Source organism: Sapajus apella, unplaced genomic scaffold (assembly GCF_009761245.1).
Source record: "Sapajus apella isolate SASKATOON/1434 unplaced genomic scaffold, GSC_monkey_1.0 scaffold10, whole genome shotgun sequence".
Classification (NCBI taxonomy): domain Eukaryota; kingdom Metazoa; phylum Chordata; class Mammalia; order Primates; family Cebidae; genus Sapajus; species Sapajus apella.
This window is the reverse complement of record NW_022436950.1, coordinates 42,639,958-42,784,136: the sequence shown is the minus strand read 5'-3', so window position 1 is coordinate 42,784,136 and position 144,179 is coordinate 42,639,958. Positions and strand designations below refer to the sequence as shown.

Below are 144,179 nucleotides of genomic sequence, written 5' to 3'. Positions count from 1 at the left end.
TTGTGCAGGATTGTTACATAGGTATACACATGCCATGGTGGTTTGCTGCATCCATTCCCCCCATCACCTACATCAGGTATTTCTCCTAATGTTATCCCTCACCAGTCCCCCAACCCCCTGCTATCCCTCCCTTAAGCCCTCCACCCCACAACAGGCCCCGGTCGGTGATGTTCCCCTCCCTGTGTCCGTGTGTTCTCATTGTTCAACACCCACTTACGAGTGAGAACATGCAGTGTTGGGTTTTCTGTTCTTGTGTCAGTTTGCTGAGAATGATGGTTTCCAGCTTCATCCACATCCCTGCAGAGGACACGAACTCATCCTTTTTTATGGCTTCATAGCATTCCATGGTGTATATGTGCCACATTTTCTTTATCCAGTCTATCATTGATGGGCATTTGGGTTGGTTCCAAATCTTTGCTATTGTAAACAGTGCCACGGTGAACATACATGGGCATATGTCTTTATAGGACGATTTATAATCCTTTGGGTGTATATCCAGTAATGGGATTGCTGGGTCAAATGGTATTTCTATTTCAAGATCCTCTTAAAGAATTGCGGCACTGTCTTCTACAGTGGTTGAACTAATTTACACTTCCACCAACAGTGTAAAAGTGTTCCTATTTCTCCACATCCTCTCCAGCATCTGTTGTCTCCAGATTTTTTAATGATCACCATTCTAACTGGCATGAGATGGTATCTCAATGTGGTTTTGATTTTCATTTCTCTAATGACCAGTGATGATGAGCATTTTTTCATACGTTTATTGGCTGCATAAATGTCTTCTGAGAAGTGTCTGTTCATATCTTTTGCCTGCTTTTTGATGGGGTTGTTTTTTTCTTGTACATTTGCTTAAGTTCTTTGTAGATTCTGGATATTAGCTCTTTTGTCAGGTAGGTAGATTGCAAAAATGTTTTCTCATTCTGTTATTCTGTTGGTTGCTGGTTCACTTTGATTGTTGTAGGAAGTTTTGACATCTAAATGTGAATCTCCCAACTCTTTTTTTTTTTTTTTTTGAAGATTGTTTTAGCTATTCTAGGTCCTTGCATTTCTATGTGAATTTTAGGACCAGATTTTCCATTTCTGTAAAAAAGAGTAGCTGGAATTTTGATAAGGCTTGCATTGAGTCTATAGATCAATTTGAGGAGTATTGCAATCTCAGTAATACAATTTGTTTTGTATTTTCTGTATACAGTAAGTCCTGACTTGACAGCATCAATAGGTTCTTAGGTTTAAATTTCAAGTGAAATGATATACAGCAGGTCCTTGAATAACATCATTTCATTCAATGTTGTTGTGTTATGATGTTGATAAGAAAAAATTGATTTTGTCATACATTATCATTTCACTTAAAGTTGCAGTCTCCAAAAACCTATCAATGACAGTGAAGACTAGTGTATAAGATAGTATGATCTACAAATAGAGATTGTTTCACTTCTTCCTTTCCAATTTTGCTGCCTTTTATTTCATTTTCGTATATAATTCCTGGTAGAATCTCCAGTGCAATATTGAATAGAATTGGTGACAGCAGACTTCCCTGTCTTGTTTCCGATCTAAGGGGGAAAGCTTTTAGTATGTCACCATTAAGTGTGATGTCAACTGTGGGTTTTTTCAATGCTCTTCATCAGGATTAGAAAATTCCCTTCTGTTTCCAGTTTGTTGGGAATTTTTGTCTTGAAATTATGTTGAATTTTGCCAAATGCTTTTGCTATGTCAGTTGAGATGATCTTGTGGGTTTTGTCCTTTGTTCCATTACTATGGTGTATTATAGTGATTGACTTCAAATGCACAACTAAGCTTTCATTCCTTGGATAAATTTTACTTGGTCATGTTGTCCTTTTTATATGTTGTTGCATTAGGCTTGCTAGTAATTTGTTAAGATTTTTTTTTGCAGCTCTGTTCATAAGGGATACTGTTCTGTAGTTTTATTTTCTTGTAATGTTTTTGGTTTTGCTATCAAGGTAATATTGGCTTCTTAAAATGATTTGGTAAGTATTCCCTCTATTTCTATTGTTGGGAGGAGTTTGTGAGGGATCGGGGTTAATTCTTCTTTAAACATTTTGTAGCAGTTACCAGTGAAACCATCTGGTTTTGGGCTTTCTTGTGTGTAGAAAGTTTTGTTTCTTTGTTTCATTTATTATTTTTATTCTTATAAGTCTATGCAGATTTTCTATCTTTATTTGAGTCAGTTTCAGTAGTTGGTTATTTCTAGGAATTTGTCCATTTCGTCTAGGCTAGTTTGTTAGCTTACAATTTTCAGAGTAACCCCTTGTCTTTCTTTCTGTAAGGTCAGTAGTAGAGTCTTCTCTTTCATTTCTAATTTTAATAATTTGTGTCTCCTGTATTTTGTTCTTGGTTAGTCCAGCTAAAGGTAAGTCAGTTTTGTTGATCTTTCCAGAGAACCAAATTGTAGAAGGTTTTATATATTTTTCTCTATCTTATTTCTGTTTTAATCCTCACTATTATCTTCTTTATGTTTGCTTGGGGTTTAACTTGCTTTTCTTTTTCTAGTTTCTAAAGATAAGCTTAGATTATTGATTTGAGAAATATTTCTTTTTTTAAATGTAAGTGCCTACTGAAGTACTCTGAACCTATTCTGGTTCAGGGGATTGCTCGTAAAAAACTAAAAAATAAGTGTTTGCAGCTATGAATTTCCCTCTCTGCACTGCTTTAGCTGCATATGAGATGTTTTGTTATGTTTTCATTTTGTTCATCTCAAACTGTTCTTTAATTTCCCTTGAAATTTCTTTTTGACCCATTGGTTGTTTAGAAGTGTCATGTTTATTCACATATGTGTATTCCCCAAATTTTCTTTTATTGATTTCTAATTTTTTTCCATTGTGGTTAGAGAACATACTTTGTGTGCTATCAGTCCTTTCAGATTTATTGAGAGCTGTTTTATGGTATAACAAGGATATACCTTGAAGAATGTTCCATGTGCACCTGAGAAAAATGTGTATTTTGCTATAGTTGGGAGGATTGTTCCATAGGTGTCTGTTAGGTCTAGTTGGTTTATAGTGTGCTCATGTCTTCTGTTTCCTCATCAATCTTCTGTCTAGTTGTTCTATTGGTTATTGAAAATGAGATATTGAAGTCTCCAACTATTACTGTTAAATTATTTATTTGTTCCTTCAATACTGTCATTTTTTTGCTTCATATATTTTTGTCCTCTGTTGTTAGGTGCACATATATTTATAAATGACACATATTCTTGATGGATAAACACTTTTTTCAATATATAATGTTGATCACACCAGTTTTTTCTTACTGTCTATTTTGTCTATTAGTACAGTCACTCTAGCTCTTTTTGGATTACTGTTTAATTTATATGGTATATATTCCTGTCCTTTTGCTTTCAACCCCATTCGTGCCTTTGGAACTAAAGTGTATATTTTATAAAGAGCATATAGTTGGTTTTTTAAAAACTCATTTTGCATGTCTCTGCTTTGTAATTGGAGTGGTTTAACCCATTTATATTTAATATCATTACTATTCAGGTAGGATTTATACCTGCCATTTTGCTATTTTTTGTTTTGTATTTTGCTTTTTATTCCTCTATTTCTCAATTAGTGCCTTTTTTGTGTTAAATATATATTTCAAATGCACCATTTTAACTCCCTTATTTATTCTATATTTGGTTTTCATAACAAAAAGAATTACAAAAATATATACTAACTTTTATATATACCTGTGTTGCTATGTTTACTGTTACCTTTTATTTCTTATGTGGTTTCCAGATATTGTCTAGTGCCTTTTTATTTTAGCTTAAATAACTTCCTTTAGTATTTCTTACAGAGTTATGCTTTCTAGCTTCACAATCCAAACCCCACCAAAGATGAGGACCTGGAGAAATGACTCCACATTTTAGGTGAAGAGTCTGAAGAACCACATTCTCAAGAGTATGTTTAAACCAGAAGAAAAGCTCTTGTATGAATTCTATCAATTTTTATTTATCTGGAATGTCTAAATTTTTTTTTGTTTTTGTTTTTGAAGAATAGGTTTGCTGAATTGAGAATTCATGGTTAAGTGTTTTTCTTTCAGCATTTTGAATGTCATCCCACTGATTTCTAGCCTTAAGTTTCTGATGAGAAATCAGCTGTTAATCTTGTGGAGATTTTCTTGTACATAAATCACTTCTCTTTTGCTACTTTTAAGCTTTTGTGTCTCTTGCTTTCAACAATTTACTTACGTATGTTTTGGGGCATGTCTTTTACATTCATCCACACAATTGGCAACCCTCTTTTAGCTTTCATTTCTAATCTCACATCAACAAACTGCTGCTAGAATTCTCACACCTATTACTGCAAATTCAAAACCCAGGAAAGACTTCTCCTGGGAATTTATTTTATGTTAGGCTTGGGCTGCCTGGTACATGGCTGCACTCACAACTGGACAAGTTCAACAACAGAGGAGACTTTCCACAGACCATGATTATTGTAGCTTTATTATAAATCTTGAAGTTAGGTAGTTTACTCCAACAGTGTTCTTTTCCCAAAGTGATTTAGCTATTTCATTTGCTTTTTTGTGTACGTTTTAGAATGACCTTAATGATTTCTACAAAAATGTCTTGTGGGGATTTCAACTGAAATTAGGGTTAACATCTCAGCAATATTGAATCTTGTAATACAGTCATGTTGTCACTTAATGATGGAAATACATTCTCAGAAATGCATCTCTGAGCAATTTGGTTGTTATGCAATAGAGGATACTTACACAAACCTTGATGGTGTCGCCTACTACACACCTAGGTTATTTTTTTTTTAACTTTTACATTCAGGGGTACATGTGCAGGTTTGTTACATAGGTAAATGTGTATCATGGGGGTTTGTCATGCAGATTATTTCATCACCCAGGTATTATTATTTTTCCTGATCCTCTCCCTCCACCCTCCTTCAGCATTTGATATGCCCCAGTGTGCATTGTTCTCCTCTGTGTGTTCATATAGTCTCATCATTTAGCTTCCACTTATAAGTGAGAACATGTGATACCTGGTTTTCTGTTCCTGTGTTAGTTTGCTAAGGATAATGGCCTCTAGCTTCATCCATGATCATGAGGACATGATCGCATTCTTTTTTATGGCTTTATAGTATTCCATGGTTTGTATGTACCACATTTTATTTATCCAGTCTATCATTGATGAGCATTTAGCTTGATTCCATGTATTTGCTGTTGTGAATAGTGCTGCAATGAATATATACATACATGTGTCTTTATAATGGAATGATTTATATTCCTTTGGGTATATACCCCATAATGGAATTGCTGGATCAAAGGGTATTTCTGTCTTTAGGACTTTGAGGAATTGTCACACTGTATTCCACAGTAGTTGAACTAACTTGTACTCCCACCAGCAGTGTACAGGTGTTCCTTTTTCTCCATAACCTCACCAGCATTTGTTACTTTTCTGACTTTTTAATAATAGTCAGTCTGACTAGTGTGAGATGGCATCTTATTGTGGTATTGATTCACAGTTCTCTAATGATCAGTGATGTTGAGCTTTCTTCATATGATTGTTGGCCACATGTATGTCTTTTAAGAAGTGTCTGTTCATGTCTTTTGCCCATTGTTTAATTAGGTTGTTTGTCTTTTTCTTGTAAATTTGTTTAAGTTCCTTATAGATGCTGGATATTAGAACTTCGTCAGATGTGTAGTCTTCCATTCTGTAGGCTGTCTGTTCACTCTGTTGATAGTTTCTTTTGCTATGCAGAAGTTCTTTAGTTTAATTAGATCCCATTTGTCAACTTTTGCTTTTGTTGTGATTGCTTTTGACATCTTTGTCATGAAATCTTTGCTTGTGCCTATGTTCTGAATAGTATTACCTAGGTTGTCTCCCAGAGTTTTTATAATTTTTGGTTTTATATTTAAGTCCTTAATCTATTTTGAGTTAAGTTTTGTATATGGTGTAGGGAATGGGTCCAGTTTCCATTTTAGGCATATGGCTAGCCAATTATCCCAGTCCTATTTATTGAACAGAGAATCCTTTCCCCATTGCTTGTTTTTGTCAGGTTTGTTGAAGATCAGATAACTGTAGGTATGTGGTCTTATTTCTGGGTTCTCCTTTCTGTTCCATTGGTCTTATGTGTCTGTTCTTGTACCAGTACCATGCTGTTTTGGTTACTATAGCCCTGTAGTATAGTGTGAAGTTGAGTAGCATACCTCCAGCTTTGTTCTTTTTGCTTAGGATTCAGGCTAACTATTAGGCTCTTTTTTGGTTCCATATAAATTTTAAAATAGTTTTTTCTAGCTCTGTGAAGAATGTCAATGGTAGTTTAATAGGAATAACATTGAATCTGTGAATTGCTTTAGGCTGTATGGCCATTTTAATGGCATGATTCTTCCTATCCATGAGCATAGAATGTTTTTTTGTTTGTTAGTGTCGTCTCTTATTTGAGCAGTGTTTTGTAGTTCTCCTTGTAGAGACCTTTCACCTCCATGGTTAGCTGTATTCCTAGGTATTTTATTGCTTTTGTGACAACTGTGAATGAGAGTTCATTCATGATTTGGCTCTCAGATTTACTGTTGTTGGTGTGTAGGATGCTAATGATATTTTCACATTGGTTTTATACCCTGAGACTGAAGTTGCTTATCAGCTGAAGAAGCTTTTGGGCTGAGGTGATAGGGTTTTGAAATATAGGATCACATCATTGCAATCAGCGATAGTTTGATTTCCTCCCTTTCTATTTAAATGCCCTTCATTTCTTTCTCTTTCTTGATTGCCTTGGCCAGAACTTCCAATATTATATTGAATAGGAGTGGTGAGAGAGGGCATCTTGTCTTGTGCCGGCTGTCGAGGGGAATGCTTCCACCTTTTGCCAGTTCAGTATGATGTTGGTTGTGGGTTTGTCATAGATGGTTCTTGTTATTTTGAGGTATGTTCCTTCAATGCCTAGTTTATTGAGAGTTTTTAACGTGAAGGGATGTTGAATTTTATTGATGGCCTTTTCTGCATCTATTGAGATAATCATGTGGTTTTTCTCTTTAGTTCTGTTTATGTGATCCATCACATTTATTGATTTGTATATGTTGAACTAACCTTGCATCCCAGTGATGTAGCCTGCTTGATCATGGCAGATAAGCTTTTTGATGTTCTGCTGGATTCAGTTTGCCAGTATTTCATTGAGAATTTTTGCATCAGTGTTCACCAAGGATATTGTCCTGCAGTTTTTTTTTTGTGGTTGTATCTCTACCAGGTTTTGGTATCAGGATGATGCTGGCCTCATAGAACAAGTTAGAGAGGAGTCCCTCCTTTTCAATTTTTTGAAATTGTTTCAGTAGAAATGATACCAGTTGTTCTTTGTACAAATGGTAGAATTCAGCTGTGAATCTGTCTGAGCCTAGGTGTTTTTTGGTTGGTAGGCTATTTATTACTGCCTCAATTTCTGAAATCGTTATTGGTTTGTTCAGGGATTCAATTTCTTCTTCCTGGTTCAGTCTTGGGAGGGTGTATATATCTAGGAAGTTACCTGTTTCTTCTAGATTTTCTAGTTTATGTGCATCGAGATGTTTATAATATTCTCTGATGGTTGTTTGCATTTCTGCGGGGTCAATGTAATATTCCCCTTATTATTTCTGATTGTTTATTTGAAACTTCTCTCCTTTCTTATTTATTAGTCTAGGTAGAAGTCTATTTTATTAATTTTTTTCTTAAAAAACAGCTCTGGATTTGTTGATGTTTTGAATGGTTTTTGTGTCTCTATTTCCTTCAGATCACCTCTGATTTTGGTTATTTCTTGTCTTCTGCTATCTTTGAGATTTGTTTGCTCTTTATTCTTTAGTTCTTTTAGTTCTGAAGTTAGGTTGTTAACTTGAGATTTAATTTTTTGATGTGGTCATTTAGTGCAACACAGTTTCCTCTTTACAGTGCCTTAGCTGTGTCCTAGAGATTTAGGTACATTATCTCTTTTTTCTCATTAGTTTTAAAGAACATATTGAATTTTGCCTTAATTTCATTATTTACCCAGGAGTAATTCAAGATCAGGTTGTTCAATTTCCATGTAGTTGTGTGGCTTTCAATGAATTTCGTAGTCTTGAATTCTAATTTAATTGTGCTGTGGTCCGAGAGACTGTTTGTTAATTTTGCATTTGCTGAGGAGTGCTTTGCTTCCAATTATGTGATCAATTTTAGAGTAAATGCCATGTAGCGATGAGAAGAATGTACATTGTTGTTTTGGGGTGGAGAGATCTGTACATTTCTGTCAGTTCCTTTTGATCTAGTGCTGAGTTCAGATCCTGAATATCTTTGTTAATTTTCTGTCTCTATGATCTGTTAATGTTGTCAGTGGAGTCCTAAAGTTTCCCACTATTATTGTATGGGCGTCTTAGTCTCTTTGAAGGTCTCTAAGAACTTGCTTTGTGAATCTAGGTGCTCTTGTGTTGGGTACATATATATTTAGGATTTGGTTTTTCTTGTTGAATTGAACCCTCTACCATTATGTAATGCCCTTCTTTTCTTTTTTTAATCTTTATTAGTTGAAAGTCTGCTTTGTCAGAAACTGCATTGCAACCCCTGCTTTGCTCTGTTTTCCACTTGCTTGGTAGATTCTCCTCCATCCCTTTATTTTGAGTCTATGACACGCCTAGGTTATATGGTTTAGCCTATTGCTACAGCCATTGTTGCATATGTGGTCCATTGTTGATTGTTACACAACACATGTCAGTACATGAACATGATATATCTATTTTATTTTAGTTTTTTATTTCTCTCATCAGTATTTTGTAATTTTCAGCACATCCCATCTTAGACATATTTTGTTAGATTTGTACTTAAAGAATTTTATAGTATTAGTACTGTTTTAAATGGCATTTTAATAAAATAGGAATTTTTAATTGTGCATTGTTAATATATAGAAATACAATAGATTTGCCCTTGTATTTGTCAGCCTTGACACACTCACTTATTCTAGTACCTTTTTTGGAGATTCTTTGGTATTTCCTCTTTAGATGATCATATATCTTGAGTAGAGACAGTTTCATTTCTGCTTTTCCAATCTTTATGCCTTTTATTATATTTTCTTGCTTTATTGCACCAGCTATGGCCTCCTGTATGATGTGGAATAGGAGTGGTGAAAGTGGATACCTTTGCCTTTTCCCTAGGGGGAAAGTTTTTTACCATTAATTTTGATATTAGCTGTAGGATTTTTATAGATACATTTTATCAACTAGAGGTGGTTACCTTTCATTTCCGGTTTGCTGAGTTTTTGTAATGAATTGATGTTGAATTTTATGAAATTATTTTACTGTGAGTATTAAGATGATTATTTGGTTTTTATTCTATAGTCTGTTGATGTGGTGTATTATACTGATTGATGTTAAATGTTCAACAAGCTTTGCATTACTGGCATAAGCTTCACTTAGTCGTAATTTGTTATCTTTTTATATATTGCTGGGTTTGTTTTGCTAATATTTTGTGGAAGATTTTTGCATCTGTATTCATGAGCTTGAATTGCTTTTAAGTTAATACCAGAAGGATTTTAACTTATAGTAAAGGAGAACTATATAATTTACAATAACCCTTTTGTTGAGGGCAACTAGAAAAACTCAAAAAATGGAAAAGGGTTATTTAAAAATAAAAAAATTTAGACCCACAAACCATACAGAGAAAAGGGTTCTTAGAAACATCATAGAGCTATCAGACTGACTGGTCAAATCTCCACATTTAGAGGCAAGGGAACATATGGAAGATATTGTCCATTTTATAGTTATAATTGTTATTTTAAAAATAAGATAATATTTTTTTGGATCTGGCATGAATGGTTTATTTTTTGCTTTTGTTTCTCTAAAGGTAGACATAAACACATTAACCCAGAACCTGCAGACTCTTGAAGAAGAGAATAAGCAACTGACAGATCGAATGGCTTCCCTAGAACTTCAGCAAGTCACTTCTGATTACCATGGGGTGGGTATAAAAAGGTCAGTCCAAATACCAATTAGTGACTAATGAGTTCAGAAACAGCAACAACCAGAAGTCAGAAGATGGGTTTTCTTTGTGTTTTCATAATTATTATAAATCTTGAATAATTCAGAACAAATATAGCAGAGATTTTTACAGTAGCCAAACAATAGTTAATTTGAGAAACCGTGAATTCAAGGCATTTATTAAACATTTGCCTTCACAAACCATCTATGTTACTGAAAAATACAGATATATACAACAATTTAAAATAGTTCCTCTTCCATAAATTATGAGGAAAAACTTGTATTTTTTTCCTGATCAGACAATTCCTTCCATTAGGCAATCAGTAATAAGTCTGATTTCTGAAAGCTATTTGACAAGGTCAGTGCATTACAAATAAATGATACAGTTCTTAAAACATCTTCTCCAAGTAAAGGGGATTTAAAGATATGGTCATTCTGTTAAGTAGCTAATAATTTTCTTGCATGCTTTTGAATACATGAAAAAGTATTACTAAATGCTTTTAAGCATGCAAATAATCTTCGAAAATTCTTAGAAGACCCTGAGCTAAAGTCTTTCAAGCCGTCATAAGCTACTCATTACTTCAACTATGAAAAATTATACAGACTAAGTCTAAATCTTCTTATATTGTCATGGGTTTCAAGCCAGATTTCCTACTTTTCAGTTTTGGCCATGACCTTGGGTATGATCCTTAACCTCTCTGAGCCTCAGTTTCTTAATCTGTCAAAATGAGGACAATAATGCTATTACTGTGAGGATGTTTGAGCTTAAGTAAATTCATACATACAGTACATGTAGCAGATAGCTAATGTTTATTGAATTCTTAGTATCTGAACTGTCTCAGAGAAAAATAAGTGACTATTGGAATGACAGGATCCATTAGCTGTAAACCCTGGTACTATTTTAGAACAACCCCCTCTCTCTACAGAATTAAAGATTTAGCCATGTCCTTTGCTTGTTGGCTAGCCTAAGCTGGGTTCCTTTGGAAGACCACATTCTCAGTCTATTTCCTGAATCCATTGCCAGTGAGCAGGCCTAGCCTTACTTTATTAGTGACTTTGACAGATCTTGCCAGTGATTTAGTCAGTGTTGATTTTTGCCTGCCTACCTGTCTTGATTACGGGTTCCCAGTGATAACTCATAGACAACACAATTCTAGCTTGCAGTTCTGTCTCCCCTCAGAGGTATCTCTGACCACGCCTGCCTGGAAATGCTTCAATTGGCTATATGAGTTTGAGGAATGAACTAGAGATTTCAGGATTTGTTTTTGAATCTTAGCAATATCATTAAACCTATTGTCATTCAATGCTGGCAGTTTATTTTTGGTCTTTGACCGTTAAAACTTGAAATTCTTTATAAAGGGTACCTTCTGGTATAACCCCTCATTGATTTTTGGAAATACACATGTGTGTGTTTTCTGTGTAATGCCACAAACTTGAATTCAGATAGACTTGGTTTCAACCTCCATTTACTGTGTGACCTGGGAAGGCTCTTAACCTCTCATGGCCTGCAATGCCAAGAGGATCTCTCCTAGTGTAGGTATCCCACAGTATACTCTGCACACCCATATATCAGAATAATTACTACATTGATTAGAAGTGGACTTATTTATGCATCTGTGTTCACTCTCTTCTAATACAAAACCAGCAGTTACTCATTTTTATCTTCCCTTGCCTAGCAGAATGCCTAATACATAATAGGTGCATTAAAAACATTGACTGACTAGAATACAAAGAGGGTCATGTCTGTTTTGCCAGGCAGTAAGGATTAATGTCATATTGCAATAATATTCTCTCTGCTTTTTCTTTTACATTTCCTAATTTTAGGTTTATTTTTTGCCATTTTAGCCTGTAGTGATAGTGCAGTTAATTCTGTTACTACTGACAGTCAGTCAGGGAACCACAGTGAGAAAAGATCCACATGTAGGAAGGTTTCCATGCCTGAGTTCAATTTGAATGATTATCCTCCCCACTTTTCTTTTGGGGTTTAAACATATATTTTAAAATTGTAGCACCAGAAAGAAATATAATTTCCTGTATAACTGGGACTTTAATGACTTGAAATTAAATAATGAACTGAAATGTATTATTTCTTAAAACCAGGATGACATTGTCATTGTGCACTCATGCAGATGTCAAAGTTGATTTGATTTGCTGGGGCTCATGCCATACTGGTTGTTAAATATTTTGAATAAAAAATTCAAAATAATTAAAAACTTAAAAAAATGTTTATAGTCTGCTTATAAAATAGGTTTACCAAGATGCCAGTATCCCACTGGTTTTGTGTATTCTTATAACAGCTTCAGCTAACTTGTACAGCTCACCTGGGTTTACAAAATGATTTTAGAAATAATTTTGTGGTTTACTTTTGATCTTTGGCAACCTACCTTTCATATCTTAAGATAATTCTCCCTATTTTTACTTCCTGTTTTTCCAAAGAGCGTTATCTGTGTGTTTCTGAGTTAAAATGGATATTCTAATGCTTGGCATTTTTCTCTGTATGATGTTTCTTTTTTTTTTTTTCACATTTATTTATTTTATTGCATTTTAGGTTTTGGGGTACATGTGAAGAACATGCAAAATTGTTGCATAGGAACACACGTGGCAGTGTGATTTGCTGCCTTCCTCCCCATCACCTACATCTGGCATTTCTCCCCTTGCTATCTCTCCCCAGCTTCCCACCCCCGACTGTCCCTCCCCTATTTCCCCCCAACTGACCCCAGTGTGTAGTGCTCCCCTCCCTGTGTCCATGTGTTCTCATTGTTCAACACCCGCCTATGAGTGAGAACATGCGGCGTTTGATCTTCTGCTCTTCTGTCAGTTTGCTGAGAATGATGGTTTCCAGGTTCATCCATGTCCCTACAAAGGACCCTAACTCATCGTTTTTGATGGCTGCATAATATTCCATGGTGTATATGTGCCACATTTTCCCTATCCAGTCTATCGTCGATGGGCATTTGGGTTGGTTCCAGGTCTTTGCTATTGTAAACAGTGCTGCAATGAACATTCGTGTGCACGTGTCCTTATAGTAGAACGATTTGTAATCCTTTGGATATATACCCAGTAATGGGATTGCTGGGTCAAATGGAATTTCTCTTTCTAGGTCCTTGAGGAATCGCCACACTGTCTTCCACAATGGTTGAACTAATTTACACTTCCACCAACAGTGTAAAAGTGTTCCTATTTCTCCACATCCTCTCCAGCATCTGTTGTCTCCAGATTTTTTAATGATCGCCATTCTAACTGGCGTGAGATGGTATCTCAATGTAGTTTTGATTTGCATTTCTCTGATGACCAGTGATGATGAGCATTTTTTCATATGTTTGTTGGCCTCACGTATGTCTTCTTTTATAAAGTGTCTGTTCATATCCTTTTCCCACTTTTGAATGGGCTTGTTAGTTTTTTTCTTGTAAATCTGTTTTAGTTCTTTGTAAATTCTGGATATCAGCCCTTTGTCAGATGGGTAAACTGCAAAAATTTTTTCCCAATCTGTTGGTTGCCGATTCACTCTAATGATTGTTTCTTTTGCTGTGCAGAAGCTGTGGAGTTTGATTAGGTCCCATTTGTCTATTTTGGCTTTTGTTGTCAATGCTTTTGGTGTTTTGGCCATGAAGTCCTTGCCTACACCTACGTCCTGAATGGTTTTGCCTAGATTTTCTTCTAGGGTTTTTATGGTGTTAGGTCTTCTGTTTAAGTCTTTAATCCACCTGGAGTTAATTTTAGTGTAAGGTGTCAGGAAGGGGTCCAGTTTCTGCTTTCTGCACATGGCTAGCCAGTTTTCCCAACACCATTTATTAAACAGGGAATCCTTTCCCCATTGCTTTTGTCAGGCTTGTCAAAGATCAGATGGTTGTAGATATGTTGTGTTGCCTCCAAGGCCTCTGTTCTGTTCCATTGGTTTACATCTCTGTTTTGGTACCAGTACCATGCTATTTTCATTACTGTAGCCTTGTAGTATAGTTTGAAGTCCGGTAGTGTGATGCCTCCCGCTTTCTTCTTTTTGCTTAGAATTGACTTGGCTATGCGGGCTCTCTTTTGGTTCCATATGAAGTTTAAGGTGTTTTTTTCCAGTTCTGTGAAGAAGGTTATTGGTAGCTTGATGCGGATAGTGTTGAATCTGTAAATTACTTTGGGCAGTATGGTCATTTTTACGATATTGATTCTTCCTAACTATGAGAATGGAAGGTTTCTCCATCTGTTTGTGTCCTCTCTTATTTCATTGAGCAGCGATTTGTAGTTCTCCTTGAAGAGGTCCTTTACGTTCCTTGTTAGTTGTATTCCTATGTATCTTATTTTCTTTGTAGCAATTGTGAATGGCAGTTCATTCTTGATTTGGCTGTCTTTAAGTCTGTAATTGGTATATAGGAATGCATGTGATTTTTGCACATTGATTTTGTATCCTGAGACTTTGCTGAAGTTGCTTATCAGTTTCAGGAGATTTTGGGCTGCGACAATGGGGTCTTCTAGATATACAATCATGTCGTCTGCAAATAGAGACAATTTGACTTCCTCCTTTCCTATTTGAATGCCCTTTATTTCTTTTTCTTGCCTGATTGCTCTGGCTAGAACTTCTAATACTATATTGAATAGCAGTGGTGAGAGAGAGCATCCTTGTCTGGTGCCACATTTCAAGGGGAATGCTTCCAGTTTTTGCCCATTCAGTATAATATTGGCTTTTGGTTTGTCATAAATAGCTTTTATTATTTTGAGATACGTTCCATCGATACCTAGCTTATTGAGGGTTTTTAGCATAAAGGGCTGTTGAATTTTGTCAAAGGCCTTCTCTGCATCAATTGAGATAATCATGTGGTATTTGTCTTTGGTTCTGTTTATGTGGTGAATTATGTTTATAGACTTGCGTATGTTGAACCAGCCTTGCATCCCCGGGATGAAGCCTACTTGATCATGGTGGATAAGCTTTTTGATGTGCTGTTGCAATCGGCTTGTCAGTATTTTATTGAAGATTTTTGCATCTATGTTCATCATGGATATTGGCCTGAAGTTTTCTTTTCTTGTTGAGTCTCTGCCGGGTTTTGGTATCAGGATGATGTTGGTCTCATAAAATGATTTGGGAAGAATTCCCTCTTTTTGTATTGTTTGGAATAGTTTCAGAATAAATGGTACCAGCTCCTCTTTGTATGTCTGGTAGAATTCAGCTGTGAACCCATCTGGACCTGGGCTTTTTTTGGGTGGTAAGCTCTTAATTGCTGCCTCAACTTCAGACCTTGTTATGGGTCTGTTCAGGGTTTCAGCTTCTTCCTGGTTTAGGCTTGGCAGGAGGCAAGTGTCCAGGAATTCATCAGTTTCTTCCAGGTTTATTAGTTTGTGTGCATAGAGTTGTTTGTAATAATCTCTGATGATGGTTTGAATTTCTGTGGAATCTGTGGTGATATCCCCTTTATCGTTTTTTATTGCATCGATTTGGTTATTCTCTCTTTTCTTTTTTATTAATCTGGCTAGTGGTCTACTTTGTTGATCTTTTCAAAAAACCAGCTCCTGGATTTATTGATTTTTTGAAGGGTTTTTTGTGTCTCTATCTCCTTCAGTTCTGCTCTGATCTTAGCTATTTCTTGTCTTCTGCTAGACTTTGAGTTTTTTTGATCTTGCTCCTCTAGCTCTTTCAGTTTTGGTGATAGGGTGTCAATTTTTGATCTCTCCTTGCTTCTCATGTGGGCACTTATTGCTATATATTTTTCTCTAGAGACTTCTTTAAATGTGTCCCAGAGATTCTGGTATGTTGTGTCTTCATTCTCGTTGGTTTCGAAGAACATCTTTATTTCTGCCCTCATTTCCTTGTTTATCCAGTCAACATTCAAGAGCAAGTTATTCAGTTTCCATGAAGCTGTGCGGTTCTGGGTTAGTTTTTGAATCCTGAGTTCTAACTTGATTGCACTGTGGTCTGAGGGACTGTTGGTTACGATTTCCGTTCTTTTGCATTTGCTGAGGAGTGATTTACTCCCAATTATGTGGTCAATTTTAGAGTAGGTGTGATGTGGTGCTGAGAAGAATGTATATTCTGTGGATTTGGGGTGGAGAGTTCTGTAAATGTCTATTAGGTTTGCTTGGTCCAGGTCTGAGTTCAAGTCCTGGATATCCTCGTTAATTTTCTGTCTGGTTGATCTGTCTAATGTTGACAATGGGGTGTTAAAGTCTTCCACTATTATTGTGTGGGAGTCTAAGTCTCTTTGTAAGTCATTAAGAACTTGCCTTATGTATCTGGGTGCTCCTGTATTGGGTGCATATATATTTAGGATCGTTAGCTCTTCTTGTTGCATTGATCCTTTTACCATTATGTAATGTCCCTCTTTGTCTCTTATGATCTTTGTTGCTTTAAAGTCTAATTTATCAGAGATGAGAATTGCAACTCCTACTTTTTTTTGCTCTCCATTTGCTTGGTAAATCTTCCTCCATCCCTTTATTTTGAGCCTTTGTGTATCCTTGCACGTGAGATGGGTTTCCTGGATACAGCATACTGATGGGTTTTGTCTTTTTATCCAATTTGCCAGTCTGTGTCTTTTGATTGGGGCATTTAGTCCATTTACATTTAGGGTTAATATTGTTATGTGTGAATTTGATACTGCCATTTTGGTGCTAGCTGTGTGTTTTGCCCTTTAGTTGAACTGGTACTTGTTGTTCCTTTATATGTGTAGAGCCTCTTTCAGGAGCTCTTGTAGAGCTGGCCTGGTGGTGACGAAATCTCTGAGTACTTGCATGTTCCCAAAGGATTTTATTTTTCCTTCACTTATGAAGCTTAGTTTGGCTGGATAGGAGATTCTGGGTTGAAAGTTCTTTTCTTTAAGGATGTTGAATATTGGCCCCCACTCTCTTCTGGCTTGTAGGGTTTCTGCTGAGAGATCTGCTGTGAGTCTGATGGGCTTCCCTTTATGGGTAACCCGACCTTTCTCTCTTGCTGCCCTTAGTATTTTCTCCTTCACTTCGACCCTGGTGAATCTGACGATTATGTGCCTTGGGGTTGCTCTTCTTGACGAATATCTTTGTGGTGTTCTCTGTATTTCCTGGACTTGAATGTTTGCCTGCCTTGCTAGGTTGGGGAAGTTTTCCTGGATTATATCCTGAAGAGTATTTTCCAGCTTGGATTCATTCTCTTCGTCACATTCGGGTACGCTTATCAAACGTAGATTAGGTCTTTTCACATAGTCCCACATTTCTTGGAGACTTTGTTCATTCCTTTTTACCCTTTTTTCTCCAGTCTTGCCTTCCCGTTTTATTTCATTGAGTTGATCTTCGACCTCTGATATCCTTTCTTCTGCTTGGTCAATTCGGCTATTGATACTTGTGCATGCTTCACGAAGTTCTCGTGTTGCGTTTTTCAGCTCCATCAATTCACTTATATTCCTTTCTAAGTTGTCCATTCTTGTTTGCATTTCATCAAATCTTTTTTCAAGGTTCTTAGTTTCTTTGCATTTGGTTAGAACATGTTCTTTAAGTTCACAGAAGTTTCTTACTACCCACCTTCTGAAGTCTGATTCTGTCATTTCATCACACTCGTTCTCCATCCAACCTTGTTCCCTTGCTGGTGAGGAGTTGTGAACCCTTTTAGGAGGAGAGGTGTTCTGGTTTCGGGTGTTTTCATCCTTTTTGCGCTGGTTTCTTCCCATCTTTATGGATTTATCCACCTGTCGACTTTGTAGTTGCTGGCTTTCAGATTGCGTCTCAAATCTTTCAGATTGACGTTCTGTTTGTTGATGATGAGGTTATTTCTGTTTCTTGGTTTTCCTTCTGACAGCCTGGCGCCTCTGCTGTAGGTCTGCTGAGGTTCACTCCAGGCCCTGCTTGCCTGGGGTTCACCTGCAGCAGCTGCTGAACAGCAAGGGTTGTTACCAGTTTTCTTCTTCTTCTATCTTTGTCCCAGAAGGATACCCGCCTAGTGTCAATCTGATCTCTCTTTTATGAGGTATCTTTTTGGATATATAGGGGTCAGGGAGCTGCTTGAGGTCTCTTCTTTATAGGAGTTCAAATGGTGAGCTGTGTGCTCTGTTGTTGTTCATTCAGAGCTGCTGGGCAGGTACTTTTAGGTCTGCTGCAGCAGAACTCATAAGCTGCTTTTTGTTCCCAGGTGCTCTGTCCCAGGGATTTGGGGCTTTATTTATGAGTTTCCGTTACGCTGCTGCCTTCTTTTTTTTTTTTTTTTCTCCTTCAGACCTGCCCAGCCCAGCAAGGAGGCAGCCTAGTCACTGTCGGCCTATAGCAGCTTTGCTGGGCAGCTGTGGGCTCCGCCCCGCTGCCGAGTGTACTTCCCTGCAGTCCTGTTTATATGGGTGTAGTTAGAACTGCTTTGGCGATGGTGGCCCGCCTCTATTGAGGCGGAGTCTCTTTGCTGTGGCGGGTTGCCCTGGCAATGTCGGGCTGCCTCAGCAATGGCGGGTTGCCTTGGCAACGGCGGGCTGCCTCGGTAATGGCGGACGCCCCTCCCCCACAGAGCTGGACCATCCCGGGTTCAGCTGTGCTTGCTGTGAAAGTCTCAATCCAGAGATTCTGGTTGCCGTTCTTTTGTGGGGGTGGGGCCAGCCGAGCCTGATGGCCTGGCTCCCTGCCTCAGAGCCTTTTTTAAGTTGGTGTTCCAGTTGCCTGTTGAAGAGGCGCTGGGGTCTGTTTGTTTTCCCCTGCGGCCACTCACTGTGGCACTGAGGTTTGTGTCGCTTTTTTTTTTTTTGCCCTGGAATCTACTGTCCTGGTTCTCTGCTCAGTCCCCTTTTTGAACCGGCGAATGGGCGACTTCCCGTGGCTCCAGTCGTCAGCCAAAAGGGCACCCGGACCGGTGTATTTTGTACGGAGAACCGCGGCTCCGGGGCGCCGACAAAGCAGCTGCGCGGGGCAAAGCAGCGGCGCTGGCCGGCACAGCCGCGCCGGCGACCGTGGAGCTCCTCTGCCTGGGAATTTCCTAGTCTGTGGGCAATAAAAACGCGGCGTCCACTCACCCTCTGCGCTTTCACTGGGAGCTGCAATCCTGAGCTGTTCCTAAACAGCCATCTTGGATCGTCCTCCTCTGTATGATGTTTCTTAAGTGATTCCCCAGTTTCTGTTTTGCTGTGTATATTAATAATGTTTATAGTATGTTACCAAGAGCATTTAAGCAAAGTTAATATTAGTTGAGTCTTTTATAACTCAGAACCTGAGGTATTCACTCATTTAAGTGGTTTCTAATTTCTGGTCTCCTGTTGACTAAAGTACAGGGCCTATTTAAATCTGTAAACAGTAATTTAAGTAACTGCCTTAACATCCACTTTCCCTTAGCAACTGGGAACAATTTTTGTGTATGTGTCATAATTAAATAAGTAAACCTTTGTCAAATATTACATTCTGATTTTGCTCAGACAATTTTCATTTAGTATATTAGCATTCTCTTTGAGGGCAAAATGAGAAAATTATTATTTTAAAAGTATATTTAAAAGATTAAGAATTTCTTTATGCCTTTGTCTAAAAGAGGGAATTTTATTGATGGGAAAAAGTACCATTATTTTTAAAATTTTTGGTCAACTTTTATAGAAGACACATAATTTATTCCTTAATAAAACCTTCCTACATTTCAAGAAGATAGTTATTTTTTTAGTGTTTACTGTTCATTAGAACTCGCATATTTTAAGTTAACTCTAGTTCTTGGTTTTTCATATGTTCTACCTATGCTTTACAGCACACTGGGACATGTTAATTTGTAGAAGTTTGAATCAAATTTTAAATAATTAAGGTTTTATTGTTGTACCTTTGCTTTTGAGGTATTATTGACCATCCTTGCAAAATTTATTTTGCTGCTGAAGACTTGGTCAACATAATCCTACTCTACTTGTCTAAATGCTTTTTAAAATATATTTTCCTTTGCCTTAGGAGGAGCAGTACAGTTATCATCATTATTTTTTTTTTGAAACAGACCCTTGCTTTGTTGCCAGGGAGTGCAATGGTACAATCTCGGCTCACTGCAACCTTTGTCTCTTGGGTTCAGGTTTTTCTCCTGCCTCAGTCTCCCGAGTAGCTGGGACTACAGGCATGCACCACCACGTCCAGCTAATTTTTGTATTTTTAGTAGAGATGGAATTTCCCCATGTTGGCCAGGATGGTCTTGATCTGTTTTCCAGTATAGTCTCGATCTCTTGACCTTATGATCTGCCCGCCTCAGCCTCCCAAAGTGCTGGGATTACAGGCGTGAGCCACCGTGCCTGGGCCACGGTGATTTTTAAAACTTTTAAAAACTGAATTATGAATATTTTTAATAATGTATGAAATATTAATTCTGACAGGACAAATACTTGGTCATGATAGTTAATAATTCACCAAAGCCTAGTATTGGATATAAGTTTTTATATCAAAGGTGTATCATTTTAGGGTAGGTGGCATATAAGGGCTAATAATTCTTTTTGGCTTTTCCATAGATTTTTTACAAGTGTTGAATGTCAAAAATGCAAATTCTTCTAGCCAAGGCAACTGCTAAGTAGAAAACAGTGCGTCAGCCTACTGTGCCTTCTTTTTTTTTCTTTTTTCTTCTTTAGAGATGGCGGTCTTGCTTGGTCTTCCAGGCTGGAGTGTAATGGCACCATCACAGCTCACTCTAGCCTCGACTTGCTGAGTTCAAGCAATTTTCCCACTTCAGCCTCTCAAGTAACTAGGACTAAAAGTGTGCACCTCTATGCCCAGCTAATTTTTTAAAATTTTTTAGAGACAGGGTCTTGCTATGTTGACCATACTGGTCTTGAATTCCTGCCCTCAAGTGATCCTCCCACCTCAGCCACCTGAAGTGCTGGGATTACAGGTGTGAGCCACCATGCCCAGCTTAGTGTACCTTCTCATAGAAAATATTTTGAACAGAGGAAAATCTGAGTTACATATTATAGTAATCTAATTTGGAATTTTTTTCTTTTATTTAGAAGCAGTTGTGTTGGGTTCACATACTTGAAATAAAGGATATTACAAAGTGGTGACTAAAGAATAGCTGTAATCATGTTGGAAATGATGAGGAATATCTCCTATGTAAATTGATGCATGGGTTTTATCTTTATCAGCTTACCTAAAGTTGAACATAAAACAAAAGTCTAAAATTCTTTGGCTTAAAATGCCTAAAAGACATTCTGTTCTATTATTCACCAAATAAGCAAATATAAACCAGAAATAGTGAATAATGTCAATGTAAGATACTTGCCAACATTAATAAGACTTTGAACTTAATATTTACTGCAAATGATCCACAGTGCAGCTAGTTAGCTTATGAGTGATTAAGAGTTTGTGTCCTTAGTCACATTTGCTTGTGTGTCCTTTATCTCCACATTTGCTTTATGATAATTTTGACCTATGGCTATTTTTCCTGTTATTAAGATATAATACTGGCATTGATTGTGGAGAGTGAAAATCTCCATGTTCAATCAGTTAATGATGCCCCTCATATAAAGAAAGTACCAGTATGGCCCAAAGTTTAATCAAAAGAAAACTATATTTTGTACTTATTTTTTCTGATATAGTCTGAGAACAACAGCATATTAAAAAATAATTGTTGTTATTAAGGGCTGTTTAAATAATGAAAATATGTAATTTTGTGAAATATAGAATGTTTGCCCCAGATAATGCTGTGTTGAGTAGTTGATCAATGAGTTCGAGTCTCCAATAAACATTTATTTTGTTTTTGAGATTTTTCTGAACAGCTTTTTACCATGGTAAGTGAGGTGCCTTCTGCTGTCAGTGGTTGTGGTCATTTGCAGCTGCTATTTTCATCAAGAATTGTGTAATGCTCTACCGACTACTTGCAGTCACTCATATAACCACACCACATCTGGGTTGGATCATAATTACAAAGGAATAACTGACATAACAAAAAAAGAGTTAATATACAAACCAACAAACCCTGGTACTCTTAAGGCTTCATGCTTTTATTAGCAGTCTGTACATGTTGCATATTAGCCATGTGATCAACTATGTTGGGAAAGATTAAAAGGCAGCAGTAGCAAATAAATAGGAATCTTGATCTTATGATGATAGAAATGGTAAGGATATAAATACTTGTATAAAAATGAAAATGGTTATTCCTTTCTATGCTTAGAGATTCTGATGCCTGTGTTTGCCTTATCAGCTTGTCCAACAGAAGGTGGAAAATGTCTTGGGAAAAATTACTGAAAGTAAAAATAAACTGGCCTATGAAAAGGGAAAACTCCAGGTATGAGATTTATTTTCTGATTTTTCTTGTCTGAATTTTAAGAATACCAATTGTCAGAAACAAGCAATGAGGAAAGGATTCCCTATTTAATAAATGGTGTTGGTAAAACTGGCAAGCTGTATACAGAAAACTGAAACAGGACCCCTTTCATATACCTTATACAAAAATTAACTCATGATGGCTTAAAGACTTAAATGTAAGACCTGAAACCATAAAAACCCTAGAAGAAAACCTAGGCAGTATCATTCAGGACATAGGCATGGGCAAAGGCTTTATGACTAAAATACCAAAAGCAATGGCAACAAAAGCCAAAGTTGACAAATGGGATCTAATTAAACTAAGGAGCTTCTGTACAGCAAAATAAAATATCATCAGAGTGAACAGGCAACCTGCAGAATAGGGGAAAATTTGTGCAATCTATCCATCTGACAAAGGGCTAATATCCAGAATCTACATGGAACTTAAACAAATTTACAGGAAAAAAACAACCCCATCGAAAAATTGGTGAAGGGTATGAACAGACACTTCTCAAGATGACATTTATATGGCCAACAAACATATGAAATAAAGCTCATCATCACTGGTCATTAGAGAAATGCAAATCAAAACCACAATGAGATACCATCTCACGTCACTTAGAATGGTGATCATTAAAAAGCCAGGAAATGTTTCACGTGTTCAGTCTTCCTTGACTGACCTACCGCCCTCACTGCTGCACCATGAATACCCTGAGACAGGTGGTCAACTTCAGACCTGGTCCCACCAAACTACCACACTCAGTGTTGTTAGAGATACAAAAGGAATATTAGACTACAGAGTTGGCATTAGTGTTCTTGAAATGAGTCACAGATCGTCAGATTTTGCCAAGATTATTAACAATACAGAGAATCTTTTGCAGGAATTGTTAGCCATTCCAGACAACTATAAGGTGATTTTTGTGCAAGGAGGTGGGTCCAGCCAGTTCAGTGCTGTCCCCTTAAACCTGACTGGCTTGGAAGCAGGAAGGTGTGCGGTCTGTGTGGTGACAGGAGTTTGGTCAGCTAAGGCCACAGAAGAAGCCAAGAAGTTTGGGACTATAAATATTGTTCACTCTAAACAAAAATTCCAGATCCAAGCACCTAGAACCTCACCCCGTATGCCTCCTACGTGTATTACTGTGCAAATGAGACAGTGCATGGTGTGGAGTTTGACTTTATACCTGATGTCGAGCAGTACTGGTTTGCGACATGTCCTCAAACTTACTATCTAAGTCAGTGGATGTTTCCAAATTTGGTGTGATTTTTTTGTAGTGCCCAGAAGAATGTTGGCTCTGCTGGGGTCACCGTGGTGATTGTCCATGATGACCTGCTGGGGTTTGCCCTCTGAGAGTGCCCCTTGGTCCTGGAATACAAAGTGCAGGCTAGAAACAGCTCCTTGTACAACATGCCTCCATATTTCAGCATTTTACTTCATGGGCTTGGTCCTGGAGTGGATTAAAAACAATGGAGGTGCCATGGCCATGGAGAAGCTTAGCTTCATCAAATCCTAAATGATATATGAGATTATTAATAATTCTCACGGATTCTGTGTATGTCCAGTGGAACCCCAAAATAGAAACAAGATGAATATTCCATTCCATATTGGCAATGCCAAAGGAGATGATGCTTTAGAAAAAGGATTTCTCGATAAAGCTCTTGAACTCACTATGTTGTCCTTAAAAGGACATAGGTCTGTGGGAGACATCTGGGCCTCTCTGTATAATGCTGTCACAATTGAATATGTTTAGAAGATGGCCGCCTTCATGAAAAATTTTTTGGGGATGTATCAGCTATAAACACATCCTAACCAGGATATACTCTGTTCTTGAACAACATACAAAGTTTAAAGTAACTTGCGGGTGGCTAGAAAAAGTTGACAAACGCAGTATTTTTCTCAAATGAACATGGTTATTATAGATTCTTCTTTTTTGGAAGCACAACAGCAAAACACCTACAGCTCTGCAAAGATGGTGGAACCTAATGTTCGCCTTAATTCTGACTTGAACTGGAAGCATTTTAAGAAACCTTCTCATTGCTTTTCTAACAAATTCCAGCTTATTTTTCCTTTGCTGCTACTTTTTCTAGTTAGATTTCAAACTTGCCTGTGGACTTAGTAATGCGCATTGCAATTATTTCTGGAGTCATGGGAACACACAGCATAGAGAGTAGGTGGGGTCCTCTAGGTGCTGAATCTAGACATCTGTGGGGTCTCCTGGGTTCAGCGGCTGTTGATTCAAGGTCAGTATTGACCATTGGGGGAGTGGTTTCAGAGTACCAGGCAAAGGGCAAACTGTAGATCCATCTTTATACTATTATTACAAGAGAAGTGACATATTTTATATATGTTTATATTAGCAAGGTCTGTTTTTAATACTATATATTTCTATGCATTTATATTTCTAATAATAGAGTTATCACTGATACGTGTAGAGACTTTTAGAACTTATAAATCCTTGACCTTGTGCATTATAGCATTCCATTAGCAACAGTTGCACCAGCTCCCTAGTCTTCCCCTTCTTCTTTTTAAACTGTTTTATGAAAAAAAAGCGAGAAGTTCTTGATTCATTTTTACTGTTTTTTCCATAGGTAGAAGAGAAAGTTGATTGGTTGGTTGTTTTTTTAATTATGGCATTAAACTAAACATTTCTGTTAAATTACCTTTAAAAAAAAAAAAGTCAGGAAACACAGATGCTGGGGAGGATGTGGAGAAATAGGAACCCTTTTACACTGTTGGTGGGAGGGTAAATTAGTTCAACCATTGTGGAAGACAGTGTGGCGATTCCTCAAGGATTAGAACCAGAAATACCATTTGACCCAGCAATCCCATTACTTGGTATATACCCAAAGGATTGTAAGTCATTCTGCTATAAAGACACATGCACATGTATGTTTATTGCAGCACTATTCACAATAGCAAAGACTTGGAACCAACCCAAATGCCCATCAGTGATAGACTAGATAAAGAAAATGTGGCACATATACACCATGGAATACTATGTAGCCATAAAAAGGATGAGTTTATGTCCTTTACAGGGACATGGATGAAGCTGGAAACCATCATTCTCAGAGTAACACAGGAACAGAAAACCAAACACCACATGTTCTCACTCATAGTGGGAGTTGAACAATGAGAACACACGTACACAGGGAGGGGAACATCACACACCAGTGCCTGTTGGGGGTGGACGGCTAGGGGAGGGATGGCATTAGGAGAAATACCTAATGTAGATGATGGGTTGATGGGTGCACCAAACCACCATGGCATTTGCATACTTGTGCCGTGGTATGTAACAAACCTGCACATTCTGCACATATACCCCAGAACTTAAAGTATAATTTTAAAAATACCAATTTTCAAATATTGCTAGATTTTAAGAATACCTAGCTCTGTCATGTACTAAGTCTATAGTGTCTGAACATCCCTAAGTTTGTGGCCTCATTAATCTCCAGGTGACTTATATTTACAAGCCTATAGTTGCTGAAACCTAAAATTATGAAGCCAAAACCTATTCTGTAATTGTTTCAAGCTTTATTATAATAATTTTGTGCATGGTCATTCATTGAGAATGTAGAAAGCCTATAGCTCTTTTTGCTGAATTTTTATAACACATTTCTAAAAAGAAATAACCCTGGAAACAGAGGCAGTTGAATAGACTTGTTTATCCATGGAGACAGGATTTCTGCCTGAGTTCACAAAAATATTATTCATCCATAAAATAGTTGTCAAAATAAAAATAGTGGACAAATAGCTTCATCTATTAATATTTTCCAGAGGTAGCGATGCATTTAGTATCTACACTTGTGTGACCATGGAAAGGTCTTAATGTTCTTGAGTTTCATCTTAATCATCTGTAAAATGAGGATAAGCACACCTCTCTTACCTACTTCTCATTGGGAAAAATAGGCTACATTACAGGCTGGGTGTATACATTTTTACAAGCATAAAATAACTTTCTCCTTTGTGAAATGAATGATCTCATAAAAGGCTGTGACCCATGACTTTAACCTTTTTTTTTTTAGCTTTCCCAAGAAAAATGAAGTGTATTATTAAATATATAAGACAAATCCCAGGCCCTCACGACAGACTTAAAGCCAAATTTTGACTGAGAATGGAATATATTTTATAATTTATGAATGGGTCTGATGTTATCTGTCTGACCTTTTAAACCTCAACTATGCAATCTTAGAAATTATCTAGATTGTATGTAATCATAAGGAACAATATGTGCCTTTTTGCTGTTCATATTCATATAATAAGAGTTTAAGATTTTTGATAGTCTTTGAAGAAATACTTTTTGAACTATTGTAAACTGTTGATTCATTGGTGCTTTTATGTCAGGTCTTGGGCTGCCACATTCCAAAAGCAGTGACTTCATGAGCTCTAGGAAAAATGCTCTTGGAGCACTTACAAGACAGTTTAAAGGAAGAGCTGTATACTAAACATTGTCAGAACAGTAGTCTGCTGTGTGTTCTCTCTCAACTGGATTAGAATGGATTAAAAATATACATAGGAATCGTATTTGGTAAAAGACTGCATTTTCAGAATCAACTTGTTAATGAGTGATGTAAATACTGGACTTCGTGTGTTAACTTAGACTGTATTGGAAACTGCTGCCTCATGTTCAAACATGGTTTGAACTTCCTTTTCAGTGCTGCACAGTATTCAATTATGTAAATATGCCACAATGTATTTACTCTTCTGTTGATGGATAATCAGCTAGTTTCTAATTGATTGCAAACAATAACAATAATGATCTGATGAATTTTGTACCTGTCTCCTTATACTCACATACAAAAGATGCTCTCAGTTAAATATAATTCTGAGGAGTAGAATTATTGGGTTTTAGGATGTGCATATCCTGAACTTCACTAAATTTTTTCACATTTCCCCTAAAAGTAGTTAGGCTAGTTTTAAAATCAGTATATTTAAGAGGGTATATTAAATAGGTACATTAGAGTTACATGTGTTAACATGGATGAATCTCATAAAACAATACTATATACTGTTTAGGGATACATATAAAGTTACTTTTTAAAGAGTAGGGATGATAAATTCAGCATAATAGTTAACTCTAGGATAGAAAGAGGAGGTTTGGTTGGGGTAGGCTACACAGACGCTTTCAATTGTACCGGTAATGTTTTATTAAGTTCAGTGGTGGATAAATGGGATATATGGTATATATGTCTGAAAGATTTCCAACACTTTTTAAGTTGTTTTTAAACATATGTCAGTTTGAGTTACTTGGCCTCACTCTAATCTACCATTGGCCCCATCACCTAACCAATAGGATTTCAACATTGTGTTAGCTGCCTGGCCCCAGTAAGCAATTGCATTTGTGACCTTAATTTAGAAGTTAGGTAGGGGCTTGGTATACTTTGGTTTTTCAGTTAATTTCTTGTTGAACTATAACATATATCTGAAAAGTACACAGGGCACAGCCTCATGAATTTTTATAAAGTAAATGTAGCTATGTGATCAGCACTCAGATCAAGAAGCAGAACATCCCCAACACCCAGCACCTTCTTCCAGTAACTGTCACCCACAGGGCCTATTAACCATCCTGACTTCTAACACATTCAAATTTTAACAGTTGCTGAAAATGTCCAGTAGCTGCAGTGAAATAGATGTTTTACCTCTACAGATAGGAAACAAGATACTGAGAGATGGAATTAAATAAAAAAAATTTGAATGAAAATTTTCCTGATTTAGGGGTAGGTTCAGTAATGCTAATTGTTGTATGTGAGGGGGTTGGGGATAAAAGGAAGCAAATATGGAAAAACACATAATTTGGAGATTTATGAGTATATATTAAATGATTTTATCCTCCAAAATGATAATTTTCTTTAAAGAGAGACATGTGAGTAGTCATCTTTGTGAATTAGTTTTAAAATATAATTCAACATATAAGAATTCCATTTATTCAACTTTTGTAATTCTGCGTCAGTGAAATACAAGACTCTCTGCCTGTTCCCCCTGCTCCCCCCTCCATTCTTCTGGTCTGATATGTCTGCTGCTTGCATTGACAGTTCTAATTATACATACTCAAAAGGATTTTGAATGCCAGGTACCACGATTCAAATATATTAGCCACAAATTTCTGAATTATGTTAGCCACAAAATCTCAGTTATATTCATGTGTCATGTCCATTTGGAGGTCTGTAAGCACTAGAAACCAAATGAATTACCTCAGTGCAATTAAATGGCTACAGTGTCTAAATCATTTTTTGCATGATTAAACTTAGGATTGTTTTTTGCAAGTTTTAAGGATTCTGGTTTTTTTTTTTTGTTTTTTTTTTTTCAACTCATGACCTTTTTCCCCCTCCTGGAGTATAGAAATATGTGTAAATATATATTTTTAAATGTCTTTATTTTTAAAATTATTTTTCTCTATTTTTGTTTTTCCTCTAGATAAAAGTTAAACAGCTAGAAGAACAAGTACAATCTTTTACTGACACCAGCTTACAGAATGACCAACTACGAAAGTTGAATAAGGTGCTACAGGCCAAATATGTTCAGGTGTGATTAATATCTACAAAAGTGAATTGCTGCTATATTTAGTTTTTTTTTGGTCTATTTTTTTGTTTCTGTTTTTGCTTTTGTTCTCTGGCTGAAGTGATCAAGAAACACTATCATTTTTCCAAGTATCTTTCCGTTGTGCAAAGAAAAGTGCTCTTTATTTATTTTTACTTCTATTTAAAAATTTTATTACGTGTTGGCAAATATATATATGTATGTAGTTCATTGATTTTTTTTAAATTTATTATAATTTAGGTTCTGGGGTATATGTGCAGGTTTATTACATAGGTATAGACGTGCCATGGTGGTTTGCTGCATCCATCACCCCGCCATCTATGTTAGATATTTCTCCTAATTCTATCCCTCCCCAATCCTCCCATTCCCCGCTATCCCTTCCCTAGCTGTCCATCCCCCAACAGGCTGTGGTGTGTGATGTTCCCCTCCTTGTGTCCATGTGTTCTCATTGTTCAACACCCGCGGTGTTTGGTTTTCTGTTCTATTACACATGCTCATGAATGTTTATTGCAGTACTCTTCACAATAGCAATGACTTGGAACCAACCCAAATACCCATCAATCATAGACTGGATAAAGAAAATGTGGCACATATACACCATGGACTACTATGCAGCCATAAAAAGGATGAGTTCATGTCCTTTGCAGGGACATGGATGAAGCTGGAAACCATCATTCTCATCTATGTTTAGTTTTTAAGAAATTGACATCTTTCTCCCTACTTTATCATGCAATCCTAGAAAGATAAATAGCCTGCCCCTTGACTCAATTTAACAAACTTTTTTAAAAGCACCTAGTAGATACAAGGTTTTGCTAAGCCTCAGAAATTTGTAAAGATACCTGACACAGCATTGAGACATTCAACTTGCTTATTATAGTTAGGAAATGTACTCCATAGACTTTATTAGAGAATAGAAAATTATGCTTTTCAGAAAAATAGATTGTAATACTGAACATTGATTGGGAGCATTAATATGAGTAGAAGTAGTGAGAAATGCTTTCATAAAGGCAGTGCTTTTTGAACTTGAGCCTTACAAATTTTGGCAGTTGTGAGGAACAAGTGTCTTTGTTTTTTTTTTTAATTAAAGGCAAACTCAGAACTCAGTGCCAAGAAGGTACACCTGCAACAGGCAGATGCTCGCCTGAAAGAGGTATTGGTAGTGAAGGTGCTTACTTGTCAGCATGGTGGCTCTTGAGGCTAAAAACCTTTCATAGGTCACATAATATTTTAACAAATGAATAGAAAAAGTTAAGCAATATATTGAAAACATTTAGCGAAGAACATACCCCAGGAAGGTGTTACCAGAAGAAAATGATTAATTGCAATTATTTACACATTTAGCACGCATATCATTAGGTTATTTTTAAAATCGTTAACTCTTAATAAAAGCATATGTAACTTCTGTGTCTATGATATTTGTGTATCTTCCCTGGTAACCAAGGAACTAAAATATGTTTTCAAATGGAATACTCATAGGATTCTAACTCCTTGACTCTGCTGATGAGCATTGAGGTCACAGAGTTGTTAGAGGGGGGCCTCATTAGATACACGCTCTGACAGGCTCTTTGACAGGGAAGTTGGCGTAAGGTCTGTTTCTTCACTGGGTCATAAAGTGTGATCTCTTCATTCTGAAAGCAAAGAAACACATTTTCAAATATATTTTTTATTTCGGCTCCTTCTAGAACACTATTTGTGGTGTTCGCCTAGTAAAGTGGCTATTACTTGAAAGGTAACTCTAGGTTTTAGCTGATTTTATTGTTTTTATTAATAATTGACGATGCCTCTAAGAAAAAGGAAATCTCCAGAGAGGCCTGCATCTTCAAAATCCCCTGAAATCTCTAGGTCCCATGTAAACAGTATAAAGGATAGAACGTCATCAGTTGGTTTGCCTAGTGTTGTTCCAAACTCTACACGCCATGTGAGCTTTGCACCTAACCTGCCTTCTATGAAAACATCTCAGGATATTGGAGACTCTAAGATCTCTCTAAAGACTCTTTTGAATGCTATTAAAACCATGGAGGGAAGACTGGAAGGCAAAATAGAGATTCTTGCCTCAAGACCTTTAGTAAATGATGAATCACCACATTTTTTTAAACGGGACTCGGTAAGTGAAGACCACAAATTAAGTCTTAAGAAAAATTTAAATTTATACAAGAATGAAGTATTAACAGTCCAGAAAGATAATGCTTGAAGAAATGAGTAACAAGGGAATAAGGTTTTTAACAAACAGAAAAAAACTAACATAGATTGAATCCACTGTCCTAGCCATCATATAATTGGTTTCAGATATAGAAAATTTAGCGTAACAGTAACTACTGAGTTCATTTTATATAATTTTGATTTTTTTTTTTAAATGGAAACTTTCTACCTAATCTTAACATTTGACCTAAAATGCTTGGATAAAGCCTCATTTTCAAGTAGAAATAACTTAATTCAAGAAACCCTAAGAAATTTAACTTTGGAAAATATTTTCTTGAGAAAATTTGTTAGAGCATTCATCTTTACCTGATATCTAGAAATAGAAAATACTGTAGCTTACCTTCTAGAGAGGGCTACTGTTCCTGGAAGGAGGGCTGTGCGTGTGAGTTGTCCAGTCCTTGGTGTTTTGAACAAAGAATTGAACAAAGCGCACAAAGTAGCAAAGAATGAAACAGGAGGGAAGCAGCCAAAGCAGAGATTTATTAATAAAAGAGAAAGCACTCGGCAGTGGGAGTGGGCCTGCAAGTGGCTCAAGGGCCTGTTTACAAAGTTTTCTGGGTTTTAAGTACTCTTTTTGAGGTCCCTATTGGCTACCTCTTATCTGGATGAAGGATTTGGCCTGTGGCTAAAGGCTGAGGTGAATTGACCTCCTATGCTGATGAAGGAATAGCCATTCCTGGCCCAAGGCCTATCCAAGGCACTCTCCCTTTCCATCTGAGACGTGGTAGAAGGGGGAGGATTGTAGAGAGATTAGCCTTGATCCTTTGCTACTTGCTGGGGAGATGGGATTTTTCCTTTTGGTTTAGCTTTTGGAAGTTGGTATTAGGGAGACTTAGAGTCCCTGTCCCCAAACCCAGGTGTTTTCCTTTTGATCCAGTTTCGGGAAGTCAGCACAAGATGGCCTCAGATTCCCTGCCCCCAGACCTTGGTGTTTTCTCTTTTAGGAAGTCAGCACAAATTGGCCTTAAATTCTCTGCCTCAGGACCCTATTCTCCTGCCTCACTACTACTATTTAGACTCCTTCTGTAAACATCTAGTGGCACTTTTGCTTTTATAAGCGTGTGTGTATATGTGTGTATACATACTGATACACACACACACACACACACACACACACACACATATACACACTTAAAAAACTGTTAGAATTTTTTAAATGATATTGTGTACTTATCTAGAACAAAATTCAGTAGATTATCAGGACCTGTAAGTTGCCATCCTTTGCAGTCTTCTGGGATCCTTTTCTGTAAAAAAAGTAAGTATTTTACATGTTACATGTTCAAGTTTAAGGACTTCAATAATGTTGAGGTAGATGTGGGGAAAAAACATTCTTTGTTGTATTGGGATTATAAAACAATACAACTTCCTATGGAGGGCAATTTAGCAATATTTATCACAACTTTGACCCTACAATTGTCCTTCTAGGACTTTTTCCTACTGATGTACTTGCTTGTACACATGACATGTATACAAGGTTACTTACTGAAGTATTGTTGGTTCATAGCTGCAGAGAAAGCAACCAAAATCTCATCAATAAGAGACTGGCTAAATAATAGTGTATCCATAGTTTGTAATACTGCTTCAAGATGTGTATGTTATTAAGTTTAAACAATAAAAGTTCAGAAGAGTGTATGTAATTTTTACTATTTGGATATAAAAGGGATGGGGAGATAAAGAATATATATATATGTATGTATTCACATGTATAAGCATAGACTGTCTCTAAAATGACCCATAATAAACTGGCAACATTATTTTTGAGGAAGGAAACTGGGCAGCTGGGATGTTTTTCACTTAATATTTTTGTACTTTAAGAATATTGTGAATGTGCTACCTATCTAAAATAGTTTCATGAATGTTTTCATTTCAACAAAACTGAGAGCAGAGAAGGGATAGTGTTTTCAACAAATGGTGCTGGGTAATTGGATATCCATATGCAAAAACAAAGTATCATTGGTCCATACCTCACAAAATATATAAAAATTAAAATGGATCATGGATCTAAATGTAAACCCCAAAACTGTAAAACTTATAGAAGAAAACATAGGAAAAAATCTTTGTGATCTTAGATTACATAAAAATTTCTTAGATTTGATATCAAAAACATGATCCATAAAGGGACAAAAATGATAAATTGGACTTCATCAAGTTTGACACCTTATGCTCTTCAGAAACATAAAGGGAATGGAGAGACAAGCTACAGATTGGAAGGAATTATTTGCAAATCACATATCTGATTTAGGCCTTGTTTCCAGAAAGTATTGAAATATATTTTTAAAATTTAAATACTAAGAAGAAAACCTAAGAAAAAGAATAGGCAAAAATTCAAACATATTTTCTTCGGCAAAGATATGTGGCTGGTAAGTAAGTGCTTGAAAAGAGGTTAAGCGTCAGTCATTGGGGAAATGCAAATAAAATCACAGTGGGATACTACCACACACCTATTATTAGTACAACCATTTTAGAATTTATTTTGGGAATTTCTTTAAAAGTGAAACATACTACCACCATATGATGCAGTCGGTGCACGACTAAGTATTTATCAAAGACAAATAAAAGTATGTCTCCACAAAGACTTGTACACAAGTGTTCACAGCAGTTCTATTTGTAATGACTTAAAACTGAAAAAAACTTGTGTCCACCAAATGAATGGATAACAAAATTGTGATGTCCCTACAATAGAATACTAAAAAACAGAACTATTGAAATATAGACAGATTGAATGACTCTCAAAATAATTACACTGAGTGAAAGAAGTTATTCAAACAAGAGTGCATACAATTCCATATAAAATTCTAGAAAATGCAAGCTAATCTATTGTGACAAATAACAGATCAGTGATTACTTGTGAGAATCAGTAGGAGTGTGGGAAGAGAAACAGAAGGGGGAGATTATAAAGGAGCATAAGGAAACTTTTGGAGATAATGGAAATGTTCAGTATCTTAATTATGGTTTCAAAGTCTTATGTCAAAACTTATCAAAATTTATACTTTAAGTATATGTAGCTTATTATATGTCACTTATACCTCAGTAAAGCTGTTAAAAAATCCGTATGTTACCTATTCAAAAATGTATTAAATGTTTAACATTCTTGTGTTTTTAAGACATAGTCTCACTCTCTCGCCAGGCTGGAGTACAGTGGTGCAATCTTGGCTCACTGCAACCTCTCCCTCCTGGGTTCAAAGATTCTTGTGCCTCAGCCTCCCTAGTGGCTGGGATTACAGGTGCCCACCACCATACTTGGCTAAATTTTTTTTTTTTTTGTATTTTTAGTAGAGACGGGGTTTCACCATGTTGGCCAGGTTGGTCTCTTATTTCCTGACCTCATGTTCCACCCACCTCTGCCTCTCAGAGTGCTGGGATTTACAGGCATGAGCCACGGTGCCCGGCCTAAAGTAACATTCTTGAAAGGACAGAACTATAGAAATAGAGAACTGTACATCACTGTAGTGTGGGAAAGAAAAGAGTACAAATTAGTGGTTGCCAGAGGACAGGATGGGTTTTTGGAGGGAAGTGTGAATACAGAGATAGCACAAGGGAATTCTCTGGTGATGGAACAGTTCTGTGTCTTGACTGTGGTGGTAGTGGTCACGTGAATATGTAAATAGGATCAAATTGCATAGAACTGTGTGCATGCACATGCACACACGAATACACATGAATGAAAGTTGAAAAAAATGGCAAAATGGAATAAATTATGTAATCTAGTTAATCAAGTTAACAATTTATGTATGTCAATTTCCTGGTTTTGTTGTTGAACTACAGCAATATAAGATGTCACCATTAGAAGTAGGATAAAGGGGCTGCATGCAGTGGCTCACGCCTATAATCCCAGCACTTTGGTATGCCAAGTTGGGCGGCTCACCTGAGGTCAGGAATTCAAGATCAGCCTGACCAACATGGTGAAACCCATCTCTACTAAAATTACAAAAATTAGCTGGATGTGATGGTGCGTGCCTGTAATCCCAGCTACTTGGGAGGCTGAGGCAGGAGGGCAGAGGTTGCAGTGAGCCCAGATCATGCATGCCATTAGGCTCCAGCTGGTGACAGAGAAAAACTCCATCTTTGAAAAAAAAAAAAAAAAAAAAAGCGAAGAAGCAGGATGAAGGGTACATCAGACTCTGCACTATATTTGCAACATCCTGTGAACCTAAAATTGTTTTGAAATAAAAGTTTAAAAAGTAATATTTAAAATAGTATGATTATCTGAGCTGATGGTATGGATCTACTAAAACTGTTTCAAGGATATAAGATTCTACTGTACATTTTAAATTTGGATTCTAAATTGCTATGTCTTATTCTAATCACTGATGTGTCATGTTTTGTACTGTTATTTATTGTTTCTTTTTTTTTCTGCTTAGGTGAAATCTATTCTTGAAAGAAGTAAAGAGGAGCTGTCCCGAACAGTGAAGTGTCGTAATGCAGCCCTGAAAGAGAGTCAGAAGTTGAAAGAGGACCTGGAGGCTATGGAGGACAGGGAAAACAAGAAGGCAAGGAATCAGTCTCTTCTGACTGTCTGTCACTGAGAAGAAGCGCTTTTGAAATTTTTCATGAGCCATATGTTTTGCTTTCTTGCTTCCATTAGTAAGAAAGAGTGAGGATTGGTCAGGGGAGGATTTCTTTTTTTAGAGAAGAGATAATTTTAGAATAGTTTAAAATTTTTCCCTTAAAATTACATCATATATATAACTCCCAATTTTTTTTTAAACTTTCTGTCTTAAATGCCAAAAGAGAAAGTTCTAATTTTTTCTGTTGAAACATGACTGATCTTGGTAATAGTAACCTTTATAGTTTTGTTGTATTAATGTGATATAAGATTTCTGTGATGCTTTCTCTTTAACAGTGTGTGTGTTTAGTGGGAATAGAGTTCACATCCCAAACTTCTCTTTGTCAGCAAGTGCTAGATTTTGCCTCTCTAAGGAGGGCTCTGAGTTACCTCATTGTTCAGCAGCTTCCACTTTCTCTTATAGTCTTTTTTTCTCAGATAATTCTGATGCATTTCAGATGTATTATTTCCATCTGACCCCATCAGAAGACTTCTAAGAGGCCAGCCTGGCATCACCTCTGGACGGAGGTTGTGCTGAGTCAGGCCTCTCTGGTTAATGTGTTTGCTGTAACATGACCATAGTTGGGAAGCTGCAGAGTTCACCATAGAATCTGGGGTCAGCTTTTCTTTTTCTCAACAGTAACTTAAGAAACCACCTAAAAATAAAATATACTTTAATTTTTCCCCTTAACATCCTACTGTGTCTGCTTGCCTGCTTTCCATAGTAATGGGAAAGCAGGAGTAATAGGATCCACAAGCAAAAGAGTAACCAGAAAGGATCAAATGTCTTTGTGTTGTTTCATTTTCTGTTAGGTGGGAAACTTTCAGCGACAATTGGCGGAGGCTAAAGAAGACAACTGCAAAGTCACAATCATGTTGGAGAATGTCCTGGCTTCTCACAGTAAGATGCAAGGTGCTCTGGAGAAAGTACAAATAGAGCTTGGGCGGAGGGATTCAGAGATTGCAGGCCTCAAGAAAGAAAGGTACCTGTGGTTTTTTTTTTTCCCTATCATTGGTATTGCTGCATTGTATTAAGAAGCAGTGTCAAGTTAATAAATGAAAACACTTTATGTAGCTTCATTTGCAAAAATCTAGTAAAATGGTATGTTTAGAGAACTACCAAATTAGAGAAAATCTAGAATTAGAAATATTATTTCCAAAAATTCAGAATGCCCCTATAATGTAGTAATGTGAAGGAATTTCTAGACTATATAGCCTAGAAATTCATTAGCTGTACTGTTGTTTTACCCTTGCTTTCTGCACCATGTAAACCTAATTCTGTCCTTGCTTCTACAGAGTAGTAATTGTCAAGATAATTGAAACTAGGTACACACTTTAGTTTGAATTATCCATTTATTACTATCCTGTTTCAAGATTAATAGTTATTTTAGGTGAATCATTCTGTGAACCACTTCTAACCATGTTTTATAAGTACATTTCTTCATAGAATGTTTCAAAAATTAAATTTCTTTTTAGGTTAAAGAATAAATGGTCTGGGATTAATAGGGCATATTGCCTCTGTGTTATGAGAGAACAAGTGAGTTTTATTTTTTTATTGTGTTTATGTTTTTTACATAGTATGAAAGTATATTACCTTCGAATTTTTAAAAAGTCAAGGGAATAGTATTAAAAATATTTACTATTCACAATAAATTTATAAGTGGCTGTTATATATAGATGTGGAAATCTCAACAGCAAGCCAATTTTTGTAAAGGTGATATATTTTTTGCTAGTGATATGTATTACTAGTAAAATAGTAAATTATTTACTATAGTGACATATATCACTAGTAAAATAAATATATAACATAAAATTACCAGCTCATAAGTAAGTCAGAAACATGTATTGATAGCCTGATGTATGAAGACAAATTGAATTATAAATGAGACAAGTTATTTAATTCCTAGAAGCCTTAGTTTCTTTCTTTCTTTTTTTTTTTTTTTTTAAGGCTAGTCAAGTGAAGAAGTGGGAGTGGAGAAGGAACAAAGAAATATGTCACTGGTTGTGATCAATTAGTTGTAAACACCACTGCACTCGGACCAGCCGAGCCTTAGTTTCTTAACCTGAAGCTAAGGGTACTAATTGTCATCTATGAACTCTCAGATATTTTGAGCATCTGTTTCAGCTTCTTAGAAGAACTCCCAAGTGGTATCATTCCTACATGATTCTTTTCTATCGTCACTCTTTCTGTGTTTTCTGTTTTTAGGGATCTCAATCATCAGAGGGTGCAGAAGCTGGAAGCTGAAGTGGACCAGTGGCAAGCCAGGATGCTCGTCATGGACGACCAGCACAACAGTGAGGTCAGGGCCAGGCTTTAAAAAATGATAACATTGATACTTTTGGTTTTATTGGGATATTACTATTCTTGAGAAAATGTTTTTTTTCAGTCAAGTCTGAGTTTTGGACAGTGACATACCCACCGATGGGAAATTGACCTGTCTTACAATGAGTCACTTGTTGGCAAACTAGTACCACAATAATGACTAATCTGTTTGTCTTATATGATCTGCATTTTTATTCATTTATTAATGCACAGATGACTTCAGAAGTTCATAGGCTTAGAAAATAACTTATAATCTGTCACAAGCAGCTAGAGTGATCCCACTATTAATAAGGAGTCACCTACACACATGTGCTTACGGGCATGTGTACATACCTGTATATATATCTATATGCACATATAAAATACACATGGATATTTAATAAATAAGGTTTTTTTCTGTAGGAATCTATAAGGAACAGTTGACAGGTCTTTTTTTTTCCTCTAGGGAGTGAGACCAGAAGGTCATAGGATCAGGAAGGGATATTTAGTTTAAAATTTTAAAAATTAGGATAAATTAAGGTGGGTCTGTTTACCAAAGCTCTCTGTTGACTAATGGAGCATACCTTTCCCGTTGGCTTCTAAGGGTTTCCTAAGGAATGTCTGTAATAAGTTCTTATATATATATTCCAGGCACCTGGAATCTTTGCTTCTGGTTCCATCTAATTGTTTCAGTAGCATTTGATGTTAGAATGTGAGGAGTGATTACACAGTGTTATGAACTTCTTGCATCTCTTTGTTACAGTGGAATTGAAAACATTCTTCTCTTTCAGATTGAATCTCTACAAAAAGCTCTAGATGTAGCTAGAGAAGACAACAGGAAACTGGCTATGAGTCTGGAACAAGCTCTCCAGACAAATAATCATCTGCAAACAAAGCTAGATCATATGCAAGAGCAATTAGAAAGCAAAGAACTTGAGCGACAGAATTTGGAAACCTTCAAGTAAGAGCAGTATAGTCACAGTAAAATTAGGGAAGTGCCTCTGGAGGAGTAAGTCACATTCACATAAATAGTTCATTCACATAAATCAGTTAAACCCTTTTCTCCTACTTTGAACTAGTACTCCCAGCAGAGCCATGTTAAGGATCCGGCATAGCTGAGCACCAGCAGATAATAGCTGGCTAGAGCATGCTCATTTGACTTCCTTCTCAGCTTTTCCTTCATCCACTATCAAGCTGCTGTTTTACATGAAGGTTAAACCAAAACTTAAAGAATATTGATTAGAAGAGACATTCACATGTTTCTGCCAAGGCTTTTCTATTAACAGCTTATATGTTCTTTAAAAGCGCGATTTAGACAAGAAAAAACATCAGCCTGGGGGGAATGACTCAATCTAAGCAGATGTTAAGCCATTAAATGTTTTCAGTTTTGACTGGAGATTAGTTAGATGAGACCTATCCAGTTCAGATCAAATGACTAAAGTTTTACCTTAAATTATACATAGGTAGATATTATTTATATATTAATAGCATTCTGTGAAAATTTATACTTAATGGAAATACAGTGGGCACATAGATCTTTATTCCTTTATGTATTTTTATTTATTTATTTACTTGAGACTGGGTCTCACTCTGTTGCCCAGGCTGGAGTGCAGTGGTGTGATCATGGCTCAAGTAGTTCTCCCACCTGAGCCTCCTCAGTAGCTGGAGCTATAGGCATGTACCACCACACCTGGTTAATTTTTTTGTATTTTTTTTAGAGATAGGGTTTCTCCATGTTGCCCAGGCTGTCTCAAACCCTTGGGCTCAAAATCCACCTGCCTCGGCCTCCCAAAATGCTGGGATTATAGGCATGAGCTGCTGTTCCTGGCCTAGATATTTATTCTTTTCATTTAGTGAGCATACTGATAGAGGAAAGAGGTATAAGCTGAAACAAAGACAGTATTTTCCAGATATATGATCTCTGCAAATTTTATAGTCAGCTGAAATGTTACTGCCTTAAGATTTTGCCTTACTGTGTTTATGTAATGGTTGGCAGCATCATTTAAAACTCTTCAGTGTCAGTTTAGGTAATTATGATTTAGATGGTTAGTAACTGTTTCAAAAGCCTGAAAATTACTTAGGTAACTATAAAATGTAGTTCCTACTACTACCGCTTATAACAAACAAAACCAAAAAGAAAAAAGAAAAAACCATGGTTAGGAATTCACAGTAAAAGCATGAGGTGAGAGTTAGAGGTCTCCTTGCAGCATTTGCTTCAGAATTTACCTTTATGTCACTGCTTATGATAATAGTTTGTATTTTCATCATAGGTAAATCATGCTGCTTGAGATCTGTGAACCTCCTAAAATCATATGCAGAACTGTGCTTATCAGTGCACAAGCTTAGGAAGACAGAGCAGGTTTTGGAGAACTTGTTGAGTTTCAGGTGGTTATTTAACAGATTTAGAAATGTAGGCCTAGTTCTAAGAGGCTGCTAGTTGGAATTCATCTCTATAAAGATAAAAGCTAAAGGCCAGGCGTGATGGGTCACGCCTGTGATCTCAGCACTTTGGGAGGCTGAGGTGGGCAGATCACAAGGCCAGGAGATCGAGACCATCCTGGCCAACATGGTGAAACCCCCAACCTGGCACCAGAGCAAGACTCCATCTCAAAAAAAAAAAAAAGATAAAAGATAAAGTCTTGGAATGGGTTAGACTGCCACGGGCAAAGTATAGAGAGAGAACCGAGGTCAGAACTTGGAGATGTGCTGCATTTCAGGTAGAAGGGGAACAGAGGCCACAGAAGGATCCAGAAAAGGAGCATTTAGTGGAGGTAAGGAAAGAATTGGGAGAATGTAATATCACCAAAGGCAAACAAAAAGTGAGTCATATGCTGCAGAGTCAGAGACCAGAGAGGAAGCCACTGGGTTTTGCAACAGATATCTACCGCTCATCCTCCAAATGGCCATTTTCTATAGATATCAGAGATAACAAAGAGTAAGTAATAGATGAGGAAAGGCAGGCAAGGAGGACAATGGTGAAGGTAAAGAAGATTGTATAGCAGCTCAAGAGCATAACATAAAGAAAAGTTATTCTGCTGCTGTCCTGTTTTTAGAATGAGAGGAACTGGACCATGATTAAAAAGTATGGGAAAGAACTCGACTGAACTGGAGAACAAGAGAGAGGATAAGCAGAAGGGTTATCTTTAGAGATGAGGTTGGATATTTCTTCCTTTGGGTTTAGAGGGAAGCAGAAGCTGGGTGAGTCTTCAGAAGACTGCTGAGGAGGCTGATTGGTAGATGGTTTGCGATTTTCCTTAGAAGAAAAAAAAGCAAGATGAATACATTCTAGAGATCTGCTGTGTAACACAGGGCTAGGCTATAGTGAACAACACTATATTGTTTGCTTAAAATTTATTAAGAGGGTAGATCTCAGGTTAAATGTTCTTACCACAGTAAAAAGAAGAAGAAAGTAAGAGTTGAAGTGCTATGTAGGGGCTTAGGGCAGAAGTACAGACTTGAGAGACATTTTTAAATTAAAAATTAAAGTTAATAAAAAATTTAAAAATCTAAAATTTAGAATTTGAATTTTTAGAGCTAGATGATGATGATGATGACAATAGTTAATATTTGTTACATGATCATGATATGTCAGGTAATATGCTAAGGACTACACATGCATTATTTCCTTTGGTACAAACTATTACTCTATGATGGTGGTTAGTGTTATTATTTCCATTTTGAAGATAAGGAAACAAGCAGGGGAAGTAGGTGTACCATACTCAAGGACAGACGTTATCTTATGAGAGCTGGGATTAGGATCCAGGCAGCAGCAGGCTGACTCCAAAACGTAGAGTCTTAATCATTTTGATATAATAAGCACAATAAATTTAAAGGCAATTTAGAAAGTTATATGAAAATCAAAATGCAGTACTGTACAAATGATGGTTTTGTTCTCTTTCTATAGCTCCATGAATTTTTTGCTCATTTTCCAGATTGACGTGGGCATGGGGAGGAATGTGGGAATGTAAGAAAGAACCATCATTATCCCTAGTGACTTCAGGGTCTTCCATCCCTTTATGCTGTGCCTTGAGGACAGGCTTCAGCAACTTTTTAGAAGTGATGTGCCAAAGTTTATTGATACATTCCTGCCTGGGGGACTGGAGGGGACAGTTGCAGTTACTACCTGCAAGTCTGTAAGACCAAGCCCAATGAATGCTGCCAAGTGGACAGACTGAATCCTTTAGTAGATGTGCTTTTAGAGACACATGGAGAACATGGATATATTATCCAAATAAGAGCAAGAGATGACCAGGAGAGAGAGGGAAAATGAAGTCGATTTCATGTCAGGGCAGGCTCCTCTTACCCTTTGAGAAATAACCAGTAACTCAAGAGTAATCATAGAGTAATTCATTATCAGCTAGTTCAGGGAATGTTAAAGCTGGAAGAAGGCTAGTAATTGTTTAAGTCCATTAAGTCCTTTTTGGAGTCATTTATCCTTTTAAAAGTCAGAAGCTATGGACTCAGCTATACCCCCTCACACACGCATACAGATTTTGCATATTATTTCAGGGAATTCCCACATTATCAGAAGATTAACCATGGGTCTTGAACAAGGAGTTCAAGTTAGGAATGCTGATCTAATTTAAAGCTCTCAGTTTAAAGAAAAGGAACAATATTATTAGAAGTTAATATTTAAATGGTAAATAGCTGCCAGCCAAAAGATACCATCTTACTAGAGCTGAGATTACAATACAGGCGGCAGCAGCAGGCTGACTCCAAAACCCATAGTCTTAATCGCTTTACTATAATAAACAGAATAAATCTAAAGGCAATTTAGAAAGTTATTAAGAAAATCAAAATACAATGCTGTGCAAATAATGGTTTTGTTTGAGAAAAGACAAAAACAAATAAAGTATTTCTGCTTCCTCTAATATTTTTCTTTGACGTTGAGTTTTTTACTCATTTGATTGGATCTCTTTACATAGAATTAATGTTTTTTAATATTACAGGTAAATTCACTTCTTTTTTCTTCTGTTAATGAGCTCCAAATTAGTGAGGTTCACCAGGCCACTGATAGGCTGCTTGTTTATAAATCACACACCTTTTAGAGTTGGACACTCCCCTCCAAAACTTTCTTACCTCTTAAAGTGATTTCTAAAGGTGACTTCTCACCTCTTTTCTTCAAAACAGAGAACGGATGACTGAAGAGTCCAAAGTGGAAGCAGAATTGCATGCTGAACACATAGAAACTCTAAGAAAGCAGTTTCAAACCGAGAGAGAAACTGCAAAGAAAGTGGCACAACGGGAAGTGGCTGAGGTATAGAGTCATGAGAAAAGTTTCTGTCTTGGTGAATGCCTCTTAGGAGGATAAGCAGCTCCAAGATTTCAGAGAATGGCTGCAGTTGTTCTTTGACTCTTCTCATCCCCTTTTGACCAGCAAGCCAGATGTAATTGAGACCTCTCTGTAAAGCAACACACAGGAAAAAAGTTCTGACAGATAATTCTCTGCCCAACAAAGGAGTACCTTGATAGGAGATTTTCCATCAGAGTGATAACCAAGAGGGATAGAGGAATAAGGAGACTGCCATGTCATAGACAGAAATGAAATCATCTCTCTTCTCAGTTCACTTAACTGGCATCTATTCTGCATCTACCATTTCCTGAGAGAGACAGGGAAAACAGTAGAAGATATGGTCCATGCCCTTGTGTGTGCCAAATGACCCTTGTTTGTGATCTCCACTCTGGACATGAGGCAAATAGGGAAAACATCAGAGAACTTTCTTGTGTAGCTAGAGGCTGTGTGCAATTTTGAAGGAATTCAAAGTAAGAGAAAGTTTATTTTAGGCCATTTGGTTGATAGAAGAAGGAAAGCTTAATGAGAGTACAGGATTGAGACTAGCAGAGATGACAGGGCTGGACACCTTACAAAACAGCACAGGCCAAGCTTACTTACAAAAATGAACAGGACATGTTAGCAGATGAAAAGTAGCCTGTCTTGATTAGAGCAGAGACTTTGGAAAATGTTAGAGAAAGAGTGTTAACTTACATGGAACCACCTGATGGATGGCCTTAGTTATGGAAATGTTGGATGTGAACTCTTAAGTAGAGATGGAGTACTACTTATGAGTGAGCAGGGGGTGGCAAGATAGAAGCATGAGTTTAGGAAGGTTAATGTAACAGCAGAATACAGTAGAGAAGAATAAAAAGAAACTGGAGGCATGGAGGCTCAAGAAAACTATAACAGTTAATTTGAGAATGATTAGGGCCAAGCAAAGTAGTTCAGTTGAAAAATAGAGAAAAGCCAATAGAAAAATCATCAAACAGGCTGGGCAAGGAGACTCACCCCTGTAATTCCAGCACTTTGGGGGGCCAAGGCAGGTGGATCACCTGAGGTCAGAAGTTTGAGACAAGCCTGGCCAACATGGTGAAACTCCATCTCTACTAAAACTACAAAATATTAGCCGGGCACGGTGGTAGGCGCTATAATCCCAGCTACTCAGAGGAGGCTGTGGCATAAGAATCACTTGAACCCAGGAGAAGGAGGTTGCAGTGAGCTGAGATCGCACTACTGCACTCCAGCTCCGGCGACAAGAGTGAGAATCCATCTCAAAAAAAGAAAAATCATCAGACAGACATTAAATGTTGTATCATGGAGAGGGAGGGATTAAAATAATTCCTTGGTTGGCATGGATGGTCTGTGTTTCACCAAATTTGTTACATTTAGTAGTTGCAGTTGATGGAAACTATTCACAAAATCAAACTCAAATAATGGTATATAAAACAATTTTGTGAATTGCAAAGCACTATATAAATATAAATGTTATAAAAAGCAAATTCTGCTTTTTATAGAAGAATTAGGGAACATAAAGATGTGCTAACTGTAGAAGTGTACCTTTAGTTGAGAATAATTACAAAACTGAAATCCTTTGAAAGAAGTATCAGTGACAGTGAAGAACAGTGAAAGGGTGACAGCAGTGAGAAGTTGGCAGCACCGATAGGCTCACAGAGCGCTGCCTGAGTCCCAGCTCTGCATCTTACTGTGTATTAATTTATTGTCTGAATAAGTGACTTAATTTCTGAGTTTCAGTTTCCTCAATCGTAACATGTAAACCATCACAACTACTTTCCAAGTTTGTTTTGAGAATTAAATGGGAAAGCATTTGTAAAGTAATTATCGCAGTGCCTGAAACTTAATCAGTACAAAGTAAATGATAGTTGTTAGGGCTTATCCAGTTTTAGAAAGGCTGTGATTGAAACAGTGGACTGTCTAACAGAAAGTTAGTTGGGTAGTAATAAAAGACTGTAAAGTTAGGATCTAAAAGAAGGGACTAGTATAGAGAGAAAAGGTACAGACTACCCTTGACTTCACTCTTTGCTGTTTTAAATGCTGCCAGCCATAGAGAATACCACCTTCCTGTTTTCTCCCTTCTCAACTACCTCTTGCTCCTAAAGTTTTCAAGTGGCACTGCTTTAACAGCATATTAGAAGGACGGAACTCTGTAAAATTATTTAAGTAACTTTGCAGTTTTTTTCACAAGAGAAATTAAAATCCTTAAGAACAAAAAACAAAATTATAAAAATGTGTGCCATGGCAGTCAATAGCTGACAGATATTTATAGAAACTGCCATATAATTCATTTTCATTTCTTCAGACTGAGGTTACAAATGACAGAAAGAGAAGAGCTTATAGCATGATAATCACAGAGTAATTATTGTGTGCCAGACTCTACTTCTTTCTCTATATGATCTTATTTGTTATTTGTATCCTATGAGTTAGGCTATACACACACCGTTCAGATGATGAACCTGAGGCTTAAGATAGTTAATTGCCTCAAAACACTGAGCTAGTAAGTGGTGAAGCTGATATTTGGACTGAAATCTGACTCCAAAGCCAGGCTCTTAAAATGCAAATACTGAATATACATTTACATTCTTTATTCCAAGAAAGATTTTGTTCTTTAGTGATAAAAATTGTGAAAACCACTTGGTCTGTTACTCCATAAATCTGCTTAATCAGACATTATTGCCATACTAATGCTCCTTTTAAAAAGAAAGATCCAAAGACAAAAAAATAGGACAAAACTAAGTGAGATTCTCTTAATGGAAAGTAAAAATGTTTCAATTTTTTCCCTTGTGTTTTAAGCTGAAGAAAGCCCTTGATGAAGCTAACTTCAGATCAGTGGAAGTGTCCCGGACCAACCGAGAGCTGCGACAGAAACTTGCAGAGCTAGAAAAAATGCTAGAAAGTAACAAGGAGAAAATAAAGAATCAGAAGGCCCAAATTAAGCTCCACTTGTCAGCTAAGGCGAATAATGCTCAGAATATAGAAAGGATGAAGGTTATAAGAGAAACTTCTTCTCACTTCCTGGGTACCCTGTGAGGATGTGGGCAGTCAGTGGTATCTGGGGAAGACAGGTTTTAGAACCCTACCCACTCCATGTTTTCTCTGGGAGTTACAGCCAGTTGCCTTTGGGGAGACTCTTTTTTCAGTGGAGACACTGCTGTGTAAATGTTTGATTTCTCATTTGCTGCCAGTGTCACATTCTGGCTCCCCAACTGTCCCTTCCGTGTTGATTGTATTGGACTTTACTCTTTCAGGATCAGTGGGCCAGATGGGAAAGAAAGCTCAGCAGGAACTGGTAACTTTGGGTCTCATATTGGACTCTGTCTGTCATCCCATAGGCAAAAAGAGCAAGCCAGTTTTTCCACTGATCATCTTTTTATGTTACTTTCCATTTACTTTTAGCAAATAGAAACAGAATTGAAGCAAATGGAGCTAATTAAGGATCAGTATCAGAAAAAAAACTTTGAACAGGTAGATGATTTCCATATACTCTATGTTTACCTGTCATGCAAAATCTCAAACTTGGAGGGTGTTCACTAAATGTCTCCATCTTTGTATTCTTCCAGTCTTTGAGTATCCAGAGATTCGTGTGTGAAATGACTAACCTGCAGAAAGAGATGCAGATGTTGGCCAAGAGCCAATATGATGCCTCAGTACGGAATAAACAACAGGAGCAGCACCTAGAAGCAGAGCGGAAAATAAGGCAGGAGCTAGAGAATCGGTGCCAGGTGAAAGGTTTCCTAAGATTTATTTTAAGGATGATCAGCAAATGGCATGTGCCAAAGCCCAGCAGTATTGGACCTAGACTTTCTAGAGTCTACAGAAGACAACACACATTTACAAATTGTTTATCTTAGCTAAGTCCTTAGAATAACAGTATGGAGGAAGAAGGCCGTAGTTTGAATGTGGCAAATGTTCTCCGTTTTCAGTTTAATAAAAGTCACGTCAATTTTTAAAGAACATTTAGAGCTTACATATGTAAAGTATCAGTTACCTAAGTAAGACTTATTACTCTGAACTGAATTTTATAGCCTTTCAGGAGCTTTATACACCTTATTTCTTCTCCTAGCACAGATACACCTGTTGCTGTTACAGGACTCTTAGGTATTCCTAAATGAATAAAAAGCGTAACATCATATCACTGAAAAGGGACTTCAAGAGATCTCTGAGCTCTTGTCTTCCAATAGGGTTTGTCATGAAAAGTATCTTCCCAGTTCTGAAAAGAGATTAATCACTTTCCTCAACAGAATCCATAACTGAAAAATCAAAATGTATAATCATATCCACATATGTAGACTATGGGCTAAACTGAAAATCACAGTTTTCATCTCATATGTTGGCAGCACCTGAAGTTAGAAGGCACTCCATCCTACTTTTATCTTTGGTTGCCCATTTGTTATAATAGTGAAGCATTTGGCTCCGATGGCACATTGGAAGTTTATAAAAATCTTTGTATCACATTTTCAGAAATTAGAAGAAACTGTCAGACACCTGAAGAAATGTAAAGAGGCAACAGAGAATAAACTGAAAGAAGCCAGTGTCGAATCAGAACAGGTGAGCCAGACCCAGACAAGCCAGACTTGGACATGTTTCCTTCAACACAGCAACCCTGAAACAACCCAAGTCAATGTGAAATCCTTCATTAACATAGTTGTCAGGAATGCAATAGGCAAGAACCAGTAACTTCCTAAGTGTAGTCTCTATTGTAAAGAGTGATTTTTAGATTAGGGGTCTGTGTCTTGATGATAGATGGTAGATAACAATGCTAAAATATTAAACCTGAAGTCCAAGTCTCCCTACTAAATATAAGGGAAGTCCAGCATGTGTGTGGATTTTAACGCATTATTATTTGGCATGACCGTTCTGAAAGTAGATGCTCTTTGTTCAATCAATCAATAACTAAAAAAGTAAAGTAGTCCCTAATTAACTAATTTGTGTATTTGTTTTCTGTATTCTAAACTTAAATTGGCCTTTTGTGGAGTATTTCAAAATCATACTTTTTTTTTTTTTTTTTAAAAACAGAGTCTCTTTCTATCACCAGGCTGGAGTGCATGGTGTACCACCATGCCCAGCTAATTTATTTTATTTTTTTTTAGAGATGAAGTTTCACCATGTGGCCAGGCTGGTCTTGAACTCCTGGACTCAGGTGATCCACCAGCCTTGGCCTCCCAAAGTGCTGTGATTCCAGGTATGAACCACCACACCTGGCTCATAAACTACTACATTCTTAAGAGTCTTTTATATATTTTTTCATTTTCAAAGACATCTTGTACTTTCATTCTTAATTTTCTCCTGGGTCCTCTCTTATATTACTTCACATCCAGGAAACATTAACAAATACATGAAAAGCAGCAAGTCTGCAATGCATTCTTTTTATTTTTTATTTTACTTTAGGTGTATACTATATCCAACATTTCTCCCCATGTTATCCCTCCCCACCCCCTGCTGTCCCTCCCCTACCCCCTCTACTGCCCCCAGTGTGTGATGCTCCTCTCCCTGAGTCCATGTGTTCTTACTGCTCAACACCCATCTATGAGTGAGAACATGTGGTGTTTGGTTTTCTGTTCTTGTGTCAGTTTGCTGAGAATGATGACTTCCAGATTCATCCAAGTCCCTGCAAAGGACACGAACTCATCGTTTTTTATGGCTGCATAGTATTCCATGGTGTATATGTATCACATTTTCTTTGTCCAGTCTATCATTGATGGGCATTTGGGTTGGTTCCAGGTCTTTGCTATTGTACACAGGGCTGCAATGAACATACGTGTGCATGTGTCTTTACAGTAAAATGATTTATGATTCTTTGGGTATATACCCAGTAATGGGATTGCTGGGTCAAATGGAATTTCTGTTTCTAGATCCTTGAGAAATCGCCACACTGTCTTCCACAATGGTTGAACTAATTTACACTCCACCAACTGTGTAGGAGTGTTCCTATTTCTCCACATCCTCTCCAGCATCTGTTGTCTCCAGATTTTTTAATGATTGCTGTTCTCACTGGTGTGAGATGGTATCTCAATGTGGTTTTGATTTGCATTCCTCTAATGACCAGTGATGATGAGCATTTTCTCATATGTTTGTTGGCCTCATATATGTCTTCTTTTGAAAAGTGTCTGTTCATATCCTTCGCCCACTTTTCAATGGGGTTTTTTTTTCTTGTATGTCTTTTAGTTCTTTGTAGATTCTGAGTATTAGCCCTTTGTCAGATGGGTAAATTGCATTGCAAAAATTTTTTCCCATTCTGTTAGTTGCCGGTTCGCTCTAATGATGGTTTCTTTTGTTGCACAGAAGCTCTGAATTTTAATTAGATTCCAATTGTCTATCTTGGCTTTTGTTGCCATTGCTTTTGGTGTTTTAGTCATGAAGTCCTTGCCTATGCCTATGTCCTGGATGGTTTTACCTATGTTTTCTTTTATTGTTTTTATGGTGTTATGTTTTATGTTTAACTCTTTAATCCATCTGGAGTTAATTTTAGTGTAAGGTGACTGGAAGGGGTCCAGTTTCTGCTTTCTGCACATTGCTAGCCAGTTTTCCCAACACCATCAATGCATTCTTTAACCCCTCACTCAGAAATTACTCTCACGTGTAGGTTGTTAAGTATGTTGTGCAAATAGGTTGCAAAGAACATGCAGTCAGAATTTGGGTCTTTTAATTTCTAAGTAAAAAGTCTGCAACTAATATTACAAAAAATACTTGTAACTTTCTTTGTGTCTTTTAATGGTGACATTTATATGTTCAGATAACAGCTAACCTGGAAGAAGCTCATCGCTGGTTTAAGCACAGGTTTGATGGTCTACAACTTGAGCTGACAAAAAACCGGTTACAGAGGCCTTCCGGGGAAGACAGGTGTCAGGAAGAGGTAAGATTAAGACATGGATGTCTTAAACAATTTTCTACTTGTTGCTTCTCAGATTTCTAATTACCGAAGTTCTGTCGTCATCTCACTATTCTCTCCATTCATCTTCCATTTCTTTACACTAATGCTAGGAAACCAGTTTTTTTTCTTACAAAGTTCCACCTGTCACAGACTTTTTAGATTAAAATCACCTGTTTTCATGAATAAAGGACATGTATAGAGGCAAAACAGGTACAGATTGCTGCAGTTAGCTTTGAACAGTCAGTGTTAGGTGTATTTTCTTTCCAACAGGACCAAGATGTAAGACATGATGTCATGTCCAGTCAATGTGTTCTGCGTCGATGGGAGAAAAAACAGAATCTTAGGCCCATGCCTAAGAAGTATCATTCTGAGGTACAGAGGAAGTGATGTCCTTGACAAGGGCACTTCTTCATGTATAGCTCCACTCCATGATTCCATGAGCCCAGCAGCCAGGGCTGTCCTGTTTCTACAGTCATAAGAACGTGAAGTCTTTGATGTGGGCTGAAGATTTCAGACCTGAGTTTATAATTTTATGAACTCTTATATTAGTACAAAACTACTCCTTTTTTTGTGTGTGTCCCTTTTCACATTTTCCGCCCAATAAATTTATGTTAATTTGTTGAATGATAGGAGATGGTGTTGCATGATTCTTGTCTGTTTTTCTAACAAGTATGTTTTATAAAAAAGCTTTTAGCAAGGTTCTAAATGATATTGCTACTAAATGATATGATACTTTGTTTCAATGATGTGTCCTACTGCAACATGTAGTAGATAATTCCTGGAAATAGAATTGTGTGAAAAATGGTAGACTCCTTACTGTCTTGTAAACTTACTTCTGAGTTGGGTAATTACCAGCATATCTTTTTTTCTTTTTGAGATGGAGTCTTGCTCTGTTGCCAAGCCGGAGTCCAGTGGCACGATCTTGGCTCACTGCAACCTCCACCTCCCAGGTTCAAGCGATTCTCCTGCTTCAGCCTCCTGAGTAGCTGGGACTACAGGCATGCGCCACCACACCCAGATAATTTTTGTATTTTTAGTAAAGATCGGTTTTCACCATGTTAGCCAGGATGGTCTTGATCTCTTGACCTCGTGATCTGCCCACCTTGGCCTCCCAAAGTGTTGGGATTACAGGTATGAGCCACCATGCCTGGCCCAGCATATCTTTTAAAAGGCTAATATCTCTGTTCTCAAATAAGGCATTTCAGAGATTATGTTTACAGCTTGCTTGGTCATTAAAAAAGTTATAGAATGCAGCAGTCTGTTCTGCTCAGGGAGACTATGCCTGACCAACATAGCTCTTCCTTACTGTAATTAAACAATAAGTTCAGCTTTGTCTTTTTATTTCAGATGTTGAGTGGTGGATTAGGTAATCCAGATTTAACATATGTAAGTGGATGGCATAATACCTGGCTTAATTAATACTCAAGTAATCATAGCTGCTGCTGATATTATCAGGACCTAAATCAAGTAAGCAATCATGAAACTGGAAATAATATCAAATATAAGACTGTCAAAGGTTGATGAGCCTACCACTCAACATCTGATATAAAAGACAAAGCTGAATTTATTGCTTACTATATAGTAAGGGAGAACCTGTTGTTCAGGCACAGTCTTTGAGCAGAGCAGACTGTTAATCTCATATAGGTTTTTTGGAAATAATGGAATTCATATCAAAATCTATAGAGTGTGGTTACTAGAGTGAGACTATTCATTGATCACATTCAGGAACATGTAAATTGGAGTGGGTCCATTTCTGTTTGACCTTAGGAAGAAAGGACTCTCACTGGTTTTCAGGTTTGTAAAAGCATGTACAAAAAGGCAGGTTGGTCGGGTGCAGCGGCTCACCCCTGTAATCCCAGCACTTTGGGAGGCCAAGGCAGGAAAATCACTTGAGGCCAGGAGTTCGAGACCAGCCTAGCCAACATGGTGAAAGCCTGTCTCTACTAAAAATACAAAAATTAGCCAGGTTTGGTGGTGCACACCTGTTGTACCAGCTACTTGAGAGGCTGAGGCACAAGAATCACTTGAACCCAGGAGCTGGAGGTTATAGTGAGCCAAGATCATGCCAGTGCGCTCCAGCCTGGGCAACAGAGCTAAGTTCTGTCTCAAAAAGGGAAAAAAGGCAAGTTGGCATTGATCTAGTGGACAAGTTAAAAACTGGTAAAAACTGGTAGTTAAAACTAGCTGCTTATTCTCATGGCTTCTAAACAGTCTTTTTGGGAGGATGTAAATGTTTTATTCTTTGTGCCCCTTTGGTGCTTATAACATCATATGTTAGTTCAGTGGCTCTGTAGAAGCATTTGAGACTGAACAACAGACATCAAACAACTATTTTGTTAACCAAGGTACATATGAAGTGTTAGCACTGGTGCATACACCTCTCTGGTTGGAAAAAGAAAATAATTCATGGCTTATTTTATTACCTATAACTACTTTGGTTCTATGGTTTGAATGTGTCCCCTCCAAAATTCATGTTGAAACTTAATTCTTACTGTGGTGGTATTAAGTGGGGGGCCTCCAGGGTCTCTGGGGAAGTGTTATTAAGTGGGAGGCATTTGGGGCTCTGCCCTCAGGAATGCAGTAGTGCCTCATTAAAGGGCTGGAGGGAACTAGCTTAGGCCATTTTGCCCTTCTGCCTTCTACCATGTGAGGACACAGCAACAAGGTGCCACCTTAGAAACAGGGGACGAAGACCTCATTAGACATCAAATCTGCAAACACCTTGATCTTGGACTTCCCAGCGTCCCAAATTGCAAGAAATAAATGTCTGTTTTTTATAAATTACTCAGTCTCAGCTATTTTGTTATAGCAGCAGAAAAAGACTAAGAAGATGCCTGGTTAAGAAAAATTTAAATTATTTGCTGTATCTCCAAGGGTTGGGCTGTGTTATTTACTGGGTCAGCTGAAGTGAAGGAACACATTTTTATGGTGTCCTCAAGTTGTCAAACTCCTATAGGATAGGTCACTATCCTCAGGAGTTGAAATCGTTTGGCTCTGTGTCCCCACCCAAATCTCATGTTGAATTGTAATTCCCAGTGATGGAGGACGAGGGGCCTGGTGGAAGGTGATTGGATTATGGGGGCAGTTTTCCCCCTTGCTGTTCTTTTGATAATGAGTGACTTCTCACAAGATCTGGTTGTTCAAAAGTGTGTAATACCTCCCTGTTCACTTGCTCTCTCCTGCTGCCATGTGAAGACGTGCTTCCCTTTTGCCCTTCCGCCATGATTATAAGTTTCCTGAGGCTTCCCCAGCCATGCTACTGTACAGCCTGTGGAACTGTGAGTCAATTAAGCCTCTTTTCTTTATAAATTACCCAATCTCGGGTAGTTCTTTATAGCAATGTGAGAATGGAGTAATTGAGGAGTCTCCCTAAAAAGGGATCTGTCCCTTTGGACTCTTTATAAAGATATGTAGTCAATTGAGGGTATTGGGGAATTATAACCTTAAAACAGCCTAACCAGGAGCCCCCCAGAGTAATTAACCTTGGACCATGGTTGGCATTGAAAACCTTGGTGCTGAATTCCATAAAGGAAAAAGATCCTACTTACTACACCAGGGAGATGATTAACCTTCATGGATTGTAAATGTATTATCCCTTATGTTGTCATGACAGTCACAGTTATATGACAAGAATATTTATATCCTGCTTTTCCAGAACAAGGACATTTTAGTCACTTAGGCATTGTCCTGAAAGGGTATCATTATTGATATAGTTAATGTAACATACCTTTATATTATTTTTTAGATTGTCTATACTAGATTGGGAGAAAGATACAGTTAGATTGATAATCGTTTTTAGTAAAGCTTATATTTGTTATAAGAGGTATTATGATAGCTAAATCACAACTACCTAAGCTTAAACCAGTAAATAGAGGAGTATGATCAACAGAATAATAGACAAAGGTATGTTAAAGAGAATGTGACGGAAGAATCTTGTTCGGATGGTCTTAGGCAGAAGCCACCTGTTTTGTGTGGTTATCTGCTTGTTCTGAGGCTTTTGGGTTAGCAGTCAACTTGTGCAGATCATCTTCTGAAAGCCCTTCAGAGAACTTTGGGATCTCTAATAACTTTTTGATTCTATTAAGACCTTTTCTATTTCTCCAGAGGATTGAAGTGATATGAGCAATAAGGATTTGTTTAAAAGGCAAAGCTTTTATAATTCAAATCATGAAAAACCATTCCAACTTGATGCGTCTCTGTATTATTAGATAGATGTAATGTCCTTGGTGGGAAACACAAACTCTGATCCTTTTTTAGCCATTGTAAATGCTGGCTTTTTGACAAGGGAGTGCTTCCACTCATCCAGAAAATAAATATACCGTTATTAATATATATAACACACATAGAATGAAGTAGTTATATAAAATCCATTTGAATGTACTCCAAGAGTCTTTTAGGGTATGGTTCTAGTTCATACCCCACCTTTATAATTTTTCCAAATTAATTTCACTACAGATAGATATTATCTGGCGACATTCTTCGCCATACTCAAAAACTTTCTATTAGTGATTAGTATTGTGGAAACTTTTTCTCTACTGTGATAGGTTGTTTTATAGAGGATTTTAACAAGTGTCTATTTGAAGATTTTTTTTCCTTCAACTTATTTTAAGTTCAGGGGTATATGTGCAGGGTGTACAGGTTTGTTACCTAGATAAACGTGTGCGATGATGGTTTGCTGCACAAATCATTCCATCACCTAGGTATTAAGTCCAGCATCCATTAGCTATTCTTCCTGATGGTCTCTCTTCCCTCACTCTACCCCTTACAGGTCCTAGTGTGTGTTGTTGCTGCCCATGTGCCTATTTGTTCTCATCACTTAGCTCCCACTTAAAAGTGAGAACACATGATGTATGGTTTTCTGTTTCTGTTTTTTGGTTTTCTGTTTTTCTGGTTAGGATTACCTCAGCTATCAGCCTCTTTTTTGGTCCCATATGAATTTTAAGATAGTTTTTTTCCAGTTTTTTAGTTTGCAGAGGATAATGGCTTCCAACTTCGTCTATGTCACTGCAAAAGACATGATCTTTTTTTTTTCATGGCTGCATAGTATTTCATGGTGTTTATGTACCACATTTTCTTTATCCAGTCTGCTATTAATGGGTTAATTCCATGTATTTGCTATTGTGAATACTGTTGCAGTGAACATACACATGCATGAATCTTTATAACAGAATGATTTATGTTCCTTTAGGTATATTTCTAGTAATGGGATTGCTGGGTCGAATGGTATTTCTGCCTCTATGACTTTGGGGAATTTCCACATTCTGTTTCACAATGGTTGAACTAATTTACATTCCCACCAACAGTGTAAATACTTTCCTTTTTCTCTGCCACCTCACCAGCATCTGTTGTTTTTTGACTTTTTCATAACAACCATTCTGATTGGCATGAGATGGTATCTCATTGTGGTTTGGATTTTCATTTCTTCAGTGATGAGTGATGTTGGCCACATGTATGTTTTACTTTGCGAAGTATCTGTTCCTGTTCTTTGCCTACTTTTTAATGGGGTTGTTTGTTTTTTTCTTGTAAATTTGTTTAAGTTCCTTGTAGACTCTGGATATTAGACCTTTGTCAGAGGGATTAGATTGCAAAAATTTTCTGCCATTTTGCAGGTTGTCTGTTCACTCCGATAGTAGTTTCTTTTGCTGTGCAGAAGCTCTTTGGTTTAATTAGATCCCATTTGTCAATTTTTGCTTTCATTGCGATTGCTTTTGGTATTTTTGTCATGAAATCTTTGCCTGTGCCTATGTTCTAAATGATGTTGCCCAGATCTTCTGTTAGCGTTTTTATAGTTTTGGGCTTTACATTTAAGTCTTTAGTCCATTGTTAGTTAATTTTTGTATATGGTTTAAGGCAGGGGACCAATTTCAATTTTTTGTATATGGCTAGCCAGTTATCCCAGCACCATTTGTTGAATAGGGAATCCTTTCCCCATTGCTTGTTTTTGTCAGGTTTGTCGAAGATCAAATTGTTATAGGTGTGTGGACTTATTTCTGAGTCCTCTATTCTATTCTATTGGTCTATGTATCTGTTCTTGTCATGCTGTTTTGGTTACTGTAACCTTGTAGTATAGTTGGAAGTAGGGTAGTGTGATGGTCCGGCATTGTTCTTGTTGCTTAGGATTGCCTTGGCCGTTCAGGGTCTTTTTTGGTCCCATATGAATTTTGAAATAGTTTTTTCTAATTTTGTGAAGACCGTCAGTGGTAGTTCAATGGGTATAGCAGTGAATCTATAAATTACTTTGGACAGTATGGCCATTTTCATGATACTGATTCTTCGTATCCATAAGCATGGATGGTTTTTCCATTTGTTTATGTTTCCTGATTTCTTTGAGCAGTGGTTTGTAATTCTCCTTAAAGAGGTCCTTCACTTCCCTTATCAGCAGTATTGCTAGGTACAGCTAGTGCTTGACTTACGACCACTATTGAGACCGGCAGACCGGTCGTAACACGATTTGGTTGTAAGTTGAGTAGGCTATATGTATAGTTGAAATGGTGCACGCGGAGATGGCAGTGCTGCCAGAAGCTGGTCCGCACTGTCGTACGCCCAGCTGGGCAATGTTTGCACTGCCAGACGCGGAGCAGTCCTGGCTAGCGATTGTGGTCGTAAAGTCGGATGGTTGTAAGTTGCATAGGTTGTAAGTCGATCAATACCTGTATTTTATTCTTTTTATAGCAATTGTGAATGGCATTTTATTCATGATTTGGCTCTCTGCCTGCCTGTTGGTGGTGTATAGGAATGCTAGTGATTTTTGCACATTGATTTTGTATCCTGAGACTGCTGATGTTGCTTAACAGCTTAAGAAACTTTTGGGCATAGACAATGGGGTTTTCTAGATACAGAATCATGTCCTCTGCAAACGAAGATAATTTGACTTCCTCTCTTCCTATTTCTTTCTCTTGCCTGATTGTCCTGGCCACAACTTCCAACATTGTATGGATTGAGGGCATTCCTGTCTTGTACCAATTTTCAAGGGGAATGCTTCCAGCTCCTGCCCATTGAGTATGATGTTGGTTGTTGGTTTGTCATGGATGACTCATTATTTTGAGATCTGTTGCTTCAAAACCTAGTTTACTGAGAGTTTTTAACATGAAGCGATGGTGAATTTCATTGAAGGCCTTTTCTGAGTCTATTGCGATAATGTGGTTTTTGTCTTTAGTTCTGTTTATGTGATGAATCACTTTTACTGATTTGCATGTGTTGAACCAAGCTTGCACTCCGGGGATGAAGATCACTTGGTTGTGGTAGATAAGCTTTTCTATGTGCTGCTGGATTTGGTTTGCCAGTATTTTGTTCAGGATTTTTGCATCAGTGTTCATCAAGGATATTGGCTTGGAGTTTTCTCTTTTTGTTGTACCTCTGCCGGTTTTTGGTATCAGAATGATGCTGGCCTCATTTAATGAGTTAGGGAGGAGTTCCTCCTTTTCAAGTTTTTGGAATCATTTCAGTAGACATGGTAGCAGCTGTTTATGTCTGGTAGAATTTAGCTGTGAATCTTTCTGGTCCTGGGCTTTTTTTGGTTTGTAGGCTATTACTGCCTCAATTTCCATACTTGTTCTTGGTCTGTTCAGGAATTCATTTTCTACCTGGCTTAGTCTTGGGAAGGGTGTATGTGTCCAGAAATTTATCTGCTGCTTCTAGCTTTTCTAGTTCATGTTCACAGAAATGTTTACAGTATTCTCTGATGGTTGTTTATATTCCTGTGGGGTCAGTGGTAATATCCCTGTTATCATTTCTGATTGTGTTTGATTCTTCTCTCTACTTCTTTAGCCAGTAGTCTATTTTTTTCAAAAACCAGCTCCTTGATTCATTGATTTTTTTTTTTTTGAAGGGTTTTTCATGTCTCTTATCTCTTTCAGTTCAGGTCTGATCTTGGTTATTTCTTGTCTTCTGCTAGTTTTTTAATTTGTTTGCTCTTGGTTCTCTAGTTCTTTTAGTTGTGATATGAGACTGTTAACTTTATATCTTTTTAATTTTTTGATGTGGGCATTTTAGTGCTATAAATTTTCCTCTTAACACTGCTTTAGCTGCATCCCAGAGATTCTAGTATGTTGTTATCTATGTTCTCACTACTTACAAAGAACTTCTTGATTTCTGCCTTAATTTAATTATTTACCCAAGAGTCATTCAGGAGCAGGTTGTTCAGTTTCCATATTGTTGTGTAGTTTTGGGGGAATTTCTTAACCTTGAGCTCTAATTTTATTGCGCTGGGGTCAGAGAGACTGTTTGTTATGATTTCAGTTCTTTTGCATTTGCTGAGGAGTGCTTTACTTCCAATTATGTGTTCAATTTTAGAGTAAGTGCAATGTGACGATGAGTACAATGCATATTCTGTTGGTTTTGGGTGGAGAGTTCTGTAGATATCTATCAGGTCCATTTGATCCAGAGCCGAGTTCAGGTCCTGAATATCTTTGCTAATTTTGTGTCTCAGTGGTCTGTCTAATATTGTCAGTGGGGTGTTAAAATCTTTCACTATTATTGTGTGGGAGTCTAGTCTCTTTGTAGATCTCTAGCAACTTGCTTTATGAATCTGGGTGCTCCTGGACTGGGTGCATAGGATAGTTAGCTCTTCTTATTGAATTGAACCCTTTACTATTATAGAATGTCCCTCTTTGTCTTTTTTGATCTGCTGGTTTAAAGTCTGTTTTGTCAGAAACTAGAATTATGACCCCCACTGTTTTCCATTTGCTTGGTAAATTTCTCTCCATCCCCTTATTTTAAATCTATGTGTATCTTTTGTTTGTTTTTTGTCTCTTTGAGATGGAGTCTTGCTCTGTTGTCCAGGCTGGAGTGCAGTGGCGTGACCTCAGCTCACTGCAGCCTCCGTCACCTGGATTTAAGCAATTCTTCTGGCTCAGCCTCCCAAATAGCTGATTACAGGCACCCACCACCATGCCCAGCTAATTTTTTTGTGTTTTTAGTAGAGATGGGGTTTCACCATGTTGGCCAGGCTGGTTTGAAACTCCGGACCTCAACCTATATGTGTCTTTGCACATGAGATGGGTCTGTCGAAGACAGCATACTAATGAGTCTTGGCTTATTATCTGGCTTGCCATTCTGTCTTTAATTGGGGCATTTAGTCCATTTACATTTAAGATTATTATTGTTTTGTGTGAATTTGATCCTGTCATCATCATGCTAGTTGTTTATGTGGTTGCTTCATAGTGTCACTGCTTTGTGTACTTCAGTGTGCTTTTTTACTGGCTGGTAACAATTTTTCCTTTCCATATTTAATGCTTTCTTATGGAGCTTTTGCAAGGCAGACTTGGCGGTGATGAATTCCCTTAGCATTTGCTTGTCTGAAAAGGATCTTATTTCTCCTTCACTTATAAAGCTTAGTTTGGCTGGATATGAGATTCTGAGTTGAAAATTTAAACCCATTTATGTTGGAGGTTGCAGAATTTTTTTGTGTGAAAAATCAGACCTTGGCAATGACCTTGAGCAGTAGTATATGAATAACTCCCACAAGCTTAGTGTTCCAATAATGGAACACTAGACATAAATGGCTTAAGAATATTGATTATTGGTTTCCAATCTCTTCTGGGTTGTAGTGCTTATGCTAAGAGTCCTGCTGATGAGCTTCCCTTTGTAGGTGACCAGGCCTTTCTCTCTGGCTGTCCTTAACATTTCTTCCTTCATTTTAACCTTGAAGAATCTGATGATTATGTGTCTTGGGGTTAATCTCATGAAGTAACTTACTGGGGTTCTTTGCAGTTCCTGAATTTTGAATGTTGGCCTGTTTTGTTCATTCCCTTTCATTTTTTTCCCTCTATTCTTGTCTGCCTTTCTCATTTCAGAAAGATAGTCTTCAAGCTCAGAGATTCTTTCCTCAATTGGTCTATTCTGCTGTTGATACTTGTGATTGTGTTGTGAAGTTCTTGTGTTGTGTTTTTCAGCTCCATCAGGTCAGTTATGCTCCTCTCTAAACTATTCTGGCTCTCAGCTGCTGTGTTGTTTTATCATGATTCTTAGCTTCTTTGCATTGTATTAGAACAAGCTCCTTTAGCTCAGCAAAGTTCGTTATTACCTACCTTCTGATGCCTACTTCTGTCAATTCAACCATTTTATCCTCAGCCCAGTTCTGTGCCCTTGCTGGAGAGGTGTTGCAGCCATTTGGGGGAGACAAGGCACTCTGACTTCTTGAGTTTTCAGTGTTTTTGTGTTGATTCTTTCTCATCTTTGTGGGCTTATCTACCTTTGATCTTTGAAGTTGCTGAACTTTGAATGGGGTTTTTGTGAGGTCTTCTGTTGTTGCTGTTGTTGTTTTCTATTTGTTTTTCTTTTAACAGTTAGTCTGCTCTTCCATAGGGCTGTTGTGATTTGCTGGGGATCCACTCCAGACCCTAGTTGCCTCCGTTTTTCCCTTACCTGGAGGTATCACCAGTGAAGCCTATGAAATTGCAAAGATGGCAGCCTGTTCCTTCCTCTGGAAGCTCTGTCTTGGGGGGTACTGACAGCCCAAACTGTACCTGTAGGAGGCGTCTGGAGACCCCTTTTGTGAAGTCACCCAGTCAGGAGGAACAGGATCACAGACTTGCATAAAGAAGCAGTCTGGCTGTTTTTTTTTTTTTTGGTAGTGCAGCTGTGCTGTGTTGTGGGGGACCCTTCCTCATCCAGACCATCTGGACTCTCCAGAGTCAGCAGACTGGAGCTTCTGAGTCAACTGAACTGCAGACATAGCAGCTATCCCTGCCCACAGGAACTCGGTCCTTCTCAGACCGACTTCAGCCTGTCACTGCTGGCTGGCTGGAATTCCAAGCCAGTGTGTCTTAACTCGTGAGGTGCCATGGAAGTGGGGCCCACAGAACAACGCTGCTGGCTCCCTGGATTCAGATCCCTTCCTAGGGCTATGTACTGACGGGCCATCCACCTTGCTGGGATCCTGGGGCCAGAGTATGCACAACTCTTGGGTCTCTCTGTGTGCCCCAGTGGCTGCTCTGCCAGGACTCCACATAGCTCTGTATTGGTCGCAAGGCCTTGTTGGCGTGGGCTTATGAGGGGATCTCCTGATCTGCTGGTTGCAGAGGTCTGTGGGAGAAGTGTGGTTTCCCAGGTGGGATCGCACAATCACTTACTGCTTCCCTTGGCTGGGGGTGGGGGTTCCTTTGGCTCTGTGTTGCTTCTAGGTGAGCCATCACCCCACCCTGCTTTTCTTCATTCTCCGTGGGTCGAGCTGATTGCCTAGTCAGTCCCAATGCAAGAACCTGGATATTTCAGTTGAAGAGGCGGGATTCACTCTCTGCTTTCATTCCTCTCCATGACTGCACAGACTGCTTCTAATCGGCCACCGTGCCCTGCTCCATCCTCTGCCATTTGAAGTTTTATCTTGTGCTGCTGAATGGCAATTCTAGTTTCACTAGATCTTATCATCAAAGATCTTACAACCCAGTCATTCTTAGTGTTTCTTTACAGAATTTGGCAGTGGGGAAAATTTAGTGTATTTAAGATGGATTCCTTGAACTTTTCCATAGATTTGTTATTTGGGTTTTGTTTTTTTTTGTATAAGTTGTCTTTATGTAAGGACTTTAGTTAGAAAAGCCTATTTAGTGTGTTGATTTGCTAAAGTATTTCTATGATATAAAGTGTTTCTGTTGTATTTTTAGTGTCTATAATATGATATACTAACTTCCATTGTGGGCCTCTACTTTTATGACAGCAGGAGGATCAAAATATTATCATGTTTTTTGTTGATTTTTAAAGGATATTTGAGACTAAGAAATGTCTTTGTTTCTCTAGCATTTCAAAGGAGTGAATTCTAAAAGTATTGCAGCTTTGCAGCTACTAGAACATACATTCATTCTGTATTTTCACAATTTTTCATGCCTTACAAAGACCACAGTTTAGTCATTTAAACAATTTGGGTCCTGGTAAGGAATTAAATTCCTTAATAGACATTTGTTGACATTCTATAACCAGCCTGATCGGTCCCTTTTTGTTTTTAATATAAGATTCATCAACATTATTAAGTCAGAATTTGATATCGAAGTGTGCACATGCTCTGTTAAGGACATGGATACACACTTGAATTACTGAAACGCTATAATGAAATTCTCTTCCACTGAGTAAGAAATACAAAATTGCTGGGCTAAGGCTATTAAGCCAGGGCATCTGCTTCCAACCAAGATAGGGTTACAGGGACCAGATTATCCTCCCACCTAAAGCAACCAAAAAACAGACAAATAGAGAAACATTGGTTTTTAAGAACACTGGAAGTCATGCAGTAATAAACAGTGATCCTTGAGAGAAAAGGAAAAAATGAGGTAAGCCCTACAATTGCCCCACTATGTTGAGAAGAAATCAAGGTGGAGCCCGACAGGTCCCCTGAGTTAAGAGCTGGAGCTGAGATTCCAGAGAGACAGAAGCAGCTAGAGTATCAGGACAGAGACCAGAAAGGAGAGCTGGACAGAGGGGACATTTTCAGGCATCTGCAGAAGTTTTTCTTAGAATATTCAGAGGAGTTCTGGTCAGCACCCGCAGGGGAGAAACCACCTAAGGTTGGAGAAAGAATTATCCACAAGGGTTAGCGGTAATGATACCTGGTACAAAAATATAGTGCCAGTTTCCACCTGTCAGAATTGGAAACCTTATTGGGTAGAGTATACAAAAGGATCTTATCTTGGTAGTAGAGAACAGTTAGCCCTCGGTGAACACTGCTGTGGTCTCACCTAATGAATCTTGAAAGACCCCAAATTGTCTGTTTCCAAGTAACTGTGTCCAGGATAGTGCTTAAGAATATTTAGAGGAATACTAAAATAAATAGCACTCATCAGGGTAAAATCACAATGTCTGGCATCTAATCCATAACTACCGGGAATGCAAAGAAGCAGGAAAATATGGCCCATAAAGAGAAATCAATCCAAATTGACCCAAAACTAACACAGATGTTAGAATTAGTAAACAAAGATACTAAAAAGACATTATCATTATAACTGTATTCTATGTGTTCAAAATACTACACCAGTGGATAGCATTATGAGAAAGATATAGTCATCTGTTCCTTAATGACAGGGATATGTTCTGAGAAATGTGTCTTTAGGATATCTTGTCATTGGGCACACTCCTTGCCTCAGAACAATGAGTACACTTGAAAAATTAGTCAAAGCATCTACAGATCTTGTATTAGGATCAAGATCCTAATTAAGATTTTTAAGAAATTTGTTGTTACCATGTGGTAAATAAATTTCTATTGCTAAATAAAGCCACTGATCGTTTTTCTACTAGTTAATTACATAATTATGAATTAATGTCACTACAGTCATGTGCTACATGATGACATTTCATTCAATGACAGACTGCATATATGACCGTGGTCCCATTAGATGACAATGCTATATTTCTACTGTGCCTTTTATATGTTGAGATACACAAATACCATTGAAGAACAACTGCCCATAGTACCAGTACAGTAACAGGTTTGCAGCCTAACAGCAGTGGGATATACTACATAGCCAGGTGTGTTTGTGTGAGTACATGCTGTGGAGTGTGCCCAAAAAGGAGGCTAAGCCATGGCCACTGAATTAAGGGATAGGCAGTACCTCTTCTAAGTGTGTGGTATTGTTGAATTAACACCCCTAGAGCATGGCCTAACCTTTTCATGTTTGTACAAAAAGATTTTATGAAAACCTAGAAAGAATCAATCTGTACTGTAATCGACTTTGCTGCAGTTTAATCTGTGGAGTCTTTTGCCCTTGTACCATAGCTTTTTCTCTGGTAGTCGCTTAAGGTATTTAGTGAGATTTGTGGTGTATTCTAATGTCATATCAGCTATAATCTGATCATATGTAAGAGCTTCAGTATATATTATGTGGAACTACATCCTACCTGTGAAATCCATAGGTGCCACAAGAAATAAAAGGATATTGTCCTGACAGTGATCCCAAAGTGGCAGCTACAGATTGGGACTTCGTGTTGTAATTTCTCATTTTTTGGTTGTGTCTAGTAAACCAAAGCAAATAAAGTCAAGCTTCTATAATCATTATGCATTCTAAAATTCACCTTTTATCTTTTTTATTATCTATTACTTGTCATAAACAGCTGATTTTAAGACAAAATCTCTTATAAGCCAATTTGCCTTTTTGCTTTTAGACAACTTTAAAATTTCTCTCTTAAGAATCTGATATTCCATAATGGTGGGACTGACTGTCAATGACACTAGATCAACAAGAACGCTATTTTGTTCTACTTGGGAGTGTAGAGAAAGGAGAGGGGATTGTTGTGAACTAACTTATCCTTGGAGTGGCATCGTTAGACAGGTTTTGGATAGGTTCTCCCTTCAGTTTCTTAGCTGGTATTAGACCATTCTTCTTTCAGTGATCCTTTCGCTTACACTATCTTCTGGCTTCTTCAATAGTCTTTCAATTCTTAACTGGAGACTTTCTGGGCTAGGTTTTAAGTCAGAGGTCATTTTGACAAAAAGAAACATAAGTTTTATTGATTTCTAGCTTGTATACTTTTTAAGGCTCCCTAAAAACATTTGGTCACAGATGTTTTCTAAAACAGTTTCACATTTCTATCTACTTTTTTCTTATGACACTGTCAAATTTAGATTTAAGCCCATTAACAAAAAGACAGGATAAGTCTTTCTTTACTTCATCTATCGGGTCTACCCCATAATACTATGTGAAAGAAGGGCAAAACTGCTAAGACATTTGTCAGCTATTTAACATTTGGCATTGCTCTCCTCAAGAGCATTTATTGTGGCTCTTATCTGATGATCAGTCATGTCACCGAGCAAAATGGCTTAAGTTGGCACTATACCATGTGATCCTGTGTTCTCTGCCTTGGACTTCCTTAGACAATAGATACTCTATAATTCACTTTCTAATTTTAAGCCCTTTTATAAGTGGTCATAATAATGTACAGTGTATAGCAGACTAAAGTAGACTATGGAATATTTTCTGTTTACCAACCTCAACAGAAAGACAGCTTTGCTTTTTTTTTTTTTCCCCTAATAATATTGAGTCTCATTGGACTGGTCACATGCCTACACTCAACCAATCACTGTGACTTGAAAGATAGATTATACACCGATGGTGGGTCTGGGTGCCATGTTCCATCTCTGAACTGAGGGCGGTTTTCCAAAGGAAATCAAGGTGGTGTTCTCATACGGAAGGGGAAATGGTGGGAGGTCAGACCAAAACCACAGATGTCCAACCGTCAAAAGATTTTAAGTAGAGAAAATATGCCAAGGTGGTCACTATTGAATTTTATTAATGCTGCAGCCAGAGAGCCCTGAGCTTTTCCTGGGTTATTCTCTTATACTGGCACCCCTTTTTCTCTAGAGCGCTTCTATAAGATAGCCATAAGCTGTCTAGTTCTTCCTGAAGCTTTTAAAAACGGATTCTTTAATAACCTATATACTGTATAGGAACTTCCAGGTAGCTACAGACAATGGCAGCTGCAGAGCTACCCACCTCTCAGTATTTCCTCCACCAGCAGTATGCAACAAGACAGGAAAAGTCAGTTCTGCATGAAAACCACACCCTCAGCATAATTCGAAGATGGACAATGCCGAATCTTCATAATATCTGAGTAAAAAGAGAAAAATCACCAAATCCCTCTACACACTCTCTCCTATGAGTACTTCTGTCCAACCCTCACCTCACCACAAGGCAGGAAACAAAGGCAGAGCAAGAAAAACTGTAGCGACTACAGAAAAAGGAAGCTAGTGCAGGGGTCAAAGACTGACCCAAAACTACCACCACAAAGACCAAATGCACCCTAAGTCGGGAGGGAATAAAAGTGTCCAGGCAGATTAGAGCATTAACTACAGGGAAGGAACTTTAGGGTACACAGGATTTAAAGATGGAGGCAAAATTTAAAGCCAAAGGGCTTAGCTTCTGGAGGAGAAAAAAGGCAAAAAGAAAGGGAGAAAGTCCCTTTTGGCAATTGGATTGTTAAATGGAAAGGGAAAAAGGAAAGGAAAAGAGGGTTTAGCAAGAAAAAAGAGAAGCATAAAATCAAAGGACTCATAACCCTTCCCACAATCACCAGAACACACACACGCGCGCGCGCACACACGCTCGCTCGCTCACTCGCTCGCTCGCTCCCCCTCCCTCTTTCCCTCCCTCCCTCCCTCCTGGAAAAATACCTGGACTTTGCTACATTCACAAAAGAGGACATGACAAACTAGAAGTATTAACTGAAAGCAAACATTTCAAACAAATATATTCAGACAAACTTTGAGGATATGAAAAAATACTGGGAAACAAATTCAGAAATAGGATAGAAGTGGACAGAAATCAGAGAATAAAAGAGTAGATTCAGATAAAAGCAAGTCATTGAAAAAGCCAGGAAAATAACTAAGAAAATGAAAATGACAAAGATGTAAAAAAGATCACAGAAAAAGTAACGGAATGGAAGACTGCAGTATTTGTGTTATTGAGGAAGAAAATTAAAATAGAACAGAGGTAATGTTTAAAACCGTAGTCCAAGAGCACTTTCAAAAATAAAAGAAAAAAAATCCATTCTATAAATCGAAAGTGATTAATAAGCGTTAGATTGGGGTGTAAAAGTGGTTGCAGTTTTGCAATTTAAAGTAATGGCAAAAACTGCAATTCACCAAAAATTTCCCAAAATACCTGGGAAAAATTGATCGGCTTTGAGACATACTCTAATAAAAGTATTAAATTTCAAAGACAAAATATCCTCAAGGTCAACAGGGCCAAAAGATCAAAAGAATTTACAAAGGTAAAAATGACTGTCGGACATTGAGAAGCCAATACAGTAAGCAAGGTGACAGGGAAGTGGTGAGGTTGGCAGGATCCCTCGCCCGCTGGTGAACTTGCCTGCATCATCCCTAGACTGTGAAAGTGATGGATTTTACTCCCATAACTAGATTATATGTCAGGGCTAATTTTACAAAAGGGAGATTATCCTGGTGGGCCTGACCTAATCACATAAGCCCTTTAAAAGCAATTTTCCCCAGCTGCTTGCAGAACAGATTTAAAGCACAAGAAGGATTTCATGTGCTCTTGCTGGCTTGAAGATGAGGAAGCCACATATGCAGGTGGGCTCTAGAAGCTGAGAGCAGCCCCTGACTGAAAGCAAGAAAACAAGAGACTTCCGTCCCAAAACTGCACCTACCTGAAGGAGCTCGGAAGCACATTCTTTCCCTGAAGTTGCTTTAGGGCTTGGGGCTGAGGGGAGATGGAGCTCAATGTTGAGTAGATTCGACTTTGCTAAGTCGGGGCCACCAGTCCATTTCCTGACAGCCCCTCAGCACTCTGTACCTTTTCCAGCACCTAAAGAGGGTGCCTTGGGGCAGGTAGAATCTACCACCAATAATGATGATTCCTGTCCAAGAACCCAAATAGAATTTATCTCCCAACCTAGGTGAGGCTTGTAAGTTTCTAATTTCTACTGCCTTTAATGGAGGTGCCAGCACCTCTTTCCACACCTTTAAAATCACTGCTGCTTCTACTGCTCCGAGGTATTGGAGTAGTCGAACAGAGCTATCCTATGTTGTTTCCTCTGATTCTCTTGAGTCTCAGCTTTGCTTCCTTCCCGTCAGATTCAGGAACTATCGTGGGTTTTTTTTGGTTTTTTTTTTTTTTTTTTTTTTTTTTTTTTGGGCCTCTTGAGCTACCTGAAATGGCCTGCAGATGGCAGCACTCTTGATTCTTTCCACCTCCACTGCTTTTATAAACCTAAGTTCTTGACTAGCCCTAGCAGACGCAAAGCGAAACGACTTCTAGCTTCCTGATGAGACTGGGTTCATTTTGGTTTAAGGGAAAGCCAAAAGCTTGCAATAAAGCTTAGTCAAGCTGAGAGTCTGTGTACTCTTTCTGTACTTCTAATCCTAATAACATCTCGGAGGGCCTTGTAAATCCTTCAAAATCCACCTCTGCCTGTTAGCCTCTGAAGCGCCCCCAGCTCCACTTTCTGCTTCCTGTTAGCGTTCCACTTCAGCTGTTTCAGTGGACCTGTTTCGTCTCTATTTTGTTGGTCAGATGTAGATGGGGCTGATGTGCTTTCTTCTGGGATCCTCCTAAGAACTCCACTCGATTTCCCAGGATCTTCCTTACTTTTCTAAACACAATCCAACTTTATTGTGAAGTTTCATGTTGGCCATAAGGGGGAAAACTGATAAACTTGATGATACTAAAATCCAAAACTTGAGTCTTAAATATACGACAAATAAAGTGAAAAGTGACAAAGGCTGAAATACTAGAATAAGAATGCCTATGATTCAATAAGAAATATGACCCAATTTTTAAAAAATTGGCAGAGAATCTCAAAAGCAATCTAGATAAGAAAATCCAAAAGGTTTCTAAATATATGAAAAGATAGATTTAAGCTTAACCAGTATGCAAATGAAACAACCATTTTTCACTTCTCAGTCAGGACAAAAACGTGAAGTTTGAAGCAAGCATGGGGAAACAGGTATCACCACACAATTGGTACAGCCATTTGGGAGGGCATCCTGGCAGCATGTACTGTATTCAAATGTATGTACCCTATGATCCAGGAATTTCGGCTATGTACACAGCAAGGCACGCAGGTTTTTTCTTTCTTCTCTGGAGAGGCTAACTTTGTTTCCTACAGGTCCTATGCATTATAGGAGGAAAACTTTAGACCTTTCCATGTGAATCTTCTGCAAGAAAAACGAGCTTGATATTGTTAATATTGACTGACTCTTGCAGCAGAACTTCAGTGTGTTAATGCCTTAAACATCTGTTTTCTCTCAGACTACCAAAGAGACCCTGTAGGAAAAGAATGGGGATAGGAAGAGAAAAGACACTGAGGAGGGGGGAAGAAAACCTACCTTGTTATTTAGCAGCTGAAATTATAAAGACATTTTTGGCCTTTAAAAATTTCCTACAGATAATGTGATTTGTTTTTCACTCATTCTAAACTGGCTTAAGTCTGCGACTCAGAAGTAATGCTTTTCAACCCTTTTCGTTTCATGGCACACAGAATAAACAGCACCATATGTAAGGTATGCTGAGATGAATGGTAAAGGCTGCTCTGGGATTTACTGGCTTCCCCAAGGCCTGACAGGTGACCACACTTGCTCCCAGCAGAAAGTTGGAGCACTTGGTTTTTTGGCATGGTGGCACATGCCTTTAGTACCAGCTACTTGGGAGGCTGAGGTGGGAGGATTACCTAAGCCCAGAAGGATGAGGCTGCAGTGAGCTGTGATTGCACCACTGCATTCCAGCCTGGGTGACAGGGCAAGACTCCATCTCTTAAAAAAAAAAAAAAATCTTGGCATCCTTGGAACTAGTTGTAACAGAATTGACTTCTGCTTGTCCTCTTTTATGTAGTTTTAGGTCACTGGGCCAGAAGTATCTGGTTATTGGCTTTCTCTTTCCCCTCTACACTTGCCTGAACTCCCTGAATATAAACACCTGACTCTACTAAAATGCCAAGTGGTCCTACTAACTCTGTTTTCACATTAGTGTACTTACCCTGAACTGCAAACAGGTTAAATTTGGGGTATGATCATCGGGGTTGTGATTAGACTTTTCATGCTTGATATGGTCACCTTGATACCTGCTAGACTTGTTTAGGTTAAAGCTGAAAAGTGGGCAGGAAGAAACACATACTAGGTCCAGCTGCCCTTCATGGGAGTCATGATTGCTCTAATGTGGAGGGTGAGACTGAAGTTTTTTCTATTGAAATGTTAAAAGTTAGACATAATAAGACAAATTTTACAAAGTACAATCCTAAATTTCTAGAAATGTACTGCCATCTACTGCATATAAAAAATCATTGCAGGGTATGTTCTTCCCACTGGATTTATCTATTTATTTATTTGTTTTTAATTTTTTTGAGCCAAAGTTTCGCTCTTATTGCCCAGGCTGGAGTGCAATGGCACAATCTTGGCTCACCGCAACCTTCGCCTCCCAGGTTCAAGCAATTCTCCTGCCTCAGCCTCCTGAGTAGCTGGGATTACAGGTATGTGCCACCATGCCTGGCTAATTTTGTATTTTTACTAAAGATGGCGTTTCTCCATGTTGGTGAGGCTGACCTCAAACTCCCAACCTCAGGTAATTTGCCCACCTCAGCCTCCCAAAGTGCTGGGATTATAGGTGTGAGCTACCACGCCTGACGAGAATTATTTATAATCAAGCAGTCGCGCACATTGAAATATACATGAATTTATAAGATATGGTAACTGCCATAAAGAACTCATTTAGACTTTTATAATCTTTAATTTTCTTATCTGAAATGTTCTCATCTCAGTTTTCCATTTTGTCTCTTTAAATTCTATTTTAATCTTTTCATTGAATTAACTTTTGCAGTTACATTTTAAATCTCATAATGCTTAATTCTTTGAATTCCTTCCTTTTAATAGCATCTTCTTGTTTCATGTGTATATTTTCTTATCTGGGGATATGAATTGCATTTTGTTTTTCTACTTCCTGCACGAATTCTGTTTCCTTTGTGTTCCTTCCTTCCCTCCCATTGTTTATATGTCTCTCTCCCACTCCTGAAGCATTTCTCAGCAGTCAGATGATTGTCAACTGTCCACTCATGCTGCTAGCAAGGTGCCAGCAAGCTGACAGCAGTGGGAGGGGTTTGTTCACAGGCAGGCTTCTCTGGCCAGGATGGGCTGCTGTTTCATTGAGAACCCTCAAACTGCCAGTATATGTTAAGTATTTTTTTTCTTGGATAGGATTTCTCAGAAAGGAACCCTTTAACTTCCTGCTTAGAGAATGTTAAATTGATCCTGGTTTTCTAGGAGCTAAGAAGGAAGCTGGGCATCTGACTGCTCAGTGTGTAGACTTCAACTTAATCCTCTGCTTTCAGTATAACACTGTGGCTTTCATCTCTGCCTGGTATTCCCGAATCCAGAGGCCCTGATTCAACAACTCCAGAAAACAGACCAGTGTTCCATGGGTGAGTGGGGATGTAGTTTCCTGCTCTAGGTGAAAAGGGTAAGTAGGAGGGTCTCACTGCGGCTTAACAGGCTTTCCACTGCTCTCGTTTTTGACCACACTTCCCCAGCCTTTGGAGGCACCTAATATGCGAGCTTTAAGGTCCTGAATCAGCTTGCTTCTGCCCCTTTCCCCACCTCCTCCTGTGGGCACTTTGCTTTTATTTTTCTGTAGTTTATTCAGTTACCAATTGCCCATTTGCTTCCTAGTTTCTAAAAATTATTTTGTCATCTCCCTGTCATTTCTTCTCTTATCCTTTTTGACCTTGAGTTTATATTGTTTTCATTTGTGTGTTTTGTTGGTTTTTGGATTTTGCAAGTAAAAGTAACTGTCTTACTTTGAGATGGAGCCAGGGACCCCTCTTAGGGGCCTGCATCCTGTCCCCCCACCAAACAGAATTTTAAAAATCTTGAGTTCCTAAAAAAAAAATTCCAGACACCTAACTAGCCCTAAAAAATAAACAAAAAGATGATAAATTAATAGCCAAAAAAAAGTAGTCACTGTATGTTTGGTCTCTATAAAAACTAAAAAGAGCATCTTATAATATGTCCCTAAGTTGTTTTTCAAAAGCCCAGACCTGCCACCAAATGGATCCACTGACATATAGACCTCTAATAAAGGGGAAATGAAGATTAAATACTGCCATTCCTTGTTCTGAATTTCTTCCTAAGGGCCTAAAAAAGTCACACCCATGTGCCAGGGCTAACATTCTTTTCCGATGACCCCAAAATTTTAAATAAACTTCTCTTCCTTAATCAATTACAAACCAAAAAAGTCTTTAATCTACCTATTACCTCTAAGGCCCTGCTTCAAAATACCCTGCCCTTTTAGGCCAAACCAATGTATAATGGAACCACCATGTATTAATTTACAATTTTGCCTGTAACTCCTGCCTTCCTAAAATGTACCCCTGCCTTTAAAAACCCTTCCTTACAAGCCATTGGAGAGGTCAGGTCCTAAGTATAAACCTCCCAATTCTCCTTGCTTCAAGGTGCCTACAAATAAATGCCCTCCTTTCTCCTGCTGAAAACCTTGGTGGAGATGTTTGGCCTTACTATGCCAGGCAAGCAGACTCTAGCTCAGTTTAATAACATTTTTGAGATTTTTCATTCATTCATTAGTATTGGTATGGGTATGTATTATAAGTTCTAGTTTCCTTACATGCAAGTGGGACCACTCCTTATATTTTCACCTAAGTCATTAATGTTAATGAACACAGTGGCATGTCATTTGCAGTTTCTCTCCAGTTGACATCAATCTGTCAACATGTATTCTTTGAGTTTGGTCATTCTACCAGTTGAAAAACCAGCCACTCTTTCCCATTCAATCTGCAAGCATATCGCAGCAGGCTTCCTCACAGACTGCTGAAACACAGATACATAAAAACTAAGGTAGTCCTCAGAGCCACCAGTCTACCAAGCAAAAAGGGTACATCTCCTAAATGATTGAAGTGGATGTTATTATACAATCAAGGATAGCTTATAGAATAACTCCAAGGGTGAGAAGGCAGCTGGCCTTTTTGCTTGGAAAAAAGAGTAACTACCCTATGGAACATCATTTCTCCTAAGGGCACACAGGCGGCTGGAATCATGCCAGGAATAACATGCCCAAGTGGTTTCCAGAATCCACCTTTTGCCCACTTTAAAAAATCAGTTCATTTGATTATTTTCTTCTGAGAATGCCTCAACAATTATAATTTGCAATTTCATAGCATAGCAATGACTATGGGGACTATGGGCCTGGAGGCGAAATTCATTTCTAGTCCCTCTCACCCACTATCTTGCAATTTCCAAGCATAGCCATGAGTTTGGGGACTATGGACCTGGAGATGCAGTTCTAGTCCCACCTTACCCATATCCTCACCCACTATCTTGGGCATTAACTCCTTTCTACCCTGTTCAGTATTATGTTCGCGTGGACGTTCTTTCAATCTTAATTATAGTATTATAATACTATTAGCTTTACTACACCACAGCAGGAACATTCCTCCTGTTCTTGCTCTGAACAATTTTGTAAAGCCTTTTTATTGTGGATTAGACTTTGTGACACTGCTTATAATTCAGCAACAAATTTTTCATATTCATTCCTGTTTATGTTCTTTCTTCCTATGAAAATAGCTAGAAAGCAGTAATGGTAAACTAAAAGGACGATGGAATGGTAGTGAATGAGTCTGAATGTTTTGTGTGTGCATCTAACAGAAAAACTCAAGCTGGTGTAAAGTGGAAGCTATGACAGAGTCAAGGATATATCCTAGAATGAATCCAAGGGTAAGAAAGCAGCTGGCCTTAGGATAGAAGTGAAAACTGGAAATCTCTGGAGCTTCAGAGAGAACTCTCTCCTTTGCTCATCTTTACTTCTTGTAATGCATACACCTCACTTATTTTTTTAACAGAATGAGTTAGCTGCTAGTTGGCCCCATTGTTCTGAAGTTCTGGCCCCATATGAAGGCTCTATTTCAATTCTGAAATTCCCAGGGAAAAAGGGAGGAAACTCGGTTGGTTCAGGAGCAAACTCCCTCCTCGATCAACTGTGATCATGCAGGAGCAATGGAATCTCAGTGTATACAACAGTTATCAGGATCCCACTGCTAAGGTGAGGATGGCAGGTAAGGAATGAATATGAGCTTTTAAAGAGACACTCCAAAAGATGTTTTCTACAGGGGCTTTGATGGGCCAAAGGCCTAGAAGACAGAAACACTGACAGTTTCATTTTTCTTTCTCAAATGAACTTATGTCCAACATTTGTTGTTAATCTGAACTAGAGCAACTAATGTTCTTCTGAAGGAAAAACTCTGATCAAGGAGTAGCTTGCTAGTGATCGTGAACATGCTATTTAACCTTAGATATAAGGTGCTGATGACAATATCAATAATAACACCTACCTTGCAGTTCCCTGAATCAGAGATAACGTATCCAAAGTGTTTAGCACTGTACTTAGCATACAGTAGCAGAGTTAAAAACTCACCAAATGGTAGCTATGATTTCAAAAGCTAAACAAACATATGCAATATCACTTTTTTTTTCTTAGAGTTATTATTTCCTCCAAGGCTATTTACCAGACACTGAAGTCACAGTCCAGTGAGCGAATTTAAGAGAGAAACTCAGAGCACAGAATGCTCAGTTCCCCAGAATTCCAACATACAAGTCTAACTTATTACTGTATCACAGCTAGCTCTACCATGACCTGTAAATGGCATGAAGTAAAAAAAAAAAAAAAAAAAAAGCATGTGAAACAACTTTAATTATAAAAATAAAATGTATTTAAATTATACAATATATTTACTATTACATACAAATTCTGCTTCTCAACTGGAAAGTTTTTTGTACAGTAGAAACAGTGTAAGTCCCCATTTTATTTATTTCTTTGATCCTAAGCCTCTACTTGTTTCCCTTCCACAATTGGGCTGGGTCTTAAAACCCATATGCACATTAATTACAGCATTTATTTTTCCCTAAAAAGCGGTTATTAAGCTAACAGTGTATCTAAAAAATATTGTTAACTTAAATTCAAAAACATTTAATAGTTGAGATGAGTAAATGTCTTTTTTTACTTTATCAGCATTATATCCTTTATTCCATATGTACTACGTGCCCAGTCTTTCTTACATTCCTTGTAATCTTGAAATGGAAACCATGTCCTGTTAATGAACATGCTCCTCTCTGTTTTTTCATCAGAAAGCCACAAATTAGATAAGGCATTTTGTTATCTGCCTTGGAGCAATGTTTCAAATTAAGCCCAGCCTCCCAGGTTTCATAGTTTAGGTAGCTAAGATACATGCAGGTGAAAAGTAAAAAAACTAAATCAATTATTTGTCTTTCTACCTACCACATAACTATTTTAAATAATTTTCTCTAGGTACTTAGTTATCTTGGTCATGACATCATAAAGAGTCCTAATTTGTCTTTAATAAGCAACCCTTATTTACATGTATTTGAAAAACTGCCTCGTGATACTGACAGAGCTATAGTATTAAATACAAAGATGAATAAATGGTGTGAGTGCAAAACAGTGTATTCAACTCCAAGCTGACTCAAACGCTTATACATCCATTTCAGCACTGGGAACAATTTCGCTATAGAATGGAAAAGGAAAATGAGAGAACAAGATACAAATTTTTGTGGGATGATAATTTTGCATAGATATCACAAGATCATTATCACCTATTAAAAATAAATACACTTTGTTAGGTAATTCTGAAATTGTTTCCATTTTGGAGTTGGCAGAAGATACTGGTCCTCACATAGCAGCTGCCAGTGCTCCGTTCTCATGTGCTTTATATAGTACAATAGGTATACAAAAGCCTCTGAGCCATTCCAGTATTCCCACTGCTCTGGTAAATGAGAGACAAGTTGTAGGCAATATCTCTTCGCAAGTCTAACTGGTCAACTTCTATACCCTAGGGAGAAAAAGATACATTTATGTTTAATATTTCCAACTGTCGACCAGGACAATTTTATGGCAAATTAATAGTTTTATAAGGGTAAATTTTCAAAAGCTATGAAAGCTCATATACTAAATAAATTTATAAAACTATACATATTCCTTGGATGTATCATCAAATATTTTAACTGTCTAAGCAGTAAAGTCTCACCCACAAGCTACAGGAGAATAAACTCCAGATGAATTTAGGATTTAAGAGTAAAAAACAATTAAACCATAAAAGAAAAAAAAAATGGGGTAATATAATCTTGGTTAGGCAAGGCCCTTTTTATGATAGCAAATGACCAGATGGGAAAACAATACCTATGCTATATACAGAAAGGTATGTAAAGCATAGGGTTAGGAGGGATACACCAAATTTACTATAAAGATTACCTCAGGGGTATTATAGTTTTTCTCACATAAATAACAAACCAGTGAGTTCAATGGAATAGATTAGACCTATGTTTCTAGTCTTTCTCAATACAAAAACTTTGGGTCAACTGAAAAAAACCTGCAACAATTAAATATGATACCTATAAAGCTCAAGTATAAGCTGTAACAATAGTTATGAAATAACACTATATAATATAAACAACTTTTAATAAACCTGTTAGGTGTATTTGAAAAACTGCTTCAAGTAATATTGACAGGGCTATAGTATTAAATGCAAAGATGAGTAAGTGGTGTGAGTAAAAAATACTGTTTTTACACATATAAAAATATATATATGAATATGCATATACACATTTATACATATATATGTATGTATAAAATGTGTATGAAATACATATATATGTGTGGGTCAAGATGGCCAGGGGGAGACCTATGTTAATTTGATCTAAATAATTATAGTTTGCTTGGCTCTGAGTACCCTGAAGTTTATACACTGAACTAAACTATATTATTGATGCAGTTAATTAGAAATCAAGCGGCAACAGGAGGCCTAAGGTAAAGACCATCCGAGAGCTCACTAACACCGGGGAACACCTCGGGGTGGTTGCAGAGCTGGCAATACTGCTCTCGTCCCACGAATGCCTTCAACATGGAGACTGCATGAGGGCCTCATAAAGAGGGCTTATGCAAAGATCTCTGAGAAGGGAGGCGACTTCTGCTCACAAGTTCTGGGAGGGCCTTTGCAGATGAGAACTGGTAAGGAGGAAAAAGCCTTACAGGGGGCAGAGATCACGGAACACTTCAGGCTCTGCCTAGGTTCTCAGAATATGGAGTGATTTTAATCGATGCTCAGGAGATAAAAGCCCTTTGATGCACTGAGTATGGTCAGACCCCTCATCCACTATACTTCTGATGTAGCGGCACCCTGATAACAATCGGTGATAAACTCAGAGTACTAGTTTAGCATGTCTTAGAAGGATCTCTAATGCTCTCCCCACCCAGCTATCTTACCTATCCCTTCACCCTCCCCTTCCATGCCCTTGAGATCAATGAGATTATACACATAATAAAAATGTCTGAAGCCCAGAGCTCAGGGCCAACGTGTTTCCCACGTTGTGTTGGTCCCCTGGACCCATGCTGTACATTCAATTCTTGTGTCTCTGTCTTTATTTCCTTTTCTCAATCCTTTGTTACCCTCAGGACTGAGGGCACCCACGAATGGGTAAATACATACTATTTATATATGTATAAAATACATATATAAATAGTATATATTTTATACATTTATATAAAACAGCATCACTATAAAAATATATATTCATTTGTTTAAACTGAGTAACTGAGAAAACAAATGTGAAGGAATACAGGGATTAAGAGTTTTAAAAGTTTTTTCTAATACAGTACCGTGTTAAAATACATTTAAAAATTAACATATTTCTGGTCAAGTCATAAGGCTCAGATATCAAAGATCTACCTGTTACTGAAAAGAATTATGTAAATGTACCGAATAGGAGAAAATACATTTTAATATACAAGCTATAATTTACTGTCTGGACTTAGCTAACTCCACTTATCTTCAGACAGATGAAGTGTCTCAGTTTTAAAGATGTACAATACCTCTACCACAAGTGGAGGGAGCTCCAGGGCCTTCTGATAATAGTGGATTGCAAGATGAATCAGCCCCAACTGATGAAGACCACGGCCCAAATTGTAGAATGATTCCTGGCAGGGCCCACGTAAACTGAGGTATCGATTAAGAAAGGAAAAGCCCTAAACAAAAAGAAAAACAATTCAATATTTCACTGATTTGACAACTATGTACTAGACCACTGTATAACCAGGTGCTGAAAATACAAACATTTATTAAAAAACATATCTGCTTAGTATCCTATCACTGTGTAGTATTACAGTGTAGTTCAGTGTCAACATTATAGCTCTTCTCAAGATGTAAGAATTTTTTTTAGCTAAGTATAAATATTCACAGAAAACAGCCAAATGTTACAACTAGCTACCAGAAATTCATAATCTACAAGTACACAATACTTTAAAAAAATAATTTCAAGTTGGCTTGTGCCATTGTAGGCCAATAAACTTTCTGATGTGAGATTCATGCCTAAAAGCTTGAGCAAGACACAAAATCATGATAATTTACAAAGGTTTCCTCTCAGGAGCAAATTTACTTGAGTATACTTAACCTTTTAGGGTAAATTTTACCTTTTATATTACCTCTTAACCCAAAAAACTGGATTTTTTTCCTTCTGAAAGCTTCTGACTCAAAGACTTTACGGAGAAATTATTTCAGAGCACAGCTACAATGATGCTGGCTCCCTGTGGGTCACAGAGTCCAAAAAGCAACTTGTTTTTTCACCTCTTCCCTATTCACTTTCCCTTTTAATAGAGCTTCAGCTTTTATCATCCACTGAAATTACAAATTGCAAAGGTCCAAGAGTCCTAATTAAGTAATCAAATATATTACCAGATAATTAAGAATAAATCAACTATTTATGATATATAAAATATAATTATTCTCTAGATGATCTGCTATATAATAAGTGGTCACAAATTTTCCTTTATAAATAGGTAAATAATAAAAATTAATGAATTTTGAATGAATGCATTTTAGGAGAAGCAGTACTCATGTTCAGTATACAAATCATACTTTCTGCATAATAAAAGAACCTATTTGTGTGACTATGATCTCTATTCCACTGAAACACAGTATCAGCAGATTATTCCACTATTAATCACAGAGAAATATCGTCTTCATATTTTAAAATGACAAATGTAAAGATAAAATATGAGGAAAAAGGAATAGTAATCTCAGATGAACTGTTGTAATGCAATGAACTTGTAGGTCTTCTAATACAATATGAACTTGTAGTTCTAATGCAAATGAACTTGTAGGTCTTCTAACACAATAATGGAATTACTTGCCTTTAAGAAATTTTTAACAAATTTAAGAAGATAATCTCATTGACAGCTGAAATAATATTTAGTGATTTTAAAAACTAGACAGTGTGGGCAGCCACTTTATTTTATAGGTACTATGAATTACCAAGTTAAAAAGCTGCAAAAATAATGACAAAAGCACATCTTTTTTTTTTTTTTGAGATAGGGTCTCGCTCTGTTGCCCAGGAGCACAGTGGCGTGATCTTGGCTCATTGCAACCTCCACCTCCTGGGTTCAGGCAATTCTCCTGCCTCAGCCTCCCGAGCTTGGATTGCAGGTCCATGCCACCATGCCTGGCTCATTTTTGTGTTTTTAGTGGAGATGGGGTTTCACCATTTTGGCCAGGCTGGTCTCATACTCCTGACCTCAAGTGATCCGCCCACCTTGGCCACCCAAAGTGCTGGGATTACAGGCAAAAACCACCACAACTGGCCAAAAATTATGTTACATTTCAAACATTTAAATAATCACTAAAGGGCCCAATGTACTCACTGTCTATCTAATATTAAATAAAGGTAGACATAAGGAAATGAATGATTTTACTTTTAATACAACATAAAGGTAAGAAAGATAAACCATAAAAAAATTTTTTTTAGGTAGTATAATACAAAACTAACTATAGTCCCATAGCAGGAAGAAAGAAAAATAAGAGAAAGTAAAACAATTTCAGGAATGATGTTATTTACAATAAAATCTGCTTCTCAGAAACTTTATGGAAAATGTTTAACATACACAAGAGATTAGTCCAATGAACTTCCATATACCCATTACCTCGTTTCATCTCTACCTCCAACCATTTGAAGGCTACTATTCAACTATAAAAGTAATTTGAAATTTAACTTCCATATTACATGAATGTTTGTCCTACCAGGCCAAAAAAACTGCATATTTTACATATTTAATGAGTTAATCTATAAAATGTTCTCATCAATTTTTACCAGAATTTTATGAGAGCAAGAAATTCTGCCTGTGTACTCACTCACTGCTGTGTCCCCAGTTCCTAGCACACAATGAGCGCTCAATATGTTTAATTTATACGCAATCCTACATTACTTAATATAGCAAACAGTATCCATTAAGGAAGAAAAAGCAGCTTTGAGGAAAAGGTAGAATATAAAAAAAGGAAAAATTTACAAATTTTTGTTTTTCAGGATTTTTAAATTTTCAAATATACAACAGTATAGAGACCATCTCAGTGAACCCCATACCTAGTTTCAACTATTAATATTATTACCATTTTAATGTAGGCTTTATTTTAATCATTTTACTTTAAAAGAAACAAAAAGCCCCTTACTAGACCCTGCTACTCCATTCAAGTCAATGTTTTCTTTCCTTTCTCACCTATGATTTAATAAAAGACATGTCTATACTATAGAATATTTTTAAAACATCAAACATATAAAAATGAAATCACAGAAACAAAAGTGCTGAAGGCAGAGTAGGGAACAAGAAAGACAAGATATCTGACCTCTTGGACTTTGTGCTTTCATTAGAGGAGACAGCTATTAAAAAAGCAAAGAAGGGGACTTCCAGCAAGATGGCCAAATAGGAATAGCCCCAGTCTACAACTCCCAGAGAGATCGACGCAAAAGGTGGGTGATTTCTGCATTTCCAACTGTGGTACCTGGTTCATCTCGTTGGGACTGGTTGGGCAGTGGGTGCAACCCACAGAGGGCAAGCTGAAGCAGGGTGGGGTATTGCCTCACCTGAGAAGTGCAAGGGGTCAGGGAACTTCCTCTCATAGCCAAGGGAAGCCATTAGGGACTGTACCGTGCACTCTAGCCCAGATACTGTGCTTTTCCCATGGTCGTTGCAACCCACAGACCAGGAGATTCCCTCCAGTGCCTACACTACCGGGGCCCTGGGTTGTTTTTTTGTTTTTGTTTTTTAATTGCATTTTAGGTTTTGGGGTACATGTGAAGAACATGCAAGATTGTTGCATAGGTACAAACGTGGCAGTGTGATTTGCTGCCTTCCTCCCCATCACCTATATCTGGCGTTTCTCCCGATGCTCTCTCTCCCCAACTCCCCACCCCCCGCTGTCCCTCCCCTATGTCCCCCCAACAGACCCCAGTGTGTAGTGCTCCCCTCCCTGTGTCCATGTATTCTCATTGTTCAACACCCGCCTATGAGTGAGAACATTCGGTGTTTGATTTTCTGCTCTTGTGTCAGTTTGCTGAGAATGATGGTTTCCAGGTTCATCCATGTCCCTACAAAGGACACAAACTCATCGTTTTTGATGGCTGCATAATATTCCATGGTGTATTTGTGCCACATTTTCCCTGTCCAGTCTATCAGTGATGGACATTTGGGTTGGTTCCAGGTCTTTGCTATTGTAAACAGTGCCGCAATGAACATTCGTGTGCATGTGTCCTTATAGTAGGACGATTTATAATCCTTTGGATATATACCCAGTAATGGGATTGCTGGGTCAAATGGAATTTCTATTTCTAGGTCCTTGAGGAATCGCCACACTGTCTTCCACAATGGTTGAACTAATTTACACTTCTACCAACAGTGTAAAAGTGTTCCTATTTCTCCACATCCTCTCCAGCATCTGTTGTCCCCAAATTTTTTAATGATCGCCATTCTAACTGCTACGAGATGGTATCTCAATGTAGTTTTGATTTGCACTTCTCTAATGACCAGTGATGATGAGCATTTTTTCATATGTTTGTTGGCCTCATGTATGTCTTCTTTTGTAAAGTATCTGTTCATATCCTTTGCCCACTTTTGAATGGGCTTGTTTGCTTTTTTCTTGTAAATCTGTTTTAGTTCTTTGTAGATTCTGGATATCAGCCCTTTGTCAGATGGGTAAACTACAAAAATTTTTTCCCAGTCTGTTGGTTGCCGATTCACCCTAATAAGTGTTTCTTTTGCTGTGCAGAAGCTGTGGAGTTTGATTAGGTCCCATATGTCTATTTTGGCTTTTGTTGTCAATGCTTTTGGTGTTTTGGTCATGAAGTCCTTGCCTACACCTATGTCCTGAATGGTTTTGCCTAGATTTTCTTCTAGGGTTTTTATGGTGTTAGGTCTTATGTTAAGTCTTTAATCCATCTGGAGTTAATTTTAATGTAAGGTGTCAGGAAGGGGTCCAGTTTCTGCTTTCTGCACATGGCTAGCCAGTTTTCCCAACACCATTTATTAAACAGGGAATCCTTTCCCCATTGCTTGTTTTTGTCAGGCTTGTCAAAAATCAGATGGTTGTAGATATGTTGTGTTGCCTCCAAGGCCTCTGTTCTGTTCCATTGGTTTATATCTCTGTTTTGGTACCAGTACCATGCTATTTTGATTATTGTAGACTTGTAGTATAGTTTGAAGTCCGGTAGTGTGATGCCTCCCGCTTTCTTCTTTTTGCTTAGAATTGACTTGGCTATGCGGGCTCTTTTGGTTCCATATGAAGTTTAAGGTGTTTTTTTCCAGTTCTGTGAAGAAGGTTATTGGTAGCTTGATGCGGATAGCGTTGAATCTGTAAATTACTTTGGGCAGTATGGTCATTTTTACGATATTGATTCTTCCTAACCATGAGAATGGAATGTTTCTCCATCTGTTTGTGTCCTCTCTTATTTCATTGAGCAGTGATTTGTAGTTCTCCTTGAAGAGGTCCTTTACGTTCCTTGTTAGTTGTATTCCTAGGTATTTTATTCTCTTTGTAGCAATTGTGAATGGCAGTTCATTCTTGATTTGGCTCTCTTTAAGTCTGTAATTGGTATATACGAATGCTTGTGATTTTTGCACATTGATTTTGTATCCTGAGACTTTGCTGAAGTTGCTTATCAGTTTCAGGAGATTTTGGGCTGAGACAATGGGGTCTTCTAGATATACAATCATGTGGTCTGGAAATAGAGACAATTTGACTTCCTCCTTTCCTATTTGAATACCCTTTATTTCTTTTTCTTGCCTGATTGCTCTGGCTAGAACTTCCAGTACTATATTGAATAGGACTGGTGAGAGAGGGCATCCTTGTCTAGTGCCAGATTTCAAAGGGAATGCTTCCAGTTTTTGCCCATTCAGTATGATATTGGCTGTTGGTTTGTCATAAATACTTTTTATTATTTTGAGATACGTTCTGTCAATACCTTAGGGTTTTTAGCATAAAGGGCTGCTGAATTTTGTCAAAGAACTTCTCTGCATCAATTGAGATGATCATGTGGTTTTTGTCTTTGGTTCTGTTTATGTGGTGAATTACATTTATAGACTTGCGTATGTTGAACCAGCCTTGCATCCCTGGGATGAAGCCTACTTTATCATGGTGGATTAGCTTTTTGATGTGCTGTTGCAATTGGCTTGCCAGTATTTTATTGAAGATTTTTGCCTCTATGTTCATCATGGATATTGGCCTGAAGTTTTCTTTTCTTGTTGAGTCTCTGCCTAGTTTTGGTATCAGGATGATGCTGGTCTCATAAAATGATTTGGGAAGGATTTCTTCTTTTTGGATTATTTGGAATAGTTTCAGAAGGAATGGTACCAGCTCCTCTTTGTATGTCTGATAGAATTCGGCTGTGAACCCGTCTGGACCTTGGCTTTTTTTGGGTGGTAAGTTCTTAATTGCTGCCCCAACTTCAGACCTTGTTATTGGTCTGTTCAGGGTTTCAACTTCTTCCTGGTTTAGGCTTGGCAGGAGGCAAGTGTCCAGGAATTTATCCATTTCTTCCAGGTTTACTAGTTTATGTGCATAGAGTTGTTTGTAATAATCTCTGATGATGGTTTGAATTTCTGTGGAATCTGTGGTGATATCCCCTTTATCGTTTTTTATTGCATCAATTTGGCTGTTCTCTCTCTTCTTTTTTGTTAATCTGGCTAGTGGTCTGTCTATTTTGTTGATCTTTTCGAAAAACCAGCTCCTGGATTTATTGATTCTTTGAAGGGTTTCTTGAGTCTCTATCTCCTTCAGTTCTGCTCTGATCTTAGCTATTTCTTGTCTTCTGCTAGGTTTTGAGTTTTTTCTAACTTGCTCCTCTACCTCTTTCAATTTTGACGATAGGGTGTCAATTTTAGATCTCTCCTTGCTTCTCATGTGGGCACTTATTGCTATATATTTCCCTCTAGAGACTGCTTTAAATGTGTCCCAGAGATTCTGGTATGTTGTGTCTTCATTCTCGTTGGTTTCGAAGAACATCTTTATTTCTGTCTTCATTTCATTGTTTATCCAGTCAACATTCAAGAGCAAGTTGTTCAGTTTCCATGAAGCTGTGCGGTTCTGAGTCAGTTTCTGCATTCTGAGTTCTACCTGGATTGCACTGTGGTCTGAGAGACTGTTATGATTTCCGTTCTTTTGCATTTGCTGAGGAGTGATTTACTTCCAATTATGTGGTCAATTTTAGGGTAGGTGTGATATGGTGCTGAGAAGAATGTATATTCTGTGGATTTTGGGTGGAGAGTTCTGAAAATGTCTATAAGGTTTGCTTGGTCCAGGTCTGAGCTCAAGTGCTGGATATCCTTGTTAATTTTCTGTCTGGTTGATCTGTCCAATATTGACAATGGGGTGTTAAAGTCTCCCACTGTTATTGTGTGGGAGTCTAATTCTCTTTGTAAGTCGTTAAGAACTTGCCTTATGTATCTGGGTGCTCCTGTATTGGGTGCATATATATTTAGGATCGTTAGCTCTTCTTGTTGCATTGATCCTTTTACCATTACGTAATGTCCTTCTTTGTCTCTTTTGATCTTTGTTGTTTTAAAGTCTATTTTATCAGAGATGAGAAATGCAACTCCTGCTTTTTTTTGCTCTCCATTTGCTTGGTAAATCTTCCTCCATCCCTTTATTTTGAGCCTTTGTGTATCCTTGCATGTGAGATGGGTTTCCTGTATACAGCAGACCGATGGGTTTTGGCTTTTTATCCAATTTGCCAGTCTGTGTCTTTTGATTGGGGCATTTAGTCCCTTTACATTTAGGGTTAATATTGTTATGTGTGAAGTTGATACTGCCATTTTGATGCTAGCTGGCTGTTTTGCCCATTAGTTGATGCAGATTCTTCATTGTGTTGATGCTCTTTACCATTTGGTATGTTTTTGTAGCGGCTGGTACTGGTTGTTCCTTTCTATGTGTAGAGCCTCTTTCAGGAACTCTTGTAAAGCAGGCCTGGTGGTGACAAAATCTGAGTACTTGCTTGTTTGCAAAGGATTTCATTTTTCCTTCACTTACGAAGCTTAGTTTGGCTGGATATGAAATACTGGGTTGACAGTTCTTTTCTTTAAGGATGTTGAATATTGGCCCTCACTCTCTTCTGGCTTGTAGGGTTTCTGCTGAGAGATCTGCTGTGAGTCTGATGGGCTTCCCTTTGTGGGTAACCTGACCTTTCTCTCTGGCTGCCCTTAACATTTTCTCCTTCATTTCAACCCTGGTGAATCTGACGATTATGTGCCTTGGGGTTACTGTTCGTGAGGAATATCTTTGTGGTGTTCTCTGTATTTCCTGGACTTGAATATTGGCCTGCCTTGCTAGGTTGGGGAAGTTTTCCTGGATAATATCCTGAAGAGTATTTTCCAACTTGGATTCATTCTCTTCATCGCATTCAGGTACACCTATCAAATGTAAATTAGGTCTTTTCACGTAGTCCCACATTTCTTGGAGACTTTGTTCATTCCTTTTTACCCTTTTTTCCCTAATCATGCCTTCTCGCTTTATTTCTTTGAGTTGATCTTCGACCTCTGATATCCTTTCTTCTGCTTGGTCAATTCGGCTGTTGAAACTTGTGCATGCTTCACGAAGTTCTTGTGTTGTGTTTTACAGCTCCATCAATTCATTTATATTCCTAAGTTGTCCATTCTTGTTTGCATTTTGTCAAATCTTTTGTCAAGGTTCTTAGTTTCTTTGCATTGGGTTAGAACATGTTCTTCTAGCTCACAGAAGTTTCTTACTACCCACCTTCTGAAGCCTGTTTCTGTCATTTCATCACACTCATTCTCCATCCAGCCTTGTTCCCTTGCTGGTGAGGAGTTGTGATCCCTTGTAGGAGGAGAGGTGTTCTTGTTTTGGGTGTTTTCATCCTTTTTACGCTGGTTTCTTCCCATCTCTGTGAATTTGTCCACCCGTCGTCTTTGTAGTTGCTGACTTTCAGATTGGGTCTCTGAGTGGATGTTCTGTTTGTTGATGATTAAGTTATTTCTGTTTCTTAGTTTTCCTTCTAACAGTCTGGTCCCTCTGCTGTAGGACTGTTGAGGTCCACTCCAGGTCCTGCTTGCCTTGCCTGGGGATCACCTGCAGCAGCTGCAGAACAGTAAGGGTTGTTACCAGTTTCTTCTTCTGCTATCTTTGTCCCAGAAGGATACCCGCCAAATGTCAGTCTGATCTCTCCTTTATCAGGTGACTCTTTGGATATACAAGGGTCAGGGAGCTGCTTGAGGAGACAGCCTGTCCTTTATACGAGCTCAAGTGCTGAGCTGTGAGCTCTGTTGTTGTTCATTCAGAGCTGCTGGGCAGGTACGTTTAGGTCTGCTGCAGCAGAACTCATAAACCACTTTTTGTTCCCAGGTGCTCTGTCCCAGGGAGTTAGGGCTTTATTTATGAGTTTCCATTGTGCTGCTGCCTTTTTTTTCCAGGGCTGCTCTGCCCAGCAAGGAGGTAGCCTAGTCACTATCTGTCTGCAGAGGCTTTGCTGAGTTGCCGTGGGCTCCACCCAGCTGCCGTGTGAACTTCCCTGCAGTCCTGTTTATATGGGTATAGTTAGAACTGCCTCGGCAATGGTGGCCCACCTCTGTATTGGCAGACTCTCTCTGTAATGGCAGGTTGCCTTGGCAATGGCAGGCTGCCTCAGCGATGGCAGGCTACCTCCGTAGTGGTAGAGTGTCTCAGTAATGGCGGATGCCCCTCCCCCACAGAGCTGGACTGTCCCCGGTTCAGCTACGCTTGCTGTGAAACTCTCAATCCAGAGAGTTTCTGATTGCTGTTCTTTTGTGGGGGTGGGACCAGCCGAGCCTGATCACCTGGCTCCCTGCCTCAGAGCGTTTTTTTTTTTTTTTTTAGTTGAACAGTTGACTGTCTCCCAGGTGTTCCAGTCATCTGTTGAAAAGGTGCCAGGATCTGTGTGATTTCCCATGTGGTGACTCACTGCACCGGCTTAAACAGCGGCACTGAGATTCGTGGCGCTATTTTTGCCCAGGAATCTCCTGGCCTGGCTCCCTGTTCAGTCCCCTTTTGAATCGGATGAATGGGCAACTTCCCGGGGCTCCAATCACCAGCTAAAGGGCACCCGGACCAGTGTATTTTGTATGGAAAACCACCATGCCGGGGTGCAAGCAAAGCAGCCACGCCGACAAAAACAGCCGCGCTGGCGACCCGTGGGGCTCCTCCGCCTGGGAATCTCCTGGTCTGTGGGCAATGAAAATGCGGCGTCCACTTACCCTCTGTGCTTTCACTGGGAGCTGCAGTCCTGAGCTGTTCCTAAACGGCCATCTTGGATCTATCCTCGAGTTTTAAGCACAAAACTGGGAAGCCATCTGGGCAGACACCGAGCTAGCCACAGGATTTTTTTTTCTTACCCCAATGGCACCTAGATGCCAACAAGACAGAACAGTTCACTCTCCTGGAAAGGGGGCTGAAGCCAAGGAGCCAAGTGGTCTGGCTTGGCAGGTCCCACCCCCACAGAGCCCTGCAAGCTAAGAGCCACTGGCTTGAAATTCTCACTGCCAGCGAAGCAGTCTGAGCTCCACCCTTCATGAGTGGAGGGGTGTCTACCATTGCTTAGGCTGGAGTAGGCAGTTTTCCCCTTACAGTGTAAACAAAGCTGCAGGGAAGTTCGAACTGGGTGGAGCCCAACACAGCTTAGCAAGGCCACTTCAGCCAGACTCCCTCTCCTCTCTGGGCACAGCATTTCTGAAAAAAAGGCAGCAGCCCCAGTCAGGGACTTATAGATAAAATCCCCATCTCCCTAGGACAGAGCACGTGGGGGAAGGGGCAGTTGAGGGTGCAGCTTCAGCAGACTTAAACACCTCTGCCTGATAGCTCTGCAGAGAGCAGCAGATCTCACAGCACAGCATTTGAGCTCTGCTAAGGAACAGACTGCCTCCTCAAGTGGGTTTCTGACCCCCGTGTATCCTAACTAGGAGACACCTCTCAGTAGAGGCCAACAGACACCTCAAATAGGAGAGCTCTGGCTAGCATCTGGTGGGTGCCCCTCTAGAACGAAGCTTCCAGAGGAAGGAATAGGCAGCAACCTGCTGTTCTGCAGCCTCCACCGGTGTTACCCAGGCAAACAGGGTCTACAGTGGACCTCCAGAAAACTCCAGTAGACCTGCAACAGAGGTGCCTGTTAGAAGGAAAACTAACAAACATAAAGGAATAGTAGCAACATCAACAAAAACGACGTCCACTTGGAGACCTCATCCAAAGGTCACCAACTTCAAAGACCAAAGGTAGATAAATCCATGAAGATGGGGAGAAACCAGCGCAAAAAGGCTGAAAATTCCAAAAACCAGAACACCTCTTCTCTTCCAAAGGATTACAACTCCTTGCCAGCAAGGGAACAAAACTGAACGGAGAATGAGTTTGACAATTGACAGAAGTAGGCTTCAGAAGGTAGGTAGTAACAAACTCCTCCGAGCTAAAGGGGCATGTTTTAACTCAATGCAAGTAAACTAAGAACCTTGAAAAAAGGTTAGACAAATTGCTAAGTGGAATAACCAGTTTAGAGAAGAACATAAATGACCTGATGGAGCTGAAAAATACAGCATGAGAACTTCGTGAAGTATACACAAGTATCAATAGCCGAATTGATCAAGCGGAAGAAAGGATATCAGAGATTGAAGCTCAATGAAATAAAGTGAGAAGACAAGATTAGAGAAAAAAGAGTGAAAAGAAATGAACAAATCCTCCAAGAAATATGGGACTATGTGAAAGGACCAAATCTACGTTTGATTGGTGTACTTGAAAGTGACTGGGAGAATGGAACCAAGTTGGAAAACACTCTTCAGGATATTATGCAGGAAAACTTCCCCAATGCAGCAAAGCAGGCCAATATTTAAATTCAGGAAATACAGAAAATACCACAAAGATACTCCTCAAGAAGAGCAACCCCAAGGCACATAATCGTCAGATTCACTAACATTGAAATGAAGGAAAAAAAAAATGTTAAGGGCAGCAAGACAAAAAGGTCAGGTTATTCACAAAGGGACACCGATCAGACTCACAGCAGACCTCCTGGCAGAAACCCTACAAGCCAGAAGAGAATGGAGGCCAATATTTAACATTCTTAAAGAAAAGAATTTTCAACCCAGAATTTCATATCCAGCCAAACTAAACTTCATAAGTGAAGGAGAAATAAAACCCTTTACAGGCAAACAAATGCTGAGAGATTTTGTCACCACCAGGCCTGAATTACAAGAGCTCCTGAAAGAAGCACTAAATATGGAAAGAAATAACTGGTATGAGCCACTGCAAAAACATGCCAAATTGTAAAGACCATTGATGCTATGAAGAAACTGCATCAACTAATGGGCAGAATAACTAGCTAACCTCATAACGACAGGATCAAATTCACACATAACAATATTAACCTTAAATATAAATGGGCTAAATGCCCCAATTAAAAGACACAGACTGGCCAAGTGGATAAAGAATCAAGACCCGTCAGTGTGCTGTATTCAGGAGACCCATCTCACATGCAAAGACACACATAGGCTCAAAATAAAGGGATGGAGGAATATGTGCCAAGCAAATGGAAAGCAAAAAAAGCAGGGGTTGCAATCGTAGTCTCTGATAAAACAGACTTTAAATCAACAAAGATCAAAAGAGACAAAGAAGGGCACTATGTAACAGTAAAGGCATCAATGCAACAAGAAGAGCTAAGAATCCTAAGTAAAGATACAACCAATACTGGAGCACCCAGATTCATAAAGCAAGTTATTAGAGACTTACAAAGAGACATTGACTCCCACACAATAGCAGTGGGAGGCTTAACACCACACTGTCAATATTAGATCAGCAAGACAGAAAATTAACAAGGATATCCAGGACTTGAACTCAGCCCTGGCTCGAGCGGACCTAATAGACATCTACAGAATTCTCCACATGATATCAGCAAAATACACATTTTTCTTAGCACCACATCACACTTATTCTAAAATTGACCACATAATTGGAAGTAAAACATTCCTCAGCAAATACAAAAGAACAAAAATAATAACAGTCTCTCAGACCACAGTGCAATCAAATTAGAACTCAGAATTAAGAAACTCACTCAAAACCACACAACTACATGGAAACTGAACAACCTGCTCCTGAATGACTACTGGGTAAATAATGAAATTAAGGCACAAATAAAGATGTTCTTTGAAACCAATAAGAACAAAGACACAACATACCAGAATCTCTGGGACACATTTAAAGCAGTATGTGGAGGGAAATTTATAGCACTAAAAGCCCACAAGAGAAAGCAGAAAAGATCTAAAATCAACACCTAAACATCACAATTATAAAAGAACTAGAGAAGCAGGAGCAAATAAATTCAAAAGCTAGCAGAAGACAAGAAATAACTAAGATCAGTGCAGAACTAAAGGGGACAGAGACACGAAAAACCCTTCAAAAAAATCAACGAATCCAGGAGCTGGTTTTTTGAAAAGATCAACAAAATAGACCACTAGCCAGACAAAGAAGAAAAGAGAGAAGACTCAAATAGATGCAATAAAAAATGATAAAGGGGATATCACCACCAATCCCACAGAAATACAAACTGCCATCAGAGAATACTATGAACACCTCTATGCAAATAAACTAGAAACTCTAGAAGAAATCGATAAATTCCTGGACACATACACCCTCCCAAGACTAAACAAGGCAGAAATGGAGTCGAATCTCTGAATAGACCAGAAACAAGGTCTGAAATTGAGGCAGTAATTAATAGCCTACTACCCAAAAAAAGTCCAGGACTAGACAGATTCACAGCCGAGTTCTACTAAAGGTACCAAGAAACTGGTACCATTCCTTCTGAAACAATTCCAGACAACAGAAAAAGAAGGAATCCTCCCTAACTCAGTCTGAGAACAGCATCATCCTGATACCAAAACCTGGCACAACAAAAAGAAATTTCAGGCCAATATCCCTGATGAAAAAATTTTGTTGATGTGAAAATCCTCAGTAAAATACTGGCAAACCGAATCCAGCCACATATCAAAAAGCTTATCTACCACGATCAAGTCGGTTTCATCCCTGGGATGCAAGGCTGGTTCAACATATGCAAATCAATAAACGTAATTCATCACATACATGATTATCTCAATAGATACAGAAAAGGCCTTCAACAAAATTTAGCAGCGCTTCAGGACAGAAACCCAATAAACTAGGTATTGATGGAACATAGTTCAAAATAATAAAAGAGCTATTTATGACAAACCCACAGCCAATATCATACTGAATGGGCAAAAACTGGAAGCACTCCCTTTAAGAACCAGGACAAGAAAGGATGCCTTCTCTCACCACTTCTCTCACCATTTCTGTTCGTAGTATTGGAAATTCTGGCCAGTGCAATAAGTCAAGTGAAAGAAATAAAAGGTATTCAATTAGGAAAAGAGGAAGTAAAATTGTCTGTTTGCAGATGACATGATTGTATATTTAGGAAACCTCATCGTCTCAGCTCAAAATCTCCTTAAGATGATAAGCAACTTCAGCAAAGTCTCAGGATACAAAACCAATTTGCAAACATCACAGGCATTCCTATACACCAATAACAGACTTAAAGAGAGCCAAATCATGAGTGAACTCTCATTCACAATTGCTACAAAGAGAATAACTTACCTAGGAATACAATTAACAAGGGATATGAAGGACCTCTTCAAGGAGAACTACAAACTACTGCTCAAGGAAATAAGAGAGGACACAAACAAATGGAAAAACATTCCATGCTCATGGATAGGAAGAGTCAATATCGTGAAAATGGCCATACACCCAAAGTAATTTACAGATTCAGTGCTATCCCCATCAAGCTACCATTGACTTTCTTCACAGAATTGGAAAAAAACTTCTTTAAATTTCACATGGAACCAAAAGCCCTCATAGCCAAGAAAATCCTAAGCAAAAAGAACAAAGCGGAAGGCATCACACTACACTACCTAACTTCAAACTATGCTACAAGGCTACAGTAACAAAAACAGCATGGTACTGGTACCAAAACAGATATATAGACCAATGGTACAGAACAGAATAGGCCTGAGAAATACCACCACACATCTACAACCATCTGATCTTTGACAAACCTGCCAAAAACAAGCAATGGGGAAAGGATTCCCTATTCATAAATGGTGTTGGGAAAACTGGCTAGCCATATGCAGAAAGCTGAAACTGGATCCCTTCTTTACACCTTAGACAAAAATTAAGATGGCTTAAAGACTTAAAAGTAAGACCTAAAACCATACAAACCCTAGTAGAAAACCTAGGCAATACCATTCAGGGTACAGGCATGGGCAAAGACTTCATGACTAAAACACCAAAAGCAATGGCAACAAAAGCCAAAATTGATAAATGGGATCTAATTAAAATAAATAAATAGCTTCTGCACAGCAAAAGAAACTATCATCAGAGTGAACAGGCAACCTACAGAATGGGAGAAAATTCTTGCAATCTATCCATCTGACAAAAAGCCATTTTCCAGAATCTACAAAGAACTGAAACAAATCTACAAGAAAAAAAAAACCCCATCAAAAAGTGGGCAAAGATATGAACAGACACTTCTCAAAAGAAGACATTTATGCAGCCAACAAACATATTAAACAAAGCTCATCATCACCGGTTATTAGAGAAATGCAAATCAAAACCACAATGAGATGCCATCTCACACCAATTAGAATGGCAGTCATTAAAAAGTCAGGAAACAACAGATGCTGGGGAGGATGTGGAGAAATAGGAATGCTTTTACACTGTTGGTGGGAGTGTGAATTAGTTCAACCATTGTGGAAGACAGTGTGGTGATTCCTCAAGGATCTAGAAATAGAAATACCATTTAACCCAGCAATCCCATTACTAATACCCAAAGGATCATAAATCATTCTATTACAAAGGCACATGCACGCATATTTTTATTGTGGCACTATTCATAATAGCAAGACTTGGAACCAAACAAAATGCCCATCAATGACAGACTGGATAAAGAAAATGTGGCACATATACACCATGGAATACTATGCAGTCATACAAAAGGGTGAGTTCATCTGGACACAGTGGCTCACGCCTGTAATCCCAGCACTTTAGGAGGCCGAGGCAGGTGGATCACAAGGTCAAAAGATCAAGACCTTCCTGGCCAACATGGTGAAACCCAGTCTCTACTAAAAATACAAAAATTAGTCAGGCGTGGTGGCACACACCGCTACCTGGGAGGCTGAGGTGGAAGAATTGCTTGGACCTGGGAGGCAGAGGTTGCACTGAGTCGAGACTGCACCACTGCGCTCCAGCCTGGTGACAGAGCAAGACTCCATCTCAAAAAAAAAAAAAAAAAGATGAGTTCATGTCCTTTGCAGGGACATGGATGAAGCTAGAAACCTTCGTTTTCAGCAAACTGACATAAGAACAGAAATCCAAATACTGCATGTTCTCACTCATAAGTGGGAGTTGAACAATGAGAACACAGGAACACAGAGAGGGGAACATCACACACTGGGGCCTGTTGAGGGGTTGGGAGCTAGGGGAGGGAGGGCATTAAGAGAAATACCCAATGCAGATGACAGGTTGATGGGTGCATGAAACCACCATGGCACATGTGTACCTATGTAACAAACCTCCACATTCTGCACAAGTACCCCAGAATTTAAAGTATAATTTTTAAAAAAGTAAACAAGAACATGAAACATAATTTTTCAAATTATTATAAGAACCACAAAGAAAATTTTAAAAGAATAATTTGTTGGTGATGCTGTAAGGAAACAGTCACAATCATATTACTGGTTGTATTATTACATATTTTTTAAAACTAAATTAAATGAATCTTCAGTATCTAAGACAGCTAGAGACCTTGGGGCACCAGACTATAAGGAAGCTTGCCAGTGCATTCCTCCAGATTCTACCTGCGTCTTTGTCCCTGAGGATCTGGCTGTGTACCTTTCCTATATTGCTGTAATAAGTCTTAACCACACATATAACTATATGCTGAGTGCTGAACATAAACTGTTGAGGACTCCCATCATGTATACTGAGCATTGTGTATTACTTTTGAAGCAGGATTTTTAAAAAAGTATTAAGTATATTAATTTTTAAGAAACAAATAATGAGAAATTCAAATAATTACCTGTACAATAAGAGCATGTCTCCGTAACACATACTTCTGAGATGCCATATGAATAAAGGTTAGGCCTATACAGAGGCTATAGAGAGGTTCATCAGGGTGAGTGCGAAAGGCTTGCACATACTGTCCTGGAAAATGAGCAGTGGTGTCAGACCGTGTAACAAGAACAGAGTTCCTTATTTCTTCACCACTTTTAAGGCTAAACAAACATACTGATTTTAACATATACAAGGTGTACATTCTGTCTTAAATATCAACCAGACACCTATTAGTTTGAATTTTAAAACAATGTATAAAATATAACATAATTAGAAGTTCCCCATGAATGTATCCTGACCATGAAGATTAATTGAATAACTAAATTAACTTTTTCTAGGCACAGTTACACATTTCCGTGTAAAGTAATACTTCCAAAATAAACAATTTATCATAATAAATAATCGTCTATTTTATGACCTTAAATCTATTTGGAAAGGAATGGAGGATATGTGTTTTGGTGAACATTTTTATAAATTCAGTTGATCTGTTTTATAAATTCAAATGTGGTAGATCATGGAGGTGAGAAGAGGAAAGTTTTGTTTTTTAGACTATGGTGTTGTTTTCCCAAACGTAGCAACTATTTTGTATCCAGTAACAGAATAAGAATTTGGGGATTTATGAATTACATGTATTCCATATATACAATCATCTCATGTCAAAAGCCTAATCATATGCAGTAGGGGAATTTAAGCAAGTTTTTCTCATAAAGGAATAAGATATATCACATAGATTAAAACTCTATTCCTTCTGGCTTCTATTCTGGAAGGAATGGCACCACTGAATCTCTTAGGCAGCAAAGATGGTAGACTGCCATTTGTCTATCATTTTAACCTTTTGTAAAAGTTTCTAATATAGGAAAATAAATATTTATATTTTCTTAATCTGAAAAAATTCCACAAAGCAAACACAAAAGAGGAGTGTTTCAACATCTGATGTTTGAGGTTACCGGATGAACAATTAGAAAAACACCAGCCATATACAAAGCATCATGAAAGTATTAAATAGCCAAAAACCATAGTTTACTCATAAGATCTAAATCTGGCAAACCAGCTTTTAGGCAGAACATACATGCCTAATTTTAAGTTTAAAGATTTGGTTAGGTATTTTTCCACTTGTTTGCTTCTTAACTTTTTTTTAAAGGAGAGTCTGCATGTAATACTTATTTACTTCTGATTCCTTATTACAGAAATTCTTTATTATAAATGATTAATGACGTTTTCTTGAGTTTAATTAGAATTAGTAAGCATCGCATAAATAAATCTTAATATAGACTTATCTCCTAAAGGAATGAACTTTCAGCAAATCTTGAATATGTTTTGCATTATAGCAAATTAAAATCAGGTGGCAAAAGCATCCATAATTAATGAAAATCATTTTAAAAATAAATAGGCCTAAGCAGGGAGAATTGACCTTTAAAATGAATTATAAGACCTATATAAGCCTTTTACAACCAAAGCTTAATAAGAATAAATATTAATATTAGTAATGACCATTTTTGCTATTATATCCACTTACTATATGTGCCAGGCACTGTTTTAAGTTCTCCATATTGACTCAGTTAATTTTCACAATACTCTACAAAGTAGGTCCAACTATTATCTCCATTTTAGAGATAAACAAACTGAGGCAGGAGGAGGTAGAATAATTTGTCACAGTGGGGCTGCTAATTAACCCAGACAGTTCCACTGCAGAGGCTAGGCTCTTCTCCACACTATTTATGCTTGACAAAGTCACGTGCCAGGACACTTACCAAGCGCATGCTTAAAACTACCAGATACAAATGCATTGTGTCCGTTTAAGACACATAGGGCATGATTTTCTGGGTTTTTCAGCATCAAACGAAGACAGAAGCGATGATGTCGTACATCTTGGGAGTGCATGGTAACTTGATTGAAAATGTTCCAGAGCTGGGGTTTATTGACATTTTCCATTACCATTATCCTAAAATTGCAGGAAGAGGGTGAAGGGTAAAATAATGTAAAAATCTTCCTGATTTCTAAAAATAAAACCCTTCAGTGCTGTCCTACCAGCACTGAAATGTACTACCCTCCAACAAGGAAAAGCAGACAGTTTCAATCTATTTACAGCAAAACTCTCCTACGCAATGAAAGATTTTTCCCAGAAAATGCTGCTTAAGTTAGTATTTCTACATCTTATTTCTACTTTCAACAGAACTTTTAAACTAAAACAGAAGCAAGTGGCTTAGGTTTCACTTTTTCTCTCCCTGCCCACTATAGCTGCAGTACTGAATAATAACTCATAATATTTGCCAGGCATTGTTAAAAGGCTTTATATATAACTCCTTTAACCTTTATTATAACCCTAAGAGATCACAGTATTATGATATCCTTTTATAAGTGGAGACTGTAGCACTTGAAATTACCTAACTAGCCTAAGGTCACACAGCCAGTAAGTGTCAGGGCTGGGATTCAAACCCAGAAAGTCTGGCCCTAGAGTGAATGCTCTCATATACTGCCTTTGACAATCACCAACGAACTGAATTAAACAGTTTATTGTTTAACAGTACAACCAAAAATAAAGTAGCTTCTAATCAAAGTAAATATACTTACTCTATTAAAGAATCTAATTGAAATAAATAACTGGGAAGTCACCTGATATAGTTGTATGCCTTTCTGAAATTTTTGTCCAGAATTGCAGCAGACAGACCAAAGTACTCTAGTTCTTTGCGTTTCTGCCTGTCATCGTAAAATGAATAATATTCCAATGAAGAATCTACAAGCAACTCAGCCTCTTGAAATCGGGATAGGTCACATAAGGAGTATATGGCCTTCAATAGAAGGTTCCACCAGTCATCCTTTGTCAAGACACTTGTGAGCACAGCAAATATTGCTAAAATGAAACCAATGAAAACCAGTTAGGACACTGTATTTCCAGAAATAGCAGTATTAGAAAAATTCACATCATCAATTTTAAGAGAAGCTTAATAACCATGAGCCTACATTGTTGCCAGTGCTCTCCTGACAAAGATGAGAAGGGGTAGTTGGTTGCTTACACTCCTTCAATACTACCCCTTTCTACTCTTCCAGTTTAACAATCTGCAATGCCAGGCATCTGAATCGGACTTGTTCTCTACAAGTTCCAGCTAATCCCATCTGCATTTCTCCATGCTGGCGAGGATATATCTCCTCCAGGGCAGAATAAGTTTACTTTCTATGAATGCAGTCCCATAAAGAAGCAGTCACCAACCTTTTTGGCACCAAGGACCAATTTCATGCAAGGCAATTTTTCCATGGACCAGGGGTGAAAAGGATGGTTTCAGGATAATTCAAGCACATTGTATTTATTGTGCACTTTATTTCAATTATTATTATGTTGTAATATATAATCAAATAATTGCACGACACCAAAATGTAGAATCAGTGGGAGCCCTGAGCTTATTTTCCTACTACTAGACAGTCCCATCTGGGGGTGATGAGAGAGAGTGACAGACCATCAGACATTAGATTCTCATAAAGAGCGTGCAACCTAGATCCCTCGCGTGGGCAGTTTACAATAGGGTTTGCGCTCCTATGAGAATCTAATGCTGCCACTGACCTGACAGGACAAGGAGCTCAGGTGGTGATGTTCGCTTGTCCACCCACTGCTCCCCTCCTGTGCGGCCCAGTCCCTAGTCGGCCACAGACTGGTATCAGGATTGGGGACCCCAGTGATAGAGGGTTATGGACATACAGGCATTCAAATGTTTGCTCAGCAAATGATTTCAAATTCGTACTTTGAGAATCAAGTTGTTCTTTATCTTTTTCTGATCTCAATTTTCTCTGCCTTAAAATGTCTCTTTAACAACCTCTTTCTCTTCCTTAGTTCTTTGTAAAAAGCCTCCCTTTTAAGTATCAAAAGCCATAAAAAATTTTACTGTCTTTGATCCAATAATTTTCCTTCTGAGACTCTATCCTAAACAATCAAAATATGAATAAATCTGTGTGTATGAAAATGCTACATTATTGGTTATAAAGGAAAATTATCAAAAGTGATCATAGGCCAAAAAATAAGAAAATGATTAAATAAATTATGGAATGTAATAACCTTAAATATAATAACTATGAAGAGAACAGAGCAAGATGATAAAATATCTATGAGAAAACATAAAGTGAAAATATTAGTGTACAAAGTTTCATGTAATACAAATAGGCTTAGTTCATCCTATCCTGGTACACCAGTGTAATGTGATCCTCATCATGATAAAATTTAAAACAACAAAATTTAAGAGCCTAAGAAAAACTAACCATGAACCTCCAATGAGGAATCACTGAATGAAAACAGGCAGATCACATAAAAAGAAAAATATAACATAAGGAAACATGGTTCAAAACAAGCTGCAGAGGTAGAAGCTGTCATCTTTTAAAGTTGTATTACTTGAGACTGGGTCACAGCAACTTATTTTCAGAGTTTCTGTGACTATTGCTACAGTTGTTAAAAATTATCTAATAGAGAATGGAATATATTTAAGTGAAGTCTCTGGACAAATCTATACTGTCATCTACACAAATTTCTTAAAATATATTTTCTTTTTAAAAAGTAAAATGAAAAGTTTTGTTTTACTTCTTTCACAGATCGAAGCAGATGCTTTCCTTTTTAAGTATTTACATTTAGCCTTTCCTTTTTAACACCAAATGTGTTTATTACCCTTGAGAGATTTAGATTAGGAAATTTCATTTAATTTGAAAAGGATATATTTTCAGTTATAGTACTGTCCAACGTTACTTCATGAGTCTTTTTCAATTAAACCACATTTTATATAATATAATGCAAATGAAGTAATTACCTTTTGCATCACAATTTGCTGACTCTTGGTCATTGCTGTCTGATATTTTGTCTCTCGATACTTTAATAAGATAGAGATGCCTCTCTCCAGATTTGGAACTCGATATCAAACAGACTTGGGCTCGATTCATTGCCACCTGAATTCAAGATGAAAATTACAGATTTTTTAAATGATAATTTTTTTGTTTAAAGTCTTGCTATGTTAGCTCAGGCTGGATTTGAACTCCTAGGCTTAAGCAATCCTCACACCTCAGCCTCCCAAGTAGCTGGGACCACAGGCATATGCCACCATACCCAGATCTAAACAATAATTTTCTAAAGAAAACCTATGGGTCACAGGTGTCACAAATGTGACTGAAAGCTCCCTTAGTAAAAAAAAAAAAAAAAAAACCAAATTACTACATTAAAAAACTAAATTAGAAAGAACTGACTTTTTTTTTCTTACCAAAGGAATTTTGGGTCACATTCCTCGCCTCAGAAAGAAAAAAAGCAATTCACATTAACATTATAACATGTACACATACACACCCCAGAGATACACCCACAGAGCTACCTCTCTGCAAATAAGCCAGACTCAGAAAGAATATTAGATCTGGAAAATAGTTTTGCAAAGTGAGTAATTTTGGCTCACAGTACTGTCCACTGGGCGCATATCTGATAGCACTATGGTGCTCACTTTTCTAAATATGTACTAGGGAAGATTTTCACTTAAGCTGTTGTCAAGAACTTTTAGTCATATGCCAATAAACTCTAGCTTTTTTGTTTTTATCGGATTTTCACTTTTAATGTAGTAAAACAATTATAAAGTAGTATAATCTATGTTTAAATAAAATAGTAAACATTTAAAAAGTCATCAAGGCTAACATAAAGAAAGATCATTACCCACCTTTAAAAGCATGGCTAACATAGTTAGTAAGGTATCCACATAACCATACATTTTTCCTTGTGAAAACAATAGAGTAGAACGATGAAGCAATAACTTCAGTTCCTAAACAAATAAGCACAAGATAATGAGCCTAACAAGATTCCTTTTCCATAAATTGTTTTATTTGCATAGAAACATTTTTAAAAACGAAACTTTAAGAACATTTGCATTTTTCAGAATTAAGTGCCAGTATTTTAAAAACTACAATTTATAATAAGTGGCTAAACAACCTAACACTTAAAATTATTTTTCAAAAACACCGAATTTAATACACTAAAATAAAATTTTGGATGTAAGCTATAGAGACATCCTTAACTGAGGAGAAAGTTCTAAAATATAATGTACCAAGAAAAACTTCCCTCTATGTGACATGGCCCACCTGTTGTGCAGCATTTGCATCCTGTGCTAAAGTATCTGGATCATACATTGGTTCCAGAGCTTCCAGAGCTTTCTCAGGCCGGCCCAGCTGCTGCTGAAGGGTAGAAAGTGAAATCCTTGCATCCAAATGGAGTGGGGCCAGATCAACCACCTTGCCGTAGCTTTCGGCAGCTCGCTCCATATAACCTAAGGCTTTTAAACATTCTAAGACGATTTAAAAAAAGCGTTAAGTATGAACTACAGATTTGTAAACTGGCCAAAGTGGCCTTTCCATTTGAAAAGAAATATAGCAATATAAAAAATTATAACAAAAAATGAATATGTATTTCTAGTACTCTGAAACATCTATCCCTAATCTCTATCTATTAATCAATCAGTCAATCTCTCTAATTAAATTGCTATAAGTAGTAATCAGTGTATACATATAATTTTGGGTTCTGCTTTATTCATTGAGCATTAAACACTGACTTCATTGGCATTTTGAATGGTTACATAAAAATCAAATTTTTATTCTAATAAATAATACTGCAGTAAACATCTTCACATATATAAACCAGAGCACACAATTGGCAGACCAGTGTAACCCAAAGTTGTGTTTTATTAGGCCACAATGCTTTTAAAAACTATTACCATCCTATATTTCCTAAAATTAGGATTTTAATAAAATCCAGGGTACCAGAGTCTTTTGAAAATTCTGTATTTGGCACCAGTGGGTGCCCCATTCCCACATGGCACATCAGTCTAAGCAGAGAAACTGCCCTTTAGAAAGGGCTCGTCAGTTCCCACCTCTCCCTAGCATTCTCTCTCCCACTTCACTCATTTGTGTTACATGCCAGGCTCCCAAGTTTTGTGATCCTCAATATAAACTACTTCCTCTCATCCCACTCAATTAGTTCCTGGTACATTCTCACAAGTGAGGATACTGGGCCCTATTTCTCAAACTTTACACCCAATCAATCAATACATTCAACCATTTAAACCTGAAAATGAGTCTCTGTAAGCATTTCTTCTTTCCATCCTTTTCACTGCACTGGATCTCCTAAATATTTCTGCCTCCAGTTGCTATCTCAAATCTCTCCTGACCATCATCTTTAGGTTAAATTTTGATAATAATGGAAGGACATTAATATGAATGGACCATCACAATGACATCACAATTTCTTACATTTACTTATTTTTCACTTTTAAAAACATTTTGTTATTATGCTACAAGCACTGAATTCCTCTAATTATATATATACTGATCCCAAATTTCTTTATGATTTTTAGATGACTCTGAGATTTTACCTTCCATTCATCTCAAGCTACATGGGCTCAAAATGGAAATAGCATTTAACAGAATCATGATTAAATAGGATTTTTAAAGTGTACATCATTAGTAACAAAGGAGCAGTTTCAATATCACAGCCCTAATTAGAAAGGCAATAAAAACTCAAGTAACCTGCTCATGTCTTTAAAATTCAAATCTTACAAATAATGCAACTTTTTATGATGGTATTACATTTGTATTCTTATTCATTCATCTAAACAGAAAATTATTACCTTAATCATTAAGTGCTCTCTTTCCTAGTTCATATCTGTGATGTGAGTGTGCTATTACCCCAAAATGCCAATCAATGCTTCTCTAGCTATAGCGAACTTTCTGTCATCATGTAAAACTTAAGAGCCATTGGAGCTTTCTGCCATCACGCAGAATTTGAAACTAAGACTATTCGATTTTTAATGTGTCTTTCATGTTGAATCAGTAATACTTTTTGCTTTCATGTATTTCTTCAAAAGATGTAATCATGTTCTTAAGCTATCTTTTCTAGTCTAAATCATTCACTTCAGATTACTGTGGGCTTAGGCACAGTGTAATAAATGGCTGATAAAACCCAATTTTGAGCATGTGTGGCTCAAAGAGCATTGAAAAATATATTAATTTTTCCCAAAATAACATATTAAATATAAGTCTGTAAAACCTCTTCAAAAGTAGATTTTGCCCCCAAGTCTGACAATCCTGTGCTGGAAACCAGAGCCTATGGTTAAGACAGGTTCAAGACAGGCATTTAAGGGACATGTGAGTCCTACTTCACTCTGGTATCATTAAGTAAATCGTTCCTCCAAAGCATTAGTGATGGAGAAATCACTTAGTAGCCTAGCAAGACAATTTAAAATACTGACTTTCAAAAACTGCCCTGAAACCAGAAATTCTTGCACTTAAAAGTGTTACCTGCATGACGAAGCCAAACTACTGCAAGGTTGTATCTTTCAGAGCAAACAAGAGCACTGAGGAGGGGAAGTGCAGAGTTATATTCACCAACATCCAGAAAAGCTTCAGCAACATCTAGGTATAGGTCTCCCATATCTTCAGGATTCTGTTCTACTAGTGTTGTCAAGAGAGGCTAGACCACAAATAAAAGCCCAAAGTTAAACATTTATTACAAACCTGCACATCTATCTGTAGCTTTTCTCCCCCGCCCCCCAAGGATGAAGTCTTACCCTGTCACCCAAGCTGGAGTGCAGTGGCACAATCCTGCTCACTGCAACCTCCACCCACTGGATTCAAATGATTCTCGTGCCTCAGTTTCCCAAGTAGCTGGGATTACAGATGCGCACCACCAGGCCGGGCTAATTTTTGTATGTTTAGTTGAGACGGGCCAAGCTAGTCTTAAACTCCTGGCCTCAAGTGATCTACCGGCCTCAGCCCCCTGGGTTCAAGTGATTCTCATGCCTCACCTTCCCAAGTAGCAGGGATTATAGATGTGCACCACCAGGCAGGGGTAATTTTTGTATGTTTAGTTAAGTTGGGGCCAGTCTCAAACTCCTGGCCTCAAGTGATCTACCTGCCTCAGCCTCCCAAAGTCTACAGCTTTCTTTTTAACCTACATATCAGTTATATGAGGCAAACTGAAAAGGAGCAAGGCTTAACAAAACCAGCTTTATATAGTCATTTTTCTGTTCACTTCTGCATCTTTATTTTTAAAAACTCATACCCATTAAACACATTTTGTGGATCTGTTTAGAGGCAGGCAATGCAAGAACTAAGACACAGCTGATCTGTTTTGCTCTTCCTCTAACCAACACCCGTGCCTCAGGGCTTCTGTGTTTTTGGAAAGCTGTTTCCTTAGATATCCCCATGGTTTACTTCTTCACTTCCTTCAGGTCATTATTCAAATGTCATTTTTTTTTTTTGAGACAGGGTCTGCAGTCTCTACCTCCTGGGTTCAACCAATCCTCCCACTTCAACCTCCCAAGTAGCTGGTACTACAGGTGTGCACTACCACACCCAGCTAAATTTTTTGTATTTTCTGTAGACATAGGGTTTCACCATTCAGGCTGGACCTGAATGCCTGAGCTCAAGAGATCTGCCTGCCTAAGCCTCCCAAATGCTGGGATTATAAGTGTATGCTGTGGCATGCAGCCAAATGTCACCTGATCCCCTATTGAAAACTGCAACTTTCCCCTGCTCCCAATATTCCTTATTTTCTTCCTTGTTTGATTTTTTTTTCCCAGAACACTTAATCACCAGACAATGTCCTGTATGTTATGTATTTATTTTATTCATTATCTAATCCCATTAAAACAAAAAAGACATCCTGACTCATGAGGGTACGGATTTATATATTTTACTCAATGTCTTATTCTAAGGTCCACAAAGTAGACATAAGTACTTTTTTTTTTTTAACAACAGTATACTTGGTCCAAAGTCAGCAAATAAGAATAGCTGTCAGAATTGTTACCAATGATCTAACTGTCTAAGGACAATCTCAAATTCTGATCTTTAGATTGTTATTTTAAAAGAAAAATAAATTACTATAAGCCCAATTCCAAAACAATTTTAGTTTTTATAAGATATTCCTACAAAATTATTTAATGCTTATTGTTACTTCCCTAATTATTAAGAAATGTGAAATTCTAGAGTCAAGTTATAATTTCTTGACATCTAAAGAAAACAGATAGTACATGTGATCTGAAGTATCTCAAGTGCAGATCTTGTTACATACATTAAGTGGTTCAAGGATGTTGAGATGTACAAGGCAGACCATCAGCTTCACTGTGATATCTATTGGCACGCCATCAGGTATAGTGCAGGTAACATTCTCAGGAGCTGGGGAATAGACAGACAAGAAGCAGTTCCTATATGCAAACTTAAAATATGTATCTTCTATGTAAGATCTCATTTATTTCACTCAAAGCAAATGATTCCACAGTCAATTCTTAATGTGGCCAATTCCATTAACAAGTTCTTATATCTCTTTCAGTCTGTCCTTTGGCAGCAAGTATGCTTCCTATTCTATTTCTAATACCTTACATACTTATCCAAAACATACTCTCACATCTTCTACTAAACTACAGAGAACTAAAATGACAAAAACAATGAGGATGTATGAACCTTCTTTTTTTTTTTTTTCTTGAATTGAAAGGTCTCTCTCTTTTTTTTTTTTTTTGAAATGGAGCCTTGCTCTGTCGCCCAGGCTGGAGTGCGGTGTTGTGATCTCAGCTCACTGTAACCTCCACCTCCCAGGTTCAAGCAGTTCTCTGCCTCAGCCTCCCAAGTAGCTAAGATCACAGGCACCCACCACCATGCCTGGAGAATTTTTGTATTTTTAGTAGAAACGGGGTTTCATCATCTTGGCCAAGCTGGTCTTGAACTGCTGACCTCGTGATCCACTCGCCTCAGCCTCCCAAAGTGCTGGGATTACAAGCATGAGCCACTGCACCCAACTGAAAAGTCTCTTTTTAGTGTTCACTAGAAATAGGCTAAGAAAAGGATAAAATAATACTGTGTTGTTTTCTAAAAACTCATTACAGCAAAATAATTTTTAAAGCCCTGGGAAATTAAAGGAATTTTTATGCACATTTAAAGTATTTTGCAAAGTTTAATAAGTTTACACGTTATATGCAAATAATACACTATGTTATATAATGGATTTAAGTATCCAAGGATTTTGGTATAAGGGGTTTCCTGGAGCCAATCTCTCATGAAGACTGAGGGGAGACTATATTGCCTAAAATTACCAAGTTATAGAAGGATATGGACAAGTTTAATTAAAAGACTGTTTTTATCACTGAGCTCTGAGACAATAACTGATATTAGAAATCCAGTTGAGATATTCAGTCTGCTCAAAGAGAGAATTTACCTACCATGTAAATTTACTCACACTAAGCCCTAAGCTCCATGAGGGCAAGAACCATGTCTAACTCAAGGCTATATCCACAGCATATTTCTTCTGTGGACAGTAGCTAAGGTCTGAGTGAGGACTAAACACAATGCAGTAATTTTAATGAGCCTTTGACTTTACTAAAATGGGATTCTATCTTTATCATGTATGGGTTCTATATTCCAACTCCATCACTTTAATTTTCTTTCTAAAATGCTGTTTGCTAACAGTCTGAATGTTGGTGTCTCACCAAAATTCCTGTGTTGAAACCTAACCCCCATGGTGAAGTTATTAAGAGGTGGGTCTTTGGGAGGTGGTTAGGTGGATGGGATTTGTGCCCTCGTAAAAGACGTCTCTTGTTTCTTACTTTTGCCACGTGAGGACACAGCAAGAAGGCACCATCTATGAGAAAAGGGCCCTCACCAGACACCAAATCTGCTGGTGCCTTGGACTTCCTAATCTCCAAAACTGTGAGCAATAATTTCTATTGTTTATAAATTACCCAGTCTCAGGTCTTTTGTTATAGAAGTCCAAACAGACTAAGTCCAATAAAATATATCTATATGTTTTAACTTTCAGCAAGAAAGGTAACTTATAGTATACGAAATACTTTAAATCTCAGCATAGGCCTTAAAGATACAATATGTACAGATGTGTAAGTCAGAAACCTTGCTTTCATATCAAATCACAAAGTAAAACACAACCTTTGTTGAATACAAGATTATGCCTAAAATCAAGTGATTCAGGAAAGCTGAAATTTTGTTGCAGGCAGATGCAAACAAACAAACAAAAAATAGTCACAATCTCAGTATGAGACAAGGCCAACTACATTTGAAAAGGTAAGAAGGTCACTTCATAATGCTACAGAGCAGTGCTACTCAAACTATAGTCTGGGACCTGTGCAGGTCCACAAACTGTTACCAGTTCAATCAGGTAAGTATGGAGATTGAGAGTATTTAGATTAGTATTTAGATTAGTAAATCTAAATTAGTATTTAGATTGAGATATTTTAATGGCAATTTGATAATTCCAAGGAAGGTAATATATATATTTATAGCCCCTACAGCTTACATATTATTAACTAACATTTAACAACGCTAACTTTTAAAAAGCTTGTCTTTGTGTCACTGATACTATATTCTCCTGAATTCTCATCAAGTCTTTCAGATTTAGAAGAATTTAAAAATGTGACCGTCAATAGGCAATACAATATCTACCAATAAATGGTCTCATTTTTAAAAATGCATACTAGAAACTACCCTTGCTTACTTCAGATTTGTTTTATTCTCCCAGTCTTTTGGACATATCTTTTTCTTTTTTTTTTTTTTTTCCCGGAAAGGGTTTCGCTCTTGTTACCCAGGCTGGAGTGCAATGGCGCGATCTCGGCTCACCGCAACCTCCGCCTCCTGGGTTCAGGCAATTCTCCTGCCTCAGCCTCCTGAGTAGCTGGGATTACAGGCACGTGCCACCATGCCCAGCTAATTTTTTGTAGTTTTAGTAGAGACGGGGTTTCACCATGTTGACCAGGATGGTCTTGATCTCTTGACCTCGTGATCCACCCGCCTCGACCTCCCAAAGTGCTGGGATTACAGGCTTCAGCCACCGCCCCAGGCTTGGACATATCTTTTTCTTTAAAGTTATTTCATCAACTCTAAGCTGCCAGATTTCAGATCTAAGATGCACCATTATTTTGCATACTAAAAAATAAAAAAGGCACTACTTAAACTCTAACCTGTTGTTGATTTATGTTCTAGGGAGACAGGGAGGGAGGAAGGGAGGATAAAATATATTAAACAACAAAATGATTATATATACAATTAAAACTGGAACAGAACTTAGCATTTCTAATATTTTTCAAAACAAAGGACAGCAATAATTTTAACACAATTAAGAAGAAAAATCTTAATCAGAAATTCACACCACCCTGATCACTCAACAGTCCCAACCATAGCCCGTGATCTGCTCCTGCTCATCCAAGCAGTGCTCCCACACCCTGTGACTCAGTATGGATCACACTCCCCATGGTGTCTGCTTAAACTGGGCCTCTGTAAACATCTTCTGATCCTTCTATACTGCCTTTCTCTATTTTCCCATAACATCAACTGTGCTACAGAAATTATCACACAACTCTTAAACTGGATACATTTCATTTGAACGCCTCTTCCACCTCCACTTCCTTGAGAGAAGCAAATGTTATACTCATCTGTGTATTCTCCACACACCCAGCAGTCCTTTACAAGAAACTTATTGAACTGAGTTTCCCTTCCTCAACAACTTTCCACTTCAATATTTATCTGTCCCATATCTCACCTTGGGCTTACTCTCTATGAATTAGCACAGGCTGGCCTGTGTAAGTGAATTACTACTCACCATTAGGATGGATCATATTTTAAATAACAGTTTTTGTTTCCGAATAATTATGGCTTAGCCCAAAGGATTACATAATGACAGAATTTTTAGGCATCATGACAGGCCACGGAGGGAGTTGTTCTGAAGCACGCAGGACTCAGTACCAACCCACTTGCCCCTTCCTCAGAGTCCATCAAAATCCTCAGAGGGTAGAGGCTGAAGGTACCATACAGGAATTTTCTTACAAGAGCATGGTTATATACTCTGCTCATAAAGATCAATTTTGCTACAACTTAATATAGGGTCTTGAATGTTAGTATTTTTACAGAATAGGTTAATGAGTATGGTACAAAGAGACTCTGCAAGCCACACTTAGGTATGACTTTCTAACCAGATCACTAATTATACATTTGAGTTTTCAAACAATGTAGAGTAATCACATTAGTTTCTACTTTTTATGTGAATGCTTAAGCTTAAGGTAGAATTTTTTAAATGAGAGCATTTTAGGTCCTATTTGAAAAGTAAATTGCTTTAGCGCTAAAGGTTTTTGATAAACTTCTGTAATTTGTTTTTTTCCCTTTAAAAATGAAAAAAATTGTCAATGAAAAATGCCATGTTCAAATGGACATACTAAAAAATAAAAGGGACTCAAAACAAATTTTTTTAAAGATTACTTATAAGTCAATACTCACAAGATATGAAATCTCTGAGAAAAAAATGCTTCTTGGGAAAATTTATGAGAACATTAACTATCAACTCACCACAGTATGAAATAAATTTTCACTGTAAAACACCACCTTATGACCAAGAGAGGATTATATACACTTTCCTAAGCAGAGGAAACTACAACCTTTATTCTCTTCTGAGGTGCCTTCTTCTGAAGTGCCTTCTTCTGAAGTGCCTTCTTCTGAAGTTTTTTTTTCCAGCACAATTCCAGAAAAATCTGTAATTACCTAAAACAATGGGAAAGAAGAAAGGAAATAATAAAATAGTTATGTATGAAAAACATTTTCATAATGCAAAGATTTGTACAGTCAATTCAAATAATCCCTAATATAAAAATAGGCTATAAAAAGAAAAAGTAAGTCTTTTAAAAATGAGAAACCCTTGATCTTGGACTTCCGAGATAATAAAAAAAGAAAAAAAGAAGAGAGAAACTCTGTGACCCATTAACATTTTAATATCCTATTAACTAATGCAAACTAAATATATATAACTCTTCTATAACAAACCAACCTACTTTGCCCCAACCAGTTTAAGAACTAAATCACAGCAATTCATCTGACTGTTGAGTCCTGCTACCCTGAAGTACACACATACTTGGCACCTGTGATAATGGCAATATTTTTTTATTATGTAACTGCACTTCTTATTTCATACTGAATTGCTACAGAATCTAGAAATCACTTGTTTCATACAGACTTTATATATATACATAATATATAACTAAAACGAAGAACTGCCAATTTTTAAGAATTTCTAGAACACAGAAACACATTCAAAACCTAACAGAGAAACACATAAGCATTCCTACCTCCAAAGCTTTGTCATACTGTTTGTTTGAAATATATAGTTCAGCTGCTATGTTAACATCTTCCATGGAGACTAGGCCCTGGTGTTTTGAGAAAGCTTCATCAATTATGTTAATAGCAGAAGTAACATCATTGGCTTCATAGTAACTCCTAAAAAAAGTAAGTGGCAAAATGGATGAATGTTTACTTAACGTCAATTATAAAACTCATTTCTTGCTTAGGCTATATAACAATGAATGGTGATTTTCATTTTCTTAGAATTTGAGAGAAATATATATTTTCTTAAAATCATAATCAGAACTGATCCAGAAAAAATGTGCAATGTCATTAAAACAGTGTCATAATTTCAAGCATCTCACTCTCCAAAAATCATTCCAGCTCATTCCCTCTGTAATCCAATACCAAACTCTTCTACCTCAAAAGATCTACAAAGCATAGGTCCTACCACTTTTTCACCATCACCTGCACCCTTCCTGTACTTACTTTCTTCCCTCTCCATGTGGCCCAACATTATAATTACTCCTTTGCACATATCCTCAGTTCTCTTACCCTGCTGCTCTTCCTTGATTAAAATCACTCAATAAAATTCCAAGCCTGGTTAAAGTCCAACTATATCTACTCTTCACTACCACCTGCCCAGCTGACCATGCCAACTGGTCTCACTCTAAATTAATGACCAGTACCCTCAAGCAGGTCTGTGGTACTGATGAGCAGTATTACTAGTTACCTATTTCAGTACTTCTCAAACTTGAATGTGCATATGGATCAACTGACTATCTTGTAAAAACACGTGTTCAGATCTAGTAGAGCTGGGGCAGGCCTGAGATCCTGCATTTCTGACAAGCTTCCAGGTGATGCAAATACTGCCAGTCTGTGGGGCAGTAATGTCCTAGACAACTATTTGACATCTTCTATCTTCAAACCTCCAGCAGTCTCCCAGTCCTCACTCTCAGTTGATGACCTTGCTTGATATTTTTACCAAGAAAAGGGAATCAAATCAGAACATCCCACATATATCCAGCACCTCTATCTTGTTACCAGTATCTTTGGCCATATCATCTGCCTTCCCCTTTATCAGAGATAAATGATTGTATACATGAAAATAACCCCGAGTTTGATCCCATTCCCTATAATCTATTTAAGGATATTACTCAGGAAACTGCCCCTTCCCTCACAAATCTTCAATGTGTTCCTCAATTTTTGATTACTCCCACCTAAATAAATTGTAATTTTTCTCAACTTAAAAAATTCTTCCATCCCTACAACCCATTCCTCTGCTCCCTTTGCAAATTCCCCCAAAGTTGTCCACCCCTCATACCATCTCCAATGCCTCTCCTCCCATTCTCTTTTTAACCTAATCCAATCAACTTTTCCTCTTCCCCACTCAGCCAATATTTCCAGTCAACTTGTTGCTAAATCTGTCAATTCTCAGTGCTCATTTTACATGATCTATCTGTAGTATCTCACACAGATGATGATCCCTCCTCCTTGAAGTGCTTTCTTCAATTAAATTCTAGAACATCACGTTGTTCTCTGTTTCCTCCTACTTCACTTGTCATTTCCTTTTAGTCTTCCTGCTGTTTCTTCTTCTTCCTGACTTCTAAACATTGAAGTGTCGCCCTCTATACCCTTTCCACCTCCCCAACCCACCCTTCATATTCAATATATCAGAAAATCTTGAGAGCTCAGCCTTCAAAACACATACATAATCTGATTACTTCGTACCAGCTTCTGATGCTTCCATCCTGGTCCACGTTACCATTTTCCTTTCTGTGTATCACTATAGTAATTTCCTAACTGGTCTCCATGTTTCTGCCCTTCCACTGTTCAATCTATTCTCAAAAGAGCAGCCAGAATTGATGCATTTAAAATTTAAGTCAGACCATGGCACTTTTCCACTCAAAACCCTCCAGTGACTTCGAAACTCATTCAGAATAAAAGCTAAAGCCCTTACAATAGCCCAAAAGGGCTAAATGATCTATTCCTGATACCTCTCTGCACTGCTCCCTTAATTCTTCAGCATCCCTAAATAAACTTTGCACATGCCATTTCCTTTACTTGTGATACTCTTCCCTGAATATCTGTTCTCATACCTCCTTCAGTTCACCTTTAGTCAGTATGACCATACCACAGAGAATTAAGTCCGTCTCTAATCATTCTATCTTAAAAATAACACTGCCCATACCTCAAATCCCTATTCCTTTTTCCTGCTTTATTTTTCTTCATATTACTTTATCAACATCTGATATACTACATATTTAGCTATTTATTTACTGCCTATCGCCCTCACTAAGCTTTACAAGAGCAGGGGATATTAAAAAGTTGTTAAATAGTAGCCATCCTGGTTTCCTGTATAGTATCTAGTGCCAAAGATATATTCAATATTTCTGGAGGGAAAGTAGGGATTGAAGGGAAAACTTAAACAGAAGTTGCAGTGATAGAATTCCGTGAAGGAAAGACCTTAGTGGCATTGGCAGACTGACAATCATTAATCATATATAATACTCAAAAAAGTATTATATATAATGGAAGTGGAAAACCAATTTACTATATAGGCCACCTAACATTTCACAAAGTCAAAGCCTACTGGACTAACCACTGTGACAGCTACAGATTTAACTAACAGCAAATAACCTGGGAAGACCCTCAGTGCTCATGGTATTCCATCAGGGATCAACTTAGGGTTGCCTTCCCTCAACAAATTTCCTAGAAATGCTTTCTAGTAGTCCTATATAACCCATCCCTGGGAGGGTAAGGGAGAGTTTCACAGCTAAACATCATTGTGATAAAGGCCATGGGATTAATAGGGTTAACTCTAATGTACCCTGATGGAGATTTTATTCCTAGACCAAAATATAATATCATATCTCTAGAATAAAAAGCATATCACAAGGCACTGCTCAACAAAAATGTTTCCTACTTTGTTTTGCTGTGCAGCATACCAGAGAAGTAAATGCAGTAGGGTATATTTTAGAATAAAATACATACCACCATCAATAACGTGCCAACTGTAAAAGAAAATTTTTATAGTCTTAAAATATTATGTACTGGCTCAAGATAAATAATAAAATAATAAAAGACCCTGGATCATTAACATTTCATTGGCACATATACAATAAAAAATTATTTTTTTAATTGCAAATATACGCAATTTCAACTAAGTTTGGAAACCTGAGAACCTACTCATTTTTTTAGGACATGTCCCATTTTTAAACCTCTGAGCACTTGAAATGTAATCTTATATACACAATTTTCTAAGCAATGACAAAACTGACTTGGAAAAGAGAAGTAATGAAAATTGGGTACAATCTAAACATTCAGGGCTAGGCGTGCTGGCTCACACCTGTAATCCTAGCACTTTGGGAGGCCAAAGCAGAAGAAATGCTTCAGGTCAGAAGTTTAAGACCAGCTTGAGCAACACAGCAAGACCCTGTCTCTACAAAAAAATTTAAAAATTAGCCAGGTGTGGTGGCGTGCACCTGTAGTCCCAGCTACTCAAGAGGCTGGGTAAGAGGATCACTTGAGCTCAGAAGTTCAAGGCTGCAGTGAACTATAAACACACCATTATACTCCAGCCTGGGTGACACAGCAAGATCCTGTCTCAAAAAACAAAACAATAAAATATATAAGGCAAAACACTTCTCGAACTTCAATGAAAGTACTTTCTATTTCAAATATATGCTTTGATTTGCAAAACAAGATTAATAAGGGTAACTAGATACATTTCGCTCCAAACTTACTTTGCCATATCTCTAGCCAGCTGCATGAAACGTTCACCATCAGACGGAGACAACAGGTTTAAAATACGCCTATAACCATCCATGGCCATTTTATGATCACCCATCTGTTCGTAAAGGCTTGATCGCTCCCACAGATAACGGACATTAGTAGGTTCATATTTAAGAGCTAAAAAGAAAGAAGTACAAATTATTTATCACAAAAAAGAGTGCATAGTATCTGGGTATGATCTATCATCTTCTCAGAAAATTTAATAAGCAAACTAATTCATCAATGGAACGAAGGGAGTTATTCTGAATAAATCTTCACAGGAACTCTTGACTAGGTTTGACGTAAGACCAAATAGAATCTGAATCTCAATAGTAATCTTCTTAATGTGGTCAATCTAGTCAGATGTTAATCCTCAAGGAACAGCTTAAAACCAACACTGATCTTGGTGAGAAACTGAAGGTACTGTTCATCTACCAACTTTTGTGTTGTATTATCTCACAACATTAAAAAAGTCCCTGATAAACATGAGAACAGAGGAACCCCAAATACCTACCTCTAGAATAAGAGACAATAGAAACAAATTTATTTCGGCCAATATCACACTTGAATAGCAAATGCAATTATCAAAAAACCTATTATGTCACATCTTGTCAAAGTGAAAAAAAATTTTTTTAATTACCTTTCGTGTAGCAAAAAATAGCCTGCTTAATATTGTCTTGTTCCAGAGACATTTCTGCCAGTCTAACCCATTCTTCTGTGTCACTGGGATTTAAATGTGCAGCAATCAACTCAAACTGCAATGATTTTTCCATGTCACCTTGGTCCTCATATATCATGGCAAGAGTAGAGAATGGCTCATAAGCCAGAGGAGCTATAATGAATTAAAAAAATTAATTCCATTGGCTGAGAGAAGAGGTTTGAGTTGATGTCAATCCCCTGGTTCAAACTGTGTGTCTTTTTAAAAATACCTAAATTCTTCAAATCACTCTGGCAAAATTATACAAACTGTTTAAGGCAAGTTAAAATAAATGCTAGTTATATCTGCTTTATTTTCACACATTTTTAGCATTTTTAAAGCATTGCTTTCTCTAAGCAAGGTATAATTTCATGAAAAATTCTAATCTCTACCACATCTTCCTCATGAAAATCCCCCTTTGCTCAGGATAAACATGGCTCAGTATCAGCAGGTTCATCCCAATAAACCCCAGTCACATCAGTGGGGCTGAATCTTCATGATTTAGCTCCCACACCAAGGAGTATGGTATGAATGAATAGATGATACCTAAGCAGCAGCTAAACGGATATCAAAGTGACTGGCTAGTCTACATTTCTGAAATATTGTTTCTGAAACAAAATTCAAAGATTATGAGGTATTAAAGTCAAAGATTTTTGTCAAAAACAATTATAAACTAAAATAAAGGAACAGATAATATTGGAAAGTAGGAACCAAATGAAACATACTAAAGGAAAAAATCTGTTTAATCTTAAGCAGTAGCCTCAAATTCCCTAATGAAAATCCAGGAAATTATAGTAAGACTTCTAAAAGGACCCTAGTCTAACCAAAAAGAAATGCCAAATTATTGAAAAGATAAAAGTTCACTGTATTATACAGCTACCCAAACCACTCTGCAGGGCAAAATTTGGCAAAATATCAAAGAAACAAAATAATAAATATAAGTAGTTAAAAAAAAAACACTAACGATATCATTCAATATGCCCAAGATGCACCATTTAATTGACAGATAAGATGACAAGTTTAAACTTCTTTTACCAAAAAATAGATTAACATAATCTAGTACTGCAAGATCTAGAAAACGAAAGGAAAAAAGAAAGCTCAAGTGGCTTTAACATAATGTATTTGCCATATTTAAAAAACACTGACAACTCAAGTCTGAACCCTTCAACTGAAACATTAAAAACAAAAACAAAAAAGGTAACTGTGAAAATTCAACAAATATTAATCTCATTGAATCATACTCTGAGATTTTCATTTTCTTGTGAAAAATGGCAAGTACCATTACCACAATTACCCTTAAGCTTCTGAACATATTTTACAAACAATACTGTGAGGTGTTCCTCCATTTAATTCAGACTCTTAAACTGCTATTATCAAAAAAGTTCCCACAGAAAACACCTTGTCTTATGATTTCCATGCACATCAATATCGCCTCTTCACGTTCTCCTCGAGCAAAACGAATGTTGGCTTCACCCATGAGACCTCTCAGAGCTCTGGGAAGTTTACTCCGAGGCCTCTTCTCCTGTATGGAAGAAAAATGACAGATTAAAACATAGTGAAGTCTTAGATTTCAATTCCAACCATATTAATATAAAATATAATAAAACTGAAATTTTCCTTTAAACATTTTCAGTTTTTTGAAACTCAGAATTAAATGGCTGCAATTTTAATTGACTCTTTAACATTAAAGTTTATATTGCAGGAAAAAGTCTAAAACTGGCCATACGTGGTGACTCGCTCTTGTAATCCCAGCACTTTGGGAGGCTGAGGCAGGTGGATCAATTGAGGCCAGGAGTTCAACCAACCTGGCCAACATGGTGAAACCCTGTCTCTACTGAAAATACAAAAAATTAGCCAGGAATGGTGGTACATGCCCACAATCCCGGCTACTCGGGAGGCTGAGGCATGAGATTCACTTGAACCTGGGACACACAGGTTACAGTGAGCCAAGATCATGCCACTGCACTCCAGCCTGGATGACAGATCAAGACTGTCTCATTAAAAAAAAAAAAAAAAAAAAGTCTAAAACACAATTGCAGGGAAAAAAGTGGTTAGGAGCTACTAAATTACTAATTAGAATAAGAAATGTAGAGCTGGATGCTGCAAAATGGATTTATATGCCAGGATTATGATGTAATCTACTGAAGATCCCCCTTCTTTAAAATTTATCTACTCAGAATGAACTTGTTTAAAAAAGTATCAAGTTATAGTATGTACATGGACATTTTTTTTTTGAGACAGGGTCTCACTCTGTTGCCCAGGCCACAGCACAGTGGCGTGATCTCAGCTCACTGCAGCCTCTACTTCCTGGGCTCAAGCATCCTCCCACCTCAGGCTTCAGAGTGGCTAGGACCACAGGAGTGCACTACCAAATCTGGATAATTTTTTAAAAAATTTTGTAGAGACAGAACCTCACTATGTTGCCTAGGTTGGTCTCAAACGTCTGGGCTCAAGCAATTCTGCCTCAGCCTCCCAAACTACTGCAATTACAGGTATGAGACACTGTGCTTTGCCAGTATGGACCTTTTAATAGCAAAACCAAAGTCCATTTTGACATATGCAATAATTAAGGTTTTGTCTGTGTGTGTGTATGTGTGTTAGATCTTACCTTTCTGGCATGTTTTTCTTTTTTTAATAAATGGCCCAATTGGTTTAAATGAGCCATTTTGCTTTGACTTTTTATTTATTTATTTATTGTATTGCACTTATTTTTTTGAGACAGAGTCTCATTCTGACACCTAGGTTGAAGTGCTGCAGCCTTGACTTCTCCAGGCTCAGATGATCCTCCTTCCTCAGCCTCCCGAGCAGCTGGGACTACAGGCACACCACCACACCCAGCTATAATTAAGATTTCACATAAAAATTATCTAACAGGAAACATAATAAACAAATAACAATAGTTGTATCATAATATTTCCTTTCATACAGTTCGAACAGTTTCCCAGATTTCTTTTTCAGTTACTATGTCACAATTACAGATTTCTTTTTCAATTACTATGTCACTTTCTTCATTGTTTATAAATACCAAAGGAACAATTTACTTTCATCATTTTCTTGGTTTCACGATTGAGAACCATCTCCAATACAAATACATCGCCAGCAGTAGGTTGCTCAGATGTTTCTTCCTCCTCCTCCTCCTCTTCTTCCTCTTCCTCCTCCTCATCTTCATTCTCTCCAAGCATGGAAGCAAAGACTTTGTGAACTGACTTACTCACTCCATCTGAAGTTTCTCCTGAGAAAAAAGACATTGATGTTGGGGGAAAAAAACACTGTAGAATTCTCAGTGAAAAACAAGTATTTCCTGAGTATAAATTTTTACCCCAGTAACGCCAAATTTCAAAGTAAAAAACAGTAAATGAACATCCTCAAAAAACAAATCAAAGAAGAAAGTTATCACAAAGTCATGTATTTTATTCCGTTGGAATAGCTGACTCATCCTTTAGGCTGCATCCAGATTTATAGGCAAAATTAACTGAAATATCAGAAGCACATACAATAATAGGAAAAAAAGCAGAAGAATTATTAAGACATAGACCTAAGAACTAAACAAGCCTGGTAGTACGGAACCCTGGTGGTATAGCATAGTGGTTAAAAGTGAGGGCTCTAGGGCCAAGCTGTCTGGTTCCAGACTTAATCTATCACTAGCTATATAACTTCAGGAAATTACTGAAGCTCCTCTATACCTGTTTCTTTTTGCAAAAAGCGTTAATAATTTATAAGGCTACTTTGAGGACAAAATGATTATGAGTGTGTGTGTATGTGTATACACTTAGAATGCCTAGCATATAGTAAAAACCCATGGAATGCTATTATTAGTATTAAAATAGCTTTATTATTTCAGGACTAAAATAACATGAAAGTAGCTCATCTGTATCTTAGGATACCACCATAGTATAATATAATGATTTTTGAATGTCAATAATGACTTTGAATTATCAAAAAAAAGTTAAGTTCAGAAACCAGTTTTCTGTTAAAACAGAGACATTGCTATTGTTTGAATATCTGTTCTCTCCAAGTCTCAAATTGAAATTTATTCCCCAATGTGCCAATATTAAGAGGTGAGGCCTTTAAGACAGACTGGGTCTTAAACCCAATAATAGATTAATCCATTGATGGTTTAATGGGTTATCATAAGAGTGGGACTAATGGCTTTACAAGAAGAGGAAGAGAAACCTGAGCTAGCGTGCTCAGCCTCCTCCTCATGTGATACCCTATATTGTCTTGGGACTCTGAAGAATCTCTACCAACAAAAAGGTCCTCAACAGATGTGGTTCCTCTACCTGGGACTTCTCAGCCTCCCTAACTGTAAGAAATAAATAATTTTTCCTTATAAATTACCCAGTTTCAAGTATTCTGTTACAAGCAACAGAGAACAAAGATAGACATGTAACATATTTCTAGAAAAGTTCCAACAAAAGTCAAAATTTTAAGTATATATAGATATATATATACGTGCATATCTCTATGTATGCATGTATATATTATACATATATACATGTATATCTCTATATATGCATGTATATATCTATTTTGTGTTCAAAAACTTTATTTATTTTTTTTGTGAGACAGTCTCATCCACCGCCCAGGCCAGAGTGCAGTGGTGCAATCTCAGCTCACTGCAGCCTCTGCCTCCCAGGTTCAAGTGATTCTCATGCCTCAGCCTCCTGAGTAGCTGAGATTATAGGCATGAGCCACCGCACCTGGCTAATTTTTGTATTATTTAGTAGAGATGGGGGTCTCGCCATGTTGTCCAGGTTGGTCTTGAACTTCTGACCTCAGGTGATCCACCCACCTCCACCTGCCAAAGTGCTGGGATTACAGGCATGAGCTACCACACCTGGCTTTTTTTTTTTTTTTTTTTTTTTGAGACAGAGTCTCACTCTGTCACCCAGGCTGGAGTGCAGTGGTGTGATCTTGGCTCACTACAACCTCTGCCTTCTGGGTTCAAGTGATCCACCTTAGCCTACCGAATAGCTGGGAGTATAGGCGTGTGCCAACACACCCAGCTATTTTTGTAGTTTTAGTAGAGACTGGGTTTCGTCGTGTTGGCCAGGCTGGTCTTGAACTCCTGACCTCAAATGATCCACCTGCCTCAGCCTCCCAAACTGCTGGGATTGTAAGCGTGAATGACTGCACCCAGCCTGTGTTAAAAAAAAACTCTTAAGCAAGGTCAGGGGTTCGAGACCAGACTGGCCAAGATGGTGAAACCCCGTCTCTACTAAAAAATACAAAAATTAGCCAGGCGCAGTGGCAAGCGCCTGTAATCCCAACTACACAGAAGGCTAAAGAAAGAGAATCACTTGAACCTGGGAGGCAGAGGTTGCAGTGAGCCGAGATCTCGCCACTGCACTCTAGCCTGGGTGACAGAACAAGATTCCATCTCCAAGAAAAAAAAAAAAAAAAAACTGGTAAGCATACTCATTTAAGCGAAAAACTTCAAATGCCAAAGATGCTGTATAAATGAGTCATAAGGATCATATTCAAGAATTCGGAAAAAAAAAAAAGAATTCTGATCATCCAAAACAAAGATGAAAAGAAATGTGTAAAATTTATCACAGGAAAAAAGAAGAAAAATTGTATGATCCATCCTGATAAAAAGAAGCATTTGATAAAATCCAATACCCTTTCCTAATAAAAATTATTAGTCAACTAAATATGAAAGGGAGTATCTTTCATTTCAATAAGAGTATCTACAAAAATTTTCCCCAAACACAGCTAATGGTGAATTACTGAAAATTACTAAGACTGGGGCAAAGTTGCCCACTACCACCACTTACGTTGTTTTACTGGTGGTCCTAGCCAATGTAATGAGAAATAAAAGGCATAAAGATGTCAAGGAAAAAATAAAATTATCATGTCACAGATGATATGATTATATACATAGAAGACCCAAAATAAATCTATATACAAATGATAAGAATATATTTATTTAGCAAGGTTGCTGAACACAAGGTCAATATATAAAAATTACAGTTTCATGTATGAGCATCAATGAATTGAAAACGAAATTAAAAGAAGACCCTATCTTCACCATGTGTAAGAAACGTGTGAAGAGCAAGTATTTAGTGGTGTATTTAGTACTGTCCAGGGTCAAAGGACAACCCTAGTGGCCACATATTTCAATTAGCAGACTTTGCCAAAGCTTCTGCAAAACTGACCCCTTCTGCTCTGAATACATGCTCATACTTACCAAGAGTCTTGGTAGAGTTGTGGGACAATTCCTTCCTAGGAAATTAGGAGCTTTATATCTTACAAGAACTGATGAGATAATTTGAGCAGAAGCCAGCCAGTCCTTGTGTGCCTGACTGCTCATGATGAGCCTGAATTGGACTCAGTTCACCCCTTTCTGAGGGCATAATGGCTAGCTTTTGGAAGCAGTGTTAGGTAACAGGACGGGCAGGCACCCACTTGTGCCTGCTGCTATAGTAGCTACTCAAACACCTGATGACAGAAGACCAGCTGCTCCTCTCAGCAGATAAGGAAGGACCCCCAAATTGTTAGAAGAACTTCAGCTGCCTTTTGTTTCCTTCAACATTTAAGTTCAGGGTACATGTGCAGGATGTGGAGGTTTGTTATACAGGTAAACGTGTCCCATGGTGATCTGCTGCATAGATCATCCGATCACCTAGATATTAAGCCCAGCAACTATTAGCTGTTCTGCCTGATGCTCTCCCTCCCCTACTCCAACAGGCTCCCGTGTGTGTTATTGTGTGTGTCACCCCGTTTTGTCCCTGTATTCTCATCATTCAGTTCCCACTTATAAGTGAGAATATGCGGTGTTTGGTCTTGTGTTCCTGTATTAGTTTGCTGAGGATAACATCTTCCAACTCCATCCATGTCCCTGCAAAGGACATGACCTCGTTCCTTTTTATCAGCTGCCTTTTCCACCGCACTTTCCTGACAGAATAAGAAACTGCAACCGCTAGTTTTCCCTCCTCTTTGCCCCGTTTTCCCCACTTGGTCCACGGAGGTAGGAACAAAACTTGTTTATTTTCTGCCACACTATACCTGTGTGTTCTCTGGGTAAATGCTTATTTGTTTAGAGGGAAAAGTTCAGGAGTTCGAGACGAACCTGACCAACATAGTGAAACCTCGTCTCTATTAAAAAAACACACACAAAAAATTAGCCAGGTCCGGTGGTGGGCACCTATAATCCCAACTACTCCAGAGGCTGAGGCAGGAGAATCGCTTGAGCCTGGGAGGTGGAGGCTGCAGTAAGGTGAGATCGCGCTATTGCACTTCAGCCTGGGCAATAAGAGCAAAACTCCATTTCAAAAAAAAAAAGAAGCAAACTGTACTTCTAACCCCTAGAACTAGACAGTTGTTATCAGTCCCTATACATGAAGCTACATTCTTCTTGGCAGTTCAGCATCCCAAGTAACTTGATCTGGTAGTAAATGGATACCCTGAGATATTATCAGCATTCTGATCCCCCAAAAAGGGTATCTATCACTGAAAATTAATAAATTTGCTTACTAGTTAATTAACAAGGCTACAATGAATTTAATTAGTCTGGGTGCACTAACCAAATTTAATATCTGGACACGCAAAGCCAAGGACTGGATGCTAGAAAGAGGTAGCCTACCCAGACACGAATGTTGTGTGTGAAGTTCCATGTGGACAACCAACTTACATTTCCACCTTATCTCCCTATAACTAAAGCAGTGGTTTGGAAGCCACTTTATATTGAAGTGTAATTCATTACAATTTGAGGGAGTATAGTCTGGAAGTGATTAGTTACTAACTGAGAGGCCCAATTTAAAAAATAATGAATCCTAAAAAGCTCCCAAATATATATTGATGTCAATTAAAACACTTTTCCAACACTAGGGCTCACACAAAAAAATAACTATCAGGGTATTCAATAACTCGACAAATATTTATTGGGCACCTGCTATATACCAAGCATTATGCTCTTGATAAACCAGGTAATCAACAGAATATCACTGCAGTGAAAATACAATGTTTTACTAAATTACTTTGCTTGCATACTCTAAACATTCAATGTAGGCAGCACATAATTTTAACATACCTTCATTGACATCTTTGTCTTGGGATTTGGTAGAATTAATTCCTGATGATGATGGAACTTCAGAGTCATCGGGATTTTCTTCAGCTGATAGTCTTCCTTTTTCCTGAAGACTCTGTGATTGAAAATTACTTAATGATTCCAAAAAGTAATGCAGACTTAGCTCTCCTCAGCCACAGAGCACCTGGTTCTAGTCCTAGCTTTGCCACTCAGGCATTTTGTGACCATGGGTTGGCAGTTTATAGAATAGGGCATTTGCCTCATTTTCTATTTCTACAAAACTTGAGCTGTAACACATACACAGTAGGTGGAATCTAAGTTTGAACACTATCAAAGCATTTCAAAGTACTTAGATCTTACCCTTCAATCTGTCATTTGTAAAAAAATAAACAACTTAATATATTTCACTAATGAACACACTGTATCCTAACATTTTAAATAAAAAGATGTCTTGGTGGCTCACACCTGTAATCCAACCACTTTGGGAGGCCGAGACAGGCGGATTCCTTGACCTCAGGAGCTGGAGACCAGCCTGGGAAACATGGAGAAACCCTGCCTCTACAAAAAATACACAAATTAGCAGAGTGTGATGGCTAACCCTGTGGTCACAAATACTCAGAGGCTGAGGTAGGAGGACTGCTTGAGTCCGGGAGGCAGAAGTTGCAGTAAGCCGAAATCTCATCACTGCCCTCTAGCCAGGGTGACAGAGCGAGACGCTGTCTGAAAATAAAACAAAATGAAATAAATAAAAAGATGAGTCCCTACTAGTCTCATGAATTATGAAGTTTGCTACCAGCAAACTTCAAAAGGTTTAATTAATTTTCTCTTGGACTTGAAGCAAGAAAGTTCAGATATTTCTTTCTGCTTTTTTTTTTTTTTTTTGAGACAGTCTCGCACCATCAGGCTGGAGTGCAGTGGCACGATCTTGGTTCACTGCAACTTCCGCCTCCCGGGTTCAAGAGATTCTCTTGCCTCAGATTCCCGAGTAGCTGGGACTACAGGCACGCACCACCACGCCCAACTAATTTTTGTATTTTTAGTAGAGACGGGGTTTCACCATGTTGGCCAGCATGGTCTCAAACTCTTGACCTCATGATCCGCCCGCCTCCCGAAGTGCTGGGATTACAGGCGTGTGCCACCGCACGCGGCCAAGTTCAGATGTTTCTAAGTGCAGGGAAAAAGATATGCGTGAGGATTATCTTCTTATCGAACAATACTTTTTTTTGTGGACTATTACTTCACTCCAGTGGGAGATTCCTCAAAAACTGGAGCTCAATCGTTCCAGTTCAGAAAGAGCCACTGAGGCCTAAAGAAGAGAGGTGAGCTGCTCATCCATTGTCACAAAACGACTTAGTGGCAAAGCTGGGCTAGAACCTGACACTGTGACTACAAACTCTTCACCCCACCTTCCATTTAACTTACCAGCATTAAGCTACTCTGAGATAAAAACGTAGTATTAGAGGGGGAAAAGAAGAGGTTACCATCAAGACAAAAGCTTTCCGGTGGGGGAAAACGTTTTAAGAAGCTTAGCACAGGGATGAAGGGTGACAATCGGAGTTTCTCTAAGATAAAGAAGCTGCTGAAAGTTCCCAGCCCGCCCCATCACAGCGAAAGCGGTTGTCTGGCTCCCCCACACCTAAGTGCAGCAGGGCAACGAGAGTCAAGGGCACCGTGGCCTAGCATTGCCTCACTTTCTTCTCGCGGGTTTTTCTCTCTTCTCTCCGCCGTTCGAACTCCTCGAAGGAGATTTTCCCTTCCAGGTAGTCGATGAGTTCCGGACTGAACCCCGACATGTTTGTAGGCTCTGTCAGTGCAGCCCCAAGAACCCTGACAGAGAACCGGAAGAGCAGCGCCTTCCAGACGCTACCTCGCGCCGGTGCAAACAAGAGCAGGAAACCGGCGTCCTTCCGTGAAACCCTCCCGGTCTCCGCGGTAGCCGCAGCACTCGGGTTCCGCCTGCGCGCCCGGCCGGGATCTACTTACGGGATGCGCGACCCAAGCTGCGGTGCTTTAGCACAGCGGACTCGTTCGGCCGCCTCTCTCAGCTCTCGTTCCAGATTATTAGATAGCTATTTTAAAAAGTGCTTTGAATATATTTTCTTTAATCTAGATAATTTCCCTCAATTCTTCACTAAGATGTTGGTTTCATTCTCCCATTTTCTTTTCTGTATGTTCTTTAATTTGATCGCTGCTGTGTGATATGTTTTTCTTAATTTAACCATTTTCTCTGCCACGTGCATGTTTCACTTTCCAGTTCTCCCCTGCCACAGAAAGCTAAAATTCTCCCGCAATGTATACTTTAAATCCCACTCCCGAAGGCCGGGCGCGGTGGCTCACGCCTGTAATCCCAGTACTTTGGGAGGCCAAGGTGGGCGGATCACTAGGTTAGGAGTTCGAGACCAGCCTGACCAAGGTAGAGAAACCCTGTCTCTACCTTAAAAAAAAAATACACACACACACACACACACACACACACACACACACACACACACACACACACACACACACACACACACACACACATATATATATACACAAAAATTAGCCAGGCATGGTGGCAGGCACGCCTGTAATCCCAGCTAGTCGGGAGGCTGAGGCAGGAGAATCACTTAAACCCAGGACACTGAAGGTTGCAGTGAGCCGAGATTGTGCCACTGCACTCCAGCCTGGGCGACAGAGAGACTCTGTCTCAAAAAACAAACAAACAAAAACCACTCCCACCAGTCCCCGCTTCCTCCCCACACCAGAATCCTCAAACTCTCCCTTTCCTCAAACGCCTTCTCAGTCTGTAAATACGTTCACCTGGGCTTCCTGTTCCACCTCTCCCAAGTTTTCTTCCTTTCCTAACAGCAAACTTTCGGAAAGAAGCAAATACTTGGCATGGTTATTATGCATTATTGCCCGTTTGCTATATAACAAATACATCAGCCATCTACTGTTTTAAACATATTACATACATATCTCAAAATAATCCTTCTTTCAAAGTGGATGTTATTCCTAATGCTATGATCTCTAATAAGTAGTAGAGCCAGGATTTGAACCCTGGTCTCTGATTCCAAGTGCCATGCTTGGAATTATAATATGCTGCCTCCTCTGAATGGCACAGTCTTTCAACTTCTACACACTCCTGTGATTTATATTTTCCCTTGTATTATTATCTGTCTATTTGTCCAATTCTAGAGACACTAGCTGTAAACATCTTGAGAACAGCACTAGCTGCTGCATCATTGTAAACTCTACTGTATGGCCTAATAATTAGTACTGAAAACACATTTGTGAATTAAATAGGATGGAATTGAAAGTGCCTTTGGAACTGTGGGCAATGGAGCTGAAGTACGGGAATATAGCTCAATATGAAGCTAAGGTTAATGACAAGTTACAGGGAGAGTATCACCTAGCCATCTTTATGACAATCTAGGTGATGATAAACAGCAGAAGGATGGGAGAATGAGGGGCCAGGACCTGCAAGAGCGGGACTGCCAAGTGAGAAGAAAATATCTCACAGCTAGAAGCCATCCCCTTTCTCATGAGGAAGGATCTTCAGAGTCCTACCTGGGTATAAAACATGGAAGGTGAGCAGGATGGAGTGTGTTAAAGCAATGTACTTAAACCACTTATAGGGAAATTCTCCCCTAAGTTTTCCCAGACAGTTGAGGAACTATGTCTAAGAGGAATTTAGGAATCTCCAGTTTTAACTCTCCTAGAGGAAAAGAAGATAAATCAAGTGAGGAGGGATGGTTACTGTAAGGAGAATACTCTCCTAAGACCCAAATGGCTTAGACTATGTTGTCTTATTGTTGGCTATCTGAAATATGGAAATAACAATTCTGGAGATATATATTCATGTTATGAAGAACAGGAAGCAGTGAACGAGGGGTAGGAGAGTCGTTTTTCTGGTTTGTTTTTTGTGGGGTTTGTTTTTTTTTTTTTTTTTTTTGGCTATGAAACACTTTAAGGATATGAAAGTTATTTTAGAGGTCAGACTGTTGCAAAATATCTTGAAATTTCAATCTTTCTGTTTTTCTTTCCCCCACTTACTTGGAAGAGATTTGTTCCCAATGAGTCAGAGGTATCCACATTACCTTGAGATTAAGTGGAATGGTTATGGCAATAATAAAAATATATTCAGCCTTGTTTTGAGAATCAAAATGGAAAGTCTGAAGGAAGCAGAACATTGAATTTTTACCATGACCATATAATTATAATCATACATTCTTTCTTCTTGCCAGGGAAAAGAGCCATGTGGGATGGAGTGTGACCCTATGTGTGAGACTATTTTTCCATGGCTCTTTCATTGTTCTCCAAAAGCTTGTGATAGCTTTATTCTAGGCTAGCTTTTCAAGGCTGTTTTCAAATCAAACAGACTTGAAAGGTAGCTCTATTGTCTCCTTCTGGAGCAGGGAGCGAATCTGTTTTCTGAACAGTATAAGAAATGTTTCCTTCTGGGCAAAGCTTGGGCATGTCAATAGCAGTCTCATTAGAAGAGTGGGGATTTCCTAAGTTTGGAGTTCCTCAGCTGTGGCATAAACCCACTTGTGTCCAGCATACCCCTGGATCCACATTCACATGGCCCCCTTGATACTTGGAGGGGTAAGGAAAACTGATGTGAGTGTAAAACTCATGCCGCTACCTGCCATGCTATCAGTAACAAAGTCAGTTGTCTCAGATATAGGTGTCTCATGTATCTGCCAAGATTGATAAAAATGTAGAAGGCTAGTGTGTAGCTTGCAGGTAGAATAAAAGCTCACACTCTTAGCAGTTCTTGGCCACCCTAGATCTGGGACAGGGGACAATAGGCCAAGTACGGGGGAATGGGGTACTCATTGAAGAAGAGCAGAGGCTCCTCTCAGTGTTGAGTGATTGCCAAGGACCTACATAGAGAAGTACCAGAGACTCCTCCAGAGTCTAAAACACCTGCAAAACATTTATTTGCATTGGAGCAAACACTAAATTTCATCTATGTTCTAGCAGTAGTTCTCAGCCAAGAGCGAAAGCAATTTTAGAAATGTGTGTAGGGAGGGTATTGTTTGTTTGTTTGAGACAGAGTCTTACTGTGTCGCCCAGGCTGGAGTGCAGTGACATCATGATCTTGGCTCACCGCAACCTCCACATTCTGGGTTCAAGTGATTCTCCTGCTTCAGCCTCCTGAAGGTGTGAGCCACCATGCCCAACTAATTTTTATATTTTTAGTAGAGACAGGGTTTCACCATATGAAGCCAGGTTAGTCTCGAAATCCTGACCTTGGGTGATCTGCCCACCTCTCCCTCCCAAAGTTCTGGGATTACAGGTGTGAGCCACCACACCCAGCCCCCAGGAGGTTTTGATTGTCAAAATGATAGGGCAGATCTGAGGGAACTACTAACATAGAGTATCTGGGGACCAGGTGTGCTAATTGATCATGCACAGTGATAATTTGGCTTCCCCCTACTGCCAATAGCATTACCATTAAGAAACTCTAGTCAGTGTGAGGTATGGGCTTCCATCTGTAAAAATTTTCCAGCTGAAGGATGAATGTCGCTGCCCTGAAACTTTGCAAGCTCATAGCTAAATGTCCCATATGAATGCCCTTTCTTTTCAAAACCCTGAAACTGATAAGCATTTCCTTTGTGGAGGTCTTAACAACCAGAGCAGGGATAGCAGTGAGAAAGGGAAAACCAGCCACTAGTACTTGGAACTTAACAGTGGTGAAAAACTCCCTACCACTCTACCATTTGTATGAATAAACTATACTATGATGAGGAATAGCTCATCAAGAATTACTTACATTTTTTAAATGACAACAAAAAAATTCTGACATTAACTAAAAGCAGCTTCCATTACTGTGTGAAGACTGGCTGAACAGCACATGTTTATTTCAATTCAACAAGTATCTATTGAACACTTGCTCCATGCTAGGCATTGTACTAGGTGCTGGGGAAATAAAGGTGAATTAGATACGGTCTCTGCTCACAAAGACCTCACCACTGTTCAGGAGAAACAGACACATATACAACTAATTACAATAGAACATCTTAAACCAGACACAAAATCTGTTCTTGCACAAATATTTTATTTTTTCATATACAATAGCAATAATCCACCAAAAAAGTCACAGTAAACTATTTTAAAATGCACAGACTGTCAGGACAATGTTGCATTTTTAGCACAACATTATAGATGTGGCTATCTATAAAGATACAGGAAAAGTAGCTGTTCCAAATAAGAATATGGGAATCAGAATAACTCAGCATGAGCTAGAGTAAGAAGGGCAGGGGCTGGATGGAAAGAGAGGAAATCACCTGTGTCTACTTTTCCTTACTGAGGAGGTTGTGTATGGGAGCAAGGGCTGGGGCATTGCTAGAATATTTGATGTGGCACAGTGTCCACCTCTGAATATTTTGGCAAAAGCATCTTCAGAGGCATTGACAACTTCCAGAATCCCATGTTTGTTGTTGTTGTTTGCTTCCATTTTAACTTAATTGTAGCTGTTTATCACTTGCCCTCATTTCTTATGAAACTAAAACTGTGAGGTCTTTTAGTAGTATGTGCTGAATGTGGGGATGCATCTTCTTTTCAGGGAAGGAAGACAAATTTTAAAACCAATCCCCATCACATATAATGAATTTTACTATAGAAAAAGTGAATGTGTCACTGTCAAAAAATATATTGGTTGATAAAATATAATAAACATAAAAGACAAGTTTTAAAAACAAGCTTTAAGAAACATCTAATTTAGAAGATTATAATCTCTTTTCAGTTTGTGATGTTTTTGTAACTCCTACAAATACATGCAGTGTTCTACATCAATATTTATGGTTATACAGGAAAAACACTCCATAAATATGCATAGAAATCATAGTTCCAGCAATTTATATGTAAATCTGGAAATGTGGAATAAAATCATTACAAACTGAAATATAAAAATGAAGGGGAAAAAAAAGTCCACAAAAGTTTAGCTAAGATAGTGGTTGAATTTTTCTAATGAGAAGCTTCATCTGTAGTTTTAAAATAGCCAGACACCTGAAAGAACAAGACAATGTTATAATTAAATAGAAAATGAAGACTACACAATCAACCCAAAGACCCCAAAATCAACATGTTTTAATGAAAGCTCTTTTTGTCTTCATTTTCTCACCAGAGATAAAAGGAACATAGAGCTCATAATTATGAAATATACTCCAAATCAGAAGCTTTGTTTTTTTTCATAAAGTTAAATAATTCCTGTTCTTTTATGATACCACCAATCAGGTGCTTTATCAGTTTCCTGCCCTTAAATATTACCTCATTCCATGCTCACATGAAAGTATGTATTTGATATTTTCTATGATACTTTCTGTAAGACAGAAACTAGTATCTGTAATTTACAGATGAAGAAACTGAGACTTACAAGCAATTTATCTGCCTTTTACTAAAGAAGGTAGCATGGTATTAATAACTATTCTCTGATACCCTAAGGCCAAAGTGTGAATAATAGTCAAGAGAAAACTTCATTAACATCTTACTGTTTCTTCTATTTTATTTTCTCATTTTAGAACACTATCTAAGGGCATATTCCACATGGTAAGTTATATGTTCTTTTCAGAATACCAATCATTATTTTTTAATCATCACATTTGAAAGAACTAATATTGCAAACCCTTTCACAAACATAATAAAGCACAAGAGAGGTATGCTTCCTCAGAATTTCAAAATTACACTTGTGGGAGAATGGGAAAAGATTTTAATTATGATTCCATTCCCTTTATTATTCAGCTAAACAAAAAGCTAACAGATTGAAATCATAAAATATTTGCTTGGAATGCGCGATACTTGTTCTTTGTAAATGGTAGGTATTGGTTTGATAGGAATAATAAAATAATAAGAGCAATGAAATTCAAATCCTTTTTCTATGAGAAAAATGCCATCCTTACTACTAGTCAACTTTTCTTCCTATAGGTGAGGAGTTCAAGCTCAAATATATGCATACTACTTTATCCCCCAAAGAACCATTCTTTTAACTTCTAATTCCCATTTAATCCAACAACTTAATTTGACATATTTCTTTATGTAGATTTTCTACACAGCTATATCACCTTGTCTGGAAAAAGATATAGGTAAGAATGTGGCCATGTTACTAATTTAATAATCCTATTAAGAGGGATCATTCTATCATTTTAATATGTCTCTCCCTGGATAACTATGCTTAAAAAATCAAAACTGTCATTTCTTTTTAAAACAGGACTGTGAAATACCTGCCTGAACCAAATCCAAATACTTAACAGTGATGAGTATAAGCAGAACTGAGCACTTATTTCTATGGAGAAATAAAACAATTTTTCAAATAAATACTTTCAGAATACCTACTTTATGGCTGAAATGTATGTTAGGACAGATCCTGTGAATAAAGGGCCACATTTTACCTGGGCTCAGAAGAAACTTTCAGCCTTTGAGATAACTGTGAAAGGAGTTTTTCTGCTCTTCACAATCTGCAAATGCAGAAGCAAGAAGTTCTGGTCGGAAAGAGAGGGGTCTGGGGTTCTCATCCATGGGGAAAGGATTTGGAAACGTTCCAAGATCAAGACCTCTGCCCTTAAAATACACCTGAAGGCTTCTGAAAAACTAAAGAGAGAAAGAAAATGTTCATTGGTGGATATAAATGAAACACCTAAAATAAAAGTGAATTTTTTTTCCTCTATTTTTCTCCTGAATTGACTTTAAGGCTAATCTAGGAGGCAAAAGGTTGGAAATCAAAATCCAGAAATACAAGTACAAGCTTCAGCTACTTCTCCTCCCCTCCTCTGTGCCTTCTGACATTTCAACCCTAACCAAGATGATTTACCATTCTTAGTGAAAAATGAAGGAAGAATATGGAACAGCACCACAATTCAAAGATTCATTGTGAACTATCTCTGAGTACTAAGGTCAGAGATGAAACTGAACTCCATAATGAGCAACTCAGTATCTCCTCTTCCTTGATAAGATCTCTGTTGCTACTTTCTGCAAGTTTCTTTTCAAAGTTTTTCAGATTTCCATTAGGAAATGAACACAGAAGATGTGCAAAGTGCTACCTGCTTTGATGCAGGACAGGTAAAGCCCAAAACTGGGGCTTAGCCCAGGAGGGTTCTTGGCTTTGCCCAGAAAAGAATCTAAGGGCAGGCTGGTTGTGGTAACAATCTTTTATTGAAAGGTACTGTTCCTACCAGAACAAGGCTAACTCATAAGTAGTGCACCCAGAGTTGACAACATATGGGCTCTTAGCAACTGTGTTTATAATCACTTTCAAATATATGCAAATTAAGGGATGGTTAATACAAATATAAGGGGGTTTAGAACTTTCTAGGAAAGAGGTGGTAACTTCTGGATCATTGCCACAGAAAGGAGTGGTAACTTCCAGGTCATTGCCATGACATTTATAAACTGTCAGGACACTGGTGGGTGAATCATATCCAGAACAACGAGAGCAGATAGGGATCACTTTTGTCACTATCTGCTGGTTTCATACAGTTTTTTCACTTTATCCTCTCTGGACCAGATCCTGTTTTGGTCAGCAGTTGTGACCAGAAAACAAATCCTGCTGGTCTCTTATCTCAGTTTATTTTAATCCTATGTTGTTAAATTTCACATCATTCACTTTAGAAAAAAAAAATTTGGAATAGTCATGTCAACATGTTTGTTGTATTTGGCATATTGTTTTCAAGAGAATGTTTAGTGATCTTTTGAATTCTATTTTCTAGATAACTATATGTTAAAAATATGCCTAGTAAATTGATACCCATGCAGGGTCAACTTTCAATTTTTGCAATTGAGCTTGGCAATTACTATTTATATGGTAACTTGTTTTATCATCAGTTAAATCTAAGATGTGCAAAAGCAATTCCCTGTTACTCTCTTGATTTTGTATATGTATTAGAAGTCAAGGCTACAAAGTCAATGTATATATAAGATCAGTTACAAATGAAATGCCCTATGTGTGTATAAGATTGTTTCCAAATATAAATTTGTTTCTCTTTACAGAAACAAATGTAAATTGGCCAGAGAAATAATAGGTTGCCAACCACTAGGGTAGTAAAATTCTGGTCCAGTCCTGTTGGAGAATCTTCTCAACACTTGGTAGCCCCCTTTCCACTATGCTCTGGAAAACAGAATGCTTCATGCATAAATCCAAAGAGGCATTAGTTCTATCCTGAAACCCAGGCCCCAGGTGTGTTCTTACCAAATCTCCGTTTCTGGGGTTATTGAGTGGCTTCCATTCTGGGGTTATTGAGTGGCTTCCATTTGTCTTCATTTCTTAATGTGGCTCCATGCACATGCCCAAGTAGCACCAGGGCAACACGTAGTAGCAGGAGAGGTGCTGTGGTCATGGTGGAGTGAAGCTGAGTGAAACAGGGGATTGGAGAGCTGTCCATGGTCACTGAGAGATAGTCAGGGAAAAGAGAAGGAAAGATGAAACATCTACAAAGGCAGACAAAGAAGGAGAAATAGCATACTGGTTTATCTAAGTTTTACAGCCATCTTTTTTCCATATTGACTTCTAAACGAGGATCCCCAAATCCAACTGATTAGCTTAAAGGTACCCATGATGATGAGAATGTTGTATAGTGATATGCGAAACAATTATGAACATAACATAGAAAGTCTGAGTATGCCTTTTCCATCTTTGAAAAAAAAGGTACTTTGTTGTCTCCAAAGAAAGTGCAATTCTTAAAATAATAACAAAAACCAAAACCTTAATTACTTTTAAGCCTTAAGATAGCAGTCTTAAAAAAAAAATACTTCACATACTGTGAGCTGAGAAACACACCTTACACACACATCTGAGACAGACAAACACATACCACACCAGTGTGAGTAGAGATTGTCTTCCACTCCAATGTGTGAAATGGAAACTGAGACACATCATAGAAAAGGCTAATAAGGCTTACCAGGAGTTCGATTTTGGCTGGCCCTCCTAGGCTAACCTGCCTATAATCAGCAAGGTAATTCATGGGTGCTTATAACCAATAGATTGGCTGCAGGTGGAAGTCACTGACGTGAGCAGGGGGAGTTCAAAAATAATGATTCCTTTTCATCCAAAGCACAAAGACCCTTGAGAGTCAGATCTTCAAGCTTCTTCAGGGACAAGCCCATTTTCCCTAGAAATGTGGCAGCCACTCCTTGAACCACTGAACATTTTATGTGGATTTTATAAAACATGCAATGTACTTACACATAGCAAAGTGATTTTCTCCTTTTTTCTTTTAAGGGAAGGGATATACATAGTAGTTGGGAATATTATGATGACTATCCCACCTGTTAGAATGTTCTTTTGGAGATATCATTTTTTTGAGTTAACAGCATTTTTTGAACAGAAAATTCTATTGTGAGACACAAAATTACTCTTTTTGACTTATACCTTGTACTTTTCCTGAGAATCTCAAGAAGCTTTAGAAGTTTTAATTAGTGGCATTGTTTATCATAATATCCCTTAAAATAGAGCAAGAAGATAGCACGTTTCATGGAAAAAAAGAAAAATTACTATACCTACAACATTCTCTTGCTGAATAAATGCCATCTGTAGAAAATGGTAGGCCAAGAAATTGGACTTGAGTTGTGACGTTGCTTTGGTTCCAATTATTTAGAAGAAAATTTAGAACAAGTTATTTGTTGAGAAGCCTGGTGATCTGGACTGGAAATTAGCAAATCTGGCTACAGTCTCTGCCTTGCCATCTTCACCCTTAGCAAGTTACTATGACCTGTGACCTTCGTTCGTTCATCTCCTCTGTTTATTCAGTCAGCAGACTTTTAGGAAGTGGCTACTATGTGCCAGGCACTGCACTAGGCTTTGAGGATTAAATGGTAAGAATAACAAATACAGTCCTTACCCTCATTAAATAAAGTGGTGGGCAAGAGAAACATTAATCAAATCATTATACAACCAAATGTGTACGTATAAGTGAACAATCATTTCTATGAAAAAGCGAGTGCTATGAAAGTACGGAAAAGGGGGATTTGGGCCAGCTGCAGTGGCTCATGCCTGTAATCCCAGCACTTTGGGAGGCTGAGGCAGGTGGATCGCCTGAGATCAGGAGTTTAAGACCAGCCTGGCCAACATGGTGAAACCCCGTCTCTATTAAAAATACAAAAATTAGCCAGGCGTGGTAGCAGGCGCCTATAATCCCAGCTACTTGGGAGGCTGAGGCAGGCAAATTGCTTGAACCCAGGAGGCAGAGGTTGAAGTGAACTGAGATCATACCACTGCACTCCAGCTTGGGGGACAAGAGCAGATTTCACCTCAAAGAAAAGAAAAGGGGAATTTGATTCAGTCTGAGGGGCCAGGGAAGGCTTCTGTGGGGAGATGACCTTACATCTGGTCAATTGAATAGGAGTTACTTAGGCAATCTGAGGAGGACAGAGGGAGAAGTGTGTCAAACAAGGTGAACAGCTGCGCTAGGAATGGGGCACGGGGCACATTAAAGGAACTTAAATTATGCCAGTTGTAGAGGGAGCAAGTAGGGAGCCTGATGCAAAATAGGGCTGGAGAGGTAGTCAGATTATGACCTTTCAGCTACAAGTAATACTGATTAAAGGGTTTTAGGCATCTAAGCAGCTTGATCATACTTGCATTTTTAAAAGATTATTCTGGTTGCAATGGGGAAGACAGACTGAGCTAGAAAAGAGGGCTGCCCAAAGCCAATTAGCTGGCTACACAGTTGTCCAGGCAGGAAAGGATGTTAATTTGGATTAGGGCAGGGTTTGCACAGATGCAGAGTTGTGGGTAGATCTGAGAGAGATTTATAAGGGATTGTTAATGTACTGAATACTATGAGGCGGGAGGCGAAGGAGACGTGAGTTTCAAAACCAGTTGCTGGGTCTGTGGGTTATGCAAATAAATGGGTTACAGTGCCATTCACCGAGATATCATACCTAGGCATGGAGGAGTGAAGATCCTGATTTCATTTGGAATGTGTTGAGTTAGAGGAGCCTTTGAGATTTCCTCATGAGGATGGAGAGAATGCCATCGGATACACTGATCTGGAGCTCAAAGGAGAAATCTGGGAAGGAAATGTAAATTTGGGAGTTGTTGGCATAGAAGTTAATGAGATTACCTCAGTAAAGGTTAGAATATGAGAAAAAAGGGGGGCCACAAACTTGAGCTTTGAGAAATTTTGACATGTAACAGCCACATGCAGGAATCTACAAAAGAGACCCTGGAGGTGAGGGAAAACTGGCGAAGTATGGAAGCAAGAGAATAAAGTGTTTCAAGAAGGGACACGTGGGATGGAATGAGGGCTATTGAGCACTCGAGCTGTTCTGGTAGAAAGGTTAGAAGGGAGTGGATGGAGAGGAAAAGAGTGAGTTTAGCAAGCTCTTGGAAACACAGATGTGAAAAGAAAGAAGGCAGTTACTAGAGTGGGAAGTAGAGTGAAGGAAAGGTGTTATAATTGTTAAAATGTGAGAGAGACTGTTTAAATGTCAACGGTTAGGTGAGTAAATGAACACCCTGGAATTTCATTACATCACTCTCTTTAAAACCTCAGGACTTTAAAGTTTAAGCATCTAATAATATTGAAATATTAAATTTTTACTGAGATTATAGCAAAAAGTTATGACACTATAAACTCCTTAGACTATGCTCACCCTCACATTCCCAGTGCCGAGCGTTGAGCCCAAAATGCAGCACTTTTAAAATAGGAAATACTGGCTGAATATATTAGAACAGATTTTCATAGCCATTTATCTATGAATAATTTATAGTTCCATTTGTATTAAAACACAGCTCATTTGCTCTCTCTTTTAAGAGCTTCTTAAATTTTTATGAAATATTTATAGTTTCTCAAAGAAACCAATGGGCCAAAGGTAACATACATACTATACTCTTGTTCATTAACACTGGAGTTCCCCTGATGACTAATAGAATTGTATGTTTAAGTTAAAAAAATTAATTCCTTTGTTTCTGTTTCTTTTTTTCTTTTTTTTTGAGATGGGGTATTGCTCTGTCGACAGGCTGGGGCACAGTGGTGAAGTCTTGGCTCACTGCAACCTCCGCCTCCCGGGTTCAAGCTATTCTCCTGCCTCAGCCTCCCAAGTAGCTGGGATTACAGGCACCCACCACCATGCCTGGCTAATTTTTGTATTTTTAGTAGAGACAGGGTTTCACCATGTTGGCCAGGATGGTCTTGATCTCTGGACCTCATGATCCACCTGCCTCGGCCTCCCAAAGTGCTAGGATTACAAGTGTGAGCCACCGCACCTGGCCCTTTTGTTTCTTTTTTTAAGAGACAGGGTCGCACTCTGTCACCTAGGCTGGAGTGCAGTGGTAGAATCATAGCTCACTGAAGCCTCCACCTCCTAGGCTCAAGTGATCCTTCCACCCTAGCCTCCTGAGTACCTAGGACTATAGGCACACACCACCATGCCTGGCTTTTTTTTTTTTTCATTTTTTTGTAGAACCACATCTCACAATGTTGCCCAGGCTTGTCTCAAACTCCTGGCCTCAAAGTTATCCTCCTGCCTGAGCCTCCAAACTCCTGAGATGTCAGCCATGAGCCACCACATGCCTGGCCAGTTTCTTAATTTTAAATTTCTTTTTTAAAGAGCAGAAGGTCCTATTGATAAGGTTGATTATGACATTTCCTTCAAAATGTATCAACACAGCACTAATATTTTGGTTGATAGGTTCAATCAAGAGACAGAAAAAAAAAACCTATAATATTTCACGTTCTCAAATCATTAGTTTCTGGCCCAAATTAACCCATTTGGCCTTTTCATTAAATAGAGCATTTGTAAAAGTAGTAGTTGGGACAAAAGGGTGTGGTAGCAGGCAAAAAGGTGCTTCTGCACTGAGAGGCATCTGAATGAAGTTCTTTGCTGGCATTTCTCAGTGGAATTTGAGAGGTAAATAGAGTATTTAGCACAGGACCACACACATAAAAGAAATCCAACAAATACATGTTGATTGAATTAAAAGTTGAAGTACAATATAAATGCAAACAGGCTAAATGTGGGAAAAGGATAATAAATAAGGGGAGGAATTTTTAAACCATCTATTGGACTATATAACCTTTTCAAACCCTTCTTGTCTCTATTAAGGTTAAAAAAAAAAAAAAAAACGGAGCTGATACAACTCCTTAGCTGTATCATGAACAGGGACATAAAATTTAATCTTCCGTTTCTTCTCCCTGGCCTAAGTGAATAGGAAAATTATTATTTATAGAGTGCTTCTTCAGTGATCATGAGGACTTCGAAAATATGGGAAAGGTTGCTCATATGATTAATAGAGCAGGCTGGGCAGCTTTCTGCTCATAGCAATAACTACTTTTTTTTTGTGGCAGCAGACAGATTTCAGCTTGAAGGTGGAATAAAGAGAGGGAGGCAGAGATAAATCTCTTGAGATACATAGAATAGAGGCAATGAGCTGTGGGTCAAGGAAGCCATAGTGACTATGATGGACAGGAGAGCAGGGGATCACCCCTCATATTCTAGGGGCACAAAAATCTTCCAGATTCTGTGAGACCCAGGGGAGGTGAGGGAAGGCCCAGAAACCATTGAAGTTGAATTTCCTTCCTCCCACATTGGTATAGGGGCTTAGAGTCAAACAATGTTTGTTAAAAACACACATAATGTTTTCAAAAACCTCCACAGTAGGGTGAACCATTTGTCCCTTTTGGCAGCATCTAGACCAAGTGTAAGTATAAAGTTGACCCTCAGAATCCTGTAGTTATTCACTATGGATAAATCTGTTTTATTCTTTGCTATCATCGGTATTGTTTCTTAAAAAATGTTAAGATGGCATTAATAGAAACTGGGGGCTATTGGTAGGAGAGAGGGAGGGGGGTCAGGGTTGAAAAACTAACTGTTGGATACTGTGCTCAGTACCTGGATGATGGGATCGTTCATATTCCAAACCTCTGCATCATGCAATATACCCAGGTAACAAACCAGCATAGGTACCCTGTGAATCTAAAATAAAAGTTGAAAGAAAATGTTAGAGGGGTATATTAAAAAAGGATAAAATATGTTAAAAAATATATTAAAATATATTTTTTAATAAAAATATATTTAAAAAGGATAAAATATGTTACAGCCAGTTTTACCTCATAGGGGCAGAGTGTGAGCCAATTCTAGAAGCCCGAGACCATAGAGGAAGGAGGCCCCAGGCTGAGTGGAGGGTGGGTCATGCTTCCTAGAGAGCACTGGCTCTCAAGTCCAGCCTGGCCTCACAGCTGCGGCTTCCATCAGGTGTTCATGATCAGCTTCCGCGACTTCAGCAGCAGCCTCCCTGTCTCCCACCCCTGGTCTGTCTTCCTCACAGCCATCAGCCTTTCCAAAACACAAATGCCGCGATCTGGGCTAGTACTAGAGAGCCAACCAGTGCATTCCTTTAAATCCTGCCCTAAGTTCAAGCCATTTCTCATACAGCTAAGATGGAAGGGTAGAGTCCAACAGAAGGTAAAAATCATGCTTGAGTGGAAGCCAGCTGGGAGAAACACAGTGAAAAACTAGACATTCAGATTTATACACCAACGAGATATAAACTGAACTGAGAACCAGGTTCCCAACCCCTTCTTTCATCTCAGGCCCTACTGATATCTCCGAAGTCATTCAAGGAATAAAATATTTTTCCTAAAATATAGAAGGCGGAATCATTTCTTACAGTTTTGCAAACAGGTCTTTGGCAGGGAGGCTTTGTAGCAGAGAGCTTGGGGGCAGACAAACAAGGTCTTCTCACTGCTGAGGTAAAGCTCACAGGCATCACATCCCCTTCTCATGGTCTCTGGATGCCCATGAAATAAAGTCTAGGGCCGGACGTAGTGGCTCACGCCTGTAATCCCAGCACCTTGGGAGGCCGAGGCGGGTGGATCCCGAGGTCAGGAGTTCCAGACCAGCCTGGCCAATATGGTGAAAACCTGTCTCTACTAATAGTACAAAAATTAGCCAGGCATGGTGGCGCACACCTGTAGTCCCAGCTACCCAGGAGGCTGAGGCAGAATAATTACTTGAACCCAGGAGGTGGGAGGTTGCAGTGAGCTGAGATTGTGCCACTGCACTCCAGCCTGGGCGACACAGCAAGACCCTGTCTCAATAAATAAATAAAAATACAGTCTAAACTCTTGACTGTGATGTAAAGGCTCTCAATATGACCCAGTCCCACCATTCCAGCCACTTGACCTCCAGTGACCACCATTGCATTTATGCCTGAGTGCCTTTGAAATTGCTGTTGCTTCTGTTTGGAATACCTTCTCCAGCCCTTGTATGCCCTCCTAACTTCTCTCTGTTCTTCAAAGCTCTCATCAAATATCATTTCTTTTGAGAAAAGGAAACCACTGCATCATTTCAACAGTTCTTGCCAGGTGAAATTAATGTAATTGACTGAATGATTGTGTTCCCCCACCCCACAAATTCCTATCTTGAAAACCTAACCCTCGATGTGATTCTACTAGGAGGTGGAGCCTCTGGGAGGTGATTGGTTCATGAGCACAGAGCCCTGATTAATGGGATTAGTGCCCCTCTAAAAGAAACCTCAAAGAACTCTCTTGCCCTTTTTCTGCCATGTAAGGACACAGGGAGAAGATGACAGTCTGCAATCTAGAAGATGGCTTCACCAGAACCCCATCTGTGTTGGCACCCTGATCATAGACTTCCGGTCTCCAGAACTGTGAGAAATAAATATCTGTTGTTTATAAGCCACCCAGTCTATGGTACTTTGTTACAACAGCCCAAACTAAGACAATCTGGATGACTGCATTCATTTCCACTTGGCTCATGGTTCACAAGGTGAGCCCCATGAAGGAGGCACTATGTCTTTTTTTATCATTGATTCTTCAGAGCTTGCTCTTGACTTCAGAGCTTGATATAATGCCTGGCACAGTGTAGTGATATCACAAATGTTTATGGAATTAAAAATTCTGTAGGTAACATTTGAACTTAGATTCTTACAATGTTATTTCAGCCTTGTTACATTTCTATTTTGTATCATTCACTAGAGATTTACATAATGTCATATTTTAATAAGGAGGGGAGAGATAATTGTAGTTGGCCAGTATTTGTTGATTTTACTTGAATAGCCAATAGACCAGTAAAGTGTAACTTAATATTTGATCTATCTCTTGCACACAAACCAACAGAGACTGGGGAAACTGTGGCGTGTTCATGACCACGCACACTTTTCTATTTTAATTGTTCTGGATTTGAGGGGGTGGGGCGGAGATGTTTTGTCCAAGTCCTGAGATAACTCAGAAGGGGAAGCCCAATCAATAAGAAATAACCCATCATCGGCCGGGCGTGGTGGCTCACGCCTGTAATCCAAGCACTTTGGAGGCCAAGGGGGGTGGATCACCTGAGGTCGGGAGTTCAAGACCAGCCTGACCAACATGGTGAAACCCTGTCTTATAAAAAAAAAAAAAAAAAAAAAAAAAAGAAGGAATAACCCATAGTCAATACGATCATCCCCAAATCACAATATGGGCCTGCTAAAGGAGTTAAAGGACAGAACCATCTAGAATAATTATTCTTAGTACAATTGTCTCCCTCCCTTTCAGATGCAAAGCAGCTCCCCCCACCCCCACCACCACCTCCAGGGATGTGGAAACTTCTGGCCCTATTTGTTGCATCTTGCCCTGAAGCTGTTCAGGAGCCCAAAGGCCCATACTTCATAGGAGGTATTTCCCATTAGTCATCAATGAAGAGCACCTTGGGATTCCTCTCCTCTCCCTTTGTTCCTTTTAACAAATTGCTTAAGTTTCTGGCTTACTGGCAAACTTTAAGGATGGCTTGCCCTTCTGATGTAAGATAATAAGCATGGTATTTATTGAATACGTACTATGTGTCAGAGCCTCTGCTTTGTCGTTTACCATTGTTAATTTTCACAACCCAATATATATAGACCATACTCTTCTCAGTTTATGCATTGAAAATGGAGGTTATGAGAGAGGCCGAATTTTCAAGACTGAGTTCCTGGCATGTCACTTACTATAAATCTAGATGTGTTTTCTTAGGAGTTTAGGGTTAAGACATACTTATCAATAAGAATTCTGTGGAAGGGGGCCGGGCTCAAGCCTGTAATCCCAGCACTTTGGGAGGCCGAGGCGGGTGTATCACGAGGTCAAGAGATCAAGACCATCCTGGTCAACATGGTGAAACCCCGTCTCTACTACAAATACAAAAATTCAGCTGGGCATGGTGGCGCATGCCTGTAATCCCAGCTACTCAGGAGGCTGAGGCAGGAGAATTGCCTGAACCCAGGAGGCGGAGGTTGCGGTGAGCCAAGATCGCGCCATTGCACTCCAGCCTGGGTAACAAGAGCGAAACTCCATCTCAAAAAAAAAAAAAAGAATTCTGTGGAAGGATTCTGAGATGATCCTGGGTTGCAGTGAACCTGGCTGTGCAGAGTTAAACCTTAAATTCTCTCTGAGGATTTGGGCCTCCTAAGATCTGTTTGGTCCAAAGTAGTATGAGGCATAGAAGATATGATAGGGTGAAAATGCCATCCCAAAGACATCAAGCCCTAATGCTTGTAAATGTTACCTTATTTGGAAGAAAGGTCTTTGTATATGTGATTAAGACTTTTGAGGTAAGATTATCCTGACTTATCTGGGTATGCCCTCAATGCAATCAATTTGATCCCTTGTCTTTACTTAAGAGAGGCAGGGGGAGGTTTCACAGATACACAGAGGGGAAGGCAATGTAAGCACAGAGCAGACAGAGATTTGACAATGCTGGCCTTGAGGGCTGGCATGATGTGGCCATAAGCCAAGAATGCCAGCAGCCAACAGAAGCTGCAAGAGGAAGGGAACAAGTCCTTCCATAGGATGTCTAGAGGTGGCACAGCCCTGCTCACACCTTGATTTTGACTCAGAGGTACTGAATTCAGACTTTCTGGCCTCTAGAACTGTGAGAGATATATTTCTGTTGTTTTAAGCCATCCAATTTTTGGTAATTTGTTATAGCAGCCAAAGGAAAAGAATAGAGATGATGCTGAGACATCAGGCCAATCACGGAGGAAGACTCATGACTCACCACAACTGCTTTAGGTTCTACTAAACACACTAAACTGTAGTAGACCCAGAAGCTGGATTCAAATTTCTTAATCCCTTTTGAGGAAGGTTGAGCTGCTTCTGTCATCAAAACCACAATACAAAATGGATTTAGAATGAAATATCTAACATAAGTAAAACTATAATTGAATGTCTTTTTGATACAAAAGGGATGGATGAGACAAGGGTCCATGTCAGAATATTAAAGTAGATAAGACCCTATCCATGAGTCACATAATTTTGTAATGAACCACATTTAAGCCCATCAATAAAGGTATATAAGTATTTAAAAGAAATGCTATTCTTAAAATGTAACTTAAATTTCCAGGTACATATTTTGTATGATAAAGGGAGTAGTTTCAGAGAAGAGAAAAAAGAAAGGGCAATTCGGATAAGTAATGCTTTGGCTATTTGGGGGCATAATTGGGCAAATGATTTTCTTTTAGGGCTATTCATCAATTGTGAGCTCTGAAGTAGAACCAGTGGGCTATTTTTTTTTTTTTTTTTTTTTTTGAGATGAAGCCTCACTCTGTTGCTCAGACTGGAAGGCAGTGGTGGGATCTTGGCTCCCTGCAACCTCCACCTCCCCGTTCAAGCAATTCTCTTGCCTCGGCCTCATAAGTAGCTGCGATTACAGGCCATCGCTCCGGGCTAATTTTTGTATTTTTAGTAGAATGAGGTTTCACCACATTGGCCAGGATGATCTGGAACTCCTGACCTCATGATCCGCCCGCCTCGGTCTCCCAAAGTCTGAGGGATTACAGTTGTGAGCCACTTTGCCTGACCAGAACCAGTGAGCTTTTATTCTAACGGGGGAAAAAAATGAATAAAGAACAAAAACAAAAATAGTACCCCACTTCCAAAATGATAGTTCATTCCTAGCACTTTAGGTACATAAAATGTTATCCAACTAAACAAAATAGAACACATAGCAAACGTTTATACTCCCCCTTCAAAAGTGCATTCTGTAAGTCTGGCTCTGGGAAAATACACGAGAAATCTCAGTAGCAGAGATGATTTTAACCTAATCTAACAATAATATACTCCCAAGTGCAAGTGGAGACATCCTAGGTTTTGTTTTGTTTTGCTTTTGTTTTTGTTTTTTCAGACCGAGTTTTGCTCTTGTTGCCCAGGCTGGAGTGCAGTGGCACGATCTCCACTCACTGCAACCTCCACCCACTGGATTCAAGTGATTCTCCTGCCTCAGCCTTCTGAGTAGCTGGGATTACAGGTACACACCACCATGCCCAGCTAATTTTTTATTTGTAGTAGAGATGGGGTTTCACCATGTTGGCTAGGCTGGTCTTGAACTCCTGAACTCAGGTGATCCACCCATGTCAGCCTCCCAAAGTGCTGGGATTACAGGCGAGAGCCACCGTGCCAGGCCAACATCCTAGATTTCGGATAAAAAATGTTACCTGTTGGCTGGGTGTGGTATAATTACAAATTAATAATTACTAATTAGATTAACATATTTACAAAAATTTACAGAACTAATTGAAAAAATTTTTCAGTTAGCCCTACTTTTTCCAAAGAATTATTACTTGAGGTTATCCATTTTCATGAGGTTACATATTATAATCCCTAAAACAACCACTACAATAACAAGATAAAGAGGTGTAGATAAAATGCCAATGAAAACATTAAAATATAAATTAAAATTTTAAATTAGCCCCAAAGCCCAAACCATAAAAGAAAAAGTTGACAAATTGGAATTCATCAAAAATTAAACCTGTCCTTTAAAAGAAAGAAAATGGAAAGACAATTCACAGGCAGAAGAAAAGCAAGCATATCTGATAAAGAGCTTGTATCTAAAATATGTGAAGAATTTTCCAAACTCAACAAGAAAACAACTCCAATTTATAAATGAACAAAATACCTAAACAGACACTTCACCAGAAAAGTTACATGGATGGCAAAAGAAGCACATAGAGGCTGGGCGAGGTGGCTCACACCTGTAATCCTAGCACTTTGGGAGGCTGAGGCGGGTGGATCACCTGAGGTCAGGCGTTCGAGACCACCCTGACCAACATGGTGAAACCCCGCCTCTACCAAAAATACAAAAATTAGCCGGGCATGGGGGCGGGCGCCTGTAATCCCAACTCCTTTGTCTCCTTTCCCCTCCTTCCTCCTGGAATGGAAACATCGTGCAGCCACCATTTTGTTATAAAAGGACACATTAAGCACAGAGAACCAAGGGGATAGAAGGAGCTCTGGTTCTTGATGATTTCTTGGGACTCTTATTGTCCTAAATTTTCTACCTGAAGATTTGATTGTGTAAGCAACTTTTGGCCAGGTTTTCTGTTTCTTGCAAATGAACTCTAACTGCAGTGGCTTATGTGGATAGGACATGGATGGCTTTGGAAAATGGTAGGTGAGAAGGCTGGAAATGTAGGTTAGTCAAACTGTCAAGGAGTTTGGACTGTATCCTGTAGAAAATGGGTAAAGATAAAAAGATTTCAAAAAAAGAGTAATACTTAACTGCTGTTTAAAGAAAGACTAATGGGACTATAAAACTCAGGATAGAAGGGAGGTGAGTGAGCAAAGAAGGGAGACCATTTATGAAGCTGCTATAAAATTTGGAATAGTACTAATGATGGTCTAAACTAGGGAGGGAGCCAGAAACGGTGACCCTAAAAGCAAGATTCTCTAAGGCTTAACAACTATATAGATGTAGTAGGCAAGTAAGAGGTTGCCAAAATAAGTATTAAATAAATTTTAAACTGTGTAATTGGGAGGATTTAACAGAAATTTGGAAAATAAAGAGTTGCTAATTAGGGAGGGAAAGAAATCATTAGAGGCTAGGCATGGTGGCTCATGCTTGTAATCCTAGCACTTTGGGAGGCTGAGGCAGGTGGATGGCTTGAGCTAAGGAGTTCAAGACCAACCTGGGCAAT

The 144,179-nt window shown here is 38.3% G+C and overlaps 3 protein-coding genes, 1 non-coding gene and 1 pseudogene across 6 annotated transcripts in view; 2 read left to right on the top strand and 3 right to left on the bottom strand.

Annotated features, from left to right (window-relative positions):
- CCDC150 (coiled-coil domain containing 150) overlaps positions 1-50,449 on the top strand; it is an 88,075-nt gene extending 37,626 nt beyond the window's left edge. Inside the window, exons 14-28 of one of the 2 annotated variants that reach the window (XM_032278788.1) lie at positions 9,779-9,892; positions 21,980-22,063; positions 28,490-28,597; positions 29,700-29,762; positions 35,173-35,301; positions 36,171-36,340; positions 37,564-37,657; positions 38,451-38,620; positions 42,790-42,916; positions 45,743-45,937; positions 46,346-46,414; positions 46,510-46,671; positions 47,411-47,497; positions 49,683-49,802; positions 50,091-50,449. In XM_032278788.1, the coding sequence (XP_032134679.1) occupies positions 9,779-9,892; positions 21,980-22,063; positions 28,490-28,597; positions 29,700-29,762; positions 35,173-35,301; positions 36,171-36,340; positions 37,564-37,657; positions 38,451-38,620; positions 42,790-42,916; positions 45,743-45,937; positions 46,346-46,414; positions 46,510-46,671; positions 47,411-47,497; positions 49,683-49,802; positions 50,091-50,207 (1,809 nt within the window). In that variant the 3' untranslated portion in view covers positions 50,208-50,449. Of the gene's footprint in view, positions 1-9,778; positions 9,893-21,979; positions 22,064-28,489; positions 28,598-29,288; positions 30,717-35,172; positions 35,302-36,170; positions 36,341-37,563; positions 37,658-38,450; positions 38,621-42,789; positions 42,917-45,742; positions 45,938-46,345; positions 46,415-46,509; positions 46,672-47,410; positions 47,498-49,682; positions 49,803-50,090 lie in introns of those variants that run through there. The other variant, XM_032278789.1, reaches the window with a different exon arrangement.
- Positions 4,239-4,426, bottom strand: LOC116552055. Its single transcript, XR_004269180.1, has one exon.
- Positions 22,673-24,741, top strand: LOC116552007 (annotated as a pseudogene).
- Positions 50,450-73,822: 23,373 nt separating the features above from the next.
- On the bottom strand, positions 73,823-123,284 carry GTF3C3 (general transcription factor IIIC subunit 3). 2 transcript variants are annotated; one of them, XM_032278786.1, is made up of 18 exons: positions 123,004-123,284; positions 121,316-121,427; positions 116,325-116,515; positions 114,682-114,805; positions 113,227-113,418; positions 112,559-112,724; positions 108,821-108,968; positions 108,137-108,239; positions 103,780-103,883; positions 102,006-102,177; positions 99,795-99,997; positions 99,377-99,478; positions 98,492-98,627; positions 96,321-96,558; positions 95,459-95,649; positions 93,673-93,797; positions 77,135-77,287; positions 73,823-75,098 (listed from the first exon to the last, which is right to left on the bottom strand). In XM_032278786.1, the coding sequence occupies exons 1-18, from the start codon at positions 123,103-123,105 to the stop codon at positions 74,976-74,978; spliced, it is 2,685 nt and encodes an 894-aa protein (XP_032134677.1). In that variant the 5' UTR covers positions 123,106-123,284; the 3' UTR covers positions 73,823-74,975. The 2 variants fall into 2 exon arrangements, with proteins under 2 accessions (XP_032134677.1, XP_032134678.1); XM_032278787.1 differs by having other exon boundaries at positions 122,735-123,215.
- Positions 123,285-127,114: 3,830 nt separating this feature from the next.
- CUNH2orf66 (chromosome unknown C2orf66 homolog) lies at positions 127,115-132,397 on the bottom strand. The gene is made up of 4 exons (XM_032278806.1): positions 132,301-132,397; positions 131,515-131,765; positions 130,800-130,805; positions 127,115-129,889 (listed from the first exon to the last, which is right to left on the bottom strand). The coding sequence occupies exons 1-4, from the start codon at positions 132,395-132,397 to the stop codon at positions 129,710-129,712; spliced, it is 534 nt and encodes a 177-aa protein (XP_032134697.1). The 3' UTR covers positions 127,115-129,709.
- Positions 132,398-144,179: the final 11,782 nt, after the last annotated feature.

What these genes read in the sequence shown, in the direction of transcription:
- CUNH2orf66 (XM_032278806.1), bottom strand. Translation starts at nt 132,397, where the DNA reads ATGGGCTTGTCCCTGAAGAAGCTTGAAGATCTGACTCTCAAGGGTCTT. An exon ending in TTTGAACTCCCCCTGCTCAC is followed by an intron (nt 131,766 to 132,300) that starts GTCAGTGACTTC and finishes TGTAAAACTTAG; the next exon opens with ATAAACCAGTATGCTATTTC.
- GTF3C3 (XM_032278786.1), bottom strand. Translation starts at nt 123,105, where the DNA reads ATGTCGGGGTTCAGTCCGGAACTCATCGACTACCTGGAAGGGAAAATC. An exon ending in CATGGAAATCATAAGACAAG is followed by an intron (nt 113,419 to 114,681) that starts GTGTTTTCTGTG and finishes AATTCATTATAG; the next exon opens with CTCCTCTGGCTTATGAGCCA. An exon ending in TCCCTCCACTTGTGGTAGAG is followed by an intron (nt 75,099 to 77,134) that starts GTATTGTACATC and finishes TTTTCTCCCTAG; the next exon opens with GGTATAGAAGTTGACCAGTT.